Raw genomic sequence first — 144179 nt, forward strand, 5'->3', positions numbered from 1 at the left:
GTTATTCTAAAATTATGGGTCAATGCACACACCACTAACAGGAAAAATCAACAAAAAAATTAAGCCAATCCATACTGGGAACATGCATCAAAAACACCCTTAGTACTGACAATGACTTTTAAATAAACCAATTAATTTTGATATATTATTAACATGTTCTTTGAGAAATTCCAGGGCCCACAGGATCCCCCAAAGCCATACTAAGCCAAAAGGTTAGGCTGTTTAATTCTGGGAAGCCTTGTCAAGCAACCAAAGGTGAACAAACAGGAAACTCCACAGAGCCGTGTCACACACACGGGACCCCCTTGCAGCCTGTTGAACGAGTGGTATCGCTCCTCAGCCTCCCATGCTGTTCCCTGTAGCAGGATGGCTCTCAACAATAAGTATGATCAGGTACATTGATCATTGTTCGGTAACGAGTCAATTTTAGGATGAATTAAAAAGGCAATTCTTTTAATTGGTCTTAAAAGTATCTTTAAACTCACCAGCTTGAAAAGTAGACTTTCTGTTCAGTGAAGTTATTTCTGTCCTTATATTCTTGAATCTTCAAGTGAACAAATCTTCAGTTATATATGAGCTCTAAAACACTAGAGTCCCTAATGGCGAGTTCTTTTCTGATAGCCCCATAGATAGTATTGATGATGTAGATCTGTGTTATTGACTTAAAAATATGCACTTGAACTTTAAATTTTTTTCTTTTCCATTTAGAGATGTAAATTTTACCTTTGCACCTTCCTATTTCTTACTAAGTTCTATACTACTTTTTGAAAATTGTTCTTTTTCCCCCACTCTCTTGATCGCTCCAGGGGGAATAATAGCCAGTTTTGTATCTCCTGATCTCTTTTTCCCAGCTTTCCTCTGAATACTCTCCCTTTCTCTAATCTGACCTATATGAATTATCCGTAATTATGAATAGGAATTTTAATGAACAGGAGGACATATTAGTCACATGTAATTGTACAATAAAAAGTATGAAGTCATCTTGAAGGGCAGAGAATGTCATACAGATGTCGTTCAGACCTTCTTTGCCTTCCCTTGTACTGACCATGCAGGTATTTATTTGTTTTGCTTCATGTGAGCATTGAGTGGAGTTACTTGTCACTGTTACTCAGATTAACAAAAATCAACTATAATTGTCAAGGGATCTTCATCAGTTGTGATTGGAAGTCAGGAGATATTGTTTCTAATCCTGCATGATGAGAAATCATCTAACTTCTCAGAACTTCATTTTTCTTATCTCTAACACAGTTCTTAGTGTGACAGTATCGTCTCATTTATCATATGGGATCGTTATGAAGGTTGAATAAAATAGTATATATGAAAGTGCTTTTTAAACAAAAGCTTTATACAAAATACTGTTGAATTTAAATGGATTGAATCTTTTTCAGCTGAAATATTTGCAGACAGAGGTGTACATGCTGAATTAAATGTGCATTGTTTTATAGGAATTTGCTTTCTAAATCTGCTTCTGAAGAGGAAAACAGAACCATATCACTCATATTATGCCAAGGGTAAAATACCATTTTATGGTGAGTCACAGGACATTTAATTTCATTTGTTTGAGGCCAAACTATAGTCTAAAATACATGAACCCAAATTTTACATTGGTCTCATTAAAGGTCAGTGGTAACTACCTGCCTTGATTGAAGTTAGCTCAGGTATGGAGATACATAGAATGAAGGTTTTGGGAGGAGAGGTTAGGGGAAATCTCATTTCCTTTCTATAATTTATTCAGTGGTGCCAGAGCTGGTGGTCCTCTATAAAGCCATTTAGACTTTCCCTATTTCAAAATAGGAGCAGTATCCTTTGCTTCTCAGCCGTAGCTTTAGCTTTTTCTCCTTTGTGTCTTGAAGGAGAAAATGCAGAACTGTGAATGAATTAGTTGAAGATCCGTCACATCAGAGATCATGTCCTATTGATTGCTAGAGAGGCAATATTGGTATTTTAGTATCATGAGAAGACTTACCAGAATGATTTTATCAGAAGTTTTTATTTTCTCTAAATCCTGCTGTACAGAATTTCCAGATTGGAAACTACCCTAGTATTTGTAGAAGATTGTCCCTGAAATTATTTAACTCATACAGGAAATAAAATTCTTACAGTAAACTATAGTGTCATTTTAGAGTACCTCAAAACCCTGAGAATGCTCTCTGTTATGATTCTAGCCTAACCTTCAATATAAAATAATAAGTAGTACCTTTTAACCCTTATAGATAAATTCCTAAATGTATTATTACTTGTGTGGTGCAAGTTTTGTTTCCCATAATCTGCAGTGCTGAAGCATTTCTACTCAATATAATTAGCTTATCCTTAAGTGTTAAGTTTGTTTTATATCTTTACACTAAAATTAAAGGCTCTCAGGGTTGAAGAGGGAAAGTAGAGAAAATTGTCTGATCTCTTGTTTCAGAGAAGAGGAAGCTGAGCTCAGAGATTAGAGCTTCACAGTCTTAGCTGGTTAGGGGCTGCTGCCATTATAAGAACAGGGCAGTTTCCTGGATTCCCAACTCAGTAGTCCTTCTGCTACACCCCAAGATTTGTTACATGGGGGAAAAAATTGCTTTTAAGGAGAATCAAGATGATGAGAGCAAGAGGGAGAGGCCTGGACTTGTCTTATCAATATCAAAGAACATTATAAAGCTATAAAGTTAAAGCAATGTTTGGTTGGTGCCAAATATAGGTCAGGCAGCAGGTACCTGTGAGCATCAAGAGCCCCAAAACAGGTCCAGGCGTACACGGACACTTGATCTTTGTTGGAGTGTGGCAATCTATCTTTATGGTGAAAACAATATGTACTACCTTACAACTTTCCCCCAAAGTAAATTACATGGATTGAAGACCTAAATATGAAAAGCAAAACTTTCAAATGAGGATCTATAAGATTATCTTCATGATTTTGCAAAAGGGAAGGATTTCTTTAAAACAAAACACAAAAGCACAATACTTATAGGAAAATAAGACTGTGTCAAAATTAAGACTTCTTCCTTACCTGCCAGCCACCAAAAAAAAAAAAAAAAAAAAAAAAAAGACATCTTCCTGTAGAACAATAGACATCCTAAGTAAAAAGACAGGCTACAGACAGGGAGAAAATGTTTGCAGTACATCTACTGACAAAGGATTAGTGACTAGAATACATTAAAAAACAAAGTACCTCCTACAAAATCAATGAGAAAATGACAGCTGTGCATTAGAATAGCAGTTCTCAAACTTTCTGGTCTCAAGACCCCTTTATGCTCTTAAAATTGAGAACCCCAAAGAGTTTTTGTGTATTTGGGTTATATCTGTTGATATTTACTGTGTTAGAATTAAAATTGAGAAAGTTTAAAAGCATTAATTTATTAAAAAATAAAACATGCTAGATAACAATATGGAAAATAACTTTTTTCAAAACAAAAGTTTATGAGAAGAGTGGCATTGTTTTAGATTTTTACAAATCTCTTTAATGTTTAGCTTAATATCATACCTGCTTCTTCAATCAGTCTGTTGCTCTGTATTTTGGTTAAAGTATATGAAGAAAATCCAGGCTTACATGGATAGGTAACTGGAAAAAGAGGGACCTTGCAGACCCCCTGAATGGATCTCAAGGGCTTCAGTCCACACTTAGAATTGCTTCTGCATTAGAAAGATGGGTAAACTATATGAACAGAAAAAGCTTGAGGCTGGCCAGGGTTCAATCCCTGTACCAGCTAGCCGCAAAAAAAAAAAAAAAAAAAAAAAAAAAAAGCTTGAACAGTCAAAAAGTGTGAAAGATGATCATTATCACTGATAATCAGGGAAATGTGTCAATAATTATTTCATGTGTTCTGATCGTCCCAAGGTAAAAAGTCTCACAAGATCACGTGTTGGTGAGAATGCAAAATGGGAACACATTGAATTCTTTTGGAGTAAAAATTGGCTCAATTTGATGATATTCAAGAAAGCTGAAGATATGTATACCCAGTAACCCAACAATTCTAGACATATTCCTAGAGTCTCACTTCTCAAAGTGTGGTCCACAGAGCAGCAGCATGGGCTTCAGCTGGGAACTTTGTGAGATATGCAGCTCTCAGTTCCTGCCCTAGACCTGCTGGATCAGAATCTGCAGTTAACAAGACTTCTTAGGTGACTCATGCTCGTTAAAGCTTGAGAAGCAATACTCTAGGGAAACCCACGCACGTGTGTACAAGAAGATGTATGAGAACACTCACAGCTGAATTGTTTGTATCTAGAAAACATTGGAAATAACCAAATGCCCATGAGAAAGAAAATGGATAAATAAATCACGGCCTGTTTATAAGATGGTGAACAATTGGGCAGTTAAAATGCATGAACTTGATCTGTAATATCACTGTGGATAGCTCTTGAAAAAATATTGAAATAAGCCATCACAGAAGATGAAATGTGTGTCATTTATAAAGTTTTAAAAGTACTATGTTGATTGTTACTTATGTAGAGAAAGTGTAGAAACATCAATAGGAAAGAGACATCATTCAGAAAAGCAATTGCTTCTGGAAATGGAAGGGGAGAAATGGAACTGGGCATGGCTGCAAAGGGACTCCATCTGAGTCGATCATTTTAAGGCCTGAATGTTAGCATTTGTTAATTCTAGATGGTAGATACATGGGAGTTTTTTACTGTGGTTCTCACAAAATACTTCAAACATCCAGAGAAATACAAATACTCCACTTTTCCCACAGACTGCGCTTGCACAGAGGAGGAGATAAAAGGTTTAAGTTCTACTTTTTATTACTGGCATTTTCCATAAGCACACTGAGGCAGGGGCTGTTGTCTTTCTCAATATTTATTACCACTTTTAGAACTCAGATTTTCAGTTGGGCACAAAGTCACCCAGAATATAAAGATTACCTTCCCAGCTTCCCTTGCAGCTAGATGTAAATTCTGGCTAGTGATCTGAGCAACTTTTGGTACATGTCCTTAGAGATATGGCTATGTCCTTATTTCTTCCTTCTGCCAGCTTAAATGAAGAGATCATGGCTAGAGCTGTGGCCCCCGTCTGGGATCATGAACCCTCACCAGGGCAGAGCAGAACCGTTGGAGCTTCTGTCCTTGACACCTCACAGGGACCCTAGGAGCCCCAGACTACCTACCCCTGCACTCGAGAGAAATAAAACTTCTGCATTACTGAAGCCACTGTTGTTTTGAGCTTTCTGTCACAGGTGACTCAAATCCTGACTGTGTTTAGTTACCTAAATGAGAGGTATAGTTTGAGCAGTGGCAAGGGCATATGGGCTTTTAACTCTCGGAGATCTTGAATTCCATCTGCAGTGTTAACTGTATGATTTGGGGCAAGTCATTTAAACTCTTTAAGCTTTTTTTTTTTTTTTTCTTTTTTTGGGAAAAATCCATAAAATACAGGTGAAATCAATCTTGCTGAATTGTTAAGATAAAAATATCAAGTTTGAGCACAGTTCCTGGCACATGATAGGCATTCAATAACTGTTAGCTTATATTTATTTCCTTGCTTTAACTGTTCACTTTGTTTGCTGAAATAATCCAAACAATGAAGTAATTTCGAGAGAAATTTGTGATTAAATTGATTCTATAGGGTATTAAAAAAAAGAAAGTACTGTTGTCTATATTGAAATTCTTTCTGGCCCAAATGGAACAAAATTTTTAAAGCCTAAAGCTGGAAGCTGTTTTGAAGATCATCGATCCTTAATTATGTTAGAAGGCTCAGTGCATTTGGGCAGATAATTACTTTGCCATTAAAACTAGTCAGAGGCCCCAATATCATTGATCTCATTTTATATTCCAAGTGCTTTCTGAAAAGGAAAAAGGCTCCAGTTATCCTTTGCACTACAAATTATGTGAACATTACTTAAAAAAAATTTCTACCAATTTCTAAAAATGAAAAGGTCATCAAAACTCTTAGCATTTAGACAAAGTGATATATAATTTATGCATCAGATACTTTTTTATTTTCAAATTTAATAACTCATACTTTTGTGAGTCCAAAGCTAACAATTGTCTCCGACAGTTCTGTCCAATGGTGGAATCAGTCTCTTATGCTGTAATGAGCTTCCCGTTCCAGCGAGTGTACAGTCGAGGGCTGGCCATTCCTCTATCACCAACACTGTAGGAAAATGTCTCCACTGAATGGGAGACTGCCTGGGTGACAGCAGGGTCCATGGCTACTAGATTGTCTACCTGCATTTCCGGAGAAACCCAAGAGTTTGATGACAATGCAGCAGTGCCTTCTGGCAAGCCAGCTCATACCTCACTCCACCTGTCCCGCCTCTTGGCTCACTTTGAAGCTTTGGTTTATTGGCAAACTTGTTCTTTGGACACGTCTGTTGCAGTGATTTCATTGTTCTTAATTCCCACAATGATACTTTTGTTCTAATCTACCAGGTTGACAAACTGGGAGGTACTTTTGAGTATCTGAGAAGTCATGCTCTGGTGTTTCTAGCAAGATTGTTATGAACAATTTGTCATATTTCTATTGTGGAGTTTAACCCTCATTTTCATTTTTGTTTGGAAATTGTGTGTGTGTTTTAATAATGGAATTATAAAATGCTTTTTGTAAAACACTCAGAATAATATAAAAAAGACAAACACCACCGGGAATCCCACACATAAAAACGTTTTAATGTATATCCCCCAAGACTTTCTAGGCAGATAGGTTTTACAAAACTGAACTTGTCCTCTAGATACTGTTTTAAAACTTGCTTTTCCACTTATATTTTGCACATGTTCTGTGTCAACTTATATCAATGTCATTTTAAAGACTGTGATATTATGATTTTTCATAATTTAATTAATCAGTACCCTATTAATGGTCATTTAGGTTTTCCAGTATTTATCACATTCTGATGGATATCCTTACACTTATCTTTATGCTGCTTTTATTTTATTTTTCTCCCGTAGAATAAATTCCTAGAAGGGGAAGTGTTGGGTCAAAGTATTTAAAATGTGGATCTGCATGGCCAGATTGCTCTCCTAAAAAAGTGTACCTGCTTATGTTCTAGTAACAGTGTAGGAGGGAATAATAGCTTATGTCATCATATGACAAGGCCACACTATAAAATTGTTTATAACACATCTTAGACATTTTAACTTAAATTTGAAAGGCTTGAAAATAGTTTTGATTAAGTCCATTTTCTTCCATATGGCAAATAAGTTTGTCCTTGCTTATCTGCCAGTGACATCAGCTGCAGCCAGCCTCCGGTCAGAGACCGGCTCGTGAGCCATCCTGTCCTGTCCTGTCCTGCAATCTGACAGGCAGCACTGAGCCTCCCAGAAGTCTCACGCCATTTCACACTAGCCAAGACCAACCACACAGTTAGGCACTTATTGTAATTCCAGAACATAGGCACACGTGATAGACTATCTTAATCATTTCAAGCTTTGATCTTTCTATTTTTGGTCCTTCTTGGTACCTTCACTGAACCAAAAGGAAGAACTCAACATGAGCTAATGTTGGAAGCATCTTTTGAGGGCATGGACCCGTTCGCTTTTAGTCTGTGTTAAAGGGAGTCACCTCACTTCTCAGTCCTTCTCTGCCAAAGAAGTTGGAAATGTTCACTGTGGGTGGAGAGGAGGGGAGTGTGTCAAAGACAAAATTCTCTCTCACTGAACGTTTTTTTAAAATAAGTACTGCATGCATCTGCCTTCTCTCCAGACTTGTGTTTCAAAAGGGTAGTGCTGATGGAGGTGGCAAATGATAAACTCCCTCATCTAAAGCAGCAGGCCCGTCCACAGCTTCTCGTAAGCTGAGATGTGCACGTTCTGTGGTCAGGGTCACCCTGAGGGAAGAGTGTGTGGCTGGAGAGAGGTGTCTTTGGGGCTGCTCAGGCTATACCTTGAACTCAGGCCCCCTTGGCTTCCAGTGTTCAGTGCCCTCAGGTGGCTAGAGCTGTGCCCAGAGGAGAGGGTTTTGGATCCAGCTTCCCCACCCTAATCTATGGAGCTCCCTCCTGGGTCCTGCCCAGTCCTGCTGCCCAAGGACCCTTCCCTCCTAATGTAATGGTAACAATGAGTAAATCCTCACAGAAGACAACAGTTTGAGAGTCAGGGTTTGATGTGAGGAGCGTTTTGAGGTGCCTCAAGCCAAAAGGCAGAGGTGGCTGGCTATATCCTCCATTTGTACATAAGAGTAGGGTGGGGGGAAAAAAGAACAGAGTACAGAGAATATGGGTCTTGAAGTTAGATCCACATGGGTTCAAATCCCAGCTCTAGAATTTACAAGGTTTGTTAACTTTGAATATTATGTTAAAACTTTGAGACTGTTTCCTTTAAAGTAAAATGGAGGTGATAATACCTATTTTGTAGGTTAGTGGTTAAAATGTAATATCATATACAAATAGCTTAGTTGAGTGCTTGGCACAAAAAGGACTATTAAATCCTAATTCCCATTCTATTCCAATTCCCTTTTCCCCACTGGAGTGCACCAAGGATCATGGATTTAATCGCCAGCTAATCTTTACTCAGATCTCCCTGTAAAGGGTGTTTTCCTCTCTGGATCTCAATTTCTTCACCATTTTATGAGGAGACAGACCAGGTGACCTTCCATGATTTCATGAGCCCTCTTAACCTGAGGCCACTGCAAGAGGCAGTTCTGGCCACCTCCAGTCTCTGGACCCCAAATCAGCTTCTTAAATAGCCCTGAGAAAAGGAAGAGCAGGGCTGAGCATGATGAACCTGTATAAAAAGGGGACCCTTCTCCTACTACAGAATTGGAAGCTCCTTGGCTTTCGAAATGTCACCAACTCCCTGGAATCCTCAGCCAAGAATAGACATGTAAAAACTGAGAAATGTCTATTTAACACTTGCTGTTAGGCTGCCTTGTGTTGTCCTATAATTCATCAAATCGTTTCATGTTAAACAGGTGACAATGTACTTCAGAGGAAAAAACTTGGACTTTGCAAGTAAATGGACATGGGTTTGAATCCCAGCTCTGCCACTCACCTGCTGTGTGACCTTAAGCAAATTACGTAAACTCACTGAGCTCTGGCCTCACCACCCATAAAATGAGGGTCACTGTATTGCAGTATGAGTTTCCTATTACTGCTGTAACAAATTACCACAAACTTGGTTACTTAAAACAACGTGAATTTATTGTCTCACAGTTCTGGAGGTCAGACAAACTACATGGGTCTACCTGAGCTACAGTCTAGGTGTTAGCATTGCTGGTTCCTTCTGGAGACTCTAGAGGAGAATCCATCTCCTTGCCTATTTCAGCTTCTAGAGGCTGCTGTGTTCCTTGACTTGTGGCCTCCTAACATCTTCAAATTTAGCAATGACAGTGTCAGTGATGCAATGTGTGGCTGGTGCCAGTGTAGGTTGGTCAATAGATACCTATGAGAATCAACAGCCCAGAAATAAGCCTGTTCATATATGGGAACTTGATTTTTGAGAAAGTGTGGTAAGCTATCTTTGTGGTGAAACATAATATATACTGTCTTATACCCTTCCTAAAAAATAAACTACATGGACTGAAGGCCTAAATATGAAAAACAAAACTTTCAAATGAGGATCTGTAAGGTTATCTTCATGATTTTGTAAAAGAGATGGATTCCTTTAAAAGAAGACACAAAAGCATACACTTAAAGGAAAATAGGACTGCATCAAAATTAAGACTTTTTTCTGTAGAACAGTAGGCACCATAAGTAAAAAGACAAGCTACAGACAGGAAGGAAATGTTTGCAGTACATCCACTGATAAAGGATTAGGACCCAGAATACATTAAAAATCAAACCAAGGTGACTTCTACAAAATCAATGAGAAAACAACAGCTGTGCCTTAGGACAGCTGTTCTTGAACTTTCTAGTTTCAAGACCCCTTACACTCTTAAAAATTGAGAAACTCGAAGAGATTTTGTGTATGTGGATTCTATCTACTGATATTTAACTGTATTAGAATTAAAATGGAGAAAGCTTAAAAGTATTAATTTGTTAAAAAATAATCATACATGTTAAGTAACAATTATGGAAAGTAACTATTTTTCAGAATAAAAGTTTAATGAGAAGAGTGGATTGTTTTACATGTTTTCAGTGACATGGATATAGCTTTCGTTGTTATATCTCCTCTGAATCTGACTTCCTTTTTCCACTTACTAAGACCCTTGTCATTATGCTGGTTCTGGCTGGATCATCCAGAATAATCTTCCCAGCTCAAGGTTCTTAAATTAATCAACTCTACAAAGTCCCTTTTGCCATTTGAAGAAACATATTTGTAGGCTTCAGGGGTTAGCAGGTAGACATCTTTGGGATGGAAGGTACACTGTTCGGCTCACTACAGGCTCCTAACTCAAAGGGTTGTAGTGAGGACTGAAATGATAACTCCCATGAAGCTGAGAGCACCTAGCCTGGTGCAAGATGCCCTGTTGACAGGTGTTAGGCTTTGAATAGATGGTCAAGTCCTTTAGGGAGGATGGGGTCCCTGTTCTCCTTGCCTGTCATCTACCACACCTAGCATGGTGCTCACAGTGCATGCTTAGGGAATACTTCCTGAAATGAATTCCACACTGAATTCTGAGCATGCATGGAGAAAGCAGAATGTGATTACAGGGCTCTGGCTACTCCTTGTGTTATGTTCTATGGAAAATAAATGGGCCTCAGCAAACCATTTTGTTAGATATTTTAAATGCTGAATCCTGTTGTGGTTCACCTTGCAGCTGTGCTGATGGAATAATCCCAATAGGTGCTTTCATTTAGTAGAGCCAAGGCTCAGCTGTGTTTATACAACACAAAACCATCCGAGTGTGCTGCTCTCCATCAACAGAGTTGATAGTTGCTGGATACACACTTGATGAGAAGTTGCACCGTTGAAACTTCCCAAAAATCCAAACCATGAGCTTTATGCTTGCCTAGTGTTCTCCATCAGGCCCTGGATTGAACACAGCTTCCTAGATCAGTACCACCATGGCCCTTCTAAAGTGAAATCATGCAGCTTTGGGAGTTAGGGAAACATCCAATTAGATTTTTAAAAATTTTTTTACAAAAAGAAAATTTACCAGCTTGCTATATTTTTCTGAAGCCCTCCCATACTTTACAGAATCAAAGCAGAGTGATTCTTGTGTAAATTGTGGGAGTGATTTGCTAAAATCTCCCAGTCTTGCTGTTTACTTCCAAAGAGAGGCTCATTGATTAGGGGAACAGTCCAGCCTCTCTCTGCCCCTATGATCATGTTGCCCTAGAGAGGAATGTGTGGTTATTAGACTGTCGGGTTTGGAAGAGGAACTGGGCATGGGAGGCTCGGTCCTTACTCCTCTCTTCTGGGTTGGCTTGTGTGTCTGTGGAGTGTGAGTGCCCTGGTCCGATCCAGGCTGACAGAGAGTTGAGCAAGGAAGAAAAGGCTCTACTCCTGCAGGGGTTGGCTGGCAGGGTGGGTGGGTGGGTGAGGGAGCCTGTGGCTGTGTAGTTCTGCTGTGATTGGGGGGTCTCCATCTCACTCTGGGGCTTAGGATTAGGAAACCATCATTGCTATACACCTTCGACTGGTCACTAATAAAGCTGATATTTTGATGTCTGTCTGCTTCAATCCATTTCCTCTCAATCGATTTAGAATTCACCTGGGAAAGAGTTCTATGAATGCCTTAAGGCTCAGTAGTCCAAGGGTACCTTTTGCACTCCTATTTTGTAATAGTGAGGTGTTTTTGCCATGAGTAATAGAAACTAACTTCGGTTACTTTAACCAAGACCAACTGCAGCAAAGACTGGAACCAGAACAGTAGCTCCACAGGCCTAGCAGCAGGAAGTCATAGAAACACTTATTACTTCCTTTAAAAAAGAGTGCTCCAGCTCACTCAAATAAGGGAAATCAAAATTACACTGGCAAAAATATACCATTTTTCACTTATTTGACTGCAAAATTCAAGTTTGCAACATTCTCTGTTGAGATGGTGTAGAAAAACAGACAGTCTATAAAAATTGCAAATACATATAATTCTTGACCCCAAAATTATAATCCTGGAAATGTATCCTACAGAAAAATTTACACTTATGTAGAAAGGTTCTAACTGCAGCATTTTTTTTTTTATAAAAGCAAAATATTCTAAATACCCAAATACCTATGAATAGCTAATAAATTATGGTATAGCTACAAAATGATCGGTAAGATGTAGTGTTAAGTTTTTAAAAGCATGATGTATTTGTGTTCAGTGGTGGCTGAAGGACCACTAACAGTGGCTTACTCTGATGAGGGGAAGCGGTTGACGGAGAGAAGAGGTGAGGGCTGGAGACTTGTTTTCATTGTATCCCCTTTTGGACTTTTGGAATTTCATACCAGCTGCACGTATTGGTTATTTCTAGAATTTTATTCTGTGATAGGCAGAACTTTAAAAACGTGCCTCACCCAAGACTTCTCGCCCTAATCCCCAGAACCTGTGAATATGATTAAAACATCACTCTTCTAATTCTGTTAGATGGCACAGTTGATCCTGAAATAGGGAGATTATCTGTGTGGGTCTAATCTAGCCACATGAGCCCCTTTAAAAGCATAGAGTTTTCTGTGATGATTGAGAAGATTTAAATGCTCCATTGCTGGCTCTGAAGAGGAAAGCAGTGACATGCCAAGGACTGTGAGTGTTTTAAGGAGTTAAGGGGGGTCCTCTGCTGACAGCAAAGAAAAAAAGACCTCAGTCCTACAACCCCAAGAAACTGAATTCCGTCAACAACCTGATCCTTCTCTGCAGCCTGCAGATAAGAGCCCAGGCCTTGTGAGACCCTAGGCAGAGAACCCAGCTGACCCAGATGGAATTCTGACATCGAACTGTGAGCTAATGATGAATGCGTGTTGTTTTAAGGTGTCAAGTTTGTGGCAATTTATCATGCAGCAAGTTTTTCCTGCCGAAAGTTTGTGGTAACAAGAAAGATGAAAGGAACATCGCTAATACTTACTGAGTGTCTGTCACATGCCATGCACTTCATGTACCTACAGTGCCTTGTCTGCTCCACTGTTCCTTTCTTACAGAGGAGGAAGCAGACACTCAAAGAGGTCAAGTAACTTGCTCAAGGTCATACAACAAGAACGTGAACAAATTGGACCTTGAGCCCGGGGCTGCATGATCCCCAGCCCAAGCTCGTTACCGGCACCCTGCCTCCCTGGGAGGTTGCCACTTGAGGGCCTCCACCAGGGGTGATGGCAAAGGCATGGGATGGTGGACTCAGGATCCAAAAGAAGTACTTACAGATGAGTTCTAGAAAAAATCAATGCAGGCAATTGAGAGGTATCCAGCTTACATTAAAAATATAACTGGAATGAAATAAAATGGAGGAAAACGTGACAACCACAAAACATGAAAATGAGGAGAATATTAGAGTTAATAGCACTGTCAATATGGGCGTGGGCAAAAGAAAAGTAAGGGTTGTCGATGCCCTCAGGATGTATTAACAGCCGGGCAGAGTCCAGAACAGGGAGTCCTGCTCCCTCCATCCCGTTCAGTCCTGGGTGCTGCGTTTAAGGATGGGAGCATTGGGCAGGGGCATCCAGAGGGTGGTGGGAACTTGAAAGTGACAATATCAGGAATAACTGCAAAATTTAGGAACATTGAATCTAAAATATAATGGAAATTAATTAAAGAGACTTAGCAATATTTAGCTGGAGAAACGACATCTCAAGGGAGCCAAACTAGGAGTCAATGGTTCTGTTCACTGCATCCCACCCATTGAAACCTCCTCTTCTGCTTTTCCAAATCCTCAACTTCCTTCAAGTCATACTTTAAATGCAGGCACACCCAAGAATTTATATGACCTGGAGGGAGAGAACAAACAGAGACACGCATACCATATGTCTAAATGTTTGAGAGTTATAACTCAAGCTAACAAACTGTTGAGTTAAATATTACCTTGATAATTATAATGTTATAAGGACCTGAAAGGCCAGGTTCAAATTTCGAGTTCTCAGATTTCTCGTATTCCCTATCAGAAGTGGTGGCATGGGGACACCTGCCCCCTGACATCTTATCCCCCTCTCTTCCCACCCTCAGCTCAATCCTGCACAACGGGGACCTGGTGGTGTGTATTCAAGGGGATATCCCAGCTCTCATGTCTGAGCTCCATCTAAACGCAGCCGGCTGCCCCAGGGCACAGATCCAGGTAGGCCCTGCAAATGGGACTGGAGCCATTTGGGCAGAGAATTCTGGGGTCCTGCATATCTGGATTTTGGTCTAAATCACAAGGTCCTGTGAATTCCTTGCTCCTAGGGAGGGGCATGGCCAACAGAAGGCCAGAAAAAGACTCTTCTAAAGCCGGGGGCTATATGGGAGGTCAAATTTCCCTTCTATTCTCTTAGAGTCTCTGGCTGAGCCTAAGAATTAAACTGACATAAGAGAGACTAACAGCAGAAAAACATACAGATTTTATTTAGTAATATTGACATGTACCACAAGAAAAAGGAAATTAGGGCCAAAAGCTTATATACTAAGATGGAAAAAGACTGGTAAATTGCAAAAATGTGACAAGATAAAGGGGTGTGGGCTAAGGCAGTTAATTCTGGAAAAGTGACCAGGAAGTTAAGGGTTAGTTTAACATGGTTTGTTTGTATACATTTCTCTCAGCCTTGACTCCTCTGGTGGTAAGAGATGTCTTCCTCCCTTCTGGTGAAGGGACCTTTCGTGTGGGAGTTTTACTTCCTGCTTTTAGGAAGGAAGAAGAAAGCCACAGTGCCGTACTTGCATCTGCTGTTTTTCAAGTGTCTTTAACTGAAAATAATCAATATGACAAAATGGCATATTTTGGGGTGGCATGGTCTGTGTCTCTACAGGGTCTGGGCCCGGGGCCCTTGTTGCCTGAGTTTTAGGGAAATATTGTTTAAGTGACCCCTTTTCCGTGAAGCTTTCCTAATGTCTCCTCAGCCTGGGTGAGTTTCTCCTCCTTTGAACTCTCCTACCATTTGATACTTTCCGTATGCTGCCTCGATGAAGGAAATGGTTAATGGACTTCTGTGGACAACACCCAAGGACGTGTTCACTTGGTGAACTTGCAAACGAGTTAGCCAAGAAATGTCAAGGATTGCAAACAATCCTTGACAACGCTTAAAGTCGTGAGAACACCTTCTTGGGATGTTCCCCGGAGACACAATATAGATAACCAAGTGCTTCAGAAGGGAGGTAACGGCCTTCTGCTCTTGAGAATAGTATAGCAGAATTTATGCATTAATGCTTATCTTGCATGCACTAGCTTGCTAAATGTAATGAAAGCTGTAACAGCGGCTGGGTCGGTGCTATTTGCCTGAGAGAGCAGTAGCCCCCGCTCTTCACCTGCATCTCGTCTGCTCTGTCTTCCTTTGCGTCTCCGATCATTTTAATCAACATCTGGCACCCAATGTGGGGCACGAAAGGTAAGACGTGGGAAAGGACGGGACCAAGGAGGGTTTAACGGATGGCGAAGAGTTACGCCATCTCTTTGGGAAATTTAGAGTTGGGGCATAATGGGGAATTCCCCGTCAGTGTTAAGTGTTTAAATGTTAAGTGATTAAGTGTTAAGTGTTAAGTGTTTATGATCAGTGTTAAGTGATTATATGGCAGTATTGAAATCATTGTTGACTGCTTCAGGATTAAAAATTAAAGAGAAGGTTTTACTTTCATTATTAAAAAAGATACAGAAACATTGCTATTGGTTTACTCCAGACAATAAGAACCAATTTGATTTAAAGCTTTATGGAGAGCTCATCAGGCTGGAGAAGTTATATCGGCAGAGGAATGGGCAGCTTTGAACATGGTGGTTTTCGCCTTGCAACCTTTTCAATCTGATTCAGATGATAGCAGTCAGCATTCTCAATCTGATTCAGTAAAGCCACAAAAGAAAATGTTTTCTCCACATATGCATGAGACTCCTCCTGAGCCTCTGCCCCTCCCTGACAACTCAGAGTCTGATGATCATTCTGATTTTTCTGATGATGAGACTGAGATTCCAAAACCTGAATTAGAAAAGAAATGTCTGATTCAATCTAAATCATACCCACCATTACCTAAGACCCCTGACGATCCAAAATTGGATGTTTTGGATGATCTTATTCAAAAACTGGAGGCTTGCTTACAGGATGCACAAGCTTTCCCTGTTGTACAGCAGAAATCAATCCCTCCATCTGCTTCTGCCCCTGGCATTCCACATCGTATTTTTAAATTTCCAAATTCGCCTCAAATGACAAAGGTTATGGTAGATGCTGATTCAGAGGCTCCCCAAAAGACTCTTCCTGACATGCCTCCTAATGGATTTTTTTAATTTTCCCATTTTAAGGCAGGGAATGCCTCCTAGTGAAAAATTTCCTAATGGATTTTTTCAGGTGCAATATGATCCTGTCAGTTTTCAATATTTAAAGATACTTAAACAGGCTGTTAGTACTTATGGTATTGCTTCCCCTTATGGTACTGGACTTTTAATGTCTTTTGCTGAGGACAATTTACTTATCCCAAAAGATTGGGAAATGCTTGCTCGTACGACTTTGGAATCTCCTCAATACATACAGTTTAAATCATGGTGGCGAGATGAAGCAGAAAGGGTGTCTCGCCTAAACGCTTATCAGCGTAATGGAGGGCCCGATGCGGAACAACTTACAGGTACTGGTGCCTGGGCTGATCTTCAACAGCAATGTCAGATGAACCCTGCTGCCCTTGCCCAATTAAAGACAATTTGACTTATGGCTTGGCAGCGGATTCAAGACTCAGGACAATCCCCCCAAACTTTTGTTAAGATAATGCAAAGTCCTAATGAACCCTATACTGATTTTTTTGGGCCCGGCTTCATGTTGCTGTCAAAAGAACCGTTAGTAATGAGCAAGCTCGGAAATTTTATGAGTTCAATTTCCAGATTTAAAATTTATTCATTATAGGGATGTTTTTTAATTGCTATGCATCCAACTTTTTCTTGCCCAAAATTGTTGCAAATTATTCGTACCACACTTCAGAATTTTGGTCTTTTAATTGTAGAGGATAAGATTCAATCACAGCCTCCTTTTTCTTATTTAGGACAAAAGATTACTGAACAAGTCATTATTCCCCAAAATGTACAAATTCGAAGGGATTCATTGCGGACTTTAAATGATTTTCAAAAGTTTTTGGGAGATATAAATTGGCTTCGCCCTTCATTAAATATCCCAACATATGCCTTACATCATTTATTTTCAACACTAACGGGTGATTCAACCTTGGATAGCCCTCGATTGTTATCCCAAAAAGCCAAATCTAAGTTACAACAATTAAAAAATATTATCCAACAAGCTCAATTGCAAAAAATTACTGATTATACAAATTTCCAACTCGTGATTTTTCATACACCTCATTCACCCACCGGTGTGTTACTACAACAAGATAGTATTATTGAATGGCTTTTTCTTCCGCATAAAACTACTAAACCATTGAAAACATAGATAGATAAAATTTCTGTTTTGATAACTAAAGGACGGCTCCATTTCTGTCAGTTATCCGGTCAAGATCCTTGTATTATTGTACTGCCTTTGTCTCACAAAGAGATACAATCCTTGTATGCTTTGAATGTATGGTAGCAATTGGCTGTTAGTAAATTTTTAGGAAGTTTTACATCTCATTATCCTTCTCATAAGATGCTTCAATTTCTGCAAAGAACGTCTTGGATCCTTCCTCATTGTGTTACATTTTCTCCTATATCTAATACAAAAACTTATTTCACAGACGCTAACAATTTTGGCCTGACAGGATATATGGACACAGTAAACCATAAAGTCCTTCAAAGTCCTTATACTTCGGTTCAGAAAGCTGAATTATACGCTATATATTTACTTTTAATTGATGTAGGAGATATTCCTTTAAATATTCTTTCAGATTCCCAATATGCTGTCCAAGTGTTACAAACTATAGAAACTGTTACTCTTCCTTCTGATTCTAATAAATCACATGCTTTATTTCACTTACTACAGCAAGTTATTCGCTCCTGTTCCTCACCTCTTTTTGTTACACACATTTGCGCTCATACCAATTTGCCTGGACCATTGAGTAAAGATAATGCATTAATCGGTACTCTTGTAGGTTCTGTTTTACAGGCCACTGAGGCTCATTCCCGTTTTCATTGTAATGCTCGCTCTTTACATCATGATTATCATATTTCATGGACTCAAGCCCATAAAATAGTACAACAATGCCCCCATATGTCAAAAATTAGATACAGTTCCTTTATCGGCCGGGGCCAAAGACCATGAGAATTTTTATACAGTTAAAAACGGACAGTGCCCCTTCATAGTTATCTAAGAAATGTCAGTTATTTTTCCAAGACTATAATATTAAGCATTTTACTGGTATCCCTTATAATAGCACAGGTCAAGCCGTTGTTGAACGGCATAATAGAACACTTAAATCTTTATTACAAAAACAAAAAGGGGGAAATTATATGGAATCCCCAAGACGACGAATAGCCCAAGCTCTATTTACCCATAATTTTTTGAATAGAAATGCAGAAAATTCAATACCAGCTAAAAGACAATGGGCACATGTATCTAGTGAACCACTACAACAACCTGTATATTATTATGATACACTAAAATCCCTTTGGCTTCCGGCGGTAGTTAACTGTCGGGGCAGAGGTTATGCTTTTATCTCCACAGATACTGAATCCTTTTGGATACCAGATAAGAGGATTAAGCTGAGAAATGGCTCAAAAGAGAAAGAAGGAAATGGAAGAGGTTCGAAAAGGCATAGCAGATCTACAGATTGACCCAAATAGCCAGAAAATGTTTCGTTATCCACTACCAAACACTCAAATGGTGACTATACCAACTTGGGGACAAAGAAAGAAATTGACTCAAGAAGCAAATAAGATCACTGAACAACATGGTCATGGGGGTAATGCATCGGCAATGTTTTTGGCCATGATGGCTTTGGTGTCCACTCAGGTTGATTTTGTCACTGCTGATAATCATACTTATTGGGCCTATATTCCACATCCTCCCATTAATCGGGCTATCTCTTGCTATGATGCCCCATTGTTAGTGTATGCTAATGACTCTAGATGGATGCCTGGACCATATTCCCAGTGAGGACCTTTAAAGCCTGAAGAGGAAGGGACTAATGTTACAAATTATACAGTGGGATCGGGGGGGGGGACCTCCTATTTGTATTGGACATGGTGATCATTGTCTTAAAGTTGCACCCGAGGCATGGTTAACTGTTACAAGAAATACTTCAAGTAAAGAACAGTTACGACGACTGTTTTTGTTAAGTGCCTATAGTTTCCACAATTCTTTATTTGATCCAAACGCTTCTGTACCCCATATTCCTCCCTGTCAAACACTTATTCTGAATCACTTGCCCCAATGGGCTCCCTGGACTACTTGTAGGGGAAAAACGGCCCGAGTACTGGTTAATACTTCCTATGGAAATGTCATTGATTGGAGTCCCATTGGCTCCGCTTGGACCAAAGGCCACACTTCAGATCTAAAGTGGAATAAACATAATCATACTATAAGTACTACAGGAAATGAGTCTATTGTATGGCATGGTGGAGGATTTGAACCTCCATTTCCTCATTTACCATATTATCCATTACAAAAAGATTTGTGGAAACTTCCTGCATCTTTATATCCTTTACATACATGGATTGGAGGTATGACTAATTCCTCATCAAACTATTCCTTAAACTTCACTGTAAACAGTTTTATATATGTTCACAGTTGTGTACGATTACCTTATTTAATGATGATTGGACAAATTAATTGAAACCAAACCACTGGTGAGATAAAATGTTTAGGTAATTGCTCATTATATACTTGTTTAAATCATACCATGAACATTAATTTTTCTAAAGATAGTTTATATACCTTGAAGGCAAGAATTGGCATTTGGTTACCAGTAAAATTTAATCGACCGTTGCAGGACTCCCCTGCTGCTGGTTTCTTACAATATGTAGCTGAGTCTTTGCTAAAATGTTAAACTGCAAATGGCAAAAACAAAAAGGGGGAGATGAAGGAAATGGTTAATGGACTTCTGTGGACAACACCCAAGGACGTGTTCACTTGGTGAACTCGCAAACGAGTTAGCCAAGAAATGTCAAGGATTGCAAACAATCCTTGACAACGCTTAGAGTCGTGAGAACACCTTCTTGGGATGTTCCCCGGAGACACAATATAGATAACCAAGTGCTTCAGAAGGGAGGTAACGGCCTTCTGCTCTTGAGAATAGTATAGCAGAATTTATGCATTAATGCTTATCTTGCATGCACTAGCTTGCTAAATGTAATGAAAGCTGTAACAGCGGCTGGGTCGGTGCTATTTGCCTGAGAGAGCAGTAGCCCCCGCTCTTCATCTGCATCTCGTCTGCTGTGTATTCCTTCGCATCTCTGATCATTTTAATCAACACCTCGAGAGCAGAATGCTGGAACTTTTGGAAGGACACACTCTAAACTCTAAATATTCATTAATGGTTGCATCTCAGGAATGGAAGTAGAAAGGGTAGGAAGCATGTATTGCTGTAAATTTCAAAGCAAACTTTTAAAAAACATACATTGCTTCCCATTGTCAGGAAATTTTTCCTGTGTGTAAGTCAACATTTCTACACTAGACCATAAGCTTCTCAGGAGGGCAGCCGTGTCTCATCCTCATGTCGGCCACCAGACCTGGCACAGCACTTACATGTGGAGATGCTCATGGACAGTATGTGAAAGAGGTGACCTTAGACAGAGTGCTCTGCATCTGTATCAAATAAGATATTTTTGATGCAAGACATAAAACTTCTAATGAACTTAACTAATAAAGTAATGTATTATATCCCACAACAGTTAAACCAGAAGTTGGGCAGGCACTGGATCCAATACCAGGAAGACTCCACTTCCATTTTCTGCCATTTTATCTGCTTTTCCATTCTCCTGTGTTGACTTTGTCCTCAGGCTGCCTTCCCTCATGGTCAATATCAGCTGGGACAAAATATGTCCCTTCTTTCACATAGGAAGAGAGAGAGAGAGAGAGAGAGAGAGAGAGAGAGAGAAATAAAGAGAGAGAAAGGAAGAGAGAGAGAGAGAAAGGAAGAGAGAGAGAGAAAGGAAGGAAAATCCCTCTCCACCCACCATGGAAAGGCCTTCCTTTCAGTTTGGTTGGGCCAACTTGAGCCCAGAGCTATTGAAACCAGTAGTCATGGGACTGCCCTGTAAGCACTGACTTCTGAAAATGGGATGATATTGCTATGATGGAACCTCCCGTGGAGTTGGGGATGAGGTCAGCTTCTGCTGAGTCACATGGGGGAGGGTCATGTATCTGAGCAAAATCTCAGGTCTCTTAGGAAGGAAGGAGATGTGGGGGGTGGAGGCTGGGAAGGAAACCATTAGTGTATACCCCATCCATGAGGGATTAATCTGACCCCTTTCCTACCTTTTCTACCTGCCCTAACCTACACCTTCAAAGATAAAGGGATAAGACAGTTACTGCTACTCCAGTGGCCGAGAGGGATGAGGGGAACCCCAGGAGGCAGGGAGAGGCTTTGTAGCTGGTACCCTCTTGAGACCACAAAGTGTAGAGACAAGAAAGGATGGCTCCTGAATTTTTAAAGAGTAAGGCAGGAGATTGGGGGGTATCATGGGTCTCACAAATAATCCAACAAGTTGGTCAAGGGGCCCTCAAGGACAAGGGAATGTTGAATGTAGAATCTGAGCATTCCTGTCCCCAGGACTTCGTTTTTCCCCCAACAGGCCAGGTTGTCTCCTTGAACAGGCCCTGTAGGAATGGTGACTTAATGAGTATGCAGCCTGCACTGTTCAGAAGGGCCCCTGTGCTTGACTTAACGCTCTTCTGTTGCCAGTTGAACTTCTTAATATTTGAACTTAGCCCCACATCTTCATTTTGCACTGAACTCTTTTAACTGATGTAGCCGGTTCTACTTTTAGGTGAAGTCCTTCAATTTCTTTATGAGGAGATTTTATAAATTCTTCCCTCACAGTTAAAATACCTCAACTAGCACATAATACAAGCTTTGGCCATGCATTTGAATTCTTATCTGCCAGGCTGGGAGTTTGTAGGTCTTAGAGTATATGTGCTGCGCTGCATAGGTCTGTTGGAGAGTGCAAAGACTTAATGGTTGTGGTGTGAAATCACGTGTCACTGAGGGTCCTTTTCCTATACTTTCTTTCATGCCCACATTCCTATCCCCCTTGCCTCATCTGAGCCGGAGTCTCTGCCTCCAAGGAGTGAGGGAGTGTGGAGGACAGAGCAGATGTCTCTCCATATCTGCAAAGATAAAGCAAGGTACAGGCAGGTGCTGGGTCAGCAGCATCTGCTTCATATGTAGAGACAAGGGATTCCAGGTTACACTCTGAGTTTGAAAACAATTCCTGTGATTAGCATCATTTTTTTTCCATAAGCACTTATAAAAAGCACTTTTAATACCTTGTCTACAGTAGGGACTTGTAGTGGATTGAATTATGTTCACCCAAAACTCACCGAAGCTTGAATTGTGTCCCCCAAGTTTTATGAATTGGAAGCTTGGCCCCCACTGTGACTGTTAAGAAGTTGGGAAATCCTACTATGGTAATAGAAAGGTGGAACCCTGGACTGGTGATTAGACAGTAGAACCACGCCATAGTGAATGGATTAAAAATGGTGGTCATGGGTGTGGTTCTGAGGACTTTAAAAGGGAAGCACAAAGAGTCTGTCTCTCTCTTGCTCTCTCTGCTTCCACCGTCTCATGATGTGAGACCCCTGGGTCACTGCTGCCACCACCAGATGGACTTTGGACTTCCCAGCCTCAGAAACTGTAAGCAATATATTTCGTCTTTCTTTACATATCACCCAGTTTCAGGCATTTTGTTATAAGCAACAGAAACGGACTAATACAGGACTCAATTATATGGATTGGCCAATTGATTCTTTCCTCATATGTACTCATTCAATGCCTACTTACTGAGCATCTGCTATGTGCCAGGCTCTGCTTTGCTTGGCTCTGAGGACACAAAAATAAGGGACAAAGCTGCAGGCCATACGTGGTTCCTCCTCTAAAGGAAAACAGAACCCTGTGATGGGCGAGGAGCCACAGTGCTCCATAGGAGCGCAGAAGGGGAACCTTGCCCCGGTCTGAGGGAGCGGAGGAGAGGGAGGAGCCGGTGCAAGGCAGGGGGTCGCGGAAGCCTGTGGAGAGCAGGTGACATCCAAACCGAGTTTGTACGTTTCTAAACAGAAAGAGCTCTATTGTATTTTTCAAAGAACAGTTTTATTGAGATGTAATTCACAGACATACAATGCACCCAAAGTGTACCACTCAGTGGCTTTTAGTGTATTCACAGAGCAGTGCACCCATCACCACTATCAATTTTAGAGCATCTTCATCACCCCCAAAAGAAATCCTACGTCTCTTAACCATCACCCCATAGTGCCCCATTCTCCCCTGCCCTCGGCAACCACTAATATACCTTTGGTCCCTATAGATTTGCATGTCCTGGACATTTCTTATAAATAGAATCATACATTATGTGGGTCTTTCTGCCTGGCTTTTTTCACTTAACAAAATGTTTTCAAGTTTCATTCATGTGGTAGCTCATACCACTCCTTTTTATTACCAAGTAATATTTTGTTGTCTGGGTATATCAAGATTTTATTTATCCATTTATCAATTGATGGACACTTGAGGTGTTTCCACTTTTTAGCTATTATGAATAATGCTACTATGAACATTTATGTATAAGTGGATTTCTATGTGCACATATATGTTTCATTACTCCTGGGTATATACCTAGGAGTAGAATTGCTGGACCATATGGTAACTCTGTTTTCAAAAGCAGCTGCCCCATTTACATTCCCAATGGCAGTGTACGAGGGTTCCAGTTTCTCTACATTCTCACCCACATGTGTTAGTATCTTTTTGATTATAAACATCTTACTGGATGTAAAGTGGTATCTCATTGAAGTTTTTATTTAGGTTTCCTTGATGACTAATAACATTGAGCATCTTTTCATGTGCTTGTTTGCCATTTCTATGTCTTCTCTGGAAAAATGTTTATTCAGATCATTTGCTCTTTTTTTTAATAGGGGTTTTTATATTTTTATTATTGAGTTTTAAGAGTTCTTTATATATTCTAGACACGTTCCTTATCAAATATATGATTTGCAAATATTTCCCACCATTCTGTGGGTTGTCTTTGCACTTTCTTGATGGTGTCCTTTGGAGCACAAAAGTTTTTTAATTTAATGATATCCAGTTTATCCACCAAACTGAGTTTGTATGATGAGGAGTCTGGCAAGTGAGGGCAAGAGGGAACAGCATTCAGGTGTAGAACGAGCAGGAAATGCAAGAGCAAAGAAGTGTAACAGCACACTAGTGCATGTCAGTAATTCTAGGTGGTTTGGTTTGGCTTGACAAAAGGGTTGTGGGTGAGAAGTGGGTTAATGAGAAACAAAAGTGATACCAGATGATAAACCATGTGAAAATACTAGATCTTATTCTACAAGCAATGGGAGTCACAAAGCAATTGTTAAGCAGAAGGGATAAGATGTGCTGTGTGGAAAGATCCCTCTGTTGCAGTGTGGAGAGTGGATTGAGGGAGGGTAATAGAGACAGAGAAGCCAGGTGCTCTGATCCTGGTGAGAAGTAAGGACTTGTACTCAACAGAAACAGTATAAATGGAGATTAAGGGATGACTTTTGAGAGATACTAAGGAAATTGAATGGAAAGTTACATGGCGCCCATTTAGATTTGAAGGATGAAGGGAAGGGAAGAATAAGAATTATTCCTCGGTTTTTGGTCGGGATGAGGTAGTTTAGGGAAGATAGTGGGAGGGAATGGGACTGGAGAGGATGAGTTCAGTTTTCCATGTATTGGGTTGAAGTTCCTGAAGAATATTCAGGAGGAGATACTGCTGCAGGTTGGTTTCTCCCAGAAGCTTACTCTGGAGGAGTGTTAGCACACAGGGTATTTATCAGGGAGTCCTCTTGGGACCAACCTGTGGAAAGGAGAGGAAGGAAGCAGGAATGCACAGAGGGAGAAGGCAATGTGGACAAAGTGACATCCCTGAGAGATGGTTTCTCAGAGTTGTCCCTTGTTAAGCCAAAGGACTGAGCCTTTGTACCTTTGCCTGGATCATCTTGGATCATCCTGGGAAGGGTGTGAACTTGGGCAAGGGCGCTCTGTGTTTGAGGCCATTTTTCAAGGGGTTGACAGCTAGAGGTGTCTCCTGACTGTGCTCCTCGCAGCTTGGGCAACAAGTCCTTTCTTGAAGGAGAATCTGGTGGTGGGGGATGGGGGGGGAGCAGGATAGTCCACATCAGTGTCTATCACAGACACGCACTAGGCAGCCCTATCCTCACATGCACGGATCTGGAGAAAGGGAGGTCTAGGGCAGAGAGGGAGAGTCGGAAGTGATCAGCATGCAATGGCATTCTTGGTACCACAAGACTAAACGGGATCCCCTTGGCGGAGATGGCGAATGACAACAGAGTGGACAGAATGCTGTTAGGGTGCTTTCAAACACACAGAACAGAATTCCTAATTGAAAATGCCTAAACCGTAAGGGTTTTCTATTTCAGATAACAAAAGTCCAAAGTAGGAGGTTCTGGGATGGCTCAGTTGGTGGTCTGGGAATGCCATCAGGGACCCAGGTGGATTATTCTATCTGCTCTGCCATGCTCTGTGCATTGGCTTTGATCAGACTTGTCCCATCACAGTCACAAGGTGGCTGCCTCAGTTCTGGTAAGGAAGGGCAGTATAACCATAAAGGAAAAAACTCGCTGTTTTCATTTTTGTCTACACACTCATTGACACCAAATGTGTGGGTTTGTTCCACACCAGCCCATTCTCAACTCCCTGGACACCAACTTGGTGTACTGCAATTCAGTTATGACACTAACCACCTGGAGTCTGTGCAGAACCCAAAGGTTAAGGGCTTAGTCCCACAAGTCTAGCTCCCTACTTCAGACACCAGCTGCAAGTAATGAGTCTCTGGGTTGTCCAAGTTTTGTCCAACTTGGCAACAAATCAGGGGTTCCCACAGCCCCATCGTCAGTTTGATAATTTGCTATGACAGCTCACAGAACTCAGGGAAATGCGTTCATCAGTTTATTATAAAGGATATGATAAAGGATACAGATGAACAGCCAGGTGAAGAGGCGTGGAGGTGGAGGTCTGGAAGGGTCCCAGCACAGGAGCCTTTGTCCCTGTGGAGTCAGGTTATGCCACCCTCCCAGCATGTGGGTGCTGTCACCAACTTGGCAGCTCTCCAAACCCTGTCATTTAGGGATTTTTATGGAGGCTTCATCATATAGGCATGATCTATTATTACTCACTCTCTGGTCCCTCTTCCTTTCCCAGAGGGTGGAGAGGGGTCTGAAAGTTCCAAACTTCTAATCATGGCGGGATCTTTCTGGTGACCAGCCCCCATGCTGAAGCTATCCAGGAGCAGCCAAGAATCACCTCATTAGGACAGAAGATGCAGCAATCATCCAGGACATTCCAAGGAATTAAGAAGCTCTGTGTCAGGAACTGGGGTCAAAGACCAAATGTCACAACAAAAGATGCTCCTGGCAGTTCTATCACTTAGGAAATTACAGGGGTTTTAAGAGCTCTGTGCCAGGAACCAGAGATTAAGACCAAAAGTCTGTGAAATTAATCACAGAATCACCATAACTTTAGTCATTTCTCTCCTTCCTTCTTTTCTTTTCTTTTTTTCATGTCAGATGGGTAGGTTTAGAAGGAGGCACATCTCACATAATAGTGTGAAAACTCAATCATCACACTTATGAACCAAAAAAGGATCTCTCTCTCCTTTCTTTTTGTAAAAAGGAATTGGGTATGATGGGAGGAGGAGAATCTTTTCCAGAAGCTTCCCACTCCACCCACAGCAGCCTTCTCCTTACATGTCATTGGCCGGGTATGTATGAGACTACCAAGATGGTTAAGGATTCGCCCCTGAGGCTGCTGATGAGGCCACCTCCCCTTCGCAGGATACCTGAACACAAGTGGGAAGAGGAAGGAAAGGGGGTGAAGCTGCTGGGGAGGCAACCATCAGGGGCTGCTGCAGTGGTTAACACTGATACTCAGTGCAGGAAACAGAGCAGGCACGGGAGCCTAAGGGGAAATGAATAGTCAGAGAATCAGGGAAATTAGGATCATGGAAGCCAAAACAGAAGAGAATTTCAAAAAGGAAGGCACAATCAGTTGCGGCAAAGCTGTAGAAAAGTTAAGAGGAAAGACGACTGACATATGCTCATTGGATTGGGCAATGCCAAGGTTCCTGGATGTGTCTGTGCACAAGTGACATGTGCAGGCAGAAGCTAATTACAGTAGGCTGAGGGAGCAAAGGTTTAAGGACAAGAAATTTTACTAGAATAAGGTTTCCAAGTGGGGAAAAGAAGGGAGAGGTCAGAAAACCTTCTGGACAAGGCAAAGCTCATAGAGCAACAAAATAGATGGCCGATTGCTGGGGCTGGGGTGAAGGAATGGGTTCATTACACAGGCTCGTTGAGCATTTTAGGGGCTTATGGAACTCTTCCATATGTCTTGATTTGGGGATAGTTACATGCCTTTATGCATTTGTTGAAAGTTGTAGGACTGTTCACTAAAAAGGGTGAATTTTACTATATTTATAAATTATACTTTATTTTACAGAATGAAAAACAAATAAGGAGAACATCCCTCCCTCCCTGGAGCCTGGAGCCCCTCCTCCGAGGACCGAGCAGTTTGGGTGACCACTGCCCCGACCACAATGCCAGTCTGCCGCCCCTGCCACGCTCTGCCCAGACACAGTCCCCTCAGAGGCAGACACCCCAAACCCGTGCTGAGGAGCTGCCCCTGGAATCACTCAGTACTGGAGGGCAAGAGGCAGGTTAGACAAACCCAGGGAAGGCAGTCCTCTGTTTTGACTCCATTAACTATTCTCAAATAGAAACTTTAGCTTGTTAGACCCAAGTCTAGTTTTCTTTAAAATTTCATTAATCTCAAGTTTAGTTCTCTATTTTAATGCTTTGGCATCCTATCAGTATTAGCAGTGATACCTTGGGGGAGGAGTTATCACTCTTTTGGGGGGCCCTGAAAAACATCACTATATATTTTTAAATGAGTCTATTTTGGAATTTCAGGAGTTGATTTTTTTATTCCTGTGGCAGTATTAAAATCTAAAGCTTCACATTTGAAAAGAAACACATAGTAACCTTATCAAGGAAAATTTCCCTTTTATCTTAATCATCTATCATTCATGCCTGGCTCTTTTCTTATGAACCATAAGTACTTTACAAGTACAGGATGAAAAACAATATCATCTCTGGTAGAAAGCCAAGAAATCATAATTAGTACATTTTTGTTGAGGTTTGCTCTGTGCCCAGCCTATGCCTGGTGCCATGGAACATTCAAGAGAAGCCTAGATATTTATTGCTGCCTTCAAGGAGAGAAAGTCTTCCTGGGCCCAGACCCGTGAGACTCACTTTCACAACTCTTGTATCATTAGCAGCACTCCGGCAGCCTTACAGCCACATATGAGCAGGCCTGTTCTCCAGGGCACCTTAGATTAGGGTGCTGAGCAAGTCTGCAATGCCTGAGGTCACAGAGCCCAAACACACTTCAAGAACTCACTTACTTCAGCTGTTTCGAGGAAAGACTGTATCAAAAGTTCCTCTTACCGTGCCCTGCTGCTGCTTCAGACTTTCATGGAATAGAAAGTGCTAGAGTGAATGTGGATCTTAGTTTATCTATCCAGTTCAACCTGCTCATTTTACAGATGCGAGAACTGGCTTCAGGGGAAAGATCCTCTGTCTACTTTGGTAAGTGAACAGTGATCACAAACCAAGCACCTTTGCTGGTATTTATATTTATACATATATTTATTGGCACCTTTCCTTGTTCCAAGAAGAATTTAAGACTAAACATCTGGTGGTATTAAGACACCCACACATGAAGAAAAGAGATGAGCTCTCTGTGCTACAGTGAACATTTTTTTCACCTAGATATGAAGTGGGACCTATTTGCTTTAAAGCAACTTAATCTTTCTGTCAATCTATTCTGTCATTTTATACAATCTAAATCTTTGTATTAATCCTTTCCTCCCTTTTCACTGGACAAAATGTTCTCCACGCATGGATATATATTTTTAAAAAATCTTTAAAATTTAAAAAGTTGTAAATTTTACCATTTTAACCATTTTTAATTGTACAATTCAGTGGCATTAAGCACATTCACAGTGTTGCACAATTATCACCACTATCCATTTTCAGAACCTTTTCATCATCTCAAACAGAAACTCTGTAATCATCAAACAATAACATCCCATTTCCTCCTTCCCACAGCCCCTGATAATCTCCAGTATACTATCTAGTATACTTTCTATCTCCATGAATTTGCTTATTCTGGTACCTTATATAAGTGGAACTATGTAATATTTGTTCTTTTATGACTTGCTTATTTCACTTAGTATAATGTTTTCAAGGTTCATTCATGTTGTAGCACATGTCAGAATTTCCTTCCTTTTTAAGGCAGAATAATGTTCCATTGTATGTACATACCACATTTTGTTTATCCATTCATCTACTGATAGACAGTGGGTTGTTCCCACCTTTTGGCTATTCCAAATTATGCTGCTATAAACATGAGTGTACAAATATTTGTTTGAGTTCTTGCTTTTAATTCTTTTGGGTATATACTCAGAAGTAGAATTGATAGATCATATGGTAATTCTATGTTTAACTTTTTGAGGAACTGCCATACTGCTTTCCTCAGTGGAAAACATCACTACCAGCAATGCATGAGGATCCCAATTTCTCCATGTTCTCACCAACGCTTGTTATTTTCTGTTTTTTTTTGATAATACCCATCCTAATAGGTGTGAGATAGTATCTCACTGTGGTTTTGATTCCCTAATGACTAATGCTGTTGAGTATAGTTTCATGTGCTTATTGGCCATTTCTGTATTTTCTTTGAAGAAATATCTATTGTCTTTTGCTCAATTCTTTAAAGGTTTTTTTTTTTTTTTTTTTTCTGTTCTTGGGTTGTAGGAGTTCTTTATATATTGTGGATATTAATCCCTTATCAAATATACAATTTGCAAATATTTTCTCCCATTATGTGGCTGCCTTTTCACTCTCTTGATAGTGTTTCTTGATGCATAAAAGTTTTAAATTTTGAATAGGCCCAATTATTTATTTTTCTTTTGTTGCTTGTGTCTGGGTAGGGGTGCCAAATGGAACTCTCTGGAGACCACCTCAGCTGGGACAGTGGTTATTAACAACACCCCGACTAGACTTCACTTACTATATTGATGCTCCTCATCTCCAATGCAATCTTAGGAAGAAAAAAAATCCTAAAAATATGTTATTTCTGGCATAATTTCCATTCTCCTCCTACCTCCTTGCTTTTTAAAAATTTGCTTTAGCAATCAGTGATGCCTGCAAGTTGGGGCTTTTCACTAGAGCAGGGAAAGAGTTAGGTAACAGGAACAGCTAAGCACTTAGCTCTTACATGGGTGAGGATGAGGTGTTGACTGTCTGGGCAGTGTGACAAGGAAGGGAACAGAGCCATGAGTGGAACAAAGAAGACCCAAAGTGTGCCAAGGGTCAGCAATGAAATTCCTAATCAGCCATGACAGCCAGCTCTATGCAGTTAGAGGAAGCAAGAAAGCTGGGATCAGCAGGTAAATGGGCAGCACAAAGGAGGGGCAGGGAATGAGCTAGAATCAGAAGTTAGTTAAAACTGGCTTAGTGGGGGAGTGATGGGGATTAAGTAACACCAGGCACTTACAGCAAGAAGGCAGTGGGTCGATAAGTAACTCCTGCAGTCAGGAGTGCACCTGCCCTCCAGGGAGGAGGAAGAGATTGCAGTAGGTGCCCAGGGGAACAGGTTCAAGCAGTCGGTTGTTGACTATGTGAATCTGTAAACTCAGGGCAGGAAATCTGCCCTGGAGATGTGCTTATAATCCTCAGTATCTAGATGGTGAAGCCATCATGGATAATGGGTGAAATCACCCAGGTGAAGTGTAAAGAGGGGGAAAAAAAGAGGTCAAGGTAACACCCCTGGGGTACATTAGCATTTGGGAGCAAACTAAACCAAAACTGGTGTATGAGAATGAAAAGGACCCAAGAGGTAGTGAGAGAATGGAAACTGTGGAGCCATTAAAAAAAAAAAAAAGTTGAGTGGGAGAGAGTTTCTAGAAGCTTGTGACCAGCAGTCTCAATTGCCACAGAGATGCTGAGCAATAAGGAGGCTGAAGTTTTCTATTAAATTTGGCAGTTGGGGGTAATTGGTCACTTTTGCAAGAATAGGCTCACAGGAGCCAGTCTGCAGGGTACTGAGAGAGCAGGAAGGAGGGAGGGACGGAGAAGAGTCCCCTACATTTTCCCCATCAGCATTACTTTTAGGAAAAGAAAGATTTTTTTTTTTTAAATGGAAAAGACAGCATGTTATAGGCTGAGATGAAGAACCCAGAAGAAAGTAGAGGTTGAACCTCAGTAGAGAATGAACAATTATGCAACAAGATCCTGGAGAATATACAGGGAGGGCAAAGTTTTGTGCAAAGTAATAGCCTGACCGTGAGAGTGCATATGGGCCCCAGGAAGGCAGAGTAAGCATTAGCCAGGGAAGCCTGGGCACCTGGGGATGGAGCCACCGCAGCCGGGGAGAAACTGAGGCAGGCGGGGAGACCAGCAAGACCAGAGGGATAAAGTGCACACCGAACCTTTAGGAGTTTGTTTTTGCCTTTCTGTGGGCTGCACTGTGGTAGGCACTAATTATATGAGGAAAAGACAAACTCACCCTGCTGGTGGTTCAGAGTCTAGCTGAGGACATGAGACATAAACACGAGAAGAATCATTAGCCCCAGATGGTGAGAGCCAAGCGCCACCAAAGAAAGTTTAGTGCTGAAAGGTGGGAAATGCTAGGGAGAGTTACCTCATGTGGAAGCTTCCAGTGCCTTTTCTTATTTGAATCCTCACAAGGCTGCCATGGAGCTATCCTATCTTCTCTGTTTTTTGTTTTTTTGTTTTTGGCTGGCAGGTACAGGGATCGAACCCAGAACCTTGGTGTTATCAGCACTATGCTCTAACCAACTGAGTAACAGGCCAGCCCCTAGATATCTGGAAGCTTCAGCTCTGAGAGGTTAATGGGCCCCAGACAAATCCCGTGGAGAGCTTGTGCAGGCCCCTCTCACTGCCACATGTTGTCCCATCTCATTAAAAGTTGGTTTTCTCACTAGTTGCTGTGGCAGCGACCCTCCTCACACTGTTCCTGATGAAACTGTGCTCTTGAGATCTTTTTTATGGCTGTTCACCAGGGATTAATCTCACAGGCTTCCAGTTCTCCCACGCACTCCCTGCATCCGCCACCCATCAGGCCCAGGTTTATCTATTCGATCTTCACCAAACCAAGGGGATTGATATAATTAAGCTTCTGTTTCTATGACTTCACTCTTACTAAGTTCAGTGGCCTGGATTCTGTTGAGACTCTTAGTGGCACTGTAGTCTACCATGGATCACCATTTTTAATGGGGCAAAGCTGTGCCAGTTTTGCTGATTGTGCCTCAATCAGAAGTGAGTCTTCAGCTTTAATTAACCAAGCTACTGCCGCGGTCCCGCCACCTCTCAACACTGCTTCCGCAGGTGACTATTGACACTGATGATGGGTGGCAGATGTGATCTTTTCTATCATCCTTTTGTTCGTTTCTTGCAGGAAAGGTGAGATTTCAGTGGGATTTCAGAAAAATTCTCCCATAGTTTAGAGATACTTTCTGAGGTTAGCTTGAGTTACCAGAAAGCTAAAGCCTATACTGATATACAAGATGGAGGGTTACAATATAAATAGGAGCGTGGTTTTTGAATATATTAGCTATTTATAGGTGTTCTCTTACAATAATGATTGTTATTAGTGGTATAACCAAAGCTTGATGTGATTTTTTTAAAGATGACTCCCTTGTGAGAGGATTTGGCATTTCAAGTGTTTTTAAACCACTGCCAACATTTTAATGCTATATTCTAATCACATGATTAACTGTCAATATGTTCCTTGTGTGGAAAAAAGTTTACTTGAGCTGAGTGTTCATTATCTTCACTTTAGATAGCTTTAACAAGAGGGAAGATAGAAAAGAGCCTTGGCAAGACTATGTGCTCCTTGCCTTATGTAAGCTTCCATCCCACTTGCTGTGGGCAGAGCAGAAAATGGAAGGGAGGAAAAGTGGGGTGCTAAGCTCCTGCCCACGACTCCACATGGACAGGAGGAGGACCCCACTGTGTTTACACAGCAGTGAGAGAAATGCACGGCCATAAATGTTCTCAGGCCTCAATTCTCACCCTTCCTGCTTCCATGCCTCTGGATGGCTTGGTGCTCTTCAATACCCAAACTGCTCTTCAAGGAAGAGTTGCAGTTTATCCTGACCCATGGCAAATTGGATCAAGCCACGCAGCCTTCACGGTCAAGAAATGAGGCCCAGAGACCCAGAACCTGGCTACCTTTTGGAATTTCATTACTGGCTTTGTTGTTAAGATGTCCTGTGGAGGTGGGAGACTGATTTGGTATACTGTTAGGTGTATACAAGATCCTGCAGGATGCAGGAAGCCACAAGGACTATGTTGTATGAATTTACGTGAAAGACTAAATCCCTCAGCGCTCTCCTTCTGGGAGAGGTTGTTCTGGTGCTAGCAGGGACCTTGGTCTGAGCATAAAAAGAGTTTTGTTTTTGTTGTTGGTGGTGGTGGTTTTAAATTTGAATTTTACCATTTCTTATTCAGATGTTACTAAATTCCTAAACTTTATTTTTAGTGTTCTCTTTTTCTTTATCTTAGAGGAAAAGGAATATTGGAAGTGGGAGGGCTTTGAAGAATAGCTAAGAAGTGTTGGCTTTCTTGTCCAATCTCCCTGACCTCAGAACTTCCACTGGCAAGGAAGAGAGGAAGAACATTCCAGGCAGAGCGATCTATAGAAGCAAAGAACTAAGGTGCATGGAAAGAATGGCAGAATAAAGCTCAAAAAGGGGATCTGGGGACAAATTGAGAAGGCTCGGGAATGCCACAATAGTTGGAGTTTCGAGTTTGTTCCATGGGCAATAGGCTTTGAGAGACATGATCACATTTATTTTTTTAAGTAAATGACCTTGGTATTAGTAATAGAGGATGAATTGGGAGAGTCCAGGATATCAGTCAGAAGGGAATTTAATAGTTTAGGAGAAATGATGGTCCAAATTAAAGCAATTTTGGTATAAATGGGCTATATTAAAAAAATTATGTTGGAGAAAGTATTCATGAGAGTTAATCATATGAGGGCAAAGGATAAGTTGGAGGAAAAAAATTACCTGAATTGTGAACCTGAGATAACCACCGATAAAAAAGGAATTCATTGCAGGAAGGATGTTTAGTAGGTTTTGTGTTAAATCTGTTGAATTTGAAGTATCCTTTAGACATCCAAATGAATGAGTCCAGAGAGTTAGAATTTTGGGATCTAGGCTCAGTTTGGGACTGAAGATAAATATTTGGAAGTCATCAGCATAATAAAGTTAGGTGAAATTTCAGAAGTGGAAGTTTGCCTGTAGGGAGAGGGTACAGCATGGAAGAAGAGATGGCCCAGGACAGAGCCTTGCCACTGAGGAATAGCCAGGAAAGAGACTGAGAAAGAGCCGTCTGAGATAGAAGGACCACACTGCAGAGCCAAGAAAGGACGTTATTCAAGAAGGAACAGATGTTTAGAAAGAGTGTTCAAAGAGACATTAAGTCTTGGCCATAGAGAAGTCACCAGGGACCTTTTGAGAAGGCAGTTTCTAGGGAATGAGAAGCAGAAATGAGACCCTAGTGGTTGGGGCTTGGATGGGAGGCAAGGAAGTATAAATGGAGTACAAAAGCTGCTCTTGGGAGAGACTTTGTAGTAAAGGAAAGAAGAGAAATGTCGCTTGAAGGGAAGAAACTTCTATTTGTATAGCTCATTAGTTTGCAAAGTACTTTTATATCCATTGGCTCACGTGGTTTCTAAGACAACTCTAGGAGGTAGGAAGGGCAAGTATTGATACTCCTGGGAACAAACTGAGGTTGAAAAGAAGTATGAAGCCTTGCCCAAGGTCATTTATAGCAAATGAATGGAAGAACTGAGTTTAGAATTCAAATCATTTGACTCTTAATTCAACGATCTTTCCACTGTGCCAAAACAGAACGTTTCTAGGGAGTTTGCTCTCTTTGGATATTGGATTCTGGAGGGCATTGAGCTCCTCGTTAAGGGATTTTGACCTTATCCAGGGGACAATGCGGAGCTACTGGAAGGTTTTACACTAGGGAATCCTATGTTTAGTCAGTTCCTGATGGAAACAGATCTGGCAGTGAGGTGTAGGATATGTTAGTGGAACAGACACCTCAGGAGGGCAGACGTGGCTTCAAACCGGGGCACAGCTTTAAATAAACATCCAATGCTGAGAAAGTTGTTTTCCTTCCAGTTCTCCAGACCCTCTTCTGTAGTTTTTGGAAGAAGGACTCAGTTTGCCAGTGTATTTTTAACACCCCTCAAATACTCTTTAATCTCTTTTTTGAACAAAGAGAGAACAGGCCTTGGACTGAGAACATTTGGAAATGACTGTCTTCCTAGAACTGGATTACATTGTTTTGGGTTCACTCTGTTTTCATGATTTCTCTCTACTTATGACAAGTAGTACTGATTTCTTGTTTATTGTAATTATAGAAAGTTTACTATTAAATACATTTAAGTAAAAAAACCAAAGAAAAATATTATCAATTCTATGACAAGTGGTACACATATATGAGAAAAAGCTATAAATGCATATTCTAATGACTAAAATTTGGGAAATTCTGCTCTTGGAGACTACTGCAATAGGAGTAATGAGGGTTTAGACTAGGGTGGGATGATGGCAGTGGGAATGGAGAAGAAAGGAAAGTTACGATAGATGTTTTAAGGGAGTTAAAGAAGAGGGGGACAGTTATTTCCCTGGTGTATTTTCTGCATCATTTCTCAGGATACATTTGGATGCAATAATGAAAAACTTGAATCAAAATGGCTTATGCAGTATAGTGAATTTATTTTCTTATATATCAAGAAGCCCCGAGTTAAGATGGCTCCGGCATTGGTTAAGTCAGTGGTTCACTGATGTCACTAAGCACTCAGCTTCCGTCCACCTTCCAGCCTCAGCAAAAAGACTTTGTCCTCATGGCTGCAAGACGGCTGACATGTTGCAGGAATCCCATCATGACATATGATGTTTTCAGTGTAAGAAGTCATCTCTTCCTGAGCTGAAGTGTGAAGGGTGAAGAAACATTTCCCTGAAGGCACCTCCACCAAAAGATCTTTCTTCAGGATGCGTTAGCCAAAAATATGTCACATATTCATGCATAAATGAATTACTGCAAATGGGAATCAAATCACCATAACTTATCTAGATTAATTAGGTCCTTTCATTGATGATGTTCTCAGGATAACAGGGGACTCTGCTCACAAGTACGGCTGGTGGGCAGCCACCATGTTTTTACAACTACCGTAGAGAGCTGCAGGTTTTCTCCAAATCTCGGTGGTTCTGAAATTCCTCAAATTTACTTTTGAACACAAGTGGGAAGTTCTTGAGGCTGTGGTTTTTTATTTGTCAAAATTTTACTTAGCTCTTCTCTCCGTGTGTTGGGTTAAGGCAGAACGCAACACTTCCACTGCAAAATCAACATCTGGTTTAGAGACGCACATTGAGGGCGCGATGCGGAACGTCTGAGGAGACAGGGCGGAGGGGGAGGCATCGTCAGAGCATCAGACCCGACTCGGAGGAGAGGCACTAGAGTAAGAATCCCAAGTCCTGAGTTTATGCCCTTTGTCGTATTTCTCTCATGGGGTTGGCCTGCTCCTCTCTCCCCAGTGCCGTGTCCAGGCTGTCGCTCCTCCAGTCCCCGCACAAACCCCTGTACCATCTGCCTCTGCCCCTTTCCCTTTTTGTCCTCCATGGACCTCCTGGTCCTTCTACCACCTTCCCTGAGGCCCCTCTTGACTCTCCCCTTTGGCCAGCACCGAGGGTGACCTCCGTGTCCATGTGTATGACACAAGCTAGCTTCTCACTTTCCTGACTGCCACAGCCCCCAGCCCCTCTTCTCCACTCCTCTGCAGCCACTCATGCCCCAGGCCAGTGCCCCGAGCCTCCTCTCCACCAGAAATGGCCCTCTCGTGGCTTCCTGGTCCATCTATCCTCAGCACGAAAACGCCAGCCTCCACCTGCCTGCGCTGTCCACTGGGAGTGCGTCCCTCCTGTCCTCCCCTCCTTCCTGCTGCTGCAGCCGTGGCCAAGTCCCAGCCTCAGCAGAGTGTAACCCAACTGCTCTGCTCCCGGCTACATGGCTGACGAGTGTTAGGGGAAATCACACAGCTAGGCTGACCGACACCGTTAGAGATTCAGGGTCGCCAGCTTCTGCTGGTCCCCCCAGTTTTCCTGGCCCTCTGCCAGCTTCCTGTCCCCTTCTACGTCCTGATCGTTCTTGTGAATGGCTCTGCTCTGCGCCCACGCCTCTCACTGTGCCTCACAGACAGTCATGCCTCACGCTTCCCAGAGGAAACGGAAGCTGTCAGGCAGGGTCTGTCTATAAACTTGCTTGCTCCCACGTTCAATCTTAAATCCTTTCCTGAAGGCTCAGAGAACCAGGTGTCTTTACCGTTCCACTGCACCTGTCCCTCGACCCTCGCTGATCCCATCACCTTCACTCCAGGACACAGCCCTGTGTTCTCCTGCATCTTCGACTTCCCCTCAGCCCACAAACAAGCAGGCTTAAAGCTCTCATAAGCCAGATCCAAACCACACCAAATAAAAATCTGTGTGGGCCCCTGGTCCCCTCTGGCTACCATACAAATGCCATCCTCCTGCTTTTTTTATCCACACTTGTTAAAGAGGCTGGTTGAGGCTTATCGGCCATTATTTTTCACGTTGCCCTCCCTGCATTCTCATCTCAAACCATCGCAGTCTGGTATTTGCTTCTGTCAACCTGCTGGCACCGCTGTCCTACAGTTGCCTGCTCAGTGTGAGTCTGCGGGCATCTCTCAGCTCATCCGTCCCGGCCTTCTCTGCTGCACAGGACGTGGTGGGTCTCCCTCTTCCTGCACCTTCCACTCTCCTGCTTCCAGGACCCCAGCCTCTTCCAACTCCTCATCCCTGTCTCCACCTGGGCATCTTTTCCTTCTCCTGCCCTTTGCAAGTTGGTGTTACCCAGGTTTCTATCCTCACCTCACTGTGCTCCTCATCGAGGCCCTAGACTTTCCAGATTTCCTCATCTCACCACATATATGCTGATGGCCCCAAATCGTGATCTTCGCCTCAGCCCTTTCTTCTGAGCATTGACTTGTGTATAGAACCAGCTGTTCCTCAGCACCTCACATGGAGCGTGTCCAAACCTGAGCTCGTTCTTGCCACCCTACACCAAGTCAGACATGAGGGCTTCATCCCCCACCTGCCCTCACTGTTCATATGCAAGTCTTGTGCATTTTACTTCCAGAATTGTCCTCAGCCTGTCTCCTCTATCCCTACTCCCACCGCTCAGATACAAACAGCATCCTCAGCCCCACCCGGACTCCCTGCCTCCCATCTTGTCTCCTTGGATTTACCCTCCTCAGAGGACAGATTCAGAAATCAGACTGCCTGAGTTTGGATCATGGTTCTGCCACATACTAGCTGTGTGACTGGGGCAATTTACTTAACCTCTCTGTGCCTCTTTTGCTCCATCTATAAAATAAGGATAATAATAAGAGTACTCATTTCATAGGCTTTTTGAGAGCATTAAATGAATCAGTTCAGTCAAAGTGTTTAGAATAGCTCCCGACAAGCAGCGAGAGCTCCGTACCAGTCCCATACACCGCCTCGGTCCTACGCACCGGCCTTGCCAGCGTGCGGGCAGCCCTGCGCACTTTGCCATGTTTCCACCTGCGCTTTGTTTATCTTGTTGTTTAAGACACTGCTAGACTGAAAGGCTGACCTAGGAGTCCCCTCTGTCTCCTGTAATGCCCCTTTTTACATTTACATATGAGCCTACTACCTTGTATTATCATTTTCTGTTTACTTGCCTTTCTCTCCCACCAGCTCCATGAAGAGAGGGACCAGATCTTACTAAGACTGCAGCATAACACCTGCTGCTGAGTGCTTAATAAATGTTTGCCAAATAACGGAGTAGCTAAGCAAGTAAACAATTGTTTTATGTCTTTCTAAGTTACATGTCTTAGGATTTTTAATCATTAAATTAAGCTGTCTGATTTGTACCAAAAAATATTTATGGCCAGGATTAGAAAAAACTCACAGAGGATGTCCCAGCAGAAGTGCTCATTCTGGTTTTGTTTGGCCTGGTTTGGTTTGGGCTGGGAGAGCTTTAAGTCTGTTTCTTTAAAGGCTGAGAGGAAGGTGAGGAAAAGTTTAACATGAAAGAAAACATGGGAATGTTGCCTTGTGTTAAGGTGGAGCGAGGGCTGGCTGGTTAGCTCAGTAGGTTAGTGCATGGTGTTGCAACGCTAAGGTAAAGTGTTCAGATCCCATACTGGCCAGCCACGAAAACAGGAAAAAGAAAAAGTGTGGGAGGGGGAGGGAGAACTGAGGGATCAGGGCACAGGTGGCAGGTCTGAATCCGAACAGCAGAAACGCCTCATTCTTGGAGTCTTCGGGAGAGGAGGTACTAGGTCTGAATGTTTGTGTTCCCCCCCCAGTTCATATGGTGAAATCTTCACCTCCAAGGTGATGTGATGGTATTAGGAGATGCAGCCTCTGGGAGGTGATTAGGTCATGAGGGCAGAGCCCATGTGAAGATTAGCTCACTTGCCCCATGTGCCACAAGGTCACAGCAAAAATATGGCCGTCTAGGAAGCAGGCCCTCCCCAGACACTGAATCTGCAGGCCCAGTGATCTTGGACGTCCCAGACTCCAGAACTGTGAGAAATAAATGTCTGCTGTTTAAGCTGCCCAGCGTATGGTATTACGGTGTTTTGTTACAGCCGCCCTGATGGACTAGCACAGGACGTTAAGAACGGGTGTGGGGACAGATGAGTCTATACAGAGATCTTGCCTGAGAGCTTCCACTTCCCCTGAGAAGCATGAGGCAAGAAGTGGGTATTTCAGTATCTATTGAAATTGTGAGAGGCAGGAACGGAGCAGGGAGACTGGGAAGAATGAGGAATGTTTAAAATGGGAAAGAAAGATGACAAAGAACAAGAACGAATTAGAGAGCACAAGTCCCCCTCGCTCTCACATCTCTGCGTGGAGCCCATCCCTGGTGAGGGGCCTGCGGTGGGCGGGATTGGGGGATCACTGCCCACAGCAGCAGCAGCAGCAGCAGCTTGCAGTCGCGGCACTGGGGACACCAGGTCCTGACGGGGGACTGGGCCTGACTTCTCCAGGCAGGGAGCAGGACGATCTAGGTCTGAGTCGCTCAGTCCGAGGGCGAAGGACACTGGGAGTGGCTGGTCTTGAGTCCGCATTAGTGACCATGCCCAGGATGGTCCCGCACCGCTCTGGCAGGGGTCACCTGGGCCCTCCAGCGCGGTTACGTTGCTCCCTGCCACAGTGGCCACTAAGTAGGTTTGTGAGCTCAGAGCCCAGGACTAAATTGAGAACGGCTAGGATTGCTTTAACAGGGTCAGAATTCATTCATACATGAGCAAAATGATTTCTTGCACGGCCGTTATGACTGCATCAGCACCCTCACTGTAGAGCGTCTGCTGTGGGTGCGCGTCTCGCACGTGCCTCCGCATCTTCTCGCCGGAGCCGCGGGGACCAAACCGTTACACTACGGCGCCCCCTCGTGGCCAGAAGGAGTCACTGCCCGTTCCTTTCGGATACGCCTGAGCATTATCCCTGGAGGAAGAGCGGCTGACTCCGCTTAGCACAGTGTGCAGGAAAGCCACCAGCATTGGGACAGCAGGGAGACGCCCACCTAAAGTGACAGGTCAAGACCAACCTTTCTCTTACCTGGGAAAAAATGCCACCTCTGCCAATGAGGAGCCCCATGTGTTTGCAGTCCTCATGGATTTGATTTACTTCTTCACGGGGAAGAGGCTGGCGGCTCGTCTGCAAATACATTTTCAAAACGTTTTCTGTTTGAACGGTTCAAAGAATTATTTCCAAGAGAAGAAAAACCCCTCAAGCAATCAATGCCCTTCTCCTCTCATCCTCCCTCCCCGACCCCAATCCCCCGTAGTTAATAAAGCTGTTAATTGCTGAATCAGATTTTTGGAGGCTGTTATTAAAAATATTTATTTTTATCCCACTTCATGCCTAATTCCTCCAAACAAAATGAAGTTCCACGCAGATAGCCAGTGAATCTTGGCCCTGCCAATGGCTACCCTGGGAGTTTGGTTCTTTAATAGCTGAATGTGGCGTGTGCTTTATTGATGTGGAAATTCTGCTCCGCTCCTCTTCACTTCGTTCTGCCCACGTCAAGAGGCCATTTCAAAGTCCAGGAACTGGCTCAGAGTTGCACGAGGGCACGGCCTGAGCAGCCCAAGCATTCCCTGGGTCACAGCACGGGTCACAGCACTGGTCACAGCACGGTGGGGGTGGGGCTCTTTGTCCTCATCTTCTGTACTCCTGGAATTTGCTCTTTCTCCCCCAAGACTTCCTCCTCCAGGGTTAGGGAAGGCAAGCACTTCAAGAGCCAAGAGGCTGTGTCATCATTAGGCATCTGAAGTTGGATCCTGGTACCAGGGGGTTCAGGCATGCCGATACTTCTTTGGTGACACTGGGCTGGGGCTTGCGTTCTTGCTGTGTGTCTCCTGTTTTCCCAGTGTGTGAATCCAAACACCTACCTTTAACTTAGTTATTTTAAGTCTGACTGTGTCTGCATGATTTGGAAGCCATTCAAACTACAGATATTTGGGCCTCATGCTAGGCCAACCAAATTAGAGTATTTGGGGCAGGGCTTAGGCATCTGTATTTTTAAAGTGCTCCTCAGGTGACTGGGCTGAGAACTGCTCCAATCTTCCTCTGTTGAGGGTTGAAGGCCGTCACTGCCACTGGCCTTTCCTCTTTCTTCTGCAGCCCAGCCACAGTGGGCATCGGCACCGGGCCTGGCTCCTGGTTTTAGGTGCATGAGACATGATCCTTGCTCGTGGGCCAGCCCCTGCGATCCTCGTGAGGCAGAGGAGGACTCCCTCCACCGTGCCCAGCTTCATCACATCCCTCAGGGCTTCCTACCCACCCTCCCTCTGGGCTTTGCTATCCATTCCCCTCCCCCCACCAGCTCCTGATCCAATTCTCTCCCCAAATCCTCCATTCCTTGTAAGGTGTCAGTGTCTGAGAATAGAACAGGATTGGACTTCCCAGGGATGTTTGTGTTTTTTGCCTGTCTTTAAAGCTTTAAGGTAAAAATAAACAATGTTCAAACTTTCAGACTATTGGATAATGGAGGACTTGGGATGGAGGAAAGACTAGGATCTTCTCCATTGACCCCAAAATGTCATTGTGTATTTCTGCTCGCCCCTGAGGTTCTCATCTAATTAGTGAGGGAAGACTAAAATACTACAAAATAATTTAGGGCTAACCTGTGAGAACTGGAAAGAAGTCAAGCATGATTTGAAAGACCAGAGGTCAGAAGAGGCCAGTGCCCCTTGAAAAGATTCCTGAAGGGAAGTTGGGTTGGTGGGGGCCTTGCCCAACATTATGGATCTGGATAGGTGGAGTTTGTTTGGCCTCACCCCAACATTGGTCTTGGCCAGGACACCCTTGCTCCTTTGCCCATTTTATCAACCCCCCCAACTCCCACCTTTAATTGCTGTGACTAACTGAACATGCTGCATGCATTCCACAGGGAAAAGCAGGCTGGAAACTCTAATGAGGCAAAGCCACAGGGCAGCCTGCTCAGGCCCTTGTACTGAAGACTGTGTCCCACTGCTTGATAATGAAGTGGGCATGTTAGTAACTAAAATGCATGTTGGGTGTATAATGTAGCTTTGCATTTATCTTTTTTGTTTATTGCTTCTTTTTTGGTGAATGTGCATTTAAACGATTATAAAATAATTTTGTGGTTATTTAAAAAAACCCCAAAACTTCAAACAGTAAAACAGTACAGAAATGCATAAAGTAAAAATGGAAAATTTCCCCTTCCCCAATCCTATTCCTAGGGACACCTCCTATTGATAATTTGGCTAAATATGCATATTTAAACAAATAAGTCATATTTCTAATTTTCTTTTAATAATTCATAATATATCTTGGATATATATATATGTATATATATATTGGCTCTATCTATCTAAATATATATACATATTTATAATATATATTTCCATATCAGTGTATTTAGACCTAGTCTGCTTAAAGTTACCTAGTATTTCATCAATTGTCAGTAATTTGTTCAGTCTCCTGTTGTTGGGCATTTAGGTTGTTTCCAGTTTTTCATGATTATAAACAATGCTGCAAACATCCTTGTTCATATATATCTTTACATACTTTTGGGAGCATTTCTTTAGGACACATTTCTAGCAGTGGAATTGCCAGGTAAAAATGTATAGACATTTATAATTTTGACAGACAAATTGCTGTCCAAAGGATTATAAGGCTGTGCTCTAACCAGCTGAGCTAACTGGCCAGCTCAAATTGCTGTCCAAAGGGATGTACAAACTTACATCCTTACCACCACTGTATGGGATGGTGGCTATGCTGGATGGTGTCATAGCAAAGTCTTGGGTGTGGTCTGAAGTATTGCATTAAAATCATTCCACAAACACTTATAAAGCACTTACTATCTGCATGTTTCCTGGCCTCAAAAGTTTACAACTTATTTAGGGAAATAAAATATTTACACACAAAAACTGAGTTAACAATGCATGGTGAATTCCATAGACTGAATGTTTGTGTCTCCGCTAAATTCATAGGTTGAAACCTAATCCCCAATGTGATGGTATTAAGAAGTGGAGCCTTTAGGAGGTGATTAGATCATGAGGGTGGAGCCTGCATGAATGCTATTAGCTCTCTTATAAAAGAAAACCCCAAAGAGCTCCCTCATGCCTTCTGCCGTGTGGGGTGGGAAGACAACCATCTATGAACCAAGAAGTGAGCGCTCACCAGACACCGATCGATCTGGCGGCACCTTGAACTTGGCCTTCCTAGATTCCACAACTATGTAACTTTGGGTGCAAATTTCTGTTGTTTCTTAGATACGTAAACTACGGAACTTTGTTACAGCAGCCTGAGCTGACTATGATAGTAGAAAAGATCTTTTCAAAGGAGCTCCTTAGACAGTGACTGCTAGAGGAACTCTCTGAAGGGTGGAGTCCCCGTGTCGGGGAGAAGCAAAGGCAAGCTTTAAGGGGGAGGTGTGAAGAGCTGGATCTCCATAGACAGAGATGGAGAGGAGGGTACTGCATCCCATGCTTGAGGGAAGCTTGAGCAAGTGACATCAGATGTAGCAGAGTGAATGGCATTGAGGGGATAGTGAGCAGAACAGGAAATGGAAGAGCTGGCATTTAAATATGGGTGGTCTTCCCTCAGTGCCCATGCTTAGAACTGACTAATGGCAGAGCAAAGACAAAGAACTCATTGTACAGATACTATTTTATAGCCTGTTTTATTTTTTCCACAACATAGTCTGTACATCCTTCCATGACAAATATATATCTATTCTGTTGTAGTAGGAACCCAACATGACTTAGCTTGTCCTGCATTAATGGTCATTGGGAGAATTCTGATGTTTTACTATGCTGAATAAAGTTCTGACAAACATCTTTGTTCATGTGACTTTGGGTGTGCAGAGTTGGGTTTGGAATAGTAAGTAACAGGTGAAGAAACCCCTCCTCTCTCAATGGGCTTTCTGCTCTGGAGTCTAGACTTTAAGGAATATGGATATCTTTGTGGAAGATCCTGGGGCAGGGACTCGGATGGACTCTTCCGAGCCTTAAAACAACCTTGTATTGGGCCACAAGCTGAAGATAAGGACATTTTGGCTTGTGAGCTGGAAAACCTAGTCTCATATTACTCTTTATTCTCCTGTTGTCTTCCCTTAGCTTTCGAATCTTATTTAAACATTCCTGCTTTGTACTGGTTCTGCCATGTGATATCCATGGAAGAGTCTTATATCCATGATCTGGTCTGAATATGAAAAGAATTCAGCATCTGTCCTTCTAAGGTAGGATGGTGTGGTAAGACCAAATAGCAAGATATCACTCAAGAGAAAGCTGGATCCCTGTGGACAAGAGTAAGGGCTATGAAGTTAGTCTAGGATACTCCTCCCCATGCCAAGGACCTAGGCTTTGTTTTTATGGAGGAAAGGCATGATTTCCTACTGGCGTGAACTGTTGGGGAAGCAGAAGGATCTGAGAGACATGGCAAAGAAGGAATCAACAGGACTTGATGTTAGAAACAAGGGAAGAGGAGGTGTCACAGATTATTTTGTGGGACTAAGGCTGGATAATTGGGAGAATGGTGGAGGATGAGAAACAGAAACAGGGATCTTGGGAAGAAGAACCGGTTTGGGGAAAATGCTAGATTCAAGTGTTGTTGTGTTGAGTTTGAGATCTCCGTGGGCAGCATTTCTCCCTGGTTACTTGGGAGATCGAAATCCATTCACAGACAAGCAAACAAATGCAAAACCCAGTATACAAGGGGACTTCCAAAAATTCATGCAATGATTCGTATTATCTTTTAATTCTATTTTTCCATGAACTTTTTGAACTACCCTTGTATCTTTAACATCCTCACCCCAGATCTTCACCACAGCTTTCTCCTGGTCCTTCTCCCTTACTTCCACTAGCTCTCTGGGTCAGTAAGGATTGTCTGCCCCTCCCCAGACAATTTCCTCCCATCCCATATTTCTCAGTATTCAGTCATTGCCTATGCTCTTTGCTAGCTGCAGGGATAACATTGGTTCTCTTTTCCAAATGCTGTCCCTCACTGCTCTAGAATTCTCAATGACCTGCTAGCATTTTGTTCATGCTCAACATTCCCTACTAATCCCCAAAGGGTTTTGTTGGCTTTTGCTGTCCACATGTGCTCTCTCGCCCTGAGAATGAATGAATGATCTTTCAGTGGATGCTTCCTACCTTCACTCCTGCTGGCCCCAGGCAGCCACAGAAAGCAGCAGATCAGTACCTACCTTGTCCTGCACCATTTCTATTCCTATCATGAGGCCTTTGCCTCGGACGTCTCCAACAATTTCAAACTCATCCCTCAGCCTAGCAAACTTCAGTAACATGTAGGTACCAACTTCTTGACTGTTTTCCTGGAGATTTTCTTCTTTAATCACCTGTTAAGAGAAAGACCCACATGATCTCACATGGCAAAAGTTCTAAGATTGAGGATAAAGACAGACAGGCACATGTAGATGATCCTCTTTAAGGTAATTTAACCAAGAAGAACCCAGAACAAAGTCAGCTGTAGTCACACCATGGACTGCAGAAAGTTTTATCGTAAGAAGAAAAGTCTTGGTACGGGGGATGTTTACTATCCCAAACCCCTCACCTTCAGGGTGGGTAAGAAATTTAGGAAAGAATAAAACATATTTCTGAATGCAGTTGGTAAGATAGATTCCATAATCCTGAGGTTGCTATCGCCAGGCTTTGCTGAGAACTGGGAGGCAGTATTGAACAAGACAAATGCTCTGAGGAAAGAAATACTGCAGGTGCTTTCCCTGCTGGGGGCTGGTGACCTTTGCCCAGCAGCCCTCAGCCAGACCTAGACTCCCATACCCAAGCACCTCAACTTGGGGCCCTGGCCTCTTTAGCTGAGCTGAGCCCCATGTGTGCCAAGAGCCAGGGCACCAGAAGATAGAACAGGATTCTCATGTTATATCCCACTCACAGCAGACACCTGGGTTTCTTGAAAAGACACATGAAATATACTACATTTATATTTAGCTGATAATAATTGCATGGCTCCAGGCAAACCTTGATGTTTTTAAGACTCATGTGTTCACCTAACCCTCTCTACCTTTTAAATTGGTTGAGGTGACATAGCACTTAAAAAAGAAGAAAAGTTGTCAATGTCTACAAAATGAAATAAATGACACATTCCTACCCACACTTTCTCATCTCATGATTTAATCATATTTGAAAATAACTATTTAATTGACAAGGGCAGCTTTTATGTGTTTATTTTCATTTAAAAATTCTCTTAAATTTCATTTTTTTTGAGAAGGTAAATCATGTTTATGATTTTAAAATCAGAAAGTATAAATGTGTAGCAGCAGAATGACTCTCACTGACTCCTGTCCCCTAGCCCAGTTTTCTTCCCTACAAACAACCACAGTAATTCATTTATCAGATATTCTTGCAGAAATACGTTATATTTATTTAAGCAAATGCTATTATGCATCTTAGCAAGGACATTTAAAAAATATTTTTCAACAGATGAGACCCCAGTTTAAATCAGTGGGGTAAGGCTGAATAGCTGCTCAGAATAGCTGAATCATCAAGTTGTAATCATGTAGAACTCAATTTCTCTTTAGTCCTTTAATTTATGACAGTATGACAAAAGGAAGAAAGAAAAAATACACATGACAGGGCCAAAATTAAACTAAAAAAAGATACCCATTAGTAACTATTTGTAAAACACTACCCAGATAACAAAGACACTTCAGTGCTACCAGCAGGCTAGGGGAATTCTTACATTTCCTAGTATGTGAAGTTTATTATATATTATTTCTTATCTAATACTTCAAGCACCCAAAAGATATCTTAAAAAATGGAGAAGGCTGAATGATAACTGGAACCCTAACTTAAATTGATGAACTATTAATTAACTCTCCACTTAATAATGTAATGTGGTAGAGTTCTGGTAATGTGTGTGTGGTTTTGAAATAGTCATTTTGTAAAATGAGTGATGTTAATGTGGCTGCTGGAACGAACCTCAAGCACAGCAGATCCAATGGCGCAGGCCACGGGGTTCCCTCCAAAGGTGTTGAAGTGATTCACGCATTTAGCCAATGACTTGGCAATCTCTAGGGGGAGAAAATGAAAGGTAGATGAAGAGGGACACATTCCTATCCCTCATCTCTCATCACATCACTTGGATTACATTTACTTTCCTGTTGTAAATGCCATTGTGTCCGATTCATTTTTCCCTCACTTGATTGATAGTGGATGTTTTGGACTGAATTGTGTCTCCTTAAAATTTATATGTTGAAGTTCTAACCCTGAATGTAATTAAGGTTAAATGTGGTCATAAGGGTGGGGCCCTAATCAAATAGGACTGGTGTCAATATAAGAAGAGGTAGAAGACCAGAGCTCCCTTTTTCTCTCTTCCTTGTGCATATAGAGGAAAGGCCATGTGAGGACACAGCAAGAAGGTGGCCGTCTGCAAGCCAGGAGGAGAGGCCTCACCAGAAATTAACCCTGCTGGCACCTTGAGCTTGGATTCCCAGCCTCCAGAACTGTAAGAAAATAAGCGTCTGTTGTTTAAAGCACACAGTCTGTGATATCTTGTTTTGGCAGCCTGAGATGACTAATATAGTGATAAGGAAAAATAGCTTATCTACTCAATGAGAAGTTTGATAACAAAATCTTTAATGTGTTATATGAATTAAAAAGTACCTTAAAACTTGATTTATGGGAATTTACATGGAAGCTTCACTTAGCTAAACCTTTTTTTCTGAATTCTACTCTTGAGACTAAGAAGGAAATGTCAAGAACATAATCTCACGTCAAGGATTTAGTAACATAATTTCTGGACTTTTTCAGGGTGAGTATACATTCAGTTCATTATACTCCACCTTCTACATCCACTTTTTTGTGCCTTTCTTCATTCAGGAAAAACACTGAGCTACTACACTTAATTTGGCCTCTGAAATGTGCTTAGTATTGGTGGGAAAAACAAATAAAATAATCTTAGGATTTTTAACAATAAGTGGTTTGTAAAAAAATTCCTTTCTGTAAAATCTTACTAAAATGGAAAATATGGTTAATTTTAATGTTTATGTTCATTTCATAGAATGTTCTAGATAAGTGAAATTTCTACTGTATTTGGCCATTTTGTTGATAAGACATCAACAAAGAAATCTCTCACTCTGGACCTTGAATCTATTGCTTCTTGGTGTGAGAAGACCAAGTAAGAGTCTCTTTCAAGATTGATTTTTCTGGAGGTTTCAGGGTTGGTTTCATTTTAGTTTTGTAGCACATTTTCCTAGACTTTGTCAGTGTGGTGGAACTCTGCATTTCGTTGTGGGGATGGGAGAATTAGTCTTACTTACTGCAAGAGCAGAAAGAACTGCGTTTCTTCCATGTGTCCCACAATCTGGCAGAAGACTGTTTCTCTCTTTTATTTGCTTGGGAAATACATCATGTCATTTCCATCCCTGTTTCCAGCCCACACAGGTTCCGAAACACGTGTTTTATACCATAGCCAGTGCAGGAGGCCCAGAAGCAAACACAAACTGCCCATCAGTCCTACCTGGAGTTGTTACAACTGCTGCCATGGGAAAGCCATTCCCAATCCCTTTAGCCATGGTGACAATGTCAGGCAGGACATCATGGGTTTGGAAGCCCCAGAAATGAGAACCCAACCTTCCAAATCCTGTCTGCACCTGATGAAAACAAATTCAAATCTCTTGGAAACCTTCCAAGAAGCTGCTTTTTCTGTTTTTTTCCCTTTCCTCCTTTCCTTTCTCCTGCTCCTCACCCTCAACATCATCACCGCCAGCCATTACCATCACCAGCCTTGTAGTATCATGGACAAAGTACTCAACCTGTGCCTGAGCTTTTGGGCATTTAAAGATATTTACTAGCTTTATGCAATTCTGGATATTTCTGAAGTCCTCTGAACCTCTGTTAAATCACCTGTCAAATAGATATACAAATAACAGTACAACATCACAGGGCTGCTGTGAGCATCTTCTCAATAATGCATGTGAAAGCAATCATTAGGATTAACAATCCTTAACAAGCCTCTCCTGCGTGTAAGTCTGTGGGGTAGAAAAGTGTAGAAGCTGGGTCTGTCCCCGGCTGGAGGAGGCAGGGATTACTGTCAGTCTAGTAGACCTGGGGCACTTGCCCCCCAGCCTGGACAGGCTGGTCATCCTCTTCCCAGGAATCTTCCTGAGAATTGCATCATGAGGAGGTCCCAGCTGAGCCATTTAACTCAGGGTTGAACTTCTTTAATCTAGAAATTGCAGTGATTGGACTGAAAGTTGACCTTAGTTTTTTTGTGCATGCTATTCTCTCTCTCTAGAAGTCCTCTCTTCCTGTTTCTTCATCTCATTAATTTCTGCCCTTCAAAACACAGCTCCATCATCACTTGGTCTAGGAAACTTTTCCTGAGTCCCAGTAGGCTCCCACTCAAGGTACTCTGAGTGTGCTGCCTTCAGAAGCTTTTACTGTGGCTTATCATCACTAGTGTATGTGTCCGATGGCAAGGACCCTGTCTTACTCCTCTCTGTATCCACAGCACCTAGCAGAGTGCCTGATACAGTGTCGACACTTAATAAGTGTTTGCAGAATGAATGGAGTGGCAGAAGTGCTGAATTGAATGAAGCCACACAGTAGCTCCATGCAAATTCCTGCTAGAGCCTTCCCAGTAGAGGTTCCTTGATCTCTTTCTGGCTCTCAGTCTGTTTCTCCCCACACATACCACAATGCAGGGAGGAAATAGGGGTGTAGGCTCTTGAAGCCGAAATGCACTTGAAAGAGCAAGTTTTCTTCTCAGTCTCCCTTTTCATTTTCCCTATTCTCTCTAGATTCTGCAAAGTCAGATTCTAGGGATTAGAAGGAGATGACAATGACTGATGTAGGAGAGGAGCTTAGACGTGGAGGTCAGACAGACCTGGGCTAGAATCCTGGGTCTCCTAGTTGCTAGTGAAGGCCTCTGGACAGTGCATGAAATCCTGTAGGATAACAAACCGTGTTTGGTCACCTAGGACGCATCAGTTTCATAGAATCTTATAGTAGGGTAGAGATGGATCATTCTAAGGTTTATGAACACAAATGTCTTCAGGGATGAGGAGCTTACACAAGAGAGAGAAGCAGGCTGGGTCAATGACAGTGAACAGGGGCAGGGACTACCTAAATGCAGTCCATTTCAAATTTAAAATTAGTCTGTGCCAGACCAGCCAAGACTGGCTGCCAAGTTTGGCCCCAGAAGTTGCCAATTTTCTATCTTTGATTCCAAATTCTTTATTTTAAAGAAAAGAATACCAGTGATTGTTACTCTGTGACAGAACTGGCCCCTGCACTCAGGTTTCCATCTTGTACCCTCCTTTTCTGTCCTACTTTGCCTTTCTATACCACATTTTTGAGGGGTGGCTTGGTACGGTGGTCAGTGGTGTGGTTTTGGGAGCCTGAGTCCTGGATCTTTTCCTACTAATTGCATGAACTTGACAGATGATTTGACCATCTTGGACTTAAATTCACATATCTGTGAAATGGTAATAATTACACTGGAGCATACCTTATAGGATTGCTGTAAATGTTAACTGAGTTAATACATGAAAAGCACTATGAGCAGTACCTGACACATAGTAAGTACTGAGAAAGTTCTAGCTCTTCTTATCTTTACCTAGTCATTAGGATAGTCCTTCTTAAGGTTATCCTGTCTTAGGCAGTTTCCAATTACATTCTTGACAGTTATAAAACCACATATCTTAGAAAATTCGGAAATTCACATTTTCCTTGAATTCAGTCCTTCCTCTTAATTACTCTGACTGTGGCAGCTTGACTGTGTGCTGATTCTGAGGCCAAAGTTTATCCTCCTCACTGATGTGGCTAATTTTAAACATGCTGAATATAATTTTCTTCTTTTTGTAATAACAGGTTAAATTTCTTCAGCTAGGACTTTGATTTGTTTACTGGCAGGTTGGAGAAGGGAGGACAGGCAGGGCAGGAGGTGTCAGCCCAAGCCATGAGCAGTGCACCTGGGCATGACACAGACCTGGCTGCATGTGAGGAAACTGCAAACTTTTTGCTGAAGGGGCAGCCCAACTTCAGCTGAAGGGAATTTTTAGTTGAGGGAAACTATGCAGGAAAGATGGCAGGATTGAAACAGGTCTGAAACACACTTACAAGTTGTCCACTTGTCCTTGGTAGGTCTGACCACGTGCTAGTGCAATCATGATGGGTCACTGAGCAGGGAGCCTGAAGGACTTCTCTGGCCCTGGTGACCATCTCCTGGTCTTTTAATCTCCATAGATATTTTTAGTAGACAAAAGACTGCTTTCTTTGATACACTCTAATATTAGGTGTAATTATAAGTAAATTGACCCCTTTAAAAAACATCAGACTAAAAGCTCACATAGCCAATGACTTTTATTTTTTTCAAAGGAGTCCTCTTAGGGGTCCCTTGTGCCTATTCCAAAAATGCTGTCTTAACTCAGTTATTTTACAAATTTTTGAGAACTATTTTCCAAATATCTGTGATCTCTTCTAATTTAGAGGCTGGGGATGATGATTCATTTTTTTCTAAAATATTATTTCCAGGCAAGTTTTATCAAAAAGGTATATACTGCCAGAGTGGTTAATACTATTTTGGCAAAAATTAAGATGAAAACTTGATTATGAGATTAAATTTCCTGTGTGGTTTGTCAGCAGCTCCTGAAGCAATTCTCTAAAAGGATTTAAAAAAATATGTTGAGTAATGGTAGCATCACCTATGCCAGTTAGCAACTTATTTGATACACATCATTTTGGATGTTTAAGTTCTTGTCATACTTGTTAAACTGACCAGCTAACTAGCAAGAACTTCACTAGTTTATAGCCACACTTTGGAATTCACATACTAGATGCTTTCTGCCTGGAATATAAAGGAAGGTTTGAAGAGGCTTCTGACTGAGACTTTCCTGTTCCCACTGTGCTAGATTGCACCCCACTCACCTCATCTGCAATGCACACGCCTCCCCTCTCTCGCACCAGCTCGAAGGCTTCCTTTAGAAAACCCTTTGGGTACTGGACAACTCCATTCACGCCCTGCAAAAGACCGAACCAAGAAGACCTATAATAATGGCACCAGCCCTTTCAAAGCATTACCCCCCCCCCCAAAAGCCCCAAACCCCAACATATTATCAACATTATCAGAATAGTAATACTAGCAATTTTAAAAACAGTCTGTACAACTGCTTCAACTCTGGGTGAAAAGAGGGGCCATTACTCTTCTGCCATGACTTCTGGAAAAAGGATGCAAATATTTACTCTTTTTTGAGATTAGAAAAAAGTAGAATAAGGGGACCTGGTAAGATGAAAGAAAGGATCCCCCTGACAGTGTGGGTGTTAAGCAACTAAAAGTTATTGGTGTTTCTTTTTCCTGAGAATTTTAGGAATCCGGTAGTTTCATCTATCTGTTCAGTATAGGGATGAAGATTTTTTAAAATTTTATTTTTTAATTTTAACTTTTATTACTATATTCATCATTATACAATGTAATCATTTTTTGTGGCTCTTTACCAATTCCTTGAGATCATTTTTTAATGGTCAATTGAAAATCGGGGCTCTTTTTTTTTAAGGACCAGGAGAATAAATTGAATTTGGAGAGGGACACAGCACTAGGCTCTTAATTTGAAATTCATTAGAATGTATGAGTTAAAACTCTGATAATTGAAAATTCAACTCAATCAGTGTCTAAGGTTCGTATACCCACTTGAATAGGTTCCGCAAAGAATCCAGCAATTGACTTGGCAACAGAAGTGCTCAGAGTATCTTTGAACTGTTCAATATACTGATCTTTAGCTTGGCAGCAGTCTACAAACAAACAAAAACAAAAGATTTGAGAATGGCATCCAGAGAATGGGAAAAACAGAGAGAAAAGAACAGAAAACAGGGTGAGTAAATTGATTAGAGACCTTGAGAATATGTAAACTAGGCCATGAGGACATGCATTTCCAAAGGCGGTACGTTCTTTCAGATGACTTGTACTTTAGTTTTCGGAGGGACATTATGGTAGCCATAAAAGCATAAACAAACCACTTCAATTGTTTCCATCTGGAGAAAAAATGCCCCAAAGTGTCCTTGACTATGTGGCTGAGGACGTCCATCCTCTCAAACAGGTGGATCTAATTCAAATGTAATTGGGGTGTGGATTCAATCTATTTGAAAATAACTCTAGGCACCTTTTATTGCCACTTAATCTGATGTACAGTTTTAAAGCTATGAAGTGTCTCCATCTTTAGAGTTAGTAAATATGTTTGTGGAATTATAATTCAGTTTAAAGAGGAGTGCACTAGAGCCCATAACATTCAGCCATTGCAGTTCAGCCCTTGGCACTTGGTCCTGTGCCTGTTGTTTGCGGGTCTTTCTCCCTTACATTGAGAGCCTTTCATGGGCAGGAACTATGCCTTGTTCATTTTTGGAATCTCTGTGACCAAACATACTGTCTGGTGTACTGTAGGTGCTCGGTAAATGCTTAATAAATTAAGAGGAAAATAAAGGCAGAAATTGTGGCTGATGTGAGACATCAAGCAATTTTACTCAAAGGTCTTATCTGGAAAGGGAGTAAAATTTCCTAGTTCAAAGGATCTGTTTTTAATTCATTCATTCTCTTTTTGGCTGAGTCTAACTGCTGATAAACCAACCCACTGAGTTTTAAATTTGAATAATTATTATTTTTTTATTATTACTAGAAGATATATAGTCATCCTTGGTATCTGCAGCAATCATCTTCAAAAGTGAAGCATAAATATATCTTATATTTCAGCACTTCATTAAAAAGTGGGAAAAACATTACCTGGCCCCAGACATCTTTTTAGGCTACATATGATATTTGGGAAAGCTTGATTGACAGAGGTCCTTGATATTTTTGGTTAGCTGGAGGTTAGAGGTTGCAGGCGTGAGGAAGGAAATAATGACAAAGATATCAAACCTGGAAAGTATGTTTTTAGCGTCACTTACATTGTTTTGATGGGAAGAATAAAGTATACAAATAAATTTATGCCTCTAGAAATTGAATTGAATTGAAATTCTCTATTTTTCTTAGGAAAGGAAGAGAAAAGAGCTTCAGATGACCCTACAGGACAGAACAGATGTATGTGCAAAAGACATCATTTGGAAATTTAACAAGCCCATTTGTAACTAGAGAAATCAAAGAGTGGAGCAAAATCAACCCAAGTGGCTTAAATCTGGGCAAAAGCAAACCAAGAGAAAGTTTTGCTAGAACCTATGCTAGACCTTTCATGATTTTTTCTGGTCTGCGAATGTGTTCAGCAATGAGTGGGGTCATCTGCTGTGATGAGCTTTTTACTTCCTTTCACAGTCACTTCACTGGCTTATTGTTGTAACTGCAGGTCAGGCCGTCTCTGGAGAGACTTGGAACATTGGTGTGTCCATGACAACAGGGTGGAGGGGGTGTGGGGAGGGTGGATGCTCTGTGGGATGCTACCACAGAGTGGCTCTGCAAGAGTTTATTTTAGATGGTGGTGCAGAAAGAGTTAAGCAGAGTGAGGAGCCAAGAAAGAACAACAATTTTTAAGGGAAACAAAACCTGTCTTCTAAAAGAAGAACGGCATGATCAGTAGCAGAATCAGGGCATTGTCGGGCAGTGGGTGATGAGATATGAATTTCATCATGATTACATCTGAAATTCAGGGCCTGAAATAAACTCCTGGAAAGAAAGAATCCTGGGGGCGGGGGGGAGGGGGAAGGTGGATGGAGTAAGATAATAAAATCTACCACATAAACATCTATGTTAGGCTCATAAGATGGCCCCAGCCCATGCTGAGAGTGGTGACATAATTCTGAGGTGGAAAAAATCCCTACTATGGTTGGCATGTGTATGTGCCCAGTGAACAAACCCTAAGAAGAATTGAGAACTGGAACCTTCTGTACTTGAAGCGCTTTACATGCTGGGATGCGGTTGTAAACATATATGAATACACTGGTTTTACAACAAAGACCAAACACTTCTCAGGTCCTAAAGGCACTGGAGGAAGCTGGAGTCACTCTGTATTCCAATCCTCTTTAAAGATATGAAATCAAGGGCTGAGCCCGTGGCGCACTCGGGAGAGTGCGGTGCTGGGAGTGCGGCGACGCTCCCGCCGCAGGTTCAGATCCTATATAGGAATGGCCGGTGCGCTCACTGGCTGAGTGCCGGTCACGAAAAAGACAAAAAAAAAAAAAAAAAAAAAAGATATGAAATCAGTCTTGTCTCTAGAAGATATGAGTTAAGAAAAAAACTGACTTCAGGTATGCCAAAGACAACAGTTAGGAGAAGCAGAAATGTCTGTCACTATCATTTAGCCTCCAGATGCCACTAGAGAGATGACCATGGGGTTCTGGTATTTTCAAGTTAGCCTGAGACAGAAGAGAAGGCCTCAAAGGGAGGGGATGCAGAGCCGACGGAGAGAGAAGGACGCAGCGTGCTTCTGTCCACTGGACTGTGCTGGTGGTTTGCAGTCAGACCGAGGTCTACGGGGTGCATCAGAGTGACTTCAGTTCTTGATGCTGTACAGATGTGCTACACAGACATGGCTGTACTTGGCATTGCTATTGTCTGCCTTCCTCTACAAAACGCTCTCTATGCCTTGGTCTCATGAAGCGCTGTGATGGGAGTGTGGGGCAGGTGTCGTTATCTCTGTTTTACAAATGAGAAAACTGAAGCAAAAGGTGGAGTTTTGCTCATAGCTGAGCCACGGCAGGGCTGGGAGGGGAATCCAGATCTCTTGGCTCCATGCACCTCCTTAATCTTGGCCAGCAGAACGGGAACCATTTTTCAGCTTGGGTTTGTCTTGACAGGACACCAGCGTGAATGAGGTTCGTCATAGGACAGGTATTGGGAGCATGGGCTTTGCAGTCAGAAGGCCTGGGACCAGTCTCCCACCTCCTACGTGTGGACCTTGGTTTCCTCATCTTTATAATGGAGAGTTTGAATTATAGCTTTAAACTTCCTTCTGGTTTTAAATTCTGTGACCATGACATCTTGTCCTATTCCAGTGCTCACTCTTTCATCTTCCCCGCTCCGTGTTGCCATTATTTCATCTGAATTAATGTTCTTCCTTTCAGAGCTGATTTGTAAGACTTCCATTTTGCATTCTTCCTCTCAGCCCAGTGACTCATACTATTCCATTACAGATATTTCGGCTGGAGCATTTAGTTCTTTCCTTTGAAACTTCCTGCTGGGCAGCTATTCAAAATGTCCTATATTCTGCTGACAAATCCAAGGCGGGTCTTGCTGATTAGCAAAGAACAGATGTTGTTTCCATGCCTCCTCTCCCTCATGTTAAAAATAGGGAAAGAATGCAAATAAAAATGCAACTGATATATAGTCTCCTTGTGAAAATGCCTTTAAAACTTGCGCAAGAGATGCTGGCAGCCTTCAGGAATGGCCTTACAATTTGACAGATGTTTTCATTTTGGCTGGCATTCTGAGTCCCTGGAGAACTTCTTGACTGGAGTTTTGAGATTCCCCAAAGTATTCTTTTTCCTTCTCTCTTCTTCCATTGGGGATTGGTAAATAATCTCACCCAACTTGTTTTCTTTTAAAATTGATACCACAGCTATTGCTAATAGAGTGAATAGAGCTCCTTCAAATAAGTACCAGGTGAGAGTCTGTGTTTTTAGCTTAGCTCAGATTGCAAGAGGCACTTTTTCTACATGGTCAAATGGACGCTCTGATAGTAAGGTGATAGCAGGCATGAGAAGTGCTGATTCAATGAGGGGTAACTTGGTTACTCTCTAGTTTTGCTTCTTTTGGCTCTTTCCTTCTCTATTTTTCCAAATTTAATTGTTCACTCAGGGATGGTTTGCCTTGTTTTAAGCTTCTTCCCCCTCCTGACCCTCTGCTGTCCCCCACACCCAGCAGTTGGACCTGGTGCACAGCTGCATCGCCTAATGGTTTGCACTGGAGAATCTCGACAGTGGCTTCCTCCCCAAGGGCCACGGAAAACATCTGGGCACATTGTCTGCAAATGACAAGAGAAGGAGTTTGGCAAAACACAAACACGAGACAGCCTATTCGAGGGAGCACGTGGTAGCAATCAAGGCAAGGGGGCTTCTTAATTTGATTTTGAGATTCCTCCCTCACTTCCCACACACTTAACATGAAAATCTAATGTTCTGCTTAAGAGATAATTTTTTCTTAGAAATCAGTTATGTGGGCCCTCTACAAAGGAAAGTAATTTCAAAGTTAGCCTGGAAACAACTTGCACGAGGGTTTGGTGGATAGGGGCTTCTGAAAGAATAAGAATGATTAGATATCTGATTCTAACGCTGGAAATGTAGGTGCAGCAAGTGAACACAGAGGGTAAGTGCAGAAATGACTCCACAGAACTTCTGTGCAAGGTTCTCAGAGCCTTCTAGTTTATTTGATTTTATTTAAAAGCAAAATAAAATTTAAGATCCTATCACTAATTATTACTCAGACTCTGAAGGCCTTTCTAAGAAACATTTCCCTCAAATGATCTTCAAGTAAGTCGAATTGAGCCCTCGATTAATGACAGGTTTTACATTAGCTTCTAATCTTAATACAGGAAAATCTGATCCATTATTCTACAGCAGTCTTTAGAGGAATAAGACAGAAATCTCAAAACTTACTGATTGGCAACCCATCCCACTGGGGAGTTCCATCCTGAAGGTCCCTACATTTGTTAAGCCAAGTGTGTAAGGACTGCTTCCGTGGTAGGCTCCTCTGCAGAGAAATACAGTGGTAGGATGGGATTAAGTTCATTTTTCTTTGATCACTGGCCTGTGGACCACTGAGCAGGACAAAAGAGAAAATCTATGAAGGGCTATGGAGGTGAAATAGAGCCGTTAACATTCAATGCCGAAGATTTCTAAGAACTCTTCTAAGTCTATGTCACAGGTGAGTGTATTTATCTTTTCTACTGGTGCCATAGATTTGAAATTTTGAAAGAAAATTTGGAGACCATCTGGCCAAGAACTCTGACCTTAGGACCTTCTCTACCCTGTTACTCTAAAGTAATGAAAAAGTAAATTTTAAAAAAAGTAAATTAAAAAAGTAAAGTAAATTAAGTAATCTTTTAGCAACATGCTAGAAATTATAGGTTCAACAAGTACTAGTCTTCAAAGTACTCGCCTTGGGAAGCCAAATATCTTTTTCTGTGATGTAGCTATTGCCCAACACCTTTTTTCAGTCATATAGTTAGTGTGTGTATTTCACAAGAGTTTGTCTACACAGAATTATGAATGAAATTAATTCCACAAAATTGTATGGTTAAAAATGCTTAAAATGGCAATCCTTACATTATATACATTTTATCACAATGAAAAAAATGGAAAAAAAAAAGAGTTTGGAAGAAATTACCAATAAAGTTTTATGAACTAGAATTTACATTGTGGAAACATTTTTGATTACAGAGTCATGTATTTTATATAGATTGATTATATACATTGTAATTTATATTCTCTCTATATTTTTATGTTCATTAAGTGAACTATATTTTTAAATGTTTTGTCCATTTAATCTGCATTTTCTAACATATTTTGCCCAACATCTTTAGGGATTTCTCTTTAAGTGCCTTAGAAGCCACCTTATTCGGCATGTAAGACACACAGGTTTGATTTTGTTTCTTTCAAACCTGAACCAGTCATATTTAGTATAAATCATCTTCATCACCAGTCTTGATTTAAATGAGTTTTGGCAGTTCTCCAAATCAAACTCACCCGTAAATAAGGGTTTAGAACTATTAAGACTACTCAAAAGAACAGCTATAGGGCCAGCCACTTAGCTCAGTTGGTTAGAGCACAGCCTTGTAACAGCAAGGTCACAGGTTCAGATCCCTGTATCAGCCAACCACCAAAAATAAAAAAAAGACACATGAGTTGAACCCCAGCAGCACCATAACACCATAAGTGCTTCAAAATAGATCAATACTTATCTGGAAATGCATACTTGGGAATGTTATTCAGGTAAAACATCAATCACAGCTCTTTATTGCCATTTTTCTTTGGTAGCAAATGTTTCCTTATGTCTGTAATAACTGCATGCTCATTTTATATGGAATGAGCATTGGATGTGCTGATAAGGATAAAATAAAATCTCCTTTTCAATTTAGACAGAACTAAAGGCCAGACAGGTTCAAAAATGAGACTACTTCATTTTACCAACTTTTATTATGTTACTCCTATTTTTTACATAAACCTTGTAAGAATCTGTTTAAATGTGTTGTATAAAATTACCCAAAGTTGGCAACTGTGAGCAAAATTCTTTGTTTTCTATTATTTTTAATGCTAATATAGCCATCAGGGGTCTATAATTAATCTATTAAATTACTGATTCTCAAAAGTCACCTGCAGGAGCAGATATATACATAGATATGTATGTATCCTCTGAGCCCAAAGAGAATAAAAGGTGAAAAACCAGTGCAGCTGGAACTATGAGATAAGTCCACGGCTTCTTATCATGAGAAGAAATTAAAATGGGCACAGTGTCACGCAGTAGAGCCTTGATCTTCTCTGTGTAAACAGTTATTTACCGCTTGGTCTATGTTGTAGTCCATACTACATCTTCAAAGTTAAAAACCTGTCATGTGGCCTTCTCTTTAATTCCACAGAAGGATCTATGACACAATGAGGACTCAAGCTGTTTGTAACCCCTCCAGGGACCCCTTTCTTGGGTCAAGCCAATTTGGATGAAGTTATCCAGTCATAAAATTCATTTGACTGATGATGCCCTAAAACTTAAAATTAGAAAAATACCGCTGGGGAAAACCCCCACCCCCTCCAGGCTACAATTTAAAGACACACATTTAGTATTGGGGAAAGTCAGTGTGACTGGAGTTGACTCTTCCAGGGTGTGACTACCTGAAGGAAATGATGTCTGTATGATCTGAGTGTGCTCTCGCCATCAGCATGGCCAGGTCGTTGGCTTCTGAGCCGCTGTTTGTCATGAAAATGACCTAGAGGGAAAAGAAAGACACATGGCCTCATGCTTTAATTTATTTCTTCATTACCCAATTTATTCAAAATTGCTAAAGACCATGTGTCCAACCTCTGATTATTAAGGAGAGTTCCCTACAGACCAGCTTGGGTTATCTAGCATTCCCATCATTTAATTACTATACCAGTATTAATTCTGCAGCCCTTCACTGAGTGCCTGCTACATGCCAGACATACAAAAATGGCAAGAGATTTGTCCCAACTGTGAAACATTCTGGGTTTTCATTGGCTTTATAGGGGTACTTCAAAAAGTTTGTGGAAAAATAGAATTAAAAGATAATGCAAATCTACCAGTGAACTTTTTGAAGTTCCCTCAGATTTGATGCTCTGTAAAATGCTGAGATGGGGAGGTTGGTTGAGGGCACACAGGGGTTAGTGGCCGAGTGGATCTGAGGATCGACTGTCTTGGCTCCTGATCCTAACCTACCCTGCCTGATTCAGGAGGCTTGGAACGAGGCAGGCCCTGTGACCCTGCAATCCCAGAGGGTGTCCCAGCCTTTCTGTGTTGTATGTGTGAATCCTGAGAAAACAAACAAACGAACAAAAATGCAGCTCAGTCTGGACACAAGGATGCGGACAACTGTTCTCCCATGAATATCTGGGACTGAAGTTAGGTTGGGGCTATTCTGAGTTTCTTCATCTATCTAGATACTATAGATAATCAAGTAAAATAATGATAGCTAATACCAGGTACTGGGCACCATTGTAGGTACTTCATACATGTTAACTAATTTCCTGTGTAAATACAAATCTCAGCCAACATTTTAACATTTCAATTCAGTTTAAACATTCAATTATTTCAGATGCAGGAAAGTATCTCATGGAGCAAAAATATCTAAGTGCATTTAAGCCCAAATGAACTGAATGGCATTTATAAAAAATGGCTCCACTCTTTGCAAATAAAGAAATGCAAATAACTTGGCAGAGGGGCTGTGGAGCAAGGAGATGAAGCCCTCCTGAGGACACAGATGAGAACGTCGGGAGGACTGGGGTTCTCGGTGAGTGGCTTCTGCAAAGATGTGGGGAGGAGCACAACCAGGGAGGGGCAGAGGCTCAGAGATGATGCAAGTGAGCATTGTCTTGTGTCACCAGTGATTCATAAGTCCCTTTCTTCTACGTGACTGCTTTCAGATGCAGCTATCAGCTCACCATTAAGATGTTCAATGCGCAGACCAAATTCTCTGCCTATATTTCCGATTCCTAGGGCAGCTCCCCTGGGATCGTGAGACTCCTGTTCCTTTGAGCTGGAAACATCCTACCTTAAGAGGCTCAGGAAGAAGTGCTGAAAGCTTCTCTGCATATTCGTGGATTGGAGGGTGGAAGAAGACAGAACTTGTGTGCCACAGGCGGCTGAGCTGCTTTTGTGCCACTGCGTTTACCTTTCTGGATGAACAGGAGAGCAGAGTTACCCATACTGCCAGGGCACGTCCCTCCAACCCTCACACTGGCCACTGGACTCAAACATGCTGCTTTTCCTCAAAGAGTTTCAAGAGGCAGATTTCACCCACACTTGAGAAAAAACTTCTCTGACCACTAGAGGTGTTCAGCGATGGGATGTGTTGCCTCCACAGATAATGAATTCCTCTCCAAGAGAAGTGTTCAAAAGGAGACTCAGTGCTTGTCTGCGAGGGATTTTAGAAAAAAAATTCTTAGTTCAGGAGGGGATTTGGGCTTAGAATTTCTTCTCACTGTGTTTTCTGATTGATAATCATCCTTTGAACAGTTTGAAAAACAGAAATGACTACATGTCAGCCTGCGTGTCTTCCCATTTCATTTCTCTAAAGAACTATAACTCCATGAAGCACGTGAACAAAAAACAACAGTTTCTCTTCAGAGGAGATTCCAATATCTGGGTCCAAGCAGTGGTCAGTGTTGATGAACATTTTGTAGCTATGAAACCACATGCTTGGAAGGATCAGGCCAACCTTACAGCATCAGAAGGTTCATCTTGAGGGATAGTAGGAACTAGGGGTAGATAGATACGTGGGACCTGACTAGGAAGGCCTTGAAAAGACAGGCCAAGGTGTTTGAACTTGGTCTAAAGGATAGCAATTGCTAAAGTTTGTTACACACATTCATTATTAATATCTTTTACACCAAAAAAAGAAAAAAAAATCAGTTCAGTGGGTGTATAATTTTGAGAAATACCAGATCAAACAGATTTTTTTTTACTGCAGGATTTGTTGTACCTTTAATAGGCTAATGTGCACTGTTCCTCTCCAGGAGGGAAATATAGTTTAAAGTGTTTCTCAAACTTGTTTTCTCACAGGAACTTTTCCCCTGGAAATGCTCCTGTGATGGGGGTTCCATGACTTTTATGTTAGAAAGTTGTAAATTATCAGTAAACTCTTAAAAAGAAGAGACACTTGACAAAAGCATTGTTTGGTAAAATAAATGTGAGAGCCACGTGAAGGGCTAATGCAGAGAGGAAGACCAGTAACGCAGAGGCCAGCTAGGTGGTCCAGGTGGCCTTCCAGGTACGTGAGGAGAAGGGCTTCTACAAGACTGGTGTTAGTGGGAGGTGGTGGGAAAGGGGCTCGTAGGAAAGGCATTGCAGTGGAGGGAAAACTGGCTCTTGGCATCAGGTTGGCTATGGGGAATCAAAGATGACGTCAACATTCTTGCCCGGAATGCTGGGGATACCCTAGGATTAGTTGAGAAATACAACCAGTTTTCTAGTTTCCCAGCTCTTAGTAGAGGACTTTCCCAGACTAGGTGGTTCATAAGTGCTCCTTGAATAAATGAATATGTGAATAGAAACAGTTTTGTGGAGATGATGCATTTAGTCTTAGAAATGTTGAATTCGAGTTGATGGTGGAACATCACAGGGCAGGGGGAAATACAGGGCTCTTAATGCCCACACTGGGTTAATTATTAGAGTTATTATTGTAGCTTGGTGAGGGCCCAGGGCTGAAGATATAGAGTTGAGTTATGCTGTTGAAATGTAGTAACTAAATGAACTACATTTCATTTAGAGGTGAGAAGATGGGGTGGGACCAGTTATATGGTGGGAAATAATCAGAGAGGAAGGGAATAAAGAGAGAAGAGCAGAGGGCAAAGGAATAAGCTGGGGACACCCAAGTTAGGGGGTCAGATGGAGCTCAGGGGAAGCACAAAAGTCGTGAAAGCCAGTAAGAGGGGTCAAATAACAGGGACAGTGTCAAATGTTACTGGGAGCATTCAATGAGAGTGTTTAAAATTGTTCTCTACTCCACTTTGCTCTACTTCTTTCATGCATGTTCATTGTATATTTTAAGTTGCATCTGAAACTTATTTTCGATGCTCTTTGGGACCTTGCATGGGGCCAGTGCCTGCTAAAGGAGGAGGAGAAGGCAATGGGAGGAGAAGGTGAGAGCTGGGCCCAGAGGCACAACCCACCCCTTAGTTTCTGACAGCTGCTAGGGGGGAGACCCTCTGCTTCCTGCTTTGACAAAGGGCCTTGCTATGGGTTAAATGTGTCCCCCAAAGTTTCACCTATTGGACACTTAATCCCCACTATAATAGTGCTAAGAGGGTGGGAAATTCTATTATGGTGGTTGAAAAGTGGGGCCTTGAATAGGTGATTAGATTGTGAGGACTGTGCCCTCGTGAATGGATTGATTTGTTCACGGAGTAATATGTTGATGGTTTAATGGGTGTTCATGGGTGTGGTTCCGATGGCTTTAAAAGGAGAGCAAGTGAGGAGCTTAGCTCTCTCCTGCTCAGCCATTTACCACGTGACATCCTGATCACCACGAGACCCCATAGAGAGCTCCCACCAGAACAAGACCCTCACCAGATGTGCTCCCTGGACTGTGGACTTCCCACAATCTGAACTATAAGAAATAAATTTTATTTCTTTATAAATTACCCAGTTTCAGGTGTTTTGTTATATGCAACAGAAATGGACTAATACAGGCCCAAACCTATTCAACTTATCTTAGACTTGCTCCTTTATTTTTTTCCCACTTACTGTGAGTTTTATTGGTCATATTATTAAAGACAGGACAGAGTAGATATTAAAATGAGATGGCTTCATGGAAACTAAAAGAACCACACGAGAACACGCCAAGGGCATTTGTGTGGGTGAATTGATGCTCCATGCATGCTGTGGACAATCTCAAGATAATTGATCCATACATTTCCAAGTGAATTTCCAGCTAGGATTATATCTGTCTCCTATTTGTTCTTTCCTCATCCATCTCTCAGAATCCATGAAGAAGATCCCCCGACTGGAAGTTATTTCTCATCTCTCATCATCCCCCACCACACACCTGTCCCTGGGTTTCTTGATACCCACCTGCCTTTTCCTTCCTTTCTGCCTTTTCCTTAGTGCCTTCCTCTCTTTGGAAAGCTGTTACTAGACAAACACACACAGAAACACTGCCATCACATGGCACATGCCACACTGCCTGGGCAATGACAGTGACAAAAGCTAGCACTGTCGAGAAAAGAGAAAGTGCAGCGTCCAGATTTTTAACCTGGGAAGTAGTGAGGAATATGTCAGCCACAATCTGTAGGAGACATTTTTTAACCAGGGTAAGCAAGTGAAGGGTTCTGAGTCACTAACGTGATTGTTTTCGCTATATTTTTCTGGAGTGGAAAATCTCCGGGTTTTAAGGATACTTACGGGTGGCAATGACCAACACTGACAGTGACAATCCCGGAAAAGAAATCCAGGTATCTGTTTCCCTCAGAATCAAACAGCCACTGCATGTGCCCCTGGTGGAGAAGCAAGGGCTCCTGGAAGTACGCCGTCACCACTGGAGAAAGGTGTTGCTTATGGATCTGCAGGACGCGGTTGTAGGTGAGGGACTGTGGATAGACAAGACTTACAATCTCTCTTCTCTTTATCTGCACATTTCCTACCAGATCAACAGTGGTCAATGTCAGCGCCATCTTCCCAGTGAACTGACAGAGGGTGGCTGCCCTGTAGAGGCTCACAGGTGGGTGTGTTTGCCCAGTGTCCTTGTAAGAAATCAAAGCCCTTCCTCTCAAGTAGGTGAGATTAGTTTTTGTGGCCTTTCAATCCCTTTCTAGATCAAACATGAAGAAGGGGGCTGGAATTTCACCTCTCTATGAAAAGTCTTGGTTTTGAGTTGATTTCAGCTATGAAAAAAAAAAAAAGAACTTTGGAATTAAGTGTCTGAACTAGTAAGTAATGGTCTGAACTAATAAGGTGCTTTTGTTCCTCTAGTTTTTTGTTTTTCTTTGAGGAAAAAAAAAGTGCTGGTGGTGTTTGTGTCTTTAATTATAAAATCTCTCCCAATATTTCTCTTCTTTGTGGGTCCCTCCTGATTACCTATTAATTCCACAATTTCTAACCTGTGAATATTATGTAGAATAAAGGAGTTGCTGTGAAAGAGACAGCGAGAGAGAGAGCAAGCCAGCCCGATCTTTATTAGTCTGAGAACGAAAAGATAACTTTATAATTTTTGGTGGAAGACTCAGGAAGGTCAGATTATGCATTGCCATATGAGTCATTCAAAATGGCAACAACATTTTTTTTAAAGCAAATGTGCGCTGTCACACCTGTGAGGGGTGTGTGTGTGTGTAAACATTGCCCTGTGATACATACATTGTCATGTATAGTCTCTTGTACTCTTCATCTCTCTGTCTCTCACACACAAGCAAACCAGTTCATACTCTAGTATAAATGGAATAAGAGGGTTTCAGATGTTCCCAATGACTTAAGGAATAGAATATCTGGGATGGGATAACTTAGTGACAAGCAGAGCCATTTATAGGTAATTCTTAAGGAAACAATTCATTGTGATGTCCCAAGAGGAACTCCCTCTTTGGATTTTCCTAAACCCTTGCATCTTACCTGGTATCTTTCGGGCGTGAAGTCACATGGAGGCATTGTGGGTTTTGTATGAAGACTGAGTCTGGTTACAGATGTCCAGGGAGCATCTGCTGAAAGTGAAGTGAGTTAGGATCCTCAACTAAGTATGACACAGGTCTCTGTGAAAACCACCTATAGTTACCTGAATCCAGGTCCTCAGGCAATTTCGTTTATTTCTCAGTTTTCTAAAAATCATTTTAATGAGCCTTTAGTCACAAGCGTGGGAAGCTCAGTTCAGGCAGAGTCCCCATGCCGCTCCCTGCCCATGTTGATTCTCTCGACAAAACGTCTGCTAATGCAGCGTGGCGTTGCAGTCCATCCTCTCTGTTAATAGAAATGCCTTCTAGGCTCTGAGCAGCCTAGTGCCTAAATCCCAGTGTGTTGCCCAATGCCTGGTATCTGGTTGGCTCCCAATACACATGGAATTAATGGCTGCTGACAATTCTTGTAGGGAATGAGAAGAGAGAGATCTGAAGACAAAACCTCCTCCCAAAACGAAGGCTGCGGACACAAGACCATGAGAGAGAAAAGAGAAGCTGAACCACAAGAATCATGAAATATTTGGAGTAGATGGAACCTTAGATTTTTTTTTTCAAAATACTCTTTTTATAGATGAGAAAGCAGCCTAAAGTGGTAAATAATTTGTTACCATGATAGTGAGCTGAAGAACAAGAGCAAAACTGCAAGTTTCTGACCCCAGCCCAGTGCTCTTTCTTGCTCATTCATTGCCACTTTTACCCGGCGCAGACCTTGACCTCTATGGCAGAGGGATGGAATAATGGAATTAGAATATCAGAGCTGGAAGAGGTGTCTAGAGACCTTATAAGTACTCTTAGGAAAGAATGCTCCTATGGTTGAAGACTCAAGTTCAATATCGAGATAATTTTACAGGTGGAGAGAGCTAAGGAAATGAGGTCTCCTATTCAGCATGAAGGAGTGAATGAATGAATGAAACGTTGGTGTTTTGTGTGGCTATGAAGACACAGTCCTGAGGACCACAGTGAACAATCGTGCTTTTCACTAAAGCTGGAAAGTAACAGTTCTGTATACATCTTCTTTCAAAGAGATCTTATTCACTTTTCTGCTCTAAATAATCACTAATGTCATTAATTTGCTCTTACTTTAAAAGCAAGTGTTTTTTGGCTACCCATGGATAGAAATGACCAAAAAAAAAAAAAAAAAAAAAATGACAGCTGAAGTTTTCTGAGAATTTCACCTTTTGGAAAGCTTTTCATTGTGTCTTTCTGCATTTTTGTTCTGAGATGAAAAAAAAAGTTCCGAGTGTTTCTTAGAATTCAAAATCTCTTCACTTTTTCAGTCTCATTTTCCTACCTGCAAAATTGGAGCTGCTCGTTGAGAAAGCTGTAAGCTCTTTTGACTGGAAGGTTATAGGAATTATGAAAGTAGGCTGGAAGGGGGGGGGGAAGAGAGTTAGAGAGAAAGACTTGATGGAGAAAAGCCTGAATTTTGAACAAGCAGCTTCACTCATTCATTCATTCTTTCATTCATTCATTCATCAAAGTGGTAAGTATATGATGGTGGATTGAGGGTTCCAAATGAAATATATAAAATCATGCCTGATGGAAGGAAGGAAATAAGGAAGGAATAGAGACAGATAGCAAGCAAGCAAGTAGGAAAAAGAATTAGTCAATATGTGGAATAAATCTAGATAATACCTCAAAAATCTATTGCCTGTCATACCACTCCTTTCAATAACAACCAGAACTCAAAAATAATAGTAATAATCATGATAATTGATGGGCAAAATGTAATAAAAATTCTTTGGTTTTCATTATTTACCAGAAAAAATTTAAAATATAAATATCTAGATAGTTGCATGTATTCTTTATTCAAAATAGCCTATGTCTTGAGGATGACATAAGAGTTGAAGTCTAATAAAGCTCTTCTTGGGTATTTAGAAATTGAGTGTGTGCGTATATCCATATGAGTGCCTGTGTGTTTGAAAAGGGAGTTTGAGATGGGTGGGGTGGAAGAAGAGACAACTGAGATTTGGGTTATAAAACTGAATCCCAGGCCAGGTCTATTTCTGAACAGGCATTTTTGTTTCTTTTTATTGTTTTAACTAATCTGATGTTGCCTTTTTAGGCTAAACACAGATGACAGCTAATCATTTTCATCCAATTTACTAATTTCCACTTCAATTTACATGGACAACTTATTTAAAGATGGGATTCAATCTGGAGAACAACATCACTCTTGTATAATAAATGCCAAGTGGGTAACTAGACTTAATTTCCCAGCTGCCTAATTCTCAGAGAGTTTCACAGCAAAGTCACCTTAACTTTTTTTCCTCCCCCCACCCTCACATACATCATAATATCAAAAAGAGAAAAACTGTTAGGCAAGGTGAGTGAGAGAGATCAATTTTTGTAGGCATTTGGAAGTTCAAGGGGAAATTCTATTAGTAATAAGAAAGATTTTTCTAACATCCACAACCAGTTTTCAACTCAGAGGAAGTACTTATCCAGGGCTTTCTCAATCTTTTTTTTTTTTTTTTGACCGGTAAGGGGATCGCAAACCTCGGCATGGTGTGGTCTGCACCACGCTCAGCCAGTGAGCGCACCGGCCACCCCCATACAGGATCCAAACCCGCGGCCTTGGCGCTATCAGCTCCGCACTCTCCCGAGTGAGACACGGGGCCGGCCCTCAATCTTTAAAATTAAAAAGGTTATGTACACAACGGACACAGTGTAATTTCTTAAAATGCTAATTATGTCTCATTTCTGTATAGCATCTTAGGTAACTTTAAAAAAACTTGTCATATTGGCATCTCTTTTGATACTTAGGAAAAGAAGATTTTATCATCCATCCACCTTAGCGCCAAAGCAGGGACATTAAATGTGAGGCCTTGGCAGTTTTAAGGGCTCCTCACAGTGTGGGGGGTTTGAGGCATCCCTGCACGTGGAGGCCTGTTGAAACTGTCAGGGCCTGGATGTTGAGGCGTAGGGGTTGGTTGGGGGAGAGATTTTTTTCTTATCTCTCCCTGCTCTGGTGCTGCCACCTGTCAGACTCAAGAGCAGATTCTTTTCCCTTCATAAACCGTTCCCAGGTCTGCAAGAAGTTGCAGAGGACATGCGTCACTGCAGTTTTGTGTCCTCCAATCCCTGCCATGATACATAACACCCCTGTTTCTCTGGGAGGAATCACTTCTGCCCCATTGTGTGTGCTCTGAGCGATGGGATAATTAGTACCAGGTGCCTGCTTCCCGCCAGCATAGCCCCTATGCTGCTCCTACCAGTTACTGCTCCTCCTGCCTTGGCTTCCCCTCATGCCCAATCCTGCCCACCTCCTCTGCCTCCTGTCCATTATTTCAGTCTCTGTGTCCATTATTTTCAGCTCTGCCTGTGTGCCTTCATATCCTTCCAATATAGGCCCATTTGCTTATAAAAGTGGAGGCCTCCCTTTGGGGCTAATTTTAATTTTTTTCTAGAAAGGCTTTGCTGGAGTCTTGGGAAATTTCTCAGCTGGAAATAGGCATTATTGAGCATCCATTTGCCCTCCCGTGCACGACTCCTTTGTGGGAGAGAAAGCATATGTTAGGAAAATGGTCCATTGGAATACATACCCCACTAATAGATCTGCAACATAACCAGCACCATCTTAGACAAGCCCAAGTACAAAATGGCGCCATCCACCTCCTCCCTTCCCCTCCCCTCCCCCGTTCTCTTTTACAAGAAGCCTCATGGTTTCAGAGAAAATGAAACTTTCAGCATTTCCGCTTGTGCAGAACTCTCCTTTTCCATGACCTAACTTAATCCCATCCGGAATTACATCACCCAGCTCTTGGCGCCATCATACCAATATAAGCTCCCACTGCCCTAGGTGAGCTGCTGTCTTCCATTTTGAAGGCAGCCCCGGGCTGACCCCTGCCACTTTCAGGGCAGCCCAGCAGATTCTCTTCCTTTAATAAAGCTTGAACAGTACCCGGCATCTAAGCTCACTTTCTTTCATTATGGTGCTGAAACCCGGGAAGGGTTTTGGTTGACATTGTGGATGGTCCCTCTCTCTTGGGGTGATTGGCCCTCAGCCGCCCTTCTCAGACCTCCTGAAACTGGGTACACTCGGGACTCTCCTTTGCCATTTCAGATCAACGCATCCAACATCGGCCTCAATTCAGGGTGAATCAGCGGGTCAGTCCCATCTCGTCTCAGGTTCCCCTGACCCACTCTGTCATTCTCGAAGCCCAGGTGCCTGGCCAAGGGAAACTTTCTCGTGCCCCCCAGCTATTGGAGGACGCTTCATTAGCTGGTTGGTGGCTTCTCACTCAAAGAGAGGATGCACACCAAGGAGGATGCTCCTTGGTGGCATTCTTCTTCTACCAGGACTGCCCATTCCCTTTCTCACCCTCTACATGGGATCCCCACAATCCAAACCTCCGCACTCTACTGTGCTCTGCGTTCTACACCTCTGAGCCGTCTCCTGGCCAACTTCTTGGCCTCCAGGGAGACATTAAAACTCGAATGCCTCGTTACAATGGATCCCAGTGGCCACAGGATGGCACTCTCGATTTAGATACTCTCAGAGATTTAGACAATTTTTGTCACCAGAATGGCAAAGGCTAGAGAGATTCCTTGTTCAGGCCTTCTCCTGTCTCTGAACGCGTTCTTCTCTCTGTTAAAACTGTCCTATGTCTCAAATTCTCCAACCTCATGCCTGACCTCCCTTTCCGGACTCGGATTAATCTTTTAATCTGTCAGACTACTCTGTTCCCCGTACGGGCCACCTCCATACACTCCAAATCCTTCGCCAGCCTTTCCGCCTTTTCCCTCTCTTCCCCACACCTGGTCTCGAGACGCTTGTCCTCAGCCACCCAACCCCTCTCTTTCTTCCCCTTCATCAGGTAACAACCCCGCCTCAGCTCCAGCTCCTTTATACCCCCTCTGTGAAGTGGCTGGGACAGAGGGACTATCTGAGTTCATGTTCCCTTTTCTCTTTCAGACCTTTCCCAACTTGAAAAACGGGATCTCCAGGATAACATGATCACACACCTACTTCGTGGCCTTCCAAAGGCTACTCACAAGTCAGTCGATTATGACAAGCTTAGAGAAATCACACAGAGATCCACTGAAAATCCCAGTGAGTTCCTAACCTGCCTCTCTGAGGCTTGACATGAATACACACATGTAGACCCAAACTCCCCCCGCAGACATGGCCCTCTTACACTCTCATTTCATTACCCACTCAGTCCCTGATATTCAAAAAACTATAAAAGAGATCAGGCTAAATACCAGCTCCTGGCTAATGCCATCCGTGGCTCACATACTCCAAAGCTGGCTGCCTCAAGAGGCAAGCCACCTGAGAACTGCTTCAAATGAGGTCAACTGAGCCACTGGGCATGAGTATGTCCCAATCCATGGCCCTCTCCAGGGCCCTGTCCTCACTGCAAACAGCCAGGTCACTGGGGGATTGACTGTGCCACTCGCCAGAGAGGGAGTGGCCCAGTCCCCAACTCACAGCCTTTTGGCTTCACGGCCATCCCTACTGGAGCTTCTTGGCTTTGCCCAGGAGGAGGACTGATGATGCCCAGGGCCTGAGGCCCCCATGGAGATCACCATGCATGAGCCCAGGATAACTTGCTTCGAGGCAGGTAAGCCAATCTCTTTTGTCATTGATACAGGGGCCATTTACTCTACCCTTCCTGAATATGCAGGACCAACAACCCCATCCTCTATCACAATAGTAGGGGTCATGGGATCAGAATACTGCCCAAGATCACTCAATCCCTTTCCTGCATCCTACAACACACCCAATTCACACATAAATCTTTAATAATGCCTCAATGCCCAGCCCCCTTACTGGGATGGGACATTCTTTTCAAATTCAAAGCTACTCGTACCCTAAACACTGTAACTCCAGCTACAAGACTCCTGTTACAGGCTGCCCCAGACCTGGCCCCTGAGGCTTCCACCTTCCCTTTCCCCTCAGACAGCGTTTATCTCTAGTATGGGACACTTCTTCTCGCTCCATTGCTACGCACCATTCCCCTATCCTTGTTAAATTGCAGAACCCCTCTTTGTTCCCTGATGTCCCACAGTACCCCATCACTAACAAACACCTAATAGGCTTAAAACACATCATACACAAACTCCTTCTCATCTCTCACGGCCTACCCACTTGCCTTTTAATACACCCATCCTTCTGGTTATAAAGCCTAACAGCTCATACTGTTTAGTACAGGACTAATCCTGACATGCGCTGTTCCCAACAACTTACTTGGACAGTACTACCTCAGGGGTTTTGGGATAGCCCGCACTTTCCAGCCAGGCCTTAGCTCATGACTTATCTGAACTTTCCCTAACCTCTAGCATGTTAATAGAATATGTGGATGACCTCCTCCTTTGTAGCCCCTCCTGTGAGGATTCATAAGCCCACACTGTTGCTCTCCTTAATTTCCTGGCCTCCAGGGGATATCCAGTGTCCCCCAGCAAGGCCCAAATTTCTTCCCTTCAGTCACCTACTTGGGAGTCCACCTCACCCCCAACACCAGAGCTAATTTCTGAACTCCCTACTCCTACCACAAAGGGTAAAATCCTTTCTTTCCTGGGGCTTGCAGGTTATTTTCACCTATGGATCCTTAACTCTGGCAAGCTAGCAAAACCACTTTATGGGGCAGCCAAAGGGGATCCTGCTGTTCCTTTAGATCCCACAAAGCCCATTCATTTTCCCTTCCAGCAATTAAAAGCCGCTCCCCTCACATCCCCAGTTCTATCTCTCCCAAACCTATCTCATCCTTTTATCCTATATGTCACTGAAACCCAAGGATTGGCAGTCGGGGTTTTGGGACAAATGGTAGGAGATATTTTCTCCCTGGTTACAAACCTCTCTAAATAACTAGACACCGCAGCTCGAGAATGGGCCCCTGTTTATGGGCCTTGGTGGCAGCTGCCCTTATAACACAAGAAAGCTCTAAACTAATTTTTGAACAACAAACAGTCAAGACCTTCTCAGCCATAAGGCCAAGTCAATTCTCTCCCCTTCCCACCTACAGCTTATTCACCTTACTTTCATTGGAAATTATCAGTTTTCTTTCAAACCTTGCCCTCCTTTAAATCCAGCTACCCTCCTTCCAAAATACTCACAACCTTTAGAACATAATTGCATGTAAGCTTTAGACCTTTTTCTCAATCCTTTTCCACACATCTCCCCATATCCCATTATGTGGCCCCAACATACATTGTTCGTAGATGGGAGCGCCACCTCCACGCCCGCCCCCCGGGCAGGTTATGCCGTAGTAAATCTAACACAAGCTGTTGAGTCTGCTCCTTCCCCCCAACACCACTTCCCAACAGGCAGAACTCATTGCCCTCACTTGTGCTCTCACTCTGGCAAGTAACAAATGAGTCAATATATACACTGACTCTAAGTATGCTCACCACATCCTACACTCCTGCACAGCCATATGGAAGGAGAGAGAATACATGACCACTCAGGGAGGGCCCATAAAAAACTGACATCTTGTCAAGATACTTCTCGAGGCTGCACAACTCCCAAAGGAAGTTGGGGTTATACACTGTAGAGGACACCAAACCTCCAGTGACCCCATAGCCTAGGGAAACAAACTGGTGGATCTAATTACAAAACAGGCTGCTCAACCACCAGGCCCCTACTCTTCCTCTCCTGCTCAGATCCTTCTCATGGCTCCCATGCCCTCACCCCAATACACACCCAACAGTTGGGGGCACAGAGAAAGGACAACTGGTATACTCTCTCCAGTCACTATGTCCTCCCTACCACACAAACTGAGCAAATCCTGGGCCGACCCCATGGCTCACTTGGGAGAGTGCGGTGCTGGGAGTGCAGCGGCGCTTGCACCGCGGGTTTGGATCCTATATAGGGATGGCTGGTGCGCTCACTGGCTGAGCGCGGTGTGGATGACACCAAGCCAAGGGTTGTGATCCCCTTACCGGTCACAAAAAAAAAAAAAAAAAAAAAAAAAGGAAAAAGAAACAAACTGAGCAAATCCTTGTAGATTTCCATAATTCAGTTCATATAGGCTATGAACCCCTACTATGCCTTCTTCAGCCCTTATATTACTCTCCTCACAAAAGGACACGCTGTCTTCTAACCCTAGTAGATATCTTTTCAGGTTGGATTGAGGCTTTTCCCTGTGCTTCAGAGGATGCTACAGCAGTAATGCATGCTCTCACCTCAGAAATCATCCCTCATTTTGGCCTCCCCACCAGTCACTCACTTGCCTACGAGCTGCCCCCCACAAATCGACTGGCCTGAGCCCCTTCGAACTTATGTACGGTAGGCCTTTCACTTTCACACCTCTGCCTTCCATCTCATCTCCTTTATGCCAGTATCTCCCTACTCTTTCACTCATTAGGGATCTTCTTAGGGAACAGGCCAATCTTCTATTACCTCATCCTTTGCTCACCACCCCCTCAGACTTTAAACTGAGCCCGGGACAGCAAGTGGATATTAAAACCTGAATCCCAAAGCCCCTCTCACCATGTTGGGAAGGGCCTTATATAGTACTTCTCACCACCCCCATGGCAGTAAAAGTACTAGGAAAGGCCCCTTGGTATCACTTATCCTTGGTAAAACTAGCACCTGAGACTTTACCCCCAAAATCTGTGAACATCAAGCTAGAGGGATCCCTCTGCTCAACCCCCAACCCGACATCTCCTCACACTTTGTCCATTTTAGGACCCACAAAACTGAAAATCTCCAGGACCTCTGCTCTTCCCCCAATCCCAAAAGATTCCCCCGGTGATTACCCTGGCTTATCCTCTCACTCTTCAGACCCATTTCACATCCTTCACGTAAGAGCTACTCTAAGACTGGTCCCAACCTGCTATTGTGGGTTTGCCATCATGGGACATGATAAATATATGACACCCCTCATCCCTGAACTTTACTTGCTACAGGATTGGCAGCAGCTGCCCCAAAGACTGTAACATTATAGGAAGGTTTCTCCTGGCCTCCTTTATATCCTATCGGTAGGATGCTCCTTGGCAATGTCATTGTGGCAATGTGCCCTTTAAATTCCTTTGGCTCCCTAACCCTTTGCATCCTTCCTGTGTTTTTCCTCCTATCTCAATGCTCCCCCTTACCTGGAGCATGGAGGTTCCAGGTCCGCAGGGACGACACAGTCCTCAATGAATCAGACTGGTCCCCAAGCTACTCATCTGTCTCCCACTTCATGAGAAACTTTTTGTGGTCACCCCCCTCCCTGTTGATGCAGCCCGCAATGTTTCCACAAACATCTCTTCACTTTCCTCTAATCTCACCTCAGTGGGGACTGTCAGCGTTATGCGGGGCCTGCCCACACTCTGCCTAACACCAAACGCTACCATGCACTTACCCCCTCCTCATCCGTGCCCTAAAACCAGAATATATTTCCTTTTTAAAACTATGTTATCCTGTTGCCTGCCCCCTAACGCGATTTCTTGCATATTCATTTGGCTTGTCCCTGACATCACTGTCCAGACAGATGGAGAGATGGAGACGGGACTGGAACTAACTTTGGCCCCTCCCCTGAGGAAGTGCCCCTCGCTCTTGTAGGGTCCTAATTGTACCTTTTAATTGGGGCAGGGGTCCTTCCTGCTATTGGAACTGGCATAGTGGACCTTGCTACTGACTCTCAATTCTATCAAAAACTCTCAGAAAAACTAAGTATAGACAGCATCTCATCCCTCCAGCGACAGGTCACCTCACTCCCAACAGTCGCTTTACAGAACCGTCAGGCCCTTGACTTCCTTACAGCCGAGAAGGAAGACACCTGCCTCTTCTTGGGGGAGGAATGCTGTGATTATGTAAATGAGTCTGGGGTGATCCAAAACAACCTAAACCATTTCACTGAACCCTCGGGTACCCTGGCTTATGTCCATGCTAGGACCCCTAACTGTGCTGGGACTCAGCCTACTTTTTGGTCCCTGTCTCTTTTGCTGCTTCTCTACAGGCTTTCACTAACCAAAGGTTGCCGAATTGTCCCGACATGGAGAATATCAGCCCCTCAGAATCAGTGACCCTACCCTGGAGGAATACAGCCTCCCCACATGAAACCAGTACCCTGCCACCTAATTGTTTTACTCGCCAACATAAATCTTTAATTTTTTCCATATCTTTGCCCATCTCCAGCAGAAGTAGCTTCAGAAGAATGAGACCTCCACCCTTTCCCCCTTTTTCCTATACTTAAAAGGCAGGAATAATAGATCTGCAACATAACCAGTGCCATTTTAGACAAGCCCAAATTCAAAATGGCACCGTCCACCTCCTCCCCGCCCCTCCCCCATTCTTACAAGAAGCCTCATGGTTTCGGAAAAAATGAAACTTTTGGCGTTTCTGCATGCACAGAACTCTCCATCCCCATGACCTAACTCAATCCCCACCCCAGAATTACATCACCCGGTTCTTGGTGCCAACATACCAATATAAGCTCCCACTGCCCAAGGTGAGCTGCTGTCTTCTATTTTGAATGCAGCCCCAAGCTGCCCCCTGCCACTTTCAGTGCAGCCCAGTAGATTCTCTTCCTTTAATAAAGCTTGAATGGAACCCAGTATCTTGGCTCACTTTCTTTCACCTGCTTACCTGGAAATTTTATAAATTTCACAATTATTACTGAAAGAAAGTGAGCCAAGATGCCAGGTACCATTCAAGCTTTATTAAAGAAAGAAATCTGCCAGGCTGTACTCAAAATGGAGGACAGCCCAGGGCTGCCCTGAAAAATGGGGGACAGCACCAGGTGTGGAGGTGGTAGAGCTTATATAGTGCATGGAAGCAAAAGGGCTTTCTGTTTAAGTCAGGAGGCTTTTCGTAAAGGGAAGTGGGGAGGGGCTTGGTGCTGGAGTGGAAGACGGGGCTGGTGGCTATTTTGTGCTCATTGTGTGCACAAAGGTACCAGTCATGTCCCAAATCCATCAATTAGCTAATTAGAAGAAAGAAAGGAGTGCACGTGGATCAGGGAGGCAATCCAGCTGGAGAAGCAGAAGATCCTCAGAGACCATGTGCTCTGCAGTGCTGGTGTGTGACCGAGCAGGTAGGCCTCGCTGCCGTCACCCAACTCCATCCCAAGCCTGGCCGAGTACGTGCAGATCAGGGAGGCGTCCAGCCTGAGAAGTGGAAAATCCACAGAGACCACATGTTCTGCGATGCTGACGTGTGACCCAGTAGGTAGTCCTTGCTGCTGACGCCTGACTCCATCCCCAGCCTGCTGAGTGCATGCAGATCAGGGAGGTGCCCAGCCGGAGAAGTGGAAGATCCACAGAGACCACACGCCCTGTGGTGCTGGTGCATGACCCAGGAAGTAGGCCTTGCCACCACCGCCTGACTCCATCCCCAGCCCAGCTGAGTACATGCTGACCAGAGAGGCACCTCCCTGGAGAGGCCCAAGACCTGAGATGACCATACACCCAAGGCACTAGTGGCCAACTGAGCAGACACTGAGGCAGCCATACCAAATTGGAAGCCCCAGCAGCATGCTTGCCAGACAATAGAATAGTGTCTAACCACTGGACTGTGAAATCCCCTGCCACCATGACTAAATATCAAAGGAAAGATACCAGAAGTATGAAAAATCAAGAAAGTACACCACCAAAGGGTTATAACTTTCAAGATCTAGATCCTATAGATCAAGAAGCCCTTGCAATGTCTGACAAGGAATGTCGAGTGATAATTCTAAGGAAACTAAATGAGATAGAAGAAAACTCAGCTAGACAACATGATGAAACGAGGAAAAGTACACAGGACCTGAAAGAAGAAATGTACAAGGAAATCAATGCCCTGAAAAAGAATGTAGCAGAGCTTGCTGAGCTGAAGAATTCACTCATTGAAATAAAAAACACAACAGAGTTTAACCAGCAGACTTGCAGAAGTAGAAGAGAGAACTTCTGACTTTGAAGACAGGCTGTTTGAAATAACACAGGCAGACAAAAAAAAAAAAAAAAGAATTGAAAACATTGAAGAAAATCAAAGAGAGATATCAGACAACCTTAAGTGCTCAAATATCCAAGTCATGGGTATTCCAGAAGGGGAGGAAAAAGGAGATTGCATTGACAACATATTCAACAAAATAGTGGCAGAAATCTTCCCAGGTATAGGAAAAGATACATATCTTCAGATTCAGGAAGCTCAAAAACCCGCAAATGTAATCAACCCAAAAAGGTCTTCTCCAAGACATGTTATAGTCAAATTGGCAAAACTCAAAGACAAAGAGAGAATCTTAAAAGCTGCAAGAGAGAAGAGTCAAATCACCTATAAGGGAGCCCCAATCAGACTAACATCAGACTTTTCATCACAAACCCTAAAAGCCAAAAAGGAATGGGATGATATATTCAAAATGCTAAAAGACAGAGATTGCCAGCCAAGAATACTCTACCCTGCAAGGCTATCCTTCCAATATGAAGGGCAAATAGTATGTTTCTCATACAAACATAAACTCCAGAAATTCACTACCACATGACCACCCTTACAAGAAATTCTCAAGGGAGTACTGGGTTTGGTACCTGAAAAATAACTACCACTGCCATAAAAACCCAAGAAAAATCAGAACCCATTAGTAAAATAAAAATGGCAACAATGAAGAGAAAACAACAAAAAAAGTTATCTACAACTCATGGAACCAACAAATACAGAAAACAAACAGTAAATCAGAAAGAAAAGAACAAAAGACACTTAAGACAGCCAAACAAAAATCAATAAAATGCGAATAGTAAATGAACACTTTTCAATAACAATTCTTACTGTAAAAGGATTAAATTCCCCAATCAAAAGACACAGACTGGCTGACTGGATTAAAAAGGAGGACCCAACTATATGCTGCCTTCAAGAGATGTACCTCACCCATAAAGACTCACATAGACTAAGAGTGAAAGGATGGAAAAAGATTTACCAAGCAAACAGAAATGAAAAACAAGCTGGAGTAGTTATTCTTATATCTGACAAAATAGACTTTAAACTAAAAACCACAACAAGAGATAATTAGGGCCACTATATAATGATAAAAGGATTGATCCATCAAGAAGACATAACAATCATAAATATATAAGCACCCAATGTCGGAGCAGTCAGATTTATAAAACAAACTCTTTTAGACCTAAAGAAGGAAATAGACACTAATATCATAATAGCAGGGGACCTGATCACCCCACTGTCAATATTGGACAGTTCATCTAGGCAAAGAATCAGCAGAGAAACACAAGACCTAAACAACATTCTAGACCAATTGGACTTGGCAGATATCTACAGAACATTCCATCCAACAACCTCAAAATATTCATTCTTTTCATCAGCACATGGATCATTCTCCAGGATAGATCACATATTAGGTCACAAATCAAGTCTCAACAAATTCAAAAAAATTGGAATTATCACATGTATTTTTTCAGACCACAATTGATTAAAATTAGAAATCAATAACAAATGAAATTCTGGAAACTATACAAACACATGGAAATTAAACAGCATTCTACTTAATGACATATGGGTCCAAGAAGAAATGAAACAGAAACTCAAAAAATTTATTGAAACTAAAGAAAATAATGATACATCATACCAAAACCTGTGGGATACTGCAAAAGGAATAATAAGGGGGAAATTTATCGCATTAAATGCTTACTTCGGAAGAATGGAAAGATGGCAAGTGAACAACCTAACTGTTCACCTTAAAGAACTACAAAAATAAGAACAACCCAAACCCAAAGTTAGCAGTCAGAAAGAAATCATTAAGATCAAAGCAGAACTTAATGAAATTGAACCCCCAAAATGATACAAAAAATCAATGAATCAAAAAGCTGGTTTTTTGAAAAGATTAATAAAATTCATAAACCATTAGGATGGCTAACTAAAAAAAGAAGAGAGAAGATCCAAATAACACAAATTAAAAATGAAAAAGGTGATATTACAACTGATACATCTGAAATACAAGGAATCATTCAAGACTACTATAAACAACTATATGCCAACAATTTTGAAAATCTGGAGGAAATGGATAAATTTCTCGACACACGCAATCTCCCAAAACTGAGCCAAGACGATGTAGAAAATCTGAACAGACCAATAACAATAAAGGAGATCGAAGCTGTTATCAGAAGTCTCCCAACAAAGAAAAGCCCAGGACCAGATGGATTCACAGCAGAATTTTACCAAACATTCAAAGAGGAATTGACACCAATTCTTTACAAACTATTCCAAAAGATTGAAACAGAGGCAAATCTCCCAAATTCATTTTATGAAGCAAACATCATCCTGATACCAAAACCAGGTAAAGATACAACTAAAAAAGAAAACTACAGGCCAATATCCTTGATGAATATAGATGCAAAAATCCTCAATAAAATACCAGCTAACAGGATACAGCAACACATACGTAAAACTATTCACCACGATCAAGTGGGATTCATTCCAAGGATGCAAGGTTGGTTCAACATATGCAAATCAATAAATGTGATACACCATATTAATAAAATCAAACACAAGGATCATATGGTCATCTCTATAGATGCTGAAAAAGCATTTGATAAAATTCAACATTCATTCATGACAAAGACCCTCTATAAGTTAGGTAGGTATAGATGGAAAGTATCAACATAATTAAAGCCATATATGATAAACCCACTGCCAATATCATCCTGAATGGGGAAAAGCTGAAAGCTTTTCCTTTAGGAACAAGAACCAGACAAGGATGCCCACTCTCACCACTCCTATTCAACATAGTATTGGAAGTACTAGCCAGAGCAATCAGAGAAGAGAAGGAAATAAAGGGCATCCAGATTGGAAAAGATGAAGTCAAACTGTCCCTGTTTGCAGTTGACATAATCCTATATATCGAACAGCCTAAAGCCTCTACAAAAAGAACTCTTAGAGTTGATAAATGATTTCAGCAAAGTACCAGGATACAAAATCAACACACAATAATCAGTAGCATTTCTATTCTCCAATAGTGAACATGTAGAAAGAGAAATCAAGAAAGCTTGCCCATTTACAATAGACACCAAAAAAATAAAATACTTAGGAACTGAGTTAACCAAGGATGTGAAAAATCTCTATAATGAGAACTACAAACCACTGCTGAGAGAAATTAAAGGGGATGCAAGAAGATGGAAAGATATCCCATGCTCTTGGATTGGAAGAATCAACATAGTGAAAATGTCCATACTATCCAAAGTGATATACAAATTCAATGCAATCCCCATCAAAATTCCAATGACATTTTTCTCATAAATGGAAAAAAACTATCCAGACATTTATATGGAATAACAAAAGACCATGCATAGCCAAAGCAATTCTGAGCAAAAAAAATAAAGCTGGAGGCATAACACTACCTGAATTTAAACTATACTACAAAGCTATAATAACCAAAACAGCATGGTACTGGTATAAAAACAGACACAATGATCAATGGAATAGAATAGAGAATCCAGAAATCAACCCACACACCTACAGCCATCTGATCTTTGACACAGGCACCAAGCCTATACACTAGGGAAGAGACTGCCTTTTCAGCAAACGGTGCTGGGATAACTGGATATCAATATGCAGGATAATGAAACTAGACCCATACCTCTCACCATATACCAAAATCAACTCGGATAGATTAAAGAATTAAATATACACCCTGAAACAATAAAAATTCTTAAAGAAAACATAGGAGAAACACTTCAGGAAGTAGGACTGGACACAGACTTCATGAATATGACCCCAAAAGCACGGGCAACCAAAGGAAAAATAAACAAATGTGATTATATCAAACTAAAAAGCTTCTGCACAGCAAAGGAAACAATTAACAGAGTTAAAAGACTGCCAACAGAGTGGTAAAAATATTTGCAAATATACATCTGACAAAGGATTAATATCCAGAATATACAAGGAACTGAAACAACTTTACAGGAAAAAAAACAAGTAACCCAATTAAAAAATGGGCAAAAGAGCTAAATAGCTATTTCTCAAAGGAAGATATGTGAATGGCCCACAGACATATGAAAAAATGCTCAACATCACTCAGCATCTGGGAAATGCAAATCAAAACTACACCGAGATACCATCTCATCCCAGTTCGGATGGCTAATATCCAAAAGACCGTGAATGATAAATGCTGGCGAGGTTGTGGAGAAAAAGGAACTCTCATACGTTGTTGGTGGGACTGAAAAATGGTGCAGCCTCTATGGAAAATGGTATGGAGGTTCCTCAAACAATTGCAGATAGATCTACCATATGACCCAGCTATCCCACTGCTGGGAATATACCCAGAGGAATGGAAATCATCAAGTCGAAGGTATACCTGTTCTCCAATGTACATTGCAGCACTCTTTACAATAGCTAAGAGTTGGAACCAGCCCAAATGTCCATCATCAGATGAGTGGATATGGAAAATGTGGTATATCTACACAATGGAATACTACTCTGCTATAAAAAAGAATGAAATACTGCCATTTGCAATGACATGGATGGACCTTGAGAGAATTATATTAAGTGAAACGAGTCAGGCACAGAAAGAGAAGTATCAAATGTTCTCACTTATTTGTGGGAGCTAAAAATAAATAAATAAATACACAAGCAATGGTGGTGGGGGGGAAGAAGACACAATTACAATTCCTTGAAGTTGATAGGACAAGCAAACAGAAAGGGCATTGTTGCAAGGGAGGGGGGAGATGGAGGAGGGAGGGAGGTTTTGGTAATTGGCCACAATAATCAACCACATTGTATAATAACAAAATAAAATAAAGTTAAAAAAAGAAAGAAAGAAAGCACCACTGAGATTATTTTCTCTACTCTTTTCTACTGAAAACAAATTGCTTCTAAGACTTTGCATAGATATTTAGCCCAAAGTGATTTGGCAGATCCAAGATAGGTAAGGCTGAATGTTTTATGCATACTGATATCATACAGTAAATATGTAGGATTGTGACTTATTATTATTTTTTTGCATACCTGACAATATTTAAAACATGGTGAACACAGCACCTCTCTCTCCCTCCCCCTATTTTGTTTTCCTAAATCTCCCTTACCCCGGTTTAGTTTTATTCATAGTATATATCTCTACTGGATGTATGTTTTAAAACATATTTACTTATTTATCTGTTTATGATTCCTTCTCCCCCTGGAATGCACATGGGCAGGGGCCTTGTCTTGTTTACTGTGGCTATGTCTGTAGCACTGTTGCATAATAAATGACCAAGTACTTTGACTGAATGTACATTTTGCACATAGCAGGTGCTCAGGAAGACTGTGTTCTATGAGCGTGTACTTGGATGAGCAAACACAAGCAGGCATATGGCTGGGTATAGTGGGTAAGAAAGTACAGGTAAAGGCCCTAAAGGTTTTGAAAGGCTGGGGAAGAGTGTGGCATTTGTGTCTATGGGGCATGGTTGTGTAAGATTCCTTCTCCTCCAGTTTCCTTGCTGGATCTATGTCAAGGAGTCCCCAGTGAGTAGACACGATCTCTAGGTGCCAAGCTACACCTGCCATTCTAAGTCACGTGCTATCACCATCAGGCCAGCTCCACAACCCTCAGAGGTTGGGGTGGGAAAGGGGAGGGGCCAGTCTAGGGGCATTTTCTTTTGCTTTGTCGACAACCTCTACTTTCCAGCATAGTTTCCTCCTTACTGAGCATAAGACCTTGGGTATAATTCTGTCTCCTTCTGAGAAGATGTGATGTTGTGGCAAAAAACCCATGACAGAGGGAAAAGAGAAATTCAAATAGGATTGGAAGGAGGCTGGGGTTCTATTGAAACAAGATCCACGTGAAAACCACTCACGCACAGGATGTTGTTCTTGACGGTACCACAGTCCAGCTACCTTAGCTGTCTTCACATCTCCAGTCCTACTGCAGAGAGGAGAGTCTGAGTGGAAAGGGAGGGTCTAGGATTTGGGCCTAGATGACTCTGGGCCGATCACTGCACTTCTCTGACTGTCCTTATTAGTTATGGAGAGGTGGTCCCACCTCCTAGGGGCAAGGTGGAAATTCATGAGGATGCTTTATGTTTTTTAAAGTAGTCATCCCTGGGCATCTATATATTGAATTGAATACTTTATTTTGAATTGCTTTCCTTTGACTTTTTCATTGTATTATAGCTGAGACTTCATCCTGTTTTTATTTTGAAATTGTGTATAGTCAGGTTTTCTTACCCACGAATTCTATTTCAGGACAAAAGGGGGCATTACTAAATATTGGCTATGAAAAGGGGGCACTGGATAAGAAAGGGTGGGAACCACTGTGTTACATGCCATCTCTCAGGCCCCTTCCAGGTCTAGCATTGCAGAATCGCAGGCAACAGGCTGCAGAGCTCAGGTCTTCCCCTCTCACTGACCCTCTGCTGACCACGCCCCACTGTTTCCACTCACGGCTCAAGGAAGGATGCGTCTTGGGGATCCTGGGAGAGGAGGTCTCCAGGTGCAGGGCTCTCGGCAAATGTCTCCAGGCTAGAGTCATCTTTCCCAGTCAGGAAGCAACCCCCATGGAAGCTGGAGGATGAGCTCTAATCACATGGACTCCAATCACCGACTGGCTGGACTTTGAGATCAGGAGGGGGAGGAGGCTGTAGAAGGGGAATCTGGACTGGTTACTGCCAAGGGCTTCAGGCAAGTCCCAGAGCCTCCCAGAGCTTGCCACAGTGCATTAAGGGGGAGAGAAAGGAAGGGGAATTAGGCAGGAGGAGGGAAGAGAGGGGAGGGGAGGAGAGGCCACTTGTATAGTTTTGTCAGTTTTGTATTCTATCAGGGTCTTATAGGGTGCACGTCTGTCTGCAGGAGGGCGGTGATGGCTGTGGGGGAAGGAGGGATGTAAGTAAGAGAGTGAGAAGGATCATATGCATGAAATGAATAAAAGATTGGTTTGGGGATTCTTAGAGAAAGAGAAGAGGGAACAGTGGGGAAGGGGGTATTCAAAGCTAGGCAAGGCTCTGCACAGCTGTGGACACCCTGAGGTGCCTGAGCCAGGCCAGGGGTTGAGAGCTGAGGAGTTAGTGTGCTTTATTTTTATTGTATTGTCAATGTCTTAAATTCTCATGTATCACTCCTGCCTCCCCCACCTCCAATCCCCATCAGCAACTCTTTAGTGTGTTTAATATATATGCTTTTGTTGACACATATTTTTGTAAAATGTGTATTATTTGGGACGAATGCATTTTTATGTAAATATGTGTAATATGTGTCTTTTTTTCTTTTCCCTCACTCAGAGCCCTGTAAGATCCAAACAGGTTTCTATGAGCACATCTCTTTCAGTTTCCAACTGCTTCAGAATGGAAGTGACTGTGCTTTGCGTCACTGTGCTTTGCATCGCAGTGCCTAAGGGGGACAGTGACAAAGGCAATTTCAACTAGGGAGTCAGGTAGTGGGTGCTCCAAGATTAATGCTGTTAATCTTGTATTATTTTGTAGAAGGACAACTGACTTGGTCACATCCTCCACCAACAGCCGGGAAACAACCTTTTACCCCAAATGCACACAGGAGGTGATGGCAGAGGTAAGCACAGGAAATGTTTTAAATCCAGTGTAAATTGTCCGTCTTTGGTGGGCTCCCAGCTTCCAGCTCATTGTGCTTTGGGGGCTGTAGGGAGTGGTTATGTGATCTGGTGATTCAGTGGTTACAGGAGTGACCCATGTCAGCGAGGCCAGTGGACACACAACCTTTGGCTCAGGTGCATTATCTGTCATGCTGTGGACTGAGGGCAGGAAAGACTGAGTTCCTTAAGTCTGGCATATTCCAGCTCTTCTGGACTGTGCTAAGTAGATCAAGGCACCAGCGGATTCATTGTCTGATGAGGGCCCATTCCTCATAGATGGTGTCTTTTCACATGGTGGAAGGTGGGAACAAGCTCTCTTGGGCCTCTTTTATAAGGCACTAATTCTATTCATGAGGGCTCTGCCCTCACGATCTAATCTTCTCCAAAAGGCCTCACCTTTTAATACCATCACCTGGGGGGTTAGGATTTCAACATATGAAGTTTTGTAGGACACAGATATTCAGACCATAGCAGCCGCTGTTGCTTCAAGTATTTCTTCTGCTCTGCTCTTTATTTTCCTTCTGTTATTTCAGTTACACATATATTACACCTTTTGAAAGTGTCCCACAGTTCTTGGAAGTTCTGTTATGTGGTTCCCACCCGCCCCCCTTTTTTTTTCTTATTGCATTTCATTTTAGAAGTTTCTGGTGACATGTCTTCAGGCCCACTGATACTTTCCTCAGGTGAATCCAGTCTTCTGATGAGCCCATTGAGGACATTCTTCATTTTTTATTATAGTGTTTTTGATTTCTAGCATTTCTTTTTGATTCTTTCTTAGAATTTCTATCTCTATGCTTATATTACTCATCTGGTATCGTATAATGTCTACTTTTTCTATTAAAGCCCTTAACATATTAATCACAGTGAGTTTAAATTGTCTGATAATTTCAACAGCTGAGTCTGGCTCTGATACTTGCTTTGTCTCTTCAGACTGTGTTTCTTTTCCTAGCATTTTAGCATCCCTTGCAATTTTTTGAAAAAAAGCTGGACATGATTATTGGGTGATAGAACCTGAGACAAATAGTCCTTTAGTATGAGGTTTTATGTTAATCTGTTTAGGAGTTAGGCTATATTTAGAGCTTGCTGTAGCTGAAGGTGCTAGAGAATTCAGATTCCTCTAGTGTCTTTGTGTTTGTATCTGCTGTTGTCTTTGGGTTTCCCTAAAAACTCTTTCTTAAATAGAGTCAGGGTCTAGCAGCTCTTTCAGCTGTAACTCACTGTTATTATATTGGAGCCCTAAACTCTTATGATTAGATCTCATTCTTTTAGTGGGTCTATGCCTCTGGACTGTGACCTTCACAATTGTTTCTCCAGTAGTATACCAGTCTATTTTCTTGAAGCTCTTTCCCCTAGTTGACTATGTTTTTTTTTTTTTTTTTTTTTTTTTTTTTCCTATCTTAGTTGACAAAGAAGGCTAGAGGGAGCTGGTATGGGAAGAATGACCTTCCTCCGGCTGATATAGGGCTCAGGCAAAGCCATTTCCCCTGGAGAATAGATCCTGGTTAAAATGAAGGCTCTGAGCATATTTCACAGTGATTATTTTTCCCCTTCCCCTGCCAGAGCAATGAGGGAATCTTTTCCATATCAACCTGGCTATCAGCTTGTAGGTAAAGCCCATAAAGTTTAGGGGGTTCCCCTAAGACTGTGGCAACCAGAAAGTTCCTCATTCTCCCTCTAATCCATACTCAGCCACCAGAAACTTGTGAAAATTGCTGTTTAACTGTTCAAGATAGCATGACTCCCGTGGCTTCTGCTCCAGGTAAGCAAATCTTGGCTGTGACTGTCAGGATTCACACATCTCTCTAGATTTCAGGGTAACAATCCATTTTGCAACTTTACCTCTCTGATGGCTTTTTAATTTTTCCAGTTCTTGTGGTAATGATGGGAATGACAACTTCTGAGCTCTTTACAGATTGAAGCTGAGACTAGAATTCTCCATATATTTTATTTACTAAGGTCCTGTTGTTGAGCAGTTAGATTTTCTCCAACATTCCAAGACATAGAATTTTGTACACTAATTATTTCTTTCTTTTGAGTAAATTCCTTGAAGAAGATTTTAGAAGTCGATATGTATGTACATTTTAAATACACCCCAGGAGTTGATGGCATCAATTTATAATTCAACTAACATTGCACAAAGCTGTTTTCAAATACGTTCATTCTTTTGGCCTCTAAAGAATTACATGATATCCACTGAATCTGTAAACGGGGATGAGGAGGAAACTTAGATGTCCTCCAGATCTTCATCCTCAGCCTAGGAGTCACTTGGAATATCAATCCAAGATCTTACCTTAGGTTCACAGGTAAAATTCCAATTAATCAGATGTTATCTCCCAGTTATAAGGGACTTTAAGAGACATCTGCTCTGAATCTCCCTCTTCTCTCTTCTTAGGGCAGATCAGGTATAATTTTCATCACCTTACACTAGATCAAAGAAGATGAGGAACTACTCCAGTTTATGCAAATGGTAACTAGGAGGGGCAGGGCATTAGTCTCTTGCCACCCCCTGAAGTTCTGTATTTCTCAGTTAATGAGTAACTTTGAAGGTACATAATATGTTTTATCAAGTAGGGAAATATTGGGATTTCTCCTTTGAAAAATATTTGGCAACTGGAGAAAAATTGAAATTCTGTTGTCATGTTAATAATTATAGGGAAGGATTTTTGCACACAGGCTCATCAGCAATTTTTTAGTTAAGTCCTGAGTATAACTGAACTCTGCTCTTTGCCCCCAGGACTTCTGCCAATAACAGAGCAGAGTCCTGTAAAAGTGACTGAGGATAAATAACACCTTTTCCAAAGTAATCCTTTCCCTTTCCTAACTCATTTAGAAGTTATGGAATTGAAGGAAAGGGAAAAAATTTTTTTGAAGGATTTTAGATATAACGCAATTTACGTGAAACCTTATGTCATCGTTATTCCATTTCACAGTTAATAGACTGTGAAGAATGGTGTGCTCAGGGTGTTGAGATTGGCAGGTATGCAAGAAAGAAATAATGCTGTGAAGATGTGGTTCATACTGTAACCCTTAGAGTTTCATGCAATACTGATTTTCCTGAAAAATGGTGAAAAGTTGAAGTCCTTTCATTTATTCACTAGAACTCTTTGCACAGTCTCATGGAAATTATTGGACTTACTACTTTTTTAAGGTCACATTCTGGGAAGACCTGGGGACAGACACATGGATTTCCTCAGCCTTCTCACTAGACTGTAATCCCCAAGAGGTCAGAGAGCACATCCGTGTTGCTCCCCATGTCCTAGCACAGTGCCTGGCACACAGGGCTCATGAAGCATTGTTCAACAATGATTGTGGAAGAATGGCTGACAGATGATTTGACTGGGGAAGATTTGTGTTTAGAAAGAGAATCTTGAAAATCCAAATCAGTCTCTTTTTGTTAGATGTATGGCAGAAGTCTTTTTGAGGATAGACCCCTCTTAGCAGCTATAATTCTCTAGTTGTTCATTCCCTTGAACTTCACAACCAAGACAATTATTTCTTCCAGTCACAGCAGCTGAAATTTCTCAGAATTTGGCTCAATATGACTAGCGTTGGTCCTGTATGAGGGAAGAAGTGCTTCTAAACTTCGGGCTCTCAGGTATAATGAATTACCTGACAATGGTCTTTAATTATATCCTGTTCCTATAATTGTTATTACAGAATTGGCTGATTTAAATAATTGCAAAAGAAAAATGAAGGAAGCATGCATCAGATGAGAAAAGGAGAATTGTCTAATTGCCGAAAGGGAAATACTCTCAACTAGAACGAGAAAACAAAATCTAACCATATGCTGTTTATAAGAGATACACCTAAAACATAATGACACAGAAAAATTGAAAGTAAAGAAACAGAAAGAGACTTATCAAAGTATTACCACCCAAAAGAAAGCCAGTTAGCAATATTGGTATCTGAAGAAACAGGTTTTAAGATAAAGGGAATCATTAAGGATAAAAGAGATCATATTTAATAATGAAAAGGATAATTAATCAAGAGGAGTGAATATTTTAATATGTATACACCTAGTAACATAACCTGAAAATATTTAAAGCAAAAATTGATAGAATTACAAGAAGCAGAAATTTCTATAGTCCTCTAGAAGATTTTAACTTTATAAATCACCTAAGAAAATATCTGAAGAAAAAAAGAAAAAAAAAAAAAAAAACAACAAAAAAGAATTTTGTAAATGAGAAATTCTAAAGAAAACTTTAGCAAATTGAATCTAATAAAGTTTGCAAAAACACATTATGACTAAGTGGGGTTTATCTCAAGAACACAAGGGTATTTTAACTTGAAAATATATTCTCCAAAGTAATTCTCTATAATGAATTACATATCAACTAATTAACAAAGAAAAGCCACATGATCATATCAATACATGAAGAAAACTTTGAGAATTTTTAACAACAATTTATTATAAAAATTATTAGTGAACTAAGAATATAAAGGAATTTCTTTAACATAACTAAGAGAATCTGTAAATACCTACATGAAGCATTTATACATAATGGTGAACTTTTAGTAGCATTCTCTTTAAAGTCAGCAGCAAGAAAGAATGCTCACTACTCTGTTTCTACTTAGCACCGTACTAGAAGCCCTGCTCAAAGAAATAGCCCAAGAAAGAGAAATAAGAAATATAAGGACTGGAAAGGAAGAAAAAAGTTGTTACTTTCTGATGATATAATTGTTAAAATGGAAAATCTAAGAAAACCTACGAATTATGAGAACTAATAATTAAAGTTCAGTAAGGATGCAGAATGCAAGATCAATATTTAAAAAGTCAGTGGATATTTCTATATATCAGCAACAGCTACTTAGATTAAGATAATTTTTAAAAAGATGCCATTTACAATAACTACAAAAATTATATGGTGCCTAGGAATGAATCTAACAAAACACACACAAACATTTATGAAGAATAATATAAAGTTTCATCGAAGACCAATGAAAATGAAGAGATATACCATTTTCATAATTAGGATGACACAATATTAGAAAGATGTAACTTCTCTTGAAAATAATACATAAATTCAGTGCATAACAATCTAGTTCTCAACCAATTTTTTTAAGGAAACTTGATGGACTTATCTCAAAGTTTATAGGATGAATAAATAGCCAAGAAAGGCCAAAATAATTTTGAAGAAGGGTATGGAAGAGTGGAAATCAATTTACCAGACAGCAAAATTTGTATAAACTATGGTAATAAAACAGTGGAGCAACAGTGCAGGGATAGATAAACAGACAAATGGACCAGAATAGAAGCCCAGACTGATTTGGGCATAGAAACTCAGAAGATGACAAAGACAACTTAAAAGATAAGCAGGTAAAGCATGAGTTACTCAGATACAGGATAAGGGCTGGCCAGTTAGCTTATCAGGTTAGAGTGTGGTGCTGATAACACCAAGGTCAAGAGTTCGAATCCCCTTACTGAGTAGCTGCCAAAAAAAAAAAAAAAAGCAAAAAGCTATAATGTATTATTCTATGCTCACCAAATTGTCAAAAATTAAAAAACACTAGGTAATAATAAAGATGGAGAGAAATGAAACGGAAACTCCTACACTGATGGCAGAGGTATATATTGGTACAACTACCTTGGAGAAAGAGTAATTTGTCACTATCTAGGATATGCATTTTATTCGCCCAACAATTCCACCTGTAGGGTACATCCTGATGAAATGCTTGCACACATTCAAAATTAGACTTGCTAAACATGTTATTTCAGAGTCATTTATAATAGTGGAAATAAAAGTTGGTCAATAGGGAGATTAATAAATATATTGTATATATGTATACAACTGTATATAGCAGATAGAACCAAAAAAACTGGTGCTATTTGTATCTTAAAAACTCATACTGAATAAAATAAAATTAAGGTGCCTAATGATATATGCTATTATTTATGTAGAATTGACACTCAAAATAATTACATACTTTTGGGTGTTGGTAAATACGTTTTTGTTATGTTTTCTATGTCATTTTCAAGTGTGTATGAAATATTTTATGCAAAAATTACCAGATCCAAATGGAAGATTAAATCACAGCTGAAGTTTTAAGTGAAGATTTAGGACAGTTCTAGGTAAGAAGAAGTGAACCAAAGACAAACGTGAACACTGGACACTGAGATCCGTATCTTCAGCTTCACCTGGGGGAGTAGACTCTATCTCAGATTTAGAAACTCTCCTTTGGATTTTCTTTGTTGTTGCCAGGAGGCGGTCCCAAGAACTTCTGGTTGCTTCCAAGCACGTTTGCATTTGCAAGGCTTGGGTCTGGCAAATGAGTAAAGACTGGGGGAACATGAAGCAGTGGAAAAAGAAGATGTAGAATTTAACTGAGTTGGAAGCAAGGTTCCCTCTTGATTTAGAATTGGTAGGAAAATAACATCAGAGGAGGTGTTAAAAGATGAGCACAAAAATCTGTGCCTGGAAAAAATGCCATGGATGAGTGTCCCAAGATAAATGTTTTAGCATGTGCCTGCATATTTTATTTCCAGAGTCTTAGAACACCTCCCCCACTCTGATTCTTTAAAAAAATATTGTCTAATAAGGTTCATGGAAGCAAAGAAAAAACTTGTCTCAAGTTACTTTTTTCATATAATACATGTGTCATATGTGTATAAAAAGACCCGCCAAAAACCATTGCTCAGGAAATAATTTATTAAGTCAATTTAAAGTAAGCGTTGCTACCATTGCAAAAGCATTTGCTGTGAAAAAGGATGGAAAAATGCATCATAAAGTTACATAGTTCAGCAACAATATCAATATCGATCATGTAAAGTAAAACTACTGGCAAATGTCATTTAAGCTCATTTTGTAATTTTGAGTAATTTTATAAGCAACAATGTCACCTTCAAAATGTACCTGTGACCTTTACAAATTCTTTTGAGCCCATTTGTAGATACAGTAATACAAATTCCTGAGCTGTCTTATACCAGTGTCCGTCAACCAACATTTATGCTGTGTTTTAATTTGACTGACGTCCTCTAGGCTTTTCTTAAAAAAATTTTATTGCATTCATAAAATATCTGTGCATCAAGTCAGTTTGTAAGCATACATTTTAATGTGAATCTGATCATAACAAGAGAAAAATGCTTAACATTTACATGGGCAGCAGAAGTTGAGCAGTGGTGTCAGGTGGGTGGGTGGAGGAGGTTGTAGATGAAAGAATTCCAATTTTTAGGTGTTGGGACCACCAAAATAGAACACATTTTACAATATTAAAAACAGGTTGAGTTTTACCCGCATGGTTTGGAAGGACTGTCAAAGGTAAAGCCAGGAGGAATTGCTCTTTCAATATTCTGCTCAGGAACATCCCTGTTGGGGGCTTTTCAATAACCCTACTTTTTAATAATTCTCCCTTGTCCCATCCTACTCCCTCACCCCAAGATTTCAAGATTTCAAGATTTCTATTAAATGGAAGTTGTATCTCCCAGCCCCTAAAAAATAGGGGAGAATTAGGATGTATTGAGTTGTAGAAAGTCTGACGGGGTTAAAGTTTCAGACAGGATTCTCTGGTAAAAAGTGGCACTGTATAATTTCTGTTTTCTTTTAGGAAAGCACATATGATACTTTTGAAAAATTAGCTACAGGTTACTTCTCCAACTCAATAATTGCATGGATCCTGTGTCTGGTGACTGCCACTCCAAATTTTGCAGGTAAAAATACAAGTGGGTTATAAACCTAAACTATACAAAATAAAACTTACTTTGAAAAAAAAGATACAGTGGGCCCAAGAATTAAAGGCAGTTGGCTCCAGTATAAGCAGGAGTCAGTATTTTTTTTGATGGAAGCCAAGTTTTAAAGCGTGATACTTGTGTAAGAAAGAAATTTCTCATTCTTCTCTAGGACATGGTATCAGAGAACTAAGAGGCCGAGAAGAATTTGCAAACCAAACCCCCACACCACTTCGTAATTCTGTAACACAAGCATGAATGGTAGATGAAGATTTCTAGATCTAGATCCTTTAAAAGTAAAAGGTTATCCATGTACACTCATCTGATGGATTTTGTCAGAAAAGATACTAACAATACAGATGAATCATACGTTCAAAGGGATTCCACTTTTTAAAGTGGTTTGGTCTTTTATTTCACAATATTTAAATAAACTTCTCTTATTTGATGCCCATACCCCTAGTTCCATCTCATTTTATTTTTAGCAGCCTCTCCTGTGAAAGGGATGGGGTAAAGGTGGAAAATTTTTGCCTTGCAATCATATGGAAGGGTGAGGACGAAGGGGAAGAATTGTTTTGGTCCAACTTATATAAACAATTTCCCGACCATAGGTATTTTAGCAGCAAAAATATCTTCAAGAAAATTGCTTCAACCACACATATGTTATTCTGCTCATCTCCATTTAAAATTTTTTAAAAAATTAGAAAAAGAGTAGGCAAGGGAAATAAACATTTATTGAGCCAGGCACTGAGCTGAGTATTTTCAGTAATGACATGAACAGAAATATAATGACCACATTATAGTGGGATGTCTAAGATTTTGTTTAGCAAGCATTGTTTTTGGCATGCAGTAAAAATGAGGATGCTGTAATAGCAGTTGGCATGATCTCCTATACTAGTCACAAAGATTTAACTGTTTACATTGTCCCCTCAAAATGGAAAGAGACAAATGAATAAATCCGTGGAAAAAAGAAGGCACATGGGCAATAACCAAAGATTTACAGAATGGAAACATGAGATAACAAATCAGATGACTATAGTCTTCTATAATTCTTTAAGGCTTAAAAAGGAAACAAAATAGACAGTACAATAAGTACTATAGAAAAGAGTTTTTAAAATCAAATCAAGGACCCACCCTGTGGCGCACTCGGGAGAGTGTGGTGCTGGGAGCACAGCAGTGCTCCCTCCGCGGGTTCGGATCCTATATAAGGATGGCCGGTGTGCTCACTGGCTGAACGTGGTGTGGCCGGTCACAAAAAGACCAAAAAAAAAAAAAAAAAAAAAATCAAATCAAAATTATTTCTGATAAATGGCTGACTTTTTCCATATTATAATATATTTGATGGCTAAAATCAAGTAAAGAAAAGATTTGTTTCTAGGAGGTTAGGGAAATCAAATTGTAAGAGGCATCATTATCATGGCTTTGGATAACCATCTGGAGGTGACTAATAATTAGGAAATAACTACATTCTATGGTTTTGTTGGTTTTTCATCTGTCTTACTATGTATTCTTTTTGAACGTTACTTATCAGCCAGTTTTTATAAAATGTGATTATTCAGAAAACCTAGCATAAACCTGCGAAGGGATTATTATACAAACAAAAAAGGCACCCCCTGCAACTTACTGTAATAGTCACTTCTAATTTCCCACTTAATGTTGAAGAATTTTGCTTGGCATTTTCTAGGGAAAAGGGAAAAGCAGAGGTAGTGATAGCTTTGAAACTATGGAACTTTATGCTCTTACGTAGTCTTTACTTCAATATGGCTTTCAGAAGACACAGTTTTCCACCTGGTTCTAGATTGCTTTGGTTTCCATGTGAGACTCTTAAATTGTTTCAAATGAATGATGAAACACAATAGCAAGCCTCATGATGCAAATAACACTCAAGAAGCATTCACGGTCACATGAAGCAAAGCTGAGGGGTTAACTTCTAAACAATGGATGGATTGTACTGTAAATTGAACACCCCCAATCAGCTGTACAAATGCAAGGGTACTTTAAAGAGTTCATGAAAAGATTTATATTATCTTTCAATTCTATTTTTCCACAAACGTTTTGAAGTACCCTTGTATGATACTACTCCTAGGGAAAGATTAAGAAAAAAAATTAGTACATTCACAATTTCAACAGAAATATATGATTACATTTTTTTTGTTTTGTTTTATAGACACAGACATGATCATACTGAAACTATATATGGATAGACTGTAAGTCATTAAATAATGATTTTCATTTGTATTACATGATGAGTTTCACAACATAAGGATTACATATTTCAATGTGGCAAATACTGTTTTTGAACCGCATAAAGAAATACAATATAAAATAATATGACAGTTGTTTTAAAGTCAGGAATGTCACATGGCAAATATATGGAATACGCCACCAAAAAACAGTCAAAGCATGAGACATGACCTCTTTCATTTCTAAACTACAAAGTGGCTTTGAAGGATGGACATTAGGATGCAAAGGGGAGGTAGTTACTTTTAAAAATTCAAAATCATTTTTCAGAAATTTTATAAAACAAATTATTTTTCAGAGGTATCTTTGTCATATACTTTTTCAATTTCAGACACGTGATAAAAAGATTTTTTCCACCCAGGATTTGCAAAATGTGCACAGAAAAACTCAAGATAGTATTTTGAAATTTATTCAGGTGAAGCATAATTTGACCATAACTATTAAATATCATTTTTGATATTACTCCTTCAGTTGCCAAAGTTTTTAGAGCTCATTGTTTTTTCTTTTTAATCAGTAGCAGGTAAAATGTCAATTAATCAATAGGCTAAAATTATCTGAGAGTCCTTCCATTCATTGACCACAACCATATAAACAGGATATGGTTTTCCACATTACATGCCTTAATGCTTTCTAAATTAAAATCAGAGCATAAGTCAAAGGAATTGATGAGGATAAAATGACTGCCAGCATATGGTGTTGTGAATTATGTACAGCTCTTAACAGTAAACTCAGAACACTGAATAGATTGTAGATTTGCTATGTCCTATAAAATGTGAGCTTAGTGGGCTACTCTTGGCATTTTGTGGAATCCTGAGATGCCCAAACCTCTGGAAACATTCTATTTTTTATTTTTCTATCTTTTTCCTTTCATTGAAATAGATACCATGAGGATCTCAGATCAAAAGTCACCTTCCTGAAAAACAAAGTCTGGGTAGAGAACTCCTGTTTGATTTGTAGATGTATCTGCTAATCATGGAATAAGTTTAGGTCATAATTATACATAGAACTTTTGTTTAGATCATAATTCTCAAGGAATCATTTTATATTTTTAAGTTTCTTCTAGGACCTCTGGTACTTAGTCATCAACATGGCTTGGATTTAATGGTCTTTAAATTAAATAATTAATGACATGGGCTCAAATCTCTAAGCATGCAAAACTCTGAATGGGTTGTACTTGTGACCCGCAGCTGTGGCCTCCATACATGCATGGCTGATTTAATATTTGACTCAGTACTTTGCAGGGCCAAAGTCATTGTTTACAGATAATTTAGTTGCAGATCCTATAGTTGCTCCTGCATATAATTCACTATTAGGAAAAAATAATAAGCCCTGTAGAGAAGGAATAAGCAGCTGATAAGAATATTAAGAAGAAGCAAGGATGTTAAATCAATCTGACTTGGGGAAACAAATTTCTGTTTTTATTTTAAGCATTGTTACAGGCCTTGTCTCAGGTGTTCAGTGCTTCAGGTCAAGGGCATGTCAGCAACACCTTCCATCACTGCACCTGCGCCTTTGATCTGAAACGACCTGAAACCCTGGATTTTACTGAGATCATGAGAGTCTAAGACAGCTGGAAGAGGTCTTAGAAACATTTTAGGCCAACCCACTTATTTAACAAGTGAGAAAACTGGTAGCCAGAGTTTAAAGGACTTACTCAAGGTCATACAACCTGTGCAGTGACAGTGACATGACACAGACCTGGACATTGAGTTCTCAGTCACTATCCTAGTGACCACACTATTGTGCTTGAGCCAAAAAGGCAGAAAAGGAAATTTGTTTGCTGAAGTTGAAGTACACGTGAGGCTTTCATCAATGGCAAATCTATGTTAGCAATACTGGGGATGGTAATTCAGTAATTAATATTTTTCTGTCTGTGTGCAAAATCCCAATGTGCATACATTTGTCCTTTTTAGGCCCAGGAATTGCAATTCAAAAACATTCAAACATGCATCAATGCATTTTAAAATTGAGAGGCTGGAATCATGGGGTAGCAGGCTTATCTCAAAAGCATAGCCAGATTCAATTTCTTATCAGGCAAAGTAAGTTACACTATTCACATAAGCTCTGTGGTAATACAGTTAAAGAATACATAAAAATTCACTGAACATTTGCTGGTTGGTCGGTCCTTAGATCATTTTTTCATTCCCTTTCTGGCTTCTACTCTTTCCATCTCTTCATTCATTTACATTAAAAAAAGGAATTTGTATTAAGTTAAATTTTACTTTCTAAACCATACACTTTTCTTGCAAAATGAAAAATTTCTTATAAAAGAAAGGCACACTGTAAAATGTGTACAAATCTGTTTCCTTCTCGTGTTATCTATAGAGATAGGGAAGTTGCTGAAAGCAGGGCTAAGTCTTTCTGCAAGTGATGGGCAACGGCGAGCAGTTCAAGCAAGAGAGCGCCAGTTTCTTCCACAGCCAACCAGGTGGAACTCAGGTGCCCCTGGTTGCTCATTAACTCACAGAATTCTCCAATTCAGTTGGGTCACCACAGGACAAGAAGTCACACTGCCCTGATCTTGCACAGGCAGGAATGAATTGACCCCTTCAGATCAAACCAGTTAAAGTGAAACTTTAGTACATAACTGACTTCCAGGATTGGTCTTAGGCACTTAGAAAATTGTAGAGTCTGTTAACTAACACAGCTGATAGTAAGCTGTGCTCACATTAGGGTGCCTTATATACATTTGTTACAATTGATCAGAGAACACTTTGCTGTTTGGGTCATAAGCTTCCATAAATCACCAATTGACTATATTCAGTTTTCATGTGCTTTATAACTTGAATATTTAGGTATTTGTTTATAAAAATAGAACTTTTTATAATTTGAGTGTAAGGCTTCTCTAAGCCAAGTGTGCAATGGTTGTTCGTAAACTATGAGAGGAAAAAAAATCAACAGCCAGATATAAGAAAAGAGATTTGGGACTGTTGGATTTAGCAAGAAATAAGCAGAGCTTGATTAGTAGATCATTTTTGTAAAGATAGTACATCATTCAATGTCTCTTTGCTATCTCATGTGTTTTTTTCTACACACATATTTGCACATTATCTTAGAATATGATTCTGTACCTACACAGCTTAAGAAATGCATGTGTAATAACACATTAAGACCAACTGGAACTGGTGATTTATCAGCACCGCACTCTACTGAGTGAGCCACGGGCCGGCCCGGAACTGGTGATTTAAAAGGTGTAGTACAATGAGCAACTCACTTAAGATTATTTTTTATTTACATGATGAAGAGCAATTATTTGTTAGCTTAATTAAGATACAGTTGGTTCAAATGATCTTCACAGGAATATATTCAGTGAGTCATGGAATCAAGGAGTCAGAGTTTAAAAGGACTTTAGAGATTATTTGGTCCAATGTCTCCTTCAGAGGAAACTGAGGCCCAGAGAAGGAAATTGGTCTCTCCAGGGCAAAACAGTTAGGACTAGACCCCGGTTTCTTGACCCCCAGAATACATCCTTCCATTTGAACAATTGTTTCCTTGATGGGAAATATGTGAGACCATGAAAAAAAAACTTAATTCAAATAAAGAGTGCTAATTGATCATCGAATTATAGTCTTGACTTTACTTAATGAGTGGCTAATTGGTTTTTTTTAGAAATTTAGTTTGTGTCTTTAGCCACAACATATTTCCATATATGCAAAATTGTGTCAAAAGCAGATTATTTTTAAAATTTCAGACTGTAAGAGTGATCGATATATATCTTGGAGAAGAATGGACTATGTCGGGAAAAGTTTAGTTTGTATTGGCTTTGAAGGTCATTGTTCCTCAAGGTGGACTGCATTCGCTGTCTCTCTCAGAAATTGTGTGTACTTTTGCAGGTCATTCTCTTATGTGAATTCTCATAAGATTCACCATTCTGTGAATCTTAAATCACTAATAGATTTTTTTTGTCTTGCCCTTATATGCAGTGGTGTTCATTGCAAGTCTAACAAACTTAATCTTGTACTTTCCAAGACAGTATCGTTTCCATGTATTAAAATAACCTTTAGTGGACATGGTCATCTAGGGCAGTGCTTCTCAAACTTCAGTGTGCACGTGAATCATCTGGGGATCTTAGTAAAATGCAGAGTGTAATTCTGGCGATTTGGGGTGGGGCCTGAGATTCCACAAATGGAATTTCCAAATAGCACCCAGGTGATGCTGATGCAGTTGGTCCTCAGACACTTTGAGTATGGAGGGTCTAGGGGATTGCATGAGCTTGGATAACTTTCCCAAATGCTTCTTGCACTCACAAGATGTTGTTTATATATTGGGGGACTAGAGATTCAGTTCTATTACTTTTGCAATTCTGGGAGCATTGGCAGTGTGTTCACTTTCAAATATCAGGGAACCCAGTTCCTGTCAATATGGGCTTGTTGGAGTGGGATATTTATCTCAGAGAGGTGAGCTTAAGTTCTCTCTGTCCAGCTAGAGAATGGACATAGAGAATGGATTTGCCACCAGGCAAAATGAAAAATAGGGGGGGGCAGTTTGTGCAGTAGATGAGTCATGGATGCCTCTGACCCCTCTCAGGGAGTCTGGCCTTGCAACTGAGTTAGAGATTCTCACTACCTTACGCTGACCTTTGGAGCTGTTCTCATTGATCTACAGATGCCTGGTTTCCCAGAATTCTTATTTGGACACTTCTGACACGAGTACTGTCTCTGCCTTTGCCAAGATTTTGCAAGTGGATCTACTTCAGAGAGACACTAACTCCTGGTTTTGCTTAATTTTTTCTTCTCTTTTTTTCTGCTGCCCAAGACTGCTCAGGAAAAAAACAAAAAGACTGCTCTCTCTGAAACACGTGCTAGAAATCACCATTCTCCTTTCTCATGGTAATTTTATGAAGCTTCACCCGGAGGTGGGCAGAAGCCCCAGAGTAGCCCTGAACTCACAGGAGAAATAATTTTTGGTCTATAGAGAGTCCTGAAACCCTAGGTTGGTGGTGGTTGTTGCTGTGTAAAGTATCCTGGAGATAAAAAGAATCAGATAGACTATACTACATTGTGTTGGAAACTGAATTTTGTCATTCACCTTATGTTCCTCAGTCGGCTTTTGGTTGGTGTGGCATTTACTCTACAAACAGGGACTATATATACTACTTTGTACTGCAAATACTCATTATAACCTTGTAGCAGAAAATATTGTACCCCTGAATACGTAAACAGCTATACTGGGAAGATAGAAAATAGTCTTTTATTTTACCTAAGTGATAGAAAAATAGTCTTCAAAAATACATTGTTAACCTTATGGGTTTGTATTAAAGTGGAATTTGTATGTACAGTAAGGCAGTATTTCCATTAGCATCCTGCTATGATTATTTTTTAAATTAAAGTTAGTCTTTTGGAATTTTTCTTACTAAGAAAAGACTAGGGTATATAATAAATTATCTATCATACTGAAATGAAGCAGGAAAACATTCTAAAAGGAGTCACCACATGAAATTCCTTTGTCTCTGTCTAAGAAAATTTTACTTTCCAAAATTATATTCTCTAGAGGCTTTAGATTGAAATAAAATTTAGGGGGAGAAATCCATGCTTAACATATTCAAACTGTTCTAAGGAACAATTGGAGGCATCATTTAACTTGCATTTTGGCAATTCATCAGTAAGGTATAGGAATTGATGTAAACAATTTGTCAGGTGTTCTGGAACGCATTCTTCCTTTAAAAGTCTTATATTTGGGTAATCCTAATAAAATAAAGGAGTGTAAAAGTTAAGCAATTGGTTTTCAAAAGCAGATTTCATGGCATTTTCCACATATCTGTCATCTTCCTGTGGTAAACAATTTTGACTATTTCATTTCTTTCTGTTACACACTAAACCATGAAAGCTTTTTCCAGAGGACATACCTATTAGCACTGTCCCTTAAAAATACTAGGCAATGTGCTTTTATTTCATTGAACACATATAACTAAGAGCAAGAAGTAAATCTACAAATCACAGTAAGGAAACAAAATGACTTGTTCTAGAATGAACTTTGGAGAAAGAGGCAAATAGGTGAAAACAGAGCATGAACAGGAGCGTACCGTGAGCTTTAGCAGTATCATTCCTACCACATTCGCAAGTATTCTTGAGCAGACTGCATTTCATGTCCTCTGTAGTGCTATCTGAAGAAAAATCACATTTTAACCAGTCATTGCATTAGTCAAGCCATCAGTGAAAGGAGCGCATAAAACATGCGGGATCCAGGTAATCCAGCCCGCCCAGCTGGAGTCTGCAGTTGCTTGGTGTTCTGGTGAAGCAGGCTGGGTCTTTCTCAGCTTGATTCTCTTCAAGTGATGGTGGAGGCTCCTTGGCTGATTCTTCATCCACAGCCACATTTTGAGCTCGTGGCTCTTGCACTAACACCAGGATGTTGTTATCCATAACCCTGGACACCTTAGCATAGTCCTTACTGGTTTCAGGAGCCCCAGGCTTCTCTGTCTGGTCGCTGCTCTCTTTCTGTTTCAGAAGCAATGATAGCACTCCGTCTTTGTTGACATTGTGAATCTCTACGTAATCCAAGGGTTTAGCAGAGCTAAAGGGTGTTTTCTCCTGGGGCAGCAGCCACACTGTGTCTTGGTCAGTCTTGGGATGGAAGTTTTCCACCTCCCTCTGCTCAGCTGCCCTTTCCTCCCCTCCAGTCTTAATGGTTAGAGAGGATTTCAAAGCGTTTTTGTCTGCTTTGTCTAACAGAGTGGCCGGCGCCCCTGCGGTGCCCAGGGCCAGCTCACACACATCAGCAATGTTGTGGTAAGAAGATCTGAGGTTGTGCTGGCTGGGCAGTGGCAAAGGCCACGTTGAGGACTTGAACCCGCCGGCATGAAAGTAGGGGATGTTGTTGTCCGTGCTTATGCTCTGGGGGTCCCAGGTGCAGGTAATACTTGTTTCACGATTCTCTGGCTTCTCAATGACCTCAGGAATGTGGAATGTGGGGGGATTGGCCCGGGGTTCCACATACTTTTCAAATAAAAGAGAAGGACTGTCACAGCTTCCTCGGCCAGAGTCATTGTCAGGATTCACGTGTGTGGGTTTCACATCTTGACCCGGATGTTCTTTTGAATGGGCTGGCATTAGCTGCTGGTCCTCAGTGTCATCCACTTCTAAGAATTCCACCAGCAAGTCCTCACAGTCAGAAGTGGGAGGAAAGTCTTGGCATCCCAGGGCACTCAGTAGTTCTTCAGACTTGCCCTTCTGTTGGCACAGAGACACAAGGAGAGATGACTGTTAGCTTCTTATCATTCCAAATCAGCAGCATCACAGCTGAGCGGGGTCTGCGCATGACTACGAGCAGGTGGGATGTTGTTCCAGCCTCTCAGATTTCCCCCAGCTTCCGACATTTGTGCACCAGGCCATGCATAATCACCTTCCGGACTACTAGTCATCAAATGTTTTTCTTTAAGGCAGCTCATGATTTTAACTTAGTGTCTCTCTAAGCAATAATGATCATGAGTTTAATGGGCAAGGGGGATACACACGTATAATAAACATATAACTATTAAATTTTAAAAAGTCTGTGAAACATCTCAAACCAAGAGCTCATACATGCACTTGGCACTTGACTAACTGGCAGAGTGGTTCGACGGGGGGCTGCTGGCCCCCTGTCCTCCACCTCTACCTCGAGTCTGGCTGTAGTGAGCTGATTCTCGCCTCTTCCTTCTTCTCCTGCTCCTCTCCCTCCTCCTCCCCTGCCCTGTTCTATATTTTCTCCCTCTCCACCCATTCTTCTTCCCCCTCTCTGTCCTTCCTCTCCCCCCCTTCCCCTGTTTCCCAGCTCCTTCTCTTACTTTCCCCTCTTCTTCCTGATCAGGTACTAGTGCCTAAGTCTCGGCTTTATCACTTATTATAGGGTATATGACTTTGGATAAGCTGCTCTCTGAACCTCAGCTTCTCCATTTTAAAAATGGGGATACTACTACCCACCTGGGAGTGTTCTTTTAAGGATTGGAGGTAATGTAATTAAGAATACTAAACATTTTTTTGACACAAGAAGAAGCTGTTTTATCATAAAGTCTCTGTGGCTAGCAGATGGAATTGTGAGCTAGGCAATAGTTAATTTAGTTATCTGAGACATTCATGCTGGCTCTGTGAAGGTCAATACTAGTCTGGATAGTGGGCCCTGACTCCTAGGCTATGGTCCTTTCTCTGATATTTGCAACCAATGTGAATGTAGACAGGCCAAATTCTTTGGGACAGCTGGGTCAAGTGGCATTTGCTTTTATATACAGGTAATTGCTTTGATGTGTATGAGTGTTAAGCTTAAAGTCAAATTGAAACTATCTATTTCAACCTGGAGAGATATTAAAAATGTTCTAACCTCTATTTTCATTCAAAACACTTTAATTTCCTCCCGAATCAGCCTAAATGTGCCCTAGTAAACAACAGCCCCCACTACACTGATCCAGTCTCAACTGAGTGTCCAAGCTGAGTAATAATTGCAATAGGATATTCTGTTACTTTGGCTTTATGTAAAGAACATTCAAGTAGAAACTTTTACCAATCTATGATAGAGAAGGTGGTGGTGGGTCCTTGTTTTGTGTTAATCAAAATATTCACTCTTTTCCTAAATTGATTATTTGTACATAATGTTTATTTCTGTACTTATGAGCAGACCTGTAAATCTAGCAAGCATTACTATGAGTTTTCATGTTTTCTTGGTTTACTCTCCCTGCCCTCTGACATTTAGAGCCTGACAGTAAGTACCCTCACCCCTCACATGTCTTTCTGCTAACACACATGCTGATGGGGAGAGACAGCAGGGGACGGATGGCTGAGATGGCCAGGCTGAAATGAAGGGACTGCATGTGTGTGTGTGAAGTTCATTATGACAAGGTAGTGAGTCATGCTCCATTCTTCGTCTCTGGCACTTACCTCCAGCAGATGAGTATCAAATCCTTTTATTTTTGGCCCAGGAACTGGTGGAAAGATGCAGGTCACGATGCTATAAAATAATTTGTGAGACTGGCTAAGTGACTCATCTTTTCACTTCGTAATTTTTGAAAGATTAGTATTATCTTTAAATGCTGCTACCTGGACTATGGTAGATAGGAGTTAGCATTTTGGGGCTACATGAAACTAATGATCATTGATGAAGACAATTAATAATTACACAGTCCTACATTACAATTAGCTCTGGCTAATTAAGAGGGCTTATTTTGAAGTTAGTGGATTATTTGGACTACTTGATTCTTTCGATTTTAGCTACTCTTGCCAGACACTTGCTATTTCACAACTATGAACCTTTGATTGATGGAAAGGGCACCAGCCTCCAATGAATCAATTGTTTTACTTTTTCTAGAACTGATAAGAGATTTTTATGGGCAGACGCACTGCAACTAATAGCTAAAATGAGGTGCTTGGATCATCTGTAGGGTTCCATCAACTTTGTGTTATCCTTTTTTGCCATTATCCCTGACAACCATGATTGGGAGAACAGCTGAGAGACAATGAAGTACCTGTAGCCCTTCAAAGCCATTGCCCAGACGGTAATCAAACAGACGACAGCAGAAAGAACAGCCACAAAGATCCACATGGTTGTATCTTTCATGGTGAAGTCTAAAAAACAAACAGCCAGAAAGCTTTGATCATATACAGAATCATTAAAAACAAACGAAGAAATAAACCCAATGAATAAAACTTTTGAACTGCAATCCAAAGTAGCATGAATGGCTGGTTGAATTTTTTTAATATTATTAATATTTTGATATGTTGCATATATTTTCTAGCACTCTACAAATTTCAAAATTCTTTCACATATTCTTTTATTTGATCCATAATGAGGAAATCTAAGGTCACATGGTCAGTTGCAGTAATAATAATAAAAGCTAACATTTATTTGGTTCTTACTAAAAGCCATCAAAAGTGTTAAGCTGCTAACATACATTGCCTTGTTTTCTAGATGTGGAAACTGAGACTCCAAGAGTGATTTACTCATGGTCATGTAACTACAGAGTTTCAGTCTGAAATTTGAACCCAGGCCTTCTGCCTCTAGACCCTGTGCTTTTTTTTTAGTATGAGTCAGGCCTGTACTAGATTTATGTCCTGATTCACAGCTCAGTACTTTTTCCATATTGCTTAGTCAGTGGAAATCCTGATACTTTGGTCAGGCAAATTGTCAGAAGAGGTAGACTTTCCCATGTGGTTCTAAGAAAGACCCCTCATTTCACTGAGCTTCAGTTTCTGCACTTTTAATCCCCAGTGGTCATTGTATTCTCTCTGAATACCTGAGACTGTTGGGAGGACCAAACAAGGTAAAGATCTTGTAAAGTATTTTAGAAATGAAAGATGAATTATTCCCCTATGAATACAAACCATTATATTTAGTGGCATTTGGTTTGAACTGAGTGCCTGTTATATGCTGTGCCTTGACTAAGAGATTGACATGTAATCCATGTCAGAGATGGAACATCAGTTCATGCCTTTGAGATGGAATACCACCTTATAAATTCTGGGAGAACTAGATAGTGACTTTGACTGGACCCTGTAAATGACAGGGATGGGGCAGATGGTGAGGGCAGAAGGACTGACCATCAAGCCCACTGAGGTATGCCAGGCCTATGTCTGCAGCCTTATCCTAGAAACAGGTCCTTACTAACAGTGATCTGGGGAGCAGTGCTGCCCTTCCAAATGTCTTTGTATTGGATAAAGTTATAAGCCCACCTGTACTTATTCTTCTGGCTAAGGTTCTAAATAGTTTCTCTACTAGTAGTTATTACATGCAAATTTACCATTTTAAAAATATTTAGGAATATAAGCAAAAGGTAGCCCAGACACTCACCACTAGGTATCTGAATAAAACTCTCTGGGCTCCATTCACTCCAGAATCCATGGTCTGGCTTGCAGCGAACTTGGACAAGGTATTTCTGTCCTGGATATAAGCTGAGAATCTTAAACTGTGTCTGCTGCCCAGCAAAATGGGTCTAAGGAGGAATAAGAAAAACACTTCTGACTTTTGTTTAAGAGAGTTTCCCCTAAATAATAAACTCTAGCAGGAGTTAGGCTGGATAATCACACACAGAGGATACCCTGTTCTCACCATTCCACCCTCTAAGTCCCATCCCTACCTCCTCTTAAAAACTGCTCGCACAAAAATTTAACAGGTTTTCTATCTCTTCATTTGGAAGTGTATTTCAGGAAGAAAAAGATTCTGTGCACCCCCCCCCACCCCAAACCTACTTTATGGAAAACAGTTAATAAATGTAGATGGGATAGTAAGATTAGAAAATTGTTAGTTTGTAAACCCTAATGAAATAACTGATTCAAGGGTTATTAATTGGTGTTAATGCCACTAGGTGGAAGAGAACTGGGCATTCACGGTGAACAAATTAAAGATGAATTTACAATCAAGGGATTGGGTTGTCATCTCCCCAGTCCAGGGGCCACTTTTAGCATCGTCTACGGTGGGTCAACCAGATGGTTTGTGTCTCCTGTTGCAAGGCGAAGTACATAATATCACCTTTAAAGTATTCTTGCCAAAAATTGATCAAACTACATCTAATCAAGCCTTTAGATCTAATATCTGGCTACAGAAAATATCAGGGCAGAGAAATTAGGTACATGACCCCACAAAGAAATGATCAGACAAATGAAGAAGAAGGGACATTCTATGGGACGGGTGGCCCAGAATCCTGAGTGCACTGAGACTGAAGGAACATAAGTACCAGCCACCATTTGTAGTCCCAGAGTGGATTCTGGTTTGGGCAAACTAGCTGTTAAAGATATTTTGGAGCAATTGAAGGGAATTAAATAGGAAATGATTATTAGATGATATGAAGGGATTTTAATTAATTTTCCTTTGTGTGATCCTATTATTTTGGCTATGTTTAGAAACGTTCCTTTTTAAAAAGAGGCATACACTAAAGTATTTAAAGGTGGAATATCATAATGCCTGCAAATTTACAGTATTAATTCTTTATGTTGAAAGATTTTAAAGTGAATATAAGCACAGCCATTCACCATGGACAGTTTACACCGAGATCCCCCTCACCTAGCCCCATTTCAGTACTCTCATAGGCGTCTGGATCTGAGATACACTGAGGGGGCAGGTTGGAAACCTGGTGAAAGAGGCTGTGCAGTGCAATGCACTGGCCCTGGGAGAGCTGTGACAATCCACCCCCATCAATCCCAATAGAGGGGAGGAGAACTTCCCCGTCTGTGCAGGTGGAATATGCATCAGGAAGCCAACATGGTGACCCAATAATTAGGAGAAACAAACTGTTCTCAGTTCTAAGGGCTTCATTTTTGCCAAATGGCACCGTTCTTTCAAAAAGCCTCTGGATGACTCACCTCCCACTCAGCTGCTTTCTCGGGTTTTAATCGAATTTCGTACTGGAGCGTGAGCCAACCAGATCTTACATCAACCAGCGTGGGTGGAAACCATTTCACCCACAGATATGGTTTTCTGTCTTCTGGTTGTTTTACTTCCAAAGTCAGGTTCACCGGAGGGTCTGGTTCAACTGTAGATATAAAAGAAATCCTAGAAACATTCATTGCCTGTGCCCTTTATTTGGCCCTACCATTTCCTATCATGAATTGCATTTCCTGTTTATCTGCTCCCTCTTCCACTGCATTAGAAGCCCCTGGAAGACAAGGGCCATGTCTTCTTAGTGTGTGATCAACCACGTTTGTGCTTGAAGATGAGGTTTGTATGGTAGAATAACAAGCAGCTGAGATTCATTCTTCATGTGTTCCCTATTTTCCACCAGCCAGGGTGAGATAGCTACCCAAATGATTTTCATGATGACAGGAGCCACGTGATACAAATTGGGCCGAGATTTGCAAGTGGGAGTTGGGGTAGAAGATTATTGGGAAGGGACCTTAAATAGCTTATTTCCCTCAGTTGGAGTGAGATTCTTCCTGGTGACATACAGTTTTTGTGAATGATCTACTCATATTCATAACTTTGTGGGTAACAGGTTTACAGATTTCATGCTTCAGCAATTACATTTTATATTCAATATACACATTACTCCCTATGGTGAATGGAATCCACTCTTTCCGGTAGTAAATTATTAAAATGTGCATGGAGGTTGAGCTTTTCGGCAATGATTCTTTCAGCAACCTCATAATCGTTTGTTGGTCCATTCATTCAACAAATGTCCAGTGAATTCCTACTTGCAAAATGAGACCTAACATTTCTTGAGTGTTTACTACATGCCAGGCCCTGCATAAAACACTATCCCTGCATGATTTCATTTAGTTCTGCCAACAGCTCCATGAAGTTCTATTACTGTACCCATTCATTCTACAGAGGAGGAAACAGGCCTAGAGGAGGGGAAATTTCTTGCCTGAGGTCACATATTAGGTAAAAGTGGCATTGGAACCCAGAACTATGTTTCTTAGAGGCAGCTGTCTCTACCATGGTTATGAGACTCCGTGTCTGATGTCAGGTGGCTGGTTTGCCTCACCCTAGTCTTGATCCTACTGGTGAGTGACATTTTCTCCATTCATTTACTGTTTCCTCCAATCAGTCCCTGTACCAGATTGGGGCAGAGTGAATATAACTATAGTGTACTTGGCATTATGACATACATTTGTCTAAAAAATGAACTTTAAAAAAATTTGCAACCAATCGTAATGCTTATATATTACTGAGTAAATAGCTAAGAAAGATTATTTTGTACATATTTGCTAAACAAACATCAGTTAATTAATATGTTTTAAGTTAAATATATACTGAGCAATGCCTCTGATAAAAGATATTTGTACAAAAGCACAAGTAAAATGTTCAGGATGGATCCTTTAGAGCAAAATTTTTCAACCTTACCACTATTGGCACTTTGAACCAGACAATTCTTTGTTGCAGGGACTGTCCTATGCATTAAGACGCTTAGCAGCATCTCTAGTGAGTAGAAGTAGTGGCCTCTACCCACTAGATGTCAGTAACACCCCGCCCCCTCCCTGGGTTGTGACAATCAAAAATGTCTCCAGACATTGCCAAATATCCCATGGGAGGCAAAATAACCTCTGCTTTCAAGCATCTTCAACATAGCCAAATACTAGTCAACAACAGCAAGGAAATCTATTTCTGGGCAGTTATTTGCCAGTGTGGTCATTCTATTCTGCAGGTTATCACTGGATGAGAGACAAGCTGATAGAAAATGTACAGGGGTGAAAACTGATTTTTAGATAAACTTCTATGGCCTATTACCAACACTGTGTGCTGCAGGGTTATATGACAATCCCATGTACACTCTTATTATTTTGAAAAACAGGGTTTCACACATTCTTTTACTGGAATTTGTTTTCCAGAATCAATGTGAATTTAATACACACTTATTGATTTCACTTTTTAAACATACTATTCTTCTTTAGTGAGCCCGTTTTTTGTGGATCACATTCATTACAACAATTGCACATTTCAGAAACTTTCTTGCTTTTATTGCTTTGCCCTCACATATTGCAACATTTGGGGACAGGGCAATTCATAAAAGAGCCCACAAAAAAATGGAATTATTTGGCATTTAGCATCTTAAAGACTTCATATCTCAAGTAAACTTATATGACCAGAATCGATTTTATTCCTACTTGCCAGTGGGATTGCTTTTCTGATTTTCTTAAACTAAGATCAAATTCAGTTTCCACACCCATTCTTATTCCAGTGATTTGCTGGGGGGAGAAAATATTCAAGCATGTGTCAGTTGCTATTGAAAGCTTTTCTAGTATTAAAGGTCAGCTACTGATAACATGCCAAAGGATGACATGAGAGTGAGCACTGGAGGGTCCCTGCCTGATTTTCCTTTGTTGGGTGGTATTAAGTAAATCAGGAGACTTGGGTGACCTTGAACCTAATTAGCTACTTCATAGATTATTGTCCAAGATAAGGACTGAACCCAGGCCTGGAAAAGCCATCTCTTGTCCTGTGATCCCTTTTATCATCCCTGCTGAACCATAAAGTCCACCACCGTCATGCCCAATTGCCCTGCAGCTCAATGTTGAACATGCAAAGCAAGAAGCATCTCTCAGGTTGATTTTGTTCTACTTTGTTAATGACTTCTCCAAGCATTATATTTGTGACTTTGGCTTCAGCCTGCTGTTCAAGTAACACAATTTACTCCCCAGTTGTTTATTTGTAAAATGATAGCTTAGATTGCTAAGAAGTATATGTATTTTTTTTTATTTTTTAAAATTTTAACTTCTCAATATACACTGTAGTTGATTTTTGTGACCCTTTACCTGTTCCTCTTTCCCCCATCTCCTCCTCCCCTGCCACGTCATATCTGTTCACTTGTCTTAACAAGTTCAAGGAATCGTGTGATTGTTGTCTTCTTCCCCCCCACCCTTTATTTGTTTATGTGTTTATTTATTTATTTATAGCTCCCACAAATAAGTGAGAAAACGTGGTATTTCTCTTTCTGTGTCTGACTGTTTCACTTAATATAATTTTCTCTAAGTCCATCCATGTTGTTGTGAATGGTAGTATTTCATTCTTTTTTATAGCAGAGTAGAATTCCAGTGTGTAGATGTACCACAATTTCCTTATCCACTCATCTGATGATGGACATTTGTGCTGGTTCCAACTCTTGGCTATTGTAAATAGGGCTCCAATAAACATTTGAGTACAGGTATCCCTTCGGCATGGTGATTTCCATTCTTCTGGGTATATTCCTAGCAGTGGAATAGCTGGGTCATATGGTAGATCTATCTGTAATTGTTTGAGGAACCTCCATAACATTTTCTATAAAGACTGCACCATTTTGCAGCCCCACCAATAGTGTATGAGAGTTCCTTTTTCTCTACAACCTTTCCAGCACTTATTATTCTCAGTCTTTTGGATATTAGCCATCCTGACTGGAGTGAGACAGTATCTCAGAGAGGTTTTGATTTGCATTTCCTGGATGCTAAGTGATGTTGAGCATTTTTTCATCTGTCTGTTGGCCATTTGTATATCTTCCTTTGAGAAATGCCTATGCAGCTCCTTTGCCTATTTTTTGATTGAGTTATTTGTTTTGCTGTAAAGTTGTTTGAATTCCTTGTATATGCTGGATATTAATCCTTTGTCAGATGTATATTTTGCAATATTTTCTTCCACTCTGTTGGCTGTCTTTTCACTCTGTTGATTGTTTCTTTTGCTGTGGAGAAGATTTTTAGTTTGATATAATCCCATTTATTTATTTTTTCTTTAGTTGCCTGTGCTTTTGGGGTCATATTCATGAAGTCTATACTCAATCCTTCTTCCTGGAGTGTTTCCCCTATGTTTTCTTTAAGGAGTTTTATTGTTTCAGGATGTATATTTAATTCTTTAATTCATTTTGAGTTGATTTTGGTATATGGTGAGAGGTATAGGTCTAGTTTCCTTCTCCTACAAGTGAATATCCAGTTTTCCCAGCACCATTTGCTGAAGAGGCAGTCTCTTCTCAAATTTGTAGACTTGGTGCCTTTGTCAAAGATCAGATGGTGTATGGATTGATTTCTGGATTCTCTATTGTATTCCATTGATCCATGTATCTGTTTTTATGCTAGTACCATGCTATTCTGGCTATTATAGCTGTGTAATATAGTTTAAAGTCAGGTAGTGTTATGCTTCCAGCTACATTTCTTTTTTGCTCAGGATTGCTTTGGCTATGCATGGTCTTTTGTTATTCCATATAAATGTCTGGAAGTATATGTATTTTGAGGATTGAATTTGGGGCAAAGAAATTGGGGCAATTGCTGTGGATGCAGAACCAGACAAACTCCTTCTAAGAGCTGTTCCTCCATAGAGCACCTCTGTCTTCCATGGGGAGAAAGAAAGGAAATCCCAGCTTGCCACGGAAGAAAAGGACATTGATTGCAGGGGGAGTGCAGGAGAGAAGGATTGACAAGGAATGCATACATAGAACATTCATGCTGGGTGCAAGAGGATGGGAACAGGGCTGAGGGAAAGCATGGGAACACAGGGATTCCAAGTGCCAATCTTATTGTCATGAATGATTCAATAAAAATTGATTTTGAATGCTCGATTGACAAGGCTACTGTGAATTTTCTCACCTTTATTTTTGGGCATGCATCCAAAAGCCAACAATACTCAAACTAAGTCTGACTATTGGTAAATCCATAATGGAGTAACAAATTCCTCACCCATACTCCTTCCCCTTACCTATGTAAGTCACATCCACATAACGTGGATCTGAGGAACTGCTTCCCATCTTGTTAGTAGCATTTATTGTGATGATGTATATCTTCCATATGGAGGTGTGCTTCTTGTTAAAGTAACAGGAGTTGGGGCCACCGGTGTTGTAGTCTGGACATTCATAGGTGTGCGTCTCTCTGAAATGAGTAGTGTATTAAGAGCAAATAAAAAAGTTAGTAAAAAGAGTCTAGTTTTTTCTTATTAGAGCAATACCACTGGCTTTCAGGGATCAGACATTCCAGTTGCAAAAACCAGAGCTGAAGACTGGCTTCCCAGCCTGCTGTGCTCTGCCAGGTCAGCTGGGAGTGCAAGAGAAGAGTATTCTGAGGAAGGGGGTGGGAAGGTTATTTTAGGGCCTTGCTCTGCTTCTCATCAACCCTTCCTTTCTGTAGGTGTTTTTGTGGGCTTCATGATAAATCCCCCTTGCCAATAAACTCTGGAGCTTTCAATGACCAAGGCACTATCACATCCAGGGCAGGGCTGTGGAGTCACCTCGGGAAATAGGAACTTTGATCTGCACATACACAGTGAGGCCATGTACAACGCAGCATCTATTGTAAATACATGTTGGATTATATTTCATTAAAAAAAAGTGTCCAAGTATCCAAAACTGATGTCAATATATTTCAGACTGCACCAAGTCAGCAACAGAGTGAAGTGATTTTGAAAGGAGGTATCTCAGGCCCACAAGACTCATTAACCTGCTCACCTTTAGACTTAGGAGCCTCAACTCAAGACATGCACAGGGACGGAGGCTTATTTGATTTTGGTTGCGTGTGGGTTCCTGAAATCCATGAACAAAATGCCCCTTTGAATCCCAAATGGGAAGACAGCCTGTCAGTGGAAAGTATACCAGATGTCTCTACCAATAACTAAATGTTTTCTTTTGTGGGGAAAGATACATCTGTCCCAGGATTTCCAGGAGGGTCATCGTGAGTATAACAAACAGCATGCACAGAGATTAGCTCCTTTAGTTTCACTGCAACCTTAGGTCTAAATATGCCCTCCAGGAGGTCATGGGATCAGCAATTTGCTAAGAAAAAATCCTCAACTTCTTTTCTCTGCAAGGTTTTTTTTTTTTTTATTTTCTTGGATAGGAAACAAGTTTTGAAAACTGAATATACCACGTTTGTCACAGATTACATGGTGCCATTTTATATCATCCTCTTATGTTGAAAAAGTAACATATTTACTAAAAAAAAAATAAAAGATAAACGGCACAGGATTTATAGATGAGCATCTAAGATTAACTATCACTTAGGAAACATTTAAATGGGACCTTAGGCTGCAACCTAAGCATGTGACAGTTACGTAATTTGAAACATTGTTAATACTGTATTGCCACCATGGCTGATAACTTTATGTAGATTGAGAAAGCTCTTAAAGGACATGAACAGGAAGAGGTGGGCACGGATATTAGACTCCCCCTTTCCCCCGGTGGTATTGGTGTAAATCCAGGAAAGTGCAGTTGTTCTAGCTCAGAACTAGAGTGCTTTTGGCCTGGAGAGTGGGCACACGCATGTGGAGTTTGATAGGAGAGAAGAGAACTATTTACCCTTCCTTGTGGTAGGTCAGCGTGTAATTAGTGGGGAGTCCTCCATCTGTCCCAGGCTTCCACCAGCAGGTGAATGTTTCCTTTTCAGGAGAACGACATTTTAAGATCTCAGGTTTTCCAGGAGGTGACTGTCCTAGAAAATGCCAGAAGCCATTGGAGTCAATACTGAGATCCATTCAACCATTTGACCATTCTGCTAGTGACAGAGACATATTGATGGGATCAAGCCTAGTGCTGAAGCATCAGGGTGAGTAGGCCTAGGGCTGGGTGCTCAGAAATGCCAAAGCATCAGCATCCCAGGACACTCCTCTGTGGGCTGCCCCAGTGTTGGCAGGGCTCCTAGAGAGAGAGCTTTGTTGTGGGGTGTGTGTGTGTGTGTGTGTGTGGTGTGTGTGTTGTGTGTGTACTCTGAGATGGAGATATCATTGGCTTATGTGAGGACCAGTGCCTAATTGTAAAATTTCAACAAGGAGTGAGACTCCAGTGCAGATGGCGACATATGGATTGGAGTGTATGCGGCCCTTTTGTAATCCTATGGAGCCTCTAAAACGGATACCTTCCCACGGCATTGGGTGACCATACAAAGAATTATTTCCCATGTGCAAGCAACCTGTGGACACTTTGCTGATACATGGCTCTCTGCACTTCTCCACTCTGGCCACTGGTCTCAGTCTTTCTGCCATCGCACAATGAACTCAACCTCTGTTGCTGATCTTTTGTCTGTTCACTGTATCACTGATGCCCCCTTTATCTGGGCGTCCCTTAGCAGCCTCCTGCCTCTCTCCCCTCATCTTCCCTTTCCCTTCCTTTTTCCCTTCACTTTTCCTTGATTCCATTCAGCTTTGACCTTGTGACCCAACCTCATAGTCTATCCTGCCATTCTCTCCATCCCTGTTTCTGAATCTTGGTTTTGAGGCCCCCCTTCCCCTCTCTCCTTGGGTTTCTTTGTGGTGAGGTGGTAAGGAGTTTTCTAGTAATTCTATGGATCTATTTAGGGTAGGAGACCTGGTAAGAGGCAGGAGATGGGGCCGCTCCTCTCCTGGTTGTGAGCTGCCATTATTATCTAGGAGCTGTATCTAGTCCCAGGCTAGAAGCTAGGTCTGAATGAGGTGACGGGGAAAACACAATGTCAAGGGTATAGAATTTTTTAGTTGCCTAATCCTCAAAGCTCTTGGCAAGCTGGTCCCCATTTCTCTTGCTGGGCAATCAGGTCCAAAGAGAGACAGAGTGACCCTGGGAGTTTGTCCTGATGCTGCTGGGCTGGGGATGCCAACTATGCCCATCCGTATGACTCCAGTGGGTCCTCCTTTTGGCTTTGCTGGATGCTCTAGCCTTCAGTTCAGGGAGTTAGAAGTAGGGAGGTGAGCTTTCAGATGTGGGTCCCAGTAGCTCCGGGGGTTCTCTCTGTTTTCTCCCATGCTCCTTCCACATCCCTCTTGCAGGCTCCTAGGCCACAACTCCTAGCTGAGTGGCAGATCAGGAACAGTGAGTTTGAAGGAGGCCTCAGTGAGGGGAACATGGATGAGAAGAGGGATCCCTTGGCAAAACTGGCCAGAAAGAAGAATTTAATGGAATGGCATGCTGCCGTGCACAGGCTGGGGCTCAGGAGGTGAGGCTGTGATGTCAGTTGGAGCCAAGCTACGCACCAGCCCACAGGCCCTGCTCAGAATGGTCCATGCCAGCCTGCTGCAGCTCTGCCCATATTTACAATATTGCTCATCCTCTAGGGAAAAGTATTTCAGGACAATATGTTACTGGGAATCATGGCAAAAATGCAAGTTTTGTCTTGTTTGGTTTTTGTCATGGGTAAGGAGGAGTATGTGATATAGAGAGAAAAGTTTACTAAAAAAACTCCAAACCCTCAGAAGCCAGTTTGGGAAATTGTTGATGATCTGAAGATTTAGAGTTTTCCTCATAGATTATTCTGACTCTGCTTTCCCTTTGCTCTCTCTCTGAAAGCTTCTCTTTCACATTTCACTGGTTATTAATAGTACCTTCAGGAAACTCAAGAGAGGAGTTTCCTGCAGATAAAGTTGTGAAATTACAATTAGTAAAATGTTCCCTTCACCCACTTTAGAGAAGACAGTTAAAATTAGTGATCTGTCTCATTGCACGGAGACACAGGGACAACCACACAGGTACCTCACATACAGGTATGTAGATACATATCCACACAGACCCACATCAGAAGCACACACACAAACACCCATATACCACACACCACACAGAAATACACACAGGTGCATATTAACTGAAATACACACCAGTACACATACAGGTACACACACAGAAATGTACACGTATGGAAATACACAGAGATTCACAGACATATACCTACACACAGAAGTGTACACACACAGGTACGCACAGAGAAGCATTTGAAATCAGGCACATATAGAAAAGTTAATACACACACGGGTAGGTAGAGAAGTATGCATGTCCAGAAATGCACAGGGGTAGACACACAGAAATGCAAATACACAAGCACACACCCCCTAAATTAACTATGGACTTCATTTCCCCTGTTAGCACTGTTAATAGAGTAGGCATACCTGTTTCCCACCCTGTAACAGCAATCTCATACATCCCTTTATGGTTTTCCAAAGGTTTTTCACACACATTATTTCACTGGAGATAGAGGAAACATCACTCTCCTGACTTTGAAAATTTGGAAACTCAGGGAGATTAGGTAATTGGCTCAAGGTCATACAGCTAGTAAAAGGCAGAACCTGGCCTGGAACTCTGGTCCTGTCATACTCAGAGCTGTCTCATTACACTCCTGAGATGAGGACGGAGGACAGAGAGCACAGTGACAAGTTTTGCATTAATTGCATTAATCTTCCTGCATTAATTTTAATGCAAAAAATTTTGCAAATAATTTAATAGCAGCATGACACATTTTCCTTTCTCATAACAGCACTGCAAGAAGACTGGTGGATGCTCTTTTGATAAGCACCCCAGGTAATGAAAGAGAGCAGGACAATCTCTTACCATTCAGAAGACCAGTGTTAAGAAAAAGTAGCAGAATGAGAACGTCTGTGGATGTCACATTTTCCTTCATGTTGGCTCCCTTCTCTTGCTATAGGAAATGTATCAGAGGCTCACTGAAAGAGAAGGCACCAGGCAACTGTTGTGAAATAACAGTCTGGTCAGGCACATGTACCACTTTATTCTGGATGTTTGCAACTGGTTCTTGCTCTTTGCTTAATGTGAGTGACAAAACAAGAGGAAAGGAATATTAGATGTCCCACGTTTGGATGGCTTGGCTCAGAAGCATTGATTCACACATGCTGGGAAAAACTCCACCACCAGAGGTCATCAGATGACAACATAGAGAGTTCAAGGGGCGCCTCGGCAGTCAGCTCCTTTGCACACACCTCAAGGAAAAATTGTTCTCTTTCCACCCCATAGTCGCCTAACAATATATCATCCATTTTCTGACAGATTGTACACCCTACAAGAGAAGCATTCTCAAAGGGCTCTAGTTCTGATCCACCAGCCAAAAATAATCTGGGCTGAAAAGTCAGTAACCTTAGTAAAACTCCAACCTAACTGGGGGGATGCTGCCAAGTTCGGGGGGCTTTCTCTGAAAGTTCAGGCTGAGAAGATTCTGGAAATCTTCTGGGCTATAGCAATGGCTGCACAGCGAACCACACAATGAACTCTAGTGAACCTCCATGCAGTTTACTTCCCCCCTTTGAGAAGCCCCATAAACAAGAGGCAGTAAATGTTAGTAATAATTTAAGTCCCTTGGGTTCAAAGTATTAAGTTTTGAACTTGCAGGGGTTGAGAATTTTGAGAAATTTATTATTATTATTACCCTTGGAACAACTTTCAAAGCCTCCAAATGTCCTTCTAAGAAAAAGGACTTAAAAACATTTGGAAAAAAAAGGCTTGTTAGTCTTGTTGGGCTTCAAACAACTTTCAGAAAACAATAGATTTGATGAAGTTAAGTGTAAATTCCCCGAAACATGTAGCTCAATTTTCCCTTTAAATTTTATTGTTTTTTTCCTTTTTTTTTTTTTTTTTTAAATCAAGGGAAGAATGACCAGGGACAAGGCTGTCCATCCTGGGACATTTGAAATAACTGAGTGTTGTTTGATGAGCCCCTAAAAGACCAGTCTTTGCCCATTTCTCCTGACCAGAGGGTAGTTTTCTGTCTAGCAGGTAGACACCACCCAATGGACAGCTTCTTGAAGGCTTTCTCCACCTGCTACTATGCCCTGTGAGACATCCTCCGAAATAGAAACCTTAGCGACAGCAGAGGTTTGGGGCACATAGGTGCCATCAAGTCCTCGCTTATACTGAGGCTCCTGGTTCAGTAACAATCCTGTGAGGTAGCCAGTATGTTGTTCTTTGGGGAACCTTCTACTCACTCTTCCAGGATTCCTTCCAAATGCCCTTCCAGGTTGCACATTCTAAACCACCTGCTCCATCTAACCCCTCAGGGCCATCTAATTTAATCACGTAGTGAAAGGCTCTTAAAGAGATTAAAATAAGGCCTATCACTTCTGAAGCACCTACTACTATGGGCCAGGCATTGGGCTAAGTACCTTAATCATTTAAATTTCATTTCACCCTCACAATGCCATGAGTAGGTGCAGATTATTATCATCCCCTTTTAAGCAAGGAGGAAACCAAAGGTCAGAGAGGTCTGATAAATTGCAGTCCCATGCCCATAAAGACAAAAGTCTGGCAAATCTGAGAGCAACTGACAAATCATCCCAATTTGTGGAAAGTCCATGGTGGATGGTGCAATGGTGCAATTATTACACCTTCTGTGGGAGAGACAGTGGAGACAAAAGTAACTGACAACGCGAGGTGAGCACCGCGCCACTCCGTGGGCAGGCACAGCATTGCAAGCAGGAGCAGGGGGGCAGAGCTAGGAGAGGTCATCTCAGCAACTACCTCCTTCATGCCCGAGGATCTCAAATGCTGTCTGTCTCACTAATCCAGCTTCATTCGTCACCTGGCAATTACCTGATGATCTCAGCCTGGCTTGGAGATGGGATTCCACCCACTGGCTGAAGATTCTCTACTGTATCCCTATACTGAGACTTCCCTGCTCTTCTGGGCATTGCATCAAAATGTTTGAGATCAACATACTATGAATCACACCTTTCTGGCGAGGTCAGGTGCTTTCCAGACAGCTCTGCCAAAGCAGGGCTCCACATGTTTTTCAAAAGAAACACTGTGATGGGGAGCAGAGTGGGGCAGGTGGGAATAGATATCGTCATCTGCTTATCCCCTCTTGTGCGTTGGTGCAGGATCAAAGAAACTCTCCTAAGTAAGGTTTTCCTATAAAAATGCTTTCAGGAAGCATTTACGAGCTAAAAAGAAGCAACTTTCCTCTGGGATTTCCTGAAACATATCCTGGAATCTTTGATGCCTGGAACTCTCATGGCAGGGAATTAGACATTCTCATGGTGGCTTGGTTGTTGTGTTTCAATAATGATCTCCCACCTCATCCTGCATCTTACTCCCCAGCACGGCAAACACAGTGGGATAAGTAAACCTGCAGAGAGAAAGATAATTGCAACTGCTCACCATTAAGGGAGTGATGCTAAATGTTGATTAACTGTGATCACACATGGTGGTGCTTCCTAGCACTAAGTACATCTCCTGCTTCTCCACTGACCATTCTTTATGGCTGGCAGACACTAGGCTGGGGATAGATTTTTATTTTGTCTTTCTGAGTCCATCCCTTTCCCTTGCAAGCAGGATCTTGATCAAGGGCAGGCGTCACCCTCCTTATTCACTTCCATCATCAGGCTGGAACCCTCAATGAGGTGTGCCTATGGTTTAAAAATGTAAGACTTGGACCTGAAGAGCAAGTGTGGAGCAAGTCCTCAGCCCCCACACCTCACCATGACTACCTGCCTTGGCTTCCTCGCTTATGAACCCTCAAAGACCCTCCCTTCCCTATGTTTCTGTCCATTACTTATTCAAACATGCCTTCCCACCATGCTGTGTCCCACTGTGGTAGGAACTCTGAGAAAGCCTCTTCTCCTCACGTTGTTCTGCATCAGTGCTGATCCTGTTTAGACCCTCTCTTTCCAAAAGCCCCCCTCATTATGTTCTTCTGGTAAGCCAAGTCTCTTCCACAGAGGCCAACAGTTGAGAAAGGAATCCAGCAACTTATGCCTGGGCAGCCTGTGCTTTTACAGCCTACTCTGCCCACATGGAAAAATCAGGGCCACAGCCGCATGGTCTGGGCTGATCCCATTGTCCACATTAGGTGGGGCATGCCCAGGAGAGGAGGCAGTGTGGCCTCTTGTCAATTAAATATAACATATCTGAGCTCCCAACCCACCACTCCCCACTGTCAACCTCTCATCCTTTGAGATACCCACTGTCAAACTTCCTCTGAATGTTCTGGCCCACCCAGTCCCTGAGCCAATCCTGAATGCCAGTAATCTCAGCTCTACCATTTCGTGGAATTGCTCCCCAGACTGGTATCGGGTGATCCTCTGAACTGAGTGCAGTCCCCACCTTTCCTGCCTTATCTGCCCCTGTTGCCCTAATGTTTTACTCAGAGTTTTGACTCAGTTCCCCTGATGCTAGAAATGGACCTAATATGCTAGGCAGGGATTCTGAGGATCTTTTGAGCTCTTACAAGCCCAATTCCTTGATGGATAAGCAGGGCCTAATCCAAGATTTTATTTCCTTAAAGAAATTTCCATAAAGGCTGTCACACATAGGACATGCTCAAATTATAAGTATTCTGTTCCATAAATCGTCACAAAGTGAATACATCCATGTTACATTCAGGTCAAAAAATTCTAATAGTACCCCAGAAATCCAATCTGTGTGGTCTCCCAGTGTCTACCTACCCCCTCCCAACAGCAACCACTCTCCTGACTTCTGACACTACAGATTTTTGCCTGCTTTTGAACTTTATATAAATGGAATCATACCACATGCATTTTTTTTTTTAGTATGTCTGGTTCTTTCATTCCACGTAGTTGTATGATTCATCCTTGTTGTTCTGTGTGGTTTTACATCATTCATTTTCATTTAATCTCATTCATCTTCATTCATATTACATGGAATGAAATACCATAATTTATTTATTCATTTCACTGTCGATGGGCATTTGAGTTGTTTCTGTTTTGGCAAACTTCAGGTTTTGCTAGGACTGATCAAGACTTGGATGGTAGCGAAGCCCTGCACAACTCATAACCACTTCGTGCTCCTCCCAACTTCTGTTCTCTACTATGAATGGTTACTGCACTGCCTTCTGTGTCTCTTATTAACCCAAATTAAGTTTCAAGTGACTTTGTTGTCCTAAAATGCAAAAATCCTCATTTCTTGGAAACAGATTTTGAATACCTTTATCCATTGTTTTAAGTGTTAGGCACTGTGTTTGGTGCTTCCTTTGGGGTCCTTTGCCCGCTGGGTCTCCTTACCTGCTCTGCTCCACCTGGGTTAGATGGCCTGAGGCTAAAATAACAGGAAGAGAACCCCACATGTACCCTTCAATTTTCAGGAGTTTGGCTTTTCTTTCCAATAGAAAATGCCAAGATGTAGTTTGGAAAACAAAGGACATAGTCTGCTCAGGGTAGGGGGAGGAAGAGAAGGGATTAGCTATTTCATACCAGGCTAAAGATTAAGATTGTTATACAAGCTCTGCCTAAAGTTAATGGTCAATGACTATAGAATGAATAAGTGAATCATTGAAATCCTAAAGGTGGAAAAGCAGAACAAGACTCTAAGATATGGGACATGACTTTGCATACAGGGGAACTGGTCCGGTGCTAATATTGTTAGACACTAGACTTGGAGCCTGCATAGTTTTCAGTCTTTGGCAGGGGAATCTGAAGAGGTTTTAAGGAGAACATGGCGGCCGCTCTTTCATGTAGACATTCAAAGTTGGGGACGTGGTGCCAAGAGAACCCTGGCCCAAAGGTGGGAAGATAAAGGTTCAAACTCTTCCTGCTGTGCCAATAATTAACTTCGTGCAAACACGTGCCCACAGCAATGAATGTTTATCTGTCCATAGCCCAGGCAGTGTGTTTACACATCTGTCTGTCAATGTTCACAGGAGAACCCGTGCTCATGCTGTCATCCATTATTATTATTTTTATCACCACAGTGATCAAGTTTACATTTTGTTCCTTCTTGAACAGGTTTCCATCCTTTACCATGTTTTAGGATACCCTTTGTGGGAAGCATCTGGAACTTTCCACAAGGGTATTACTTGTATATAACATGTTTACCACATTGGAATCTGGCAGTTTAGTCAGGACATCATGGCTGAGTGAAAGTCATTAAAAATTGAATAGCGACTGGCGTAAAGTGTCCACCTCTAATTCTAGACACTCCCCCACCCCCTCTCATGAACCCCAGAGGTTCCACCAAGGGAAGAACTTCTTGAAGACTGTTCTTTGTGAAGCTGCATCAAAGAGGAGGGTGTGTGCTGTGCATGATGATGGGGGCATTCTGTAAAAGGCAGATGATTAGCAGAGACAGCATTTGTCTAAACTGGAGCTGCTCAGGATTGGTCCCGCATGGGAGGACTTACACAGAAAGATCTCCCGGCTTCTAACCTAATTGCGGTAAATCTCCACGATGTGATATGTGCACCTTTGCGGTGGAGTCAGTGTAATAAAAAGGACGCTGGATGCTTCCCGTGGCTGGAGGCATTGCTTCAACATTCAGTTACACCAACTGCACTCCCTCCCCACAGCATTTAAGCAACGTCTTTCATCTGACGGAGGCCTGTTTCTACTCAGCCTTTTTGGCTTAAAGGTAAAAATAGGAATTGGGTTTCAATTCTCCCCAGTCAGTGCCCACTTTGGAAGGATGGTAGAAAATCCACGTTGGCCTGATTTCCAGAGGAATTAGTTCTTCTTTAAATTATCAATCAATTACTAACAAGAAACAGTCATATATTATACATCATGTTTTGAAATTTACAAATTTGTTCATCAGTTGTTTTTCATTCCTGGATTCACATTACAACCAAGGGAGCTTCTTAGAAGTGCCCATTCCTATGCCCGGTCCCTAGATATTCTGATTAATTGGTTCAGAGTTGGGCCCACTCAGACATGGGCATTTAAAAAAAGCTCTCTAGATGATTCTAATGTGTAGCCAGAGTTGAGAACCACTGCCCAATCAACATGATGTCACCTAACACATATAATGCCTACACTAGGAAGCTCCACTGACAGGAAAGGAAACTGAGGCTCAGAGAGGTGATGGCTCTGTCCACCATTACACATTGCAGGCTGCACAGAGGAAACAGAAATCCAGTCTTTGGACTCTCAGCCCTGTCTCCAATTAAAAACATCAAAGATAAAATGACAAAACTTTTATTTACATGGTGATCTACAGTTTATAAAAGACTGTCACATCATGATCACATTTTATTCTCACAGTAACCCTGTACAGTGGGCAGAGCCATGCTTATTGTTATCATTACCACTATTACTACATTATTGCTCTGATTTCAAAGGTAAGGTAAATGAGGCTCAAAAGAATAAGTGTTTTAAACCAACACTATCTTAAAAGGCTGCAGTGTGCTCAGAACTGTGGTGATAAAATTAGCTAACCTTCTACAGGACATGCTGCACGTCGGGGACTGCCTTGCTAACTCACTTCACCCTCCAATGAGCCTGAGGTGCAGGTATTATTACTATTCCCATCTCACAGATGAGGACACTGAGGCCCAGAGAGGCTCTGTGAGCTGAAGGCCCCCAAGGCCACACATCTAGGGAGGGGTATCTGGAGGGAGAGGCACTCAGCAGATGAGCTCCAGGGTCTGCCGTCATTCACCAGCACACTTTCCACTGCTGATGGCTGCAGAGCAGTCACGGCCCTCCCTTCAAGGGGCTCCGGAAGTACACAGGGCCACCTAGTCATGGGGACTGGTACAGGCTCAGGTGCTGAGTCCTCTAGGGCAGCCCTCTTCCTCATGAAGGGCTCACTCAGCACAGTCCTCCTCCCAAAGGGGCTCTGATGCCAGGTTCCATGGAGATCTGGGGATGGCCCTTCAATAACGGTGGGCATTCCTGGGTGTTGTTTCCAGAGCCTGTTCTGGGTGCCACTGCCCACCTCTGATATAATGGGTCAAAATTTTTGGAGGGTAGGGCCTAGGAGGGGGCATTTTTACAAGCACTTAAGTGATTCTTATTCAAGCTGAAGTTTGAGAGCCCCAGCTAGAGCAGAAAGGAGTGGGGAAGGAAGGTGGTGCCCTGGAGGGAGCAGAACTGGCTCCTCCTCTGCCCCATGCTTAACAAGGATGTTTTCTGAAGGGGAAGGACCTGTGTTGGGCATTTCTTGTGAAGAAGGCCCAGTGTGTCATACACTGTGAGGTCAGGGGGACTCTCCCCAGTGTGCACCAAAGCCTGCTCATGCCAGCAGGCAATTGTTAAATTTTCAGGAATGTTGCAAGCCAGTTGGCTTCATGTTCATAGTTTAAAATCAGCCATTGTGGGAATATTTATTCCATGGGAGATGGCAAATGCTGCAAGTCAAGGTTCTATCCCCACTCTCTTCTTTTCCTCCTCAGAGAGCACCCCTAACCCCACCTCTCTGGGCTTGATGGTCTCACCTGTAAAAGGAGGACCTGGGTGTGGTTGAAATGTTCTGGCCAGCTTAATGCAACCCTATAGGGCACTTTTTCTCTGATCGGATGGAAAAATGGTCTCTGAACTATACATTTAGAAGAAATATCAGATAAATGCACCCTTTGGAATATCCCGATCCCCTGACCTGCTGATGTCGTTAGCTGAAGCTCATTCTCCTCCTCCAGACGCCTTCAGGGCTGTGGTTTGCAGGCAGCCGTCCCTGACTGGTTGATACCTTGTGAGCCCAGGCTCCCTTCCTTCCCCCTTTTCCTCTCGTGGCGATGGTTCCCTCTTACTCTCTCCTTTGCACCCCTTTGTGTGCTGGCTTCACCTGGCCCCCTCAGCCCTGGGCAGGCCCCGGCCATCGCTGCCTCTGCATGTTGATGCCTCGAGGTGTGACTTTGCTCCTTGCTGCTGATGAGTGCATCAGAGGTCAGTGGGGTCCCAAATTGCTCAACAAATCAGCTTTCTATATATGGTACACAAAAACAAAATAAAAACAAAACAAATAAAGTACCTAACCCAAACCTAAAGAAATGAAAACACCCAGCCCACCTTGACTCTCCTTACTTCACCTCCCAGTGTGGCCTGGGGCTTCTGTGACACGTTTTCAGATGTGCATCTCATACATAGCTGGACAGTGCCCTGACCTGTCTGGCTACCTCTGCACACAGGCTTCCACAGCTGGGGCCACTTGATTTGTAGGCTCTGGGTAAGAGAAGCCCAGCGAAGCCTTGCATTTGGTCCTGCCCTCTTCCCGGTACTGTAGTCCTGCCTTGTCAGCCATCAAGTCCCTAGTTCTTCCATGGCCAGGACCACCAGACCCTGGGGCTCTGCTCAATGCCCAGATCAGGGACTGACTCCTGGAGATGGCCCGCATCCCCACATTCTGTTGGCCCAGCACTCCTGTTGGGTTGTTGGAATGTCTTTCTGAATTCCTTGCAGAATCCTTTGACACTACCTCCCTGCAGCTCAGCCTGTTGCCTCTCCCCTTTTGTCTCATGCAGTCTCTCTCACTTCCCATGCCCTAGGACTCGTACTCTCCTTGGGAGGAATGACTAGTTTCTAGGTCTTAGCTCCTCCTGATCGTACCCCTCTCATTCTTAGAGAGGAAGTGAATTGGTAAGTGAAAACTATCTTTTTCCCCTGAGTTCTTGATATCAACCAGCTTGATCTCTGCACACCACCAAAGGTTCCACACTATCTCATTTACTTACAGTAATGAGATACTGTAAGTAATTACAGCTCAGTAATTCTATAAACTGTCTGTCTTCATATCAGGCTCACTTCTCTGCTGAGCAAACAGCGCTCAGCATCATCCTACACGCATGTGCACACAGCCATACTGGCAACAGCGCACATCAACTCCCTTCCTCTCCCCTGCACCCAGACAATGTGCAAACCTGCCACTGCATGACAACTGCACACTCCCAATTGGAAAAAATCTCCTGGCCATTTAAAGAGCAGACTGCCTCCTCCTTGTCCTGTAGGATCTCTCCTAGGAATGGAGAGAGGCAGAAGCCAAGTGACAGAGGAAGAGGAGCAGGGAATCATCAGAAGATCAGCTCGAGTTAGAACAGGGAGAGGGTGGCCCAGGCCAGGTGTAAATAATAAGTAAATAATAAATGGGCTTTTTTTTTTTTTTGAGTTCTCCCTGGGATAGCTAAGCATGCTTGAGCATTCATTCATTCATTCAACAGACATTTATCCCCCTCACCTCTTTCAGGCCATTGATCAAATGTCACCTCATCTGTAAGGACTCAGTTGACCACCCTCTTGAAATTTTGATCCACCTCCAGTGCTGCTCCCTAGTCCTCAACCGCTTGTCACACTTTTCTGTTCTCCACAGCACTTACCATCATCTGACCTGTGATAGTTTCCTTCATTTATTTGCTGATGGTGTCTCCCCCTCCACTAGACTGTAAGCCCCATGAGGGAAGAGATTATGCAGGACAGTATGTGGGACAGTAGCTTACTTCCCAGTGACCTAAGAATGTTAGGTTTTATGTATGTCCTGAGAAACATACTTGCCATGTTTTACTAAAATAACGTCTGCCCCTTGCACAAGGTATGGGTTTCCTTGCTGCCCTGAATACACATATCAGCAACCAGCTGAGCCTGGTGCTGACCCTCCCGTTTCTCCTCCCCTCACTCCTCTGCAGCAAAGAAGAGTGTTCAAGAATGGGGACTTTGGAGGCAGGTTTTCTGGGCTGGAATCCTGTTTCTGCCACGTATAGATGTGTGATCATGGGCAACTTCTCTGTGCTTCATCTGTAACAGTTTCCTCATCTGTAACATGGAAATACCACTAGGATCAACCCCACAGAGCTGTAATGAGGAATTCAATGACTTGGTATTTGTTATGAAACTTAAAACAGCGCCCAGCCTGTAATGAATACGACGTAAGTGTTTCCTAAAGCCCTCCATTCCCCCCATTGCTGACTTTTTATCTTTCCTAACTGTTTTCAATCTAAGAACTTGCCACGGCAGGAGGAGGGACGAAGAGCTGAGTAGAGGGGCTTCCCCTTCATGGGAAATGCTGCATTTAGAACTTCAATAGGGGCAGAGGGGGTGTGTGAGCTGGCTGGATTACTGTCCCCAACTATTTGCTCCCTCCCAGTCATAGGATTACATATCCCCATCCATTGTCATGGGACATACACATCCTGTGGGAGGAGTACACAGCCCACCTCAACAACTTTGGACTTGGCCATGTGAAAAGCTATGGCCAATGGGATTTGAATGGTTGTGATCATTAAATACATTTGCGTGGTTTGGCTTAGGTCTTCTGGCTTTTGTTCTTCACATGCCCTGAGGATGTCAAAGATAGTGGCTAGACTCTCAGTCTGCATTGTGAAATGAGAAGACAGGTGGAACCCAAAAGAGCTCAGCTTAGCCCAGATGATCCTAGTAGAGCTACAGTCACCCTGCAGCAGATCCACAGCCCTTATGTAAAGTGAGCAAAACCTAAGTGGTGTTGTAAGCCATTGAGATACCACCATTGTTTGTTAGTGCTGCAAAACTGACTAATACACGGAAAGAGTAGGAGGAGAATACACATTTTGCAAGGCTGTGCAAACAAGATTATTTTTTCACAGGGGGATCTCTGTGTGTGTTATACATGTGTGTGTGTGCATATGTTGTTCATCCAAACAAAAAACACCTTTATTTCATCATAAATAATCACTATTGTATTATAACAACATTTTCTATTGCTTCATTTTCATGTCTAGAAACTTGGGCTTGGGAGATAAGAAGGAAATTTAAAATTAAAATTAAAAAGTAGATTATTGGCCAACTGGCATTGCCTCTGTGGATTCTGCTAATTTGTCTCAGGAGAAAACAAACACCAGTTGTTATAGAATCATAGAATTTTGGATCTGAAAGGAGACAAAGACTTGAAAGGTATTCTGATCCAACATCTCATTTATACATATGGGGAAACTGAGGCCTGGAAGGATAAAGTGCCTTGGCCAAGTGCCTGATGGGAGAATCTCTGGATCTTGAGGGTGGGCACAACTGAGAAAGTTGACAAGTCTAAGAAGAAATTCTCATGAAAGCTGTCAAAAGCATTTTTTGTTTCTTACTCCTGCTTTTCTCTGCCACCTCACTTAGATCTCTGGGAGTCCACTCATGGGAGCAGTAAAAACTTTTAGTACCCATCAGAATTTGTTTTTTTCCTTTCTAGCTGCATAGTTAACATTCACTTCATTGCTCCCCCTGTAGTTACACGGGGGCCGATTTTGCTCCCCCTGTAGTTACACGGGGGCCGGTGACTGACTTGTGGCCTCTGAAAGTAGGCAGAAATGATATACTTCTAGTCTAGTCCTGGTCTTTAAAACTTTTAAGCACATTTCCTCTCTCTCTCTCTCTCTCTCCTTCCCATTATTGGCCAGAGGAAGATGAAGTTGAGAAGTTGAAGACTTCATAGTCCTACGAGCTCAGTACAGCCAATAGACGGAAAGCTCTCGAGTTCTATACCAACCCCCCCGGACTGTGACATGCATGAGAAATAAACCCTTTTGGTTGTTAAGCTCTGAGATTAGAGGCTGGGTGTTATCATGGCTAGCCTTACTTAGCTTGACTAATCTAGGGACAGCCCAGAGACAATCAGTGTAGCCCAGTTTAGATGATTACTACTATATTTAACCAAGTAGCAAAGCTGTGGGTAAAAGGAAACCTCTGACACCTGGCTACTGCCACTGTCCCAGATTGAATACTGTCATCAAAGTCCCAGAGTGATCTGTCTGGCTTCCTCTACAGATTGATCCCTGCTCCTCCCCATCACCTTTCTACGTGTTCACAGGTGTTCAACAATACTAGCTGGATGACTGATTGACTGACAGTCATTATACGGCCATGTAGAAGACACTACTCTCATTCACGTAATCCACTGAAAGAGCACCTGACCTTGAGCTGTGCAACTCTTTCTTCCCATTAATCAGTAAGCCCTCCATATTACTGAGGGACATGTTCTGAGACCTTCTTGATTCTTCCAATAACCTCTTCACGTGCATTAATTTGAACTCAAGTATGGATGGGTGGCAAAGCCCTTGGAGATGTGGCTACAGGGTGGTCGGCTAGTGGCTAAAGTGAATAAAAATTACAAGACCAGAAATGAAGGAAATGTGGGGGATCTCAAGAACAGGCAAAACTTCAATTGTAAAATCTTCAAATGGCAAGGAAATAATGCTCCTCAACCCATCCTCTCTTTTCATTAATAAATATGTACAATTAAATCACATTTTTCTGCCATCACACACATCTAAATATCTAAAACATACACTTTCAGTAACCAAAATTTTTATAGTTTAACAAAATGGATACACATTTCTAAAATTACACACTTCCCTGCCTTCTTAATGAGAATAACCTCTTCAAATGAGAATAACTATGTTTTGAGTGAGGGCTGAAGGCCTTTCCTACCAGTCCTGTAGGTAAATGGATTTTGTTACATCTATTTTGCCCCAAATCCTGTTTGGCTTGCTTCTGAGATCTTGTATGTGTTCTGGATAGTTAAGGTTTGCTGAATAAGTGACCTTTAAATAATGATGCATTTCTGTATCCCAAAGTAAGACAACTGCACTTAGAAAAATAGGATATCGTATGCTTAATATCTTAAAAGGCAAGTGCTATTGTCCATTATAAAAGGATCCCTCTATACATTTCTTAGTAAGTCCACCGTACCACAGAGCACATGAGCAAAGAGTAGGCCCAACTCCCAGTTGGTTGCTTGGCTGCCCAGGCCAATGGCAGTAGAGTGGGCCTTTGCAAAGTTCTGCCTATTTGGCCACCATGACATTAACCTGGCTGGTCCCAGTAAATTATTGGTGACTCACTGCTTTACAATAATAACATCACCTCTTTGTTTGTACCACATATAATCAATGGTGTGTCTTCCAGACATCCCTCTCTAAAACAACCAAAGGGGAAAAGAAAAAGATTGGGAGGTCAATACTCAAAAAGTTAGTCAACTTCTCCTTTTCTGTGTAAACACTCTGCTTAGTTTATTCACAATGATCTTTAATCCTTGGTCTGGCAGACATCCTCTTGTCTTCATTCCCATGCTTCTCAACTCAGCTTTTGAGACAGAAATTAATTTTAATATTACCAGAAGAGGAATATAATTTGGACAGGAAGTTTGCTGATTTGCCGATCCCCTCAGTTCTACTAATTGACAATTTATTTGCAAGTCAATATGTAAACAGCTTGGGATGCTTTTCCATGGGTGTGCCTACACAGAGGTAGATTTCTGGAATGCATTTTCAAGTATCTTTGATTGCCTGAAAGACCCCATTATGATCCTGGTTTTCTCTTTAAAGCTGTGTAAGTGCAAATGTTCAGATGCACGGAGCCCATGTGGGCCCGATGGGTCAATGTGGAAAGAGCACACGGTAGCACTCACATGCTTACAGAATGAAGGATGAGTAACCAGGTGTGACAGCCTCCAGCAGGCAGCCTTAATTCTCACCCTCCACCCATCTGAGGCCACACTCAGCCCTATGTCACTTCATGTACTAACAAGAGCAAGGGTTTTGTGGGTCGACAGGGTGGGGGGGGGGTTCTATAGCACATTTCATGACAAGCTCTTGGCAGAATTGCTTATTAGGCATCTCTGTCTTCCCCTACAAATCTCCTCCCCTGCCAGTTGCTATATCTTGTCCCTTTATCTTCCCTCACATGTCTCTAAAATCCCCTGTATAGTCCCAAGCAATTCTGTACTCAGCCTCAGCTTGCAGATCTCACTCACCAAAATGCTAGGCTGATTTCTAGAGAAATGGTAACCATTTAGTGTTCCTCCAAGTTACCCCATGGGGGTCTTAGCTTCCCCACCATGTGGCTTGTTAAAGTCTTCACCCTGTAAAAATGGCTCTCTTTCTATGCAGGACTATAGCTGCTAGGAACATGTAATTTCTCTGTATTGTTCGGAAGCAATAAGGATTGGCACGTGGCCACACAACAGAAAGCCCAGCTTCTTCCTCGTTTCAGTCTCAGCTTTCTCTCCTTCAGGCAGGATTTCCTTGGGTCTCTCACAGCTGAAGGATGCCCTGCCTACAGAAGACCCAGAACCTGACCTTTTCCTAGCACTGATAATGGATCCTGACTGATCTGTCTTTCTGCCCCTCTCCCCCGACCCACTGATGCTGTGTGTGTGTGTTTTTCATAGTCCCCATACCTTATGCAAAGCTCAATACGTAGTAGGTGCTCAGTAAATGGGTTTGAATGAATGAAATGTATTGGGTGTCAGTTGCATTTAGAGGGAAGGATTTTATACTTTAAAGGGCTGTTAGTCACTGGAATATGTGGTTGAGGGAGGTAGTGCCTTCTCTCCATCTTGGGTGGTTTAAAAACTGATAATAATGGGAACATGTACTTAGTAAAATTTTTAGTTCTCAAAGTATCTTCATATCAAATATTTTATTTTGTTCTCTTCCCAACACTGTGAGATTTCAGGATAGTATCACTGAGTTTGTAAATACTTCTGGCTGCTAGATGGTAGAGGTGGGACAGGCACCTTGTCTTTTGAATGTAAAGCAGGGTAACCTTTTCTTAATATGTATTAAATTCCTTGAGAATGTAGCTACACTTTGAATTAGAAAGTACACTTCTAGGAGTTTATTTCAAATGAACAGAAATGCACAAAAACAATCTGTACAAGGAGAATCCCCCCGTTGTTATTTATAAAAACTGAATATTGAAAAAATCTAAATATCAAATCATAAAGGATTATTTAACTAGATCATATAGACATACAATAGTAGAGACATACAGTGAAATATTACTTAATCTTTAAAATAGTGTGATAAAAATTTTAATAATTTAGAAACATGAAAACTGTTTATCCCGATTTTAATATATGTGTCACCACATGTACGCAAAAGAAAGACTGGAAATATATATGCACCAATATATTAGCAGTGGCTATCTCTGAGAGAGTGATTCTAAAATAAAGAATGATTTCTTTTGTAATAAAATAAAATAAATCATGACTAAAATAAATTACTAAATAAAGTAAAAAGTTATTGCTTTTGTAACTTAGGAGAAAAATCCCTGTAAAAATTTTAATACCACAAAAACAACTTCCTAATGAAAACCTGGCATTGAGTGGAACAAATACATGGAAATGGTCCCCACTAGGGTAGGTTATGGAAATTACTCACATGTTTGTGGCCGAATTTTCAGCAGTTGCTGACAGCGGACTTTCCTGTGCTAACCAGCATGTGTAGCTGAGAGCATGTGCCGTCTCTTGGGCTGTATTGCATGATTTCAACAGTTCTTGATGACCCACAGACTGCCCACTTGCTTTTAAGAATCGCTCCCACTTCTCCGAATTCCATCATTGTGTCTGTCTTAGGGCTATTCACAATACCCAGGGGTGACTAGTCATTATTTGCCATTAAACTTCTAACAAGTGGGTAAAAGTCAGTTTCATGGAAAAACTCCTTTTTCAGAGCCTCAGAGAAAGGTTGGCTAGTCTCACTAAAGAGCAGTTACATGAGTTCAACAGGGTTCTCTCTGAGCTGGGTGCTTGTTTTACTCTGGCCCCTATTGGTTCTTGTGCAAAGCAGGAGGATCTGGAAGTTTAGAGGGAGGTGTGAGGGTGGACAGGGTAGGCAGTGGGTTCAGGGGCTAAAACCCCCACCTCCTTGCCTATTGATTAGTCTTTTTCGTGACCGGCACTCAGCCAGTGAGTGCACCGGCCATTCCTATATAGGATCCGAACCCGCGGCGGGAGCATTGCTGTGCTCCCAGGGCTGCACTCTCCCGAGTGCGCCACGGGCTCGGCCTTGCCTATTGATTAGAAGTCTGAGCATCTCTACCACCTCCTGACATCACCGCCAGTGCCAAGTCCCTTTCTTTCCCCTCATCTTGCTTTGTCTTGTACAGCACATCCTGTTTCTACCTGATTTAGTCACCATTTCTCACACACAATATGTTCTTTCAAACTCGCTTCTTCATTCTTGACATCTGGGCTACTTATCCAGCAAGATAATTGCTTGTCTCTCTTACTGGCTTATAGTCACTCTTATTTTCTTTTTTCCATTTTACTCAGCTTCCCTCAAAATCCCTCTTTTAGCAGGAAAGCCACCTATTTGACCAGAGCAATAATGGCCAGGGCCTTAGCGAGGCTGGGTCTGGGAGTGTGGCAGTAAATACTCTCACTTCAGACTCATAGAGTGAGAACAGGAGGGGGGAAACCAAGATTCAGCCCTTCTTAATGCGTTTTCAGAAAACGGCAGGGTTGACTATTTTAGTGGCTGGAATATCCATCCATCCATCCATCCACCCACCTACCCACCCTTTGACAACCATCTACCAAGCATCTGTGATGCACCAGGCACGGGTGGCGCCCTGAGAGTGCAATGTTGTGCTGAAACAGCCCTCCTAGTACTGACGGACTTGTGAAGAGAGAAGCTAGCAAAACAAGCAAATGTCCATGACACAAGGACTAAGAAGCAGCTCTGCAGGTGCCATGAGAGCCAATAGCGGGCAGATCTGACCTGGTCAAAGAGGTCGGGAGGCTACCCTGGGAAGGCTACCTCAGGAACAAGAAGTAGGAAGCCCTTCTTCTTTCTCTTGCCCCCCTCTGTGTATAACTGTGTCTGGCAGAGGTGGCTTCTCTAGTAACCATTTCTCCCTTTGTTTCTGTTCCTAGAGTCCAGAGTATTCGCGTATCAGGTGTATCTGGCCCCAGGGGACAAGGGGTTATAAATCTAAACCAGTCAGGGTCATCTCGTTCCCCTTTCATCCGTAAATGATCTGGGAGTGGTTATCCCACCTACTTCTGGCCACTGAGACATAGCAGAAGCTTCCTGGGGGCTGCTGAGAAAGATTTTCCTCCCTGGCAAAAAGAGAGAAGGGGGAGAAGAAGCCCCCCTGCAAATGGAAAAAGTCTAGGTCCTTGGAGAGAACGTGAGCTGCTAAATCAAAGCTGGAACCGGTTTTCTCAGAATGTCTTAGGTGAGGGTTGCATGCCCACTGTTTAGTCCACCTTTAGCCAGGCGTGCTATTGTTACAGCTCAAAGCATCCCAGCTGGGGCCTGGGCCCCCAGGAGGACGCGGGGGCAGGCTGGGAGTCTCTGCTTCCTCGGGCCCTCGGAGGAAGTGGTGCGTCCTGAGCAGAGCAGCTCGGCATGGCCCATCCGGCCTTGGGGGGACTTTGTCAAAGTTTGGCATGCATGGTTTGGTGGTCTGCTTTGCTAATCTAGTGGTTTAGAGGTAGAGAAACGTGGATGTTTCTCAGGAAGTATGGAGATGTTGCTGTAAAGATAAGGAGAGTAGCCTGTTGGTAGGGGTGTTGCTTTATTGGGCACATTTCAAGACATCGTCATTTTTGTCACCATCCTCAATATTGAGTGATCTATTTGATTACCCTTTTAATTTTTTCTTTTCAGTTTCCTGGACAGTGGCTGATGTAGTATTAGGGCTTGTTAGAAGTGAAAGTCCAACATTTACTCTGCATATCTGTTTATTGATGGGCATGCTACATCAACGAAGAATATAGATTCTGACCTGCTATGCAGCCAAGTACGTAAATGGCTCCCATACACTGTGCAGAAGAGGTTCTTTTAAATTCGAGAATTTAAGTCATAAGTATTGGCCACAAACTGTTGAAAGCCCTATAATTGGACTATTCTGATCCAGTTTTTTGGATCCTTTTCTAGAAAAGAGTCCACTGGCATGTTCAAGGGTCTCCCATGGCAGACTGAGTGTTTTGAGAGCCAGGGAAGCCACGTCTTCCTTGTGTTTTTTTGCACAAAGAAACAGATTCAGTGAGTGCAGTGCTCACAATGCCATCAGCACCATTCCCCTTCGCCATCAACGGGGTGTCAGCATTCGGGAGGAGGGGGCTGCTGGGAAAAGTCATGCCAGCTTTTGAGCCACGAGCCTACTTTGCTCTCTCTCTCACTCAGCAGCTCGTGTGAGTCATTTTGTAAGGGAGAGTGCATGAGACCATCAGGGGCTCGGTCGCTGGTGTGGGGTTGGATGTCAACTGAGTTTACAGCCTGATCTGCGGGGAGGTCACATGCTTTGGGGCTGACACACTTAGGGACCTGGACAGATACCAAATAACCCCCATCAACCGAGAGAGGTGACACGAGCTGCAGACAATAGGTGGGTGGTTTGTAGGGGTTGGTTCTGCTATTTACCAGCCACATTGACTCTGGCGTGTCTTTTCCTCTTTCTGAGCAAGAATTTCTTCTAATGTAAAGTATCAAGAGGGTCACACCTGCCCTGCTTTCCTCAGCCAGCTACTGTGAGGATGGGATGCATGGTTATTGTGAAAGTGCCCTGCACAACTGCCAAGTGCTATGCAAGTGTGAGCCGTTGTCATCAGCAAGGGGTGACAAGGGTGACAACACTCTTCTGCTGCCATCAGTTAAAGGTGACAACTGCTCCTCAGACCCTCTATGTTCCTCAAATTCTCTGAGCGGGGGTCTAATTCCAGATGGAGAAGATACTACTTTTCCCTAAATGTCTTTGGATTTGGAAACTCCCAGCTCCAAGTGGACTCTTGAATACTGCCCAGGTTTCTTATCCCACCAGAGTGGTGATTTCCCTCTGGCTGGGAACGCAGCAGCTCCTGAGTGTGAATGATGCTCTGAGTCCCTCAGGATGGGATCTCTTGCTTCACAAAGAGCCGGCTTAACTCAGGAGCCACCCAATGGAGGAAATGGACCCTAAAACCAACCCCAGTGGCTCCTTTATTTCCAGGTGTTGACACAGAGAGCTTTATGGTGGGGCAGATGCGTGTTCGTTCAGGGCTGGGCCCCCTGGAAAGCATGCACAGTCTGTCTTTGGCCCCTTTCCCTTTCCCTTTGGAACTCTGGTCCCTCTTCGACTCTTCTCTATCCCTCCCCACAGAGCTGCTCGTCGTAGGCTGCCTCTTCTTTCCAGAACTCCATGGACAGGACTAGCCTCAGTCGAGGGGAGTACTGTCCAGTAGAACTTTCTCTGATGATGGAAATGTTCTACGTCTACTCTGTCCAATGCAGTAGCCACTAGCCATATGTGGCAATTAAACATTCAAAATGTACCCAGTGTGATTAAGAAATTGAATTTTTAATATTATTTAATTTCAATTAATTTATATTAAACTGCCACATGTAGCTAGTGGCTTGTGTGTTAGACAGTGCAGATCTGGAGCTCAATATCCTGATCATTTCATTCTCTCCAGTACATCCCAAATTAACCTGTCCTGTGTCACAATTCCAAGGCCCTCTTCTTAGAGGAGCACCAGCAAGCCAGTCTCTTAAACAAAATGCTCTCCATAAGTTAAGGTCTTACTCCTCTTAGGTAAGTGGTTGAGCAATGCCATGCTTTGGTCACAGAGGCTCAAATGCTGGGATTTTACAGAGGCACTCTGGAAGATAAGTGTGGTGGGTGAAAAGGTTATGGGCATAGATCTTCTGATGCACTTCAGAGCACATCCTGTGTGTAGGGACATCCTCCCCAGTGCCCTGAGCTGCTTCTAAGCTCCTCCTAGTGTCTGGCCGTCGGGGAAGATTAAGGTCAGAAGTGTGTGGATGGGCCTGGGAAAGGGCTGGAGGTGTGAGGGTTGGCATGAGCAGGGCCTGAAGGTTGCCAGCACTCTTGCCAAGGAATCTGGCATGCTAGCAGAGAGGCATTTGCTCCATTCTGGGGCGGGAGTGGAAAGGGGTTGTGGGGAAGGCACCAGGGAGTGATGCTCACCATTGGGACAGGATTAGAAAGTTAACAGTTGAGTCGAAGAGACCAGACACTAGATTAAAGACCAAAATGGACTATGGCATTTTGGCTGAGTCTTGGGCAGAAATTGCAATTGCACTCTTAATTCTAATCCCCACTTTTAGGGAGCTTTCTGGATGTTCTTTTCACCTTGAAACTGAGCTGCATTTCTGTTTCTCCTGGACGATCATGTAACTACTTTCAAGTTCCTGCCAGTATTTTCGCAGATATCCACTGGCATCAGAAGCATCTTTGTGAACCAAATACCAGATTGGGTAAAGGGTAGAGGATAAAGGGATGTGGATGTCAGAGAAAGAGATCAGCCTGAGGAATAAAAGGTCCTGGGGCACTTGGCAATGAGCAGGAAGAGTGTATACCAACCCTAGCACATCAAAGGTACTCTCAGGGCTTTGGTTTGCCAATTGGCACCACTGGTAAATGTGCTCCCCCCACCTTACCTGCTCTGCACTATTTGGGGAATGGAGAAAAGGATTTCTGGTTAAGCCACTGCCCATAATGGGTGCCTATTTAAAAACTACCTAATTTTATTAAGTCAATTGGGGACTAAGTCTCAAATCCTTCATGAAAAAATATGGTCTATAAATATGTACATATACAAAATAGCAGACAACCCAGCTCAGACTACACAGTGCTTTCTGGGCCTCTTCAAGCTCTTGAAGGGAAGGACTGCCCAGTAGTGTGCAGCATTAGCCAGTCTTCCTCATCTGCCTTTCCGTCAAATAAATGTCATGAAGCATTTGGCATCAAGGGACAGATGCTCAGAAAGGAGAAACTCAGAGAAGTCTGGGTTGATTCACCTGTTCCAGTGTTACCAGATACTCATGGCAGGGCTGTTTTGCCACAGGGTGAGCTGTACCCCAAGCATTTTGATGATTTATGGCATCCCTTCTGCAAGTATTTGCTAATGTTTACTCTGAATACTATAAATTTCAGCCCATTTGAGTGAAAAATAAAAGTGCTCTGATGGGCTGAGGTAACTTGGAGAACTGGTTATCGATAGTGGTGATTTTGACCCCAGCCAGGGGACATTTGATAATACCTGGAAACATTACTTTATTGTCACTATTAGGGAGACATTTTGTCCTCCCTGGAACTTTAGGCAACATCTGAAGATATTGTTTGCTGTTACAGTTGGAGTGGGGTGGTGTCTGCAAGGTATTTAGTGGGGAGAGATGAGGAGCATTGCTAAGTATCCTACAATGCACAGAATGGCCCCCATGACAAAGAATTATCTGACACAGAATGTCAACAGTGTTGTTTTAGAAACTCTGGTCTGGAGGGAAAGTTCAGGTTCAGTTCTTGACACTGAAGTGGCAGATGGCTCCCAATGGTCTATCACCTTTTTAGTGCTGGAAGACTAGTAAATACCCTGAGGTGGCCACAAGAAGTTACAGGAAAATTCTGCCCAGAATTTTCTTTGACCAATCACCTAGTCAGTTTCCTGTCTTCATGAGTTCTTAACTTCCTCTGAAAGAGAGAGTGCAGCCTCAGGGTTACACATGTTAAGCTCATCTCGGTGGGTTCATATCTCATTTGACTATGGTACATACAGAGCCCAGCTATGCGGATTGGCTTCCCCATCTGTAAAACAGAGTAATAACACTTCATGACCTGCTTGCCAGCTGGTCCTGTCATCCTAGGGCTTCCTTGCTGCTGGCAGATGAGGAAGATCCAGAGCCTGTCATATATGAGTCTTGCCATATGGGTCAGGGAGGAGGAGACATGTAGCAGTGACAATAGTACAAGGGGGCTGGATGTGGGGCCTAGAATGCTGTGGCAAAAAAAATTATGTAGAGCTACTTGGGAAAATAAAGCAAACACAGTATTTCTCTTTCTGGTTATAAAAGTAACACAGCCCTTGTCAAACATCTCTCAAGTATAGAAAACTATAAGGAGAAAACAAAAATCTCCCATAATGGCACCACTAGGAGATATCAACTATTATTAGCTTTGGTACTTTCTTCGAAGGAAAATAGAGAAGGGGGTGAGATCCAGTTTTCTGAGGGGACAGGCTGGGGAGATTAGAAAAGTCTTTGAAAACAGCAGGATGCAGCAATACGGGTATTGACTGGTTTGAGATTATGTTCTCTGTAAACCGAGATCGTGAGTCCCCTCCTTGCCTGGATGAAATGGAGAGGAGGACAGAAGGGTGTAACAGAGCGGCAGGTGGCCAAGTCCCCCTTACCTTCAGGGTTCATGTGGAAAGCATCCTTAGTGTTCGCCTCCATGAATAGGAGAAGATTTCTTTAGCTGAAAGAGGAAATGACTCATTTTAGTTCAAAGATGACAAAACAGAGAATGCCATTTCTGGCTTACTTTGCATGGCTGAACACTGTCACTTCAGTGATAGCCTTAAGACAGCTCCTGTTTTCTGAAATTAGTTTTTATTTTTGGCAACATTACTGTGAAGTAATTTCAATCTTACAGAAAATTTGCAAAAATAGTAAAAAGGAAAAAAAAATGATCCCATGTTACCCTTCACTCACATACCCTAATTGTTAATATTTTACCACATTTGATTTATCCTCTTTCTTCCTTTAGATAAAAATTATTTTTTCCAAATCATTTGAGAATAAGTCATGATGCCTCTTTACCCCTAAATATTTCAGTGTGTTTTCCCAAGAACAAGGACATTCTCTTACATAAACACAGTGCAATGATTAAAATCAGAAAATTAACATCGATACAGTATTATTATCTAATCTATAGATTTTATTCAAATTTTGCCTGTTGTCCTAGTTGGGATGACTGAAAATAGAAAATTTCACAGAGTTTATGAAATTCAGTCCTGTAGATCTTCATTGGAATTTATTGATGAATCCGTACACAGCTACAGCTGAATTGGGAATGTGGCCACTTTAACTTGAAGCTCAAGTTTGACTCTATCTCATTGGTTCATATGAGCACTGGCAGAAAAATGCTTTGCCAGGCCTGAGGAACTCGTGGTGAGGAAAGACTTGTTCAGTAGGTGGTGGGTACGGGCTTACCTGAGCTGGGCTGTGCCCATCAGGAATTGAGGTTCCCACCTTGCTCCTGCCAGTATACTGGCTCCAGATTCTGTATAAGAAATTTTAAACTCTTGGGACCGACTGGTCCAAGTCTGTGAGGCATGAGAGGATGACTGCTGGAAGTGTGGATCTGAGTTAGAAAAAAAAGGATTTCAGGACCTGAATACAGGATAAGCCCATGTGTATCTGCAACTGCATTTTAAAACTGGCTTTCATATACGGACAACGATTCTGTACAAAAGCAAGCAAGCTAACTAGAGTAGCAGGCCAAACAATGCTTTCAAATTATTCCTAAATCTTCAAAAATCCAGAATCCTAAGGCTTATCCGTCGAGGAAGCCAGTGCTGAATATTCTCCACGCTGATTCAATAGATGGAGGAGGAAGTGAGAGGATGGCCACCAGTGGCTTCCTACCATTGAGAATCAATCTCTCTCTGTCTCTCTCCTCTCTCTCTCTTACACACACGCACACATTCCCCCCTTTCTCAACATTGCTGCTATAGTCCTAATGAATTGAGAGCCAGACCTGCCCCCCCAACCAGGAACACTGCACCAGCACCTCGGGGCCTGAGGCATGGAGCTGGGGGACTGGATCCTCCTCCCACAACAAAGCACACTGTGCCACTATCTTGGGGCCTACCTGGGGACCCGAGGCTTGGAGCCAGGGACTGGATCCCCCTGACAACCAGGCACATAGCCAGTGCCAAGGAGCATGCCAATAAGATCACCTCCATGTGGGTGGCCCAACACAGCCACCACAATAACCATGGCTGCCATGAAAGTGGCTAGATGCCACAACCACCATGCAGATGGTCCACCAGCCACTGGAGTGCATTGACACAAGGAGAGTCACCAGCAGAGATAAAGAAAAGAAGAGGATGTCTGTCTCCACAAAGCCCATCCCAGAGTGACAGAAGAAGCATCTGCTCTATGATAATATTGGGGGACCTGAACACATCTCTCAGCATTGGACAGATCATCTAGGCAACAAATCAACAGAGTAACCATTACTCTTTCAGAGGAAGAGAAGAAAACTAGGGTTATCAGTGGTGGGAGTGGGGAGGGAGAGGGGAATGGGGTGAGATTGGACAAGGGGCATAAAGAATAAATATGATTCGTAATAATATATATGCTGGTGATATTGATTTGCTCAACACATCCCAATGTTGGACCCCCAAAATATGTACAATCAATTTTCATTCAATAAAAATTTAAAAAATTTTAAAAAAAATCCTAGCTGAGTATGCTATTCTTTTCCTGTCTGACTCTGACTGAGATAACCCTTGAATACATGCTGAATTGGTTCTGATTGCTTTAGAAAGCTAGAAAGATGTAAAGTTTTGTATATACTTTCCAACACTAGACTACCCCGACACAGGGTAGGGAGATATAACTTAACAGAAGCTCCTGGGAAAAATCTCTCAGAGATCTAGTCCTTTACACACTTAAATATTGTGTGTCAGAGACCAACCTGATCTCATATTATTGGAGGTATGGCATCCGGAACAAGGGAGGTGACAGTGCTACTTAAGTCCGCCTCCATTAGCTCCTGTGCTCAGTTCCTGGCTTCTCATTTTAAGAGGAGACATGTTATTTGTCTTTAATTTCTGTCATATAGAGCAGAAGTTGAAAGAGTTTTTCTTCAAGAGCTGAATAGTAAATATTTTTGCTTTCTGTTGCAACTACTCTGTTATTGTAGTACAAAAGCAGCCATAGATAAGATGTAAATAAATAGGTTCGGCTGTGTTCCACTAAAACTTTGTTCACAAAAATGGACTTGGCCTGCAGGCCCTACTTTACTGACCTCTGATATAAAGGGAAAAAATGAATTTATTCTAGGTGTGTCCGGAAGGCAGAAGTTGAATCAATGTGTAAAAATCAGAGAGGTAGATTTGGGCTAATTTTAAGAAAGATCTTTCTAATGGTGATTACTATTTCCAAATAGAATGTGTTATTTCACGAGACAGTAGGTTTCTTGTCATTGTAATGATTCAAAGCAGAGGCTGAGAGTTGTAGAAAAATTTTCTGCAGAGCATGGAGAGTAAATAAGATGATGTGGGAGGTTATAATGTCTCATATTTGTGTATACTCTGCACAGTCCTGCACACACAGTAAACCTAGATTTTGCATTCCTAGAGGGAAGGGACTGTGACATCTGTCCTGGAATCCCACCCACTCCTGGAAACATTATAATAGTGCTTTAAATATAGTGGACGTGACCAATTTTTTTTGTTAACTTGACTATATAAGTAAAATCTTGCTGACAGATTAATTGAGCTACTTTGTCATTAGTACAGTCATCATAACTAGTCATATTAAATTAGTTCAATTACCTCTAATAAGCTTCAACATGTGAAGAGTTTCACTGAAAATAATAGATATAATAGTCAACATTTACTAAGTTCTGAAAATATGCCAGCTACTGTGCTAAAAACTTTATATGCATTATCTTATTTAATTATCCCCCAAAGCCTACGCTGTAGGTACTATCATTATCCCACATTTATTGATGAAGAAATTGAAATTCAGAGAAGACTCATAGCTGGGAGGTGGCATAACCAAAACTTGAATTGAGACCTCTCTGATGCCAAAGTCTGCGGTCCAACCACAAACCCATCCTACTTTCCATTCTTTCATTCATTCATTGGTATTTAACTAATAGTGATTGGTTGCCTGCTATTTGCCCTGTACTATTTTACGTCTGAGGATAGAGCTGTGAATATAAAGAGATCAAGTTCATGCACTAAAGAAATTCATATTCTGGGTGGGATAGAGTAGGGGTTGGTATATAATTAACAAATGAAAAGATAATAAATGATAATTCATTATAAGACACAGTGATTAAAAAGATAAATAAAGTATTTCTTGTCCGCATCAGAACTGCAGGTATAATCCTAATTGATAAATTTGCCAAAGGTCTTTCTTGTTTATTGACATTAGCCCAGGTTTAGGATTCAGACTTGACAAACTGTCAAATACACTCAGATTCAAAAGAAGCTTCAAGCATTCTGGCAACTGATATAGGTTACATATGGCAATTTATAGACATGCATGTGAAACCCTTGAAGGAAAAAGTGCATCCAATAAAGCACTTGGGAACCCCTCTTGTTGGGCAGGTGAAATCTGAGCAGTATCAGACTGGGAGCCCAGAGGCCGTAGACAGGAAGGGGGAAGAGAGAAGCCATTTCAGTTAACACAAAAGAGAAAAAAAATAACTCTTGTTAGCATTCCAGTTTTCCCTTTCCTGAAGCATAGAAATGTGAAGAGCTTAAGTTGTATCTCCCAGCCCTGAGCATCAGAAATCAGTATTTATAACAACTGCTACAATGTGAAGAGTGTCTGCCCCCCTGCAAGGCAGAAGCAAAAAGATCAACTTGTGTTAAGGGACTGGGCCTTGTTTAGGAGTAGAGCTACCAGGATGGCCGGGAGCGAAGGGAACCAGAGGGAAATTTCAAAATCTTGATTGAGATTGAGATTGACAGACTGGGAGAAGGAGTACTGAAGTCAAATGGGGTAAAGTCAAATCTATTGCTAGGTCTGACAGACAAGTGCTGAGTGGGAATGGGAAACAGAGGCCAAAGGTTGGGGCTGAGTAAACACAAGCCCAGAGGAGGAAGCAGAAAAGCCCAGGACTATTTTGTTTGTATCTTATTGGGTGCCAACTGTAAGGGGTGGACATGGGTAGCCTCATTAAAGACATAGAATAGAAATTGACAAGTAGCAGTAATACTTTTCAATTCCAGAATTCCTTTCATTAATGAATTGTAAAGTGATTTTCAGATTAGTGAGTCCTGATGGCATCAGCATAATCTTATTTTTAAAAAAGACTAGAAAACAGACATCTATTGACTGTCAGACACTGTTTCTAAGCACTTTACTGCATTATTTCATTTCAGCCTCATTAGTACATTTTGAGAACCAAGCTCTTTAAAAGATAGCCTATTAACAAATGATTAAAAACATAA

General features: G+C 41.8%; 2 protein-coding genes and 1 pseudogene across 3 annotated transcripts; all 3 read right to left on the reverse strand.

The window, feature by feature from the left end:
* Positions 1-26544: 26544 nt before the first annotated feature.
* LOC134371421 (small nucleolar RNA U13) lies at positions 26545-26629 on the reverse strand (annotated as a pseudogene).
* A 9795-nt stretch (positions 26630-36424) lies between these two features.
* Positions 36425-84792, reverse strand: AGXT2 (alanine--glyoxylate aminotransferase 2). The gene is made up of 14 exons (XM_063087788.1): positions 84705-84792; positions 66381-66466; positions 65184-65368; positions 61834-61957; positions 60440-60534; positions 58211-58304; positions 57486-57579; positions 53328-53428; positions 52568-52660; positions 49158-49290; positions 47618-47709; positions 45868-46017; positions 40749-40847; positions 36425-36532 (listed from the first exon to the last, which is right to left on the reverse strand). Exons 1-14 carry the CDS (start codon positions 84790-84792, stop codon positions 36425-36427), a joined length of 1542 nt encoding a protein of 513 aa, XP_062943858.1.
* A 17121-nt stretch (positions 84793-101913) lies between these two features.
* PRLR (prolactin receptor) lies at positions 101914-117465 on the reverse strand. Of its 2 annotated transcripts, XM_063087372.1 has the most exons (8): positions 117396-117465; positions 114405-114537; positions 112817-112986; positions 108025-108194; positions 106517-106658; positions 105195-105294; positions 104611-104680; positions 101914-102933 (listed from the first exon to the last, which is right to left on the reverse strand). In XM_063087372.1, the coding sequence occupies exons 1-8, from the start codon at positions 117463-117465 to the stop codon at positions 101914-101916; spliced, it is 1875 nt and encodes a 624-aa protein (XP_062943442.1). The 2 variants fall into 2 exon arrangements, with proteins under 2 accessions (XP_062943442.1, XP_062943443.1); XM_063087373.1 differs by lacking the exons at positions 112817-112986; positions 114405-114537.
* Positions 117466-144179: the final 26714 nt, after the last annotated feature.

The sequence above is a fragment of the Cynocephalus volans genome, chromosome 2 (assembly GCF_027409185.1).
Source record: "Cynocephalus volans isolate mCynVol1 chromosome 2, mCynVol1.pri, whole genome shotgun sequence".
NCBI classification, from domain to species: Eukaryota; Metazoa; Chordata; class Mammalia; order Dermoptera; family Cynocephalidae; genus Cynocephalus; species Cynocephalus volans.

Bases quoted from the DNA above. Each gene is read 5' to 3' on its own strand.
- AGXT2 (XM_063087788.1), bottom strand. From the start codon at position 84,792: ATGACTCTAGCCTGGAGACATTTGCCGAGAGCCCTGCACCTGGAGACC. The intron at 57,580-58,210 runs GTAAGTTTTGAG...TGTCATTTGCAG, and splicing joins GTGGGATGGGTTGCCAATCA to ACAATGTGCCCAGATGTTTT. The intron at 40,848-45,867 runs GTAGGTACTGAT...ATGTATTTGCAG, and splicing joins TAGAAATGGTGCAGGACAAG to ACGAGCCGCCAGCCTCTTCC.
- PRLR (XM_063087372.1), bottom strand. From the start codon at position 117,465: ATGAAGGAAAATGTGACATCCACAGACGTTCTCATTCTGCTACTTTTT. The intron at 112,987-114,404 runs GTAAATAGTTCT...TACTCATTTCAG, and splicing joins CTGACCTACCACAAGGAAGG to AGAGACGCACACCTATGAAT. The intron at 104,681-105,194 runs GTACTTCATTGT...ATTATTTTATAG, and splicing joins ATGGCTTTGAAGGGCTACAG to CATCGTGACCTGCATCTTTC.